We start from the raw sequence: 140,813 nt of genomic DNA, 5'->3' as shown, positions 1-140,813 counted from the left end.
ATATATATATATATATATATATATATATATATATATATATATATATATTCCATTAGGAAGAAATGTCTTTATTTCTTCCTTAACATTCCGAATACAGAATGAACTTAGAGAGCCATTTGAAATCCAAATCTACAATTACACTTCTTTTCTCTCTTTCACTTCAATGTTGCTTGTTAATTGATTCTCTAACTTTACAATTACAACAGAAAATCTCTCATTCATATTACAGTTAGTACGAATCAACTAGCCAGACTGGCCCGGTGTAAAAGTGGTCACTGCTGCACTAGGAGTCAACAAATTGATCCATCCTTCTCTGCATTAATTCAAGCTTTCCCAAAAGAACCAAATCAGAAATTTTCAACTCTTGATGCGCCTCAATGCAAGGTAAGCCAATAATCTGTAGAACACAAACATGAAAAGCAGCACCCCAATGCAGCCCAGAGTGCCAATTTGGTCCACCACATCCTCTTCAACAAACCTGCAGCCACCCTTATCACCGTGATCGCAGCCTAATAGATAAGATATCTTCTTGCCATCCTCATATTGGATTCTAGTCAGCAGCCTATAACAGTAGAAGGTTGTGGATATATATTTGATCCAAGCCATGCAGGATGGCACCTGATGGACATAGTATCCACCGGTCAACACAAATGCAAGCATTGTCACTGCTGCCACTGTGGAAGCCTGTTTGGCATCCATTATTGCTGCACCTAAAGCAAGTCCAAGACCCTGTGACACCATCACGTATCCAAGCACAACCAACAAAGTCAACACAAAAGCCCAAAAATCTGGCTTTAATCCACCCATCCAATATGTAATAACAAGGAAAATCGTGGGAAGGATAAGCTCCATGGGCAGGTCTCCAACAATTCGAGCCATGAAATAGGAGGACAACTTGTACATGCCAGAAGCTCGCTCTTTCATAAAGATGGCACGTTCTTGAGGGAATGCAAATACTGAGTTAAAAGACGGGAAGACTCCCCAGAAGATGGAAATGAAGAAGAGTAGGCCAAGCCTATCTTGAATGTTCCTGTAATCTGAATGCCACCACATTAGACCAGCTAATAGTGCTGCAGCAATAACTTGAGAGACTCTCAGAGTGTTGAAGGATTCGTGTTTTCTTTCTTTGAGGCTCCTCTGGAATAGGACACTGAATTGGTAAAACCAATCAAAGAAGCTAACCCTGTTGCTACGTCTACATTCTTTCGAACAGCTGCTTCTCAAAGGATTTGTGCTTTTTGTAGGAACACTAGCAGTGTCCATGCAGGCAGCTTTTACCTTGGGACCCAGTATTGTGTTGTATGAATGGATTAGGTTTTGTTTTATGTTTGGTCTATCTTTTTCACTTTGACCATCGACGTGGCTAACACCTGCAGGATTCAAGGCTAAACTTTATTAGTATCGTAGAATTCCCCACTCGTAAAACTATACAAAGTTCATTCTATTATTGTGCATTCCAATTATGGAGATAAGATCTATTATGTGAATAAACCAACTGGACATGCAAAAAATAACCAAAAAATAAAAGCACAGTAATTGCCCAGTGATAATATATATAAAAATAACCAAACACTCTATCAACACTTATTATTTCTGTCTTTTTATCGGATATATACATTTGTCTAAATTTTAAAAACATTTGATGTCCAACAACCTTTTTTTCCTTTGATTTAAAAATTTAAATTGTACACGATCAATCAAAATTAAGAATTAAATTTTAAATTTAACTTAAATTCACAAAATATGAAAATTAGATTTTAAGTTTAATTGAAATACATCAGAGATTAGTAGTTTGACAGTATATTAAACCATAAATCCAACAAATTATAAATTTTGTTAAAAGATGAGTCTAATCTCAAATTGACATGTACTTCCAACAAATAAGTTTGGGTTCTGGCTAAAATTATATATTATTCAACTTCCAAATTCAGTAAGAAAAAGGGCATATAGTATACCAATGGATAATCCACAATAAAAGGAGAGATTGAAGACCTCAACCAAAAGTCCTTATTCAAAGGAACATAAGTTATATTAATGTATATAAGATTTTATGATTTGTTTTTTTGACTTTTTCTATAACATGAATCATCTTATCTCATTCTTCTCTCATACAATATCTCCACCGACAGTGGAATAAACTAGGGTAAAAGTGAAGATGCACAGCACCAAGGCGATGGCTTATGGGAAAATATTGTAAACAGCTAGCGTTGCATATTGCATAAAAAAATAGTGAAGCAGAAGAAGCTACAAACAAAGTATAGGGATAAAGTAAATGAAAATATGTTTGAATTAATTAAACAAGTAGTTGAGTATTGAAAAAAGTGGTGATTAGAGGGATGAACGTGCTTAAATAGGGCAGTGGGACTCGTAAAAGCTGACTTATGTTAGTGTTATGGTGAGTCTCCACTAAGATTGGTGCTGGCACTGCTGACTGGGCCACCAGCTCCCACTTTGATTTGCATAATATCAATGTAGCTATTTACTTTCATTTCATTACACCTTTCTGCCATCACAGTTCACTTTTCGGGAGAAATGTTTTTATGGATGTAAAGCTACCCAACACGTGTACCTCTCTAACACATCCTAAGACAAGAGATTCTAAAAAAGTGGGAGGAAAAGAGAAAAAGAAACAAAGTGAACGGAAAAGAGAATCAGTGCAAAATTGGCCAGATCATTGTCAAACAAGTGAAGGTCCAAGATTGATTTATAAACAAATTAAGCATTATATATGCTTAGTTTTTTTAATATTGAGCACTGATTAAAACATTAGATTAAAGTAAATAACATCAAGGTGCAACAATTACATGTAAAGCAACACAAACTATCAACATAACATACTGAAAATCCTAAACCCCCCTAAAGTTTAACCTCTTCCGTATATACAAGATACCTATGAGAGAGGTAAATTAATACTTGAGAATTTTATCACAATTGTTTAAGGTTAGACAGGGATTTAGTGTGCCACCTTTCCCAGGTGCTCTTTGTACTATTTTTCCTTTTAACAGCGGTTGATGGTTTCTCACGCTATCAATGGCGTCATCAACCTTAATATCGACATTATCATCATGGTCCCAAGAATCAACGAAAAAGGTTAAGAGAGGCACATATCTTAACAATATTTTAGTGACAAAGGTGTTGAACTCCATATTAGATAAAAATACCTAGTCAAAGAGCACTTACCACAGAGCTACTAATTTATGAAATAATAAATAATATAGATTGTGGTTAGTGATATCACCAACCAAAATCTGGCCATACGTACTAAAAGAAGCAAACAGAAGCACCAATAAAAAGGCCAATTATCTACAACTCAAAGACTCCGGTCCACTACCTAAGTATTTCCAACTTTATGCCATATGCACGTTCTCTTTTGACAGCCCACAAATAACTTTAGTCCACATGGCATGCTGTTTTCAAAGATTATTACACTCATCCAATTACACCAGACGCTAAAAGTTGAAAATTATTGAGGGGCTTATACTTACTTCATATCTCGTGAAACCAATTGCATAACATTCTTTGCTGCGTTTGAACTTGACAAAAGAAACTAAAAACAAAGACGTTTAGTTGAAAAAGGAAGGAAGAAAAGAGAAAAATGCAAAATTATCCTGTTTAATTTCGAGACTGTCTGCACCAAAATCTTACTTTCTACTCTAATAATTTTTTTGTCCTCCTACATACCCAAATGCCTATTTTGGACATCACAACAAAAGTATTGTCTATTCTGATGTTATTCTTTCTAAAGGATATATATCAGATCAACTTGTTCCTATATTGAAAGGATATGGTGGATGGTTATGGTAACAAAGGGCCACACTGCATAAGTCCATGAGCGCATGATATGCATCTTGCTATTTTCTTCTAAATTTAGAATATATCCGGACCCACATGAAAATTGACACCATACTGCATTTGATCGAAAATTTGAAACTCTAAACTACTTTCTTTGTTTCATAAAAGACACTCTTCTGAGGTGATCTATCTTATCACTTGATTTCCCATCATGCATCTCCTGTTTCCTCTTCTCCTTCCTGTTTCCACTCCATTATCAACACGCCCTTAATTCCCTCCACATCCTATGAAATTCATTATTTAAAATCTTAAATGCCTGGTGAACCTAGACATTGAAAAATTTACTTATCAAACTGCTAGTTACTTTAGAGGGAAAATCGCATGCCTTGTTGGGTTTGGCCAAGAAGAAACAGTATTGGTCATATAGGGATGAAAAAAATTGGACGAGAAAAGAGAGGAAAAACTAGAAGTATAAGGAGTCAAATCAGGTTGTCCCTGAAAAGAGAAAACTAAAGCAAGAAAAAGTAGACCAAAGACATACAGCTCCAAAAAAAGAGGACACGTGGTAAGCATCAGCAAATTGTTTATGTAAAGCATCCCAATATTGATACAAAATCAAAACCCATTACGTATCTAATCGATTCGTTCCACTCAAAGAGAAATCTTTATCTTTCTCTCCTAGCTTATACCTAAAATATACCTTTATTAAATGAAAAATTATTACACAGGCGAAAAACAGGAAGAAAAGTGAAAATATATAATAAGAGATGTTATGTTATAATAAATTTAAAAATCATCTTTATCATAAAATATTCTTTACACTCAATAAACGACATCACCATTACCAAAGTTCGAATGTCCAACTCATTTAAAATAAAAAAGGTGATTTACAAGTTTTTTTTTTTTTTCAACTACATCCTATTTCGTTCCAGGAGTGATCCGAATATTAGAGTGATCGCTATTAAATTTCCACTAAAGAGACCCAACAAAGGAAAAGGGTTTGGCAAGAAATGAAAAAGTAGTTTGATAAGTCTTATTCGCGAGAATCCCTGAGTATTAATTTCAGAAATAGAACCCTAATATATTTTGCTCAAAACTTAAAATAAGAAACATTAAGGAATGTTAATAATTTATTTGTATTTAAATAGAAAAAGGATTTAAATGAGGAAGAAGGGCGAAAATGGGTGAGAAAAGGAGTTGATAATATCACGCAATCATAGCAAGAAGGAACAGAGAGTTACATAAGAACATGATGTCCGCCACTGTTGTTCAACTTATTGCCCTTTAGCCCCGAATGACGTTCATTAATTCGTTTTACGATAACACACGCTCACCCATCATGCCCATAGACCAAACATTCTACCCCACACCATCACACTACACACATTACCATAAGCCTTACAATAACCATTACCTCCACTAGAAACATAGATACATATCATATCAACTTATCAACCTCAATCACAAACACTTCCTTGGAAGCCAACATCACTCACCACTAATACTTCACACCAATCAAAAACACACAACAGCAAAAACAATTGAAACCGACACACCACAACCAGTTTTAATTAACAAGTTAAACTGTAATTCGTTAAGAAATATAAACGGTTGAAACTGTGACGTACCGTTGGCGAGATCGAGCAGAAAATCGGCCGGATTCATCGGAAATGACGGCGCGAAACCAACCGACTGAAAGTACCGCATGGCGTCGCTTCCTTTGCCGAAGTACAAACACTGTCCTTCAGATAGCAACACAACTTTATCAAACATCTGGTACACGCGGCTGGAAGGTTGGTGCACTGATGTGATTACACTTTTGCCCTTCTTCGCCAGTGACCCAAGCGTCACCACGAGGCGGTGTGCCGCCGTCGAGTCCAGACCGGAGGTGGGCTCGTCCAGTATCAGCAGCGAGGGGTCCACCAGCATCTCGTGCGCGATGCTCACGCGCTTCCTCTCCCCGCCGGAGACGCCGCGGATGAAGCTGTTTCCTATTATCGTGTGCTCGCACTTCCTCAGCCCCAGCTCCGCGATGGCCGACTCCGCCGCCGCGACCTTGGCCGCGCGCGACAGCGTGCGAGGGAGGCGCAGCATAGCACAGAACACTAGCGTCTCCCGAACAGTGAGATGCGGGTAGAGGATGTCGTCCTGTGTAACGAACCCAGTTCTCCGAAGAACCGATTTGTTGAGTTTGGTGGAGTTGGCGAGGATTGTTCCGGTGAGAGCGTTCCCATGGAGCCTCCCTGCGAGCGCGTTTAAGAGCGTGGATTTTCCGCTTCCCGATGGGCCTAGTACCGCTAAGATCTCCCCGGGGTGTGCTATTCCCGTGATACCTTTCAAAATAAGTCGCTCCTGCGGCAGGGCTGGGCTTGATCCTTGATGAGATGGCGATGATTCACAGGGAGTGAAGAAGGTCTTGATGGTCCCTGGGGTCTTTTTTTTGTCCTCTATCTTCAAGCGGTATTCGACGTCCATGAACTGCGTTGCATGAAAACATTAACTCATGACAATAAATTGGTATTAATTGTTTTCCACAAAAGAAGGAAAAAGGAACAGTGAAAGTGATGAGTATAGTTATTATTATGTGTAATGATAAATACCTTAAGGGTGATGGGATAAGAAGAAGAGAAAAAAGGAGGGATATCACGGGATTGTTGAGGGGTGTGTTTGGGAGGGAGATTGAACTCTCCTCCATTTGGGGTTGGTGTTGGCATTATGGTTTTTGTTAGTTTGATAGATTGAAAAAAAAAGATGAAGAGAAGTGTGTTATTAGGAAGGAGTGAATGAATGAAGTGAGAGGAAGAAGGGATAGGAATACAAAGGGTATTTATGGAGGGATCAGAACCCCATGGCACTGCCACGTTAAAGTAGAACTACCAATTTCGAATTGATACGTGGCGATCATATACATCATTTGGCATGGTGCAATGTTTCGTGGAATGCTCCACTTTCTCTTCCTCATACTTTTCTTCTTCCTTTTTTCTTTTTTAAATGCAAAAATAAATATTAGGTGTTTCAGAATCTTAAATAGTGCTCAGAAGTTTAAAAACGTACTGGTATGGTAGGATCAGACACTGCAGCTGCTGTTGTTGCCCATTACCTTGGCAACAGCAGGATTTTTTTCGATCTTAATCGGGAAATAATAAGGTGGTTGGAACATCTATCTATATGCTCTTCTTCACATTCTTACTACAATACTCAGACTAACATCCCCTTATCTTCTTCTGCCATTTTCTTTTTCTGGTTTTCGTCACAAACTCTCATCATGCTTTCAAACTATACCAAACCCATCTTACCAATTTTAAAATATAATTTTTTGCTTTTTTTCTTCTTAATTATGTACAATGTGTTTTACCATCAATAATTCTCAAAGCAAATTTATTACATTTAACTTTCTCTTTCAATGGCTCAACATTTATTACTTCAAATATTTGTGGAAATGTGAAATGAATCTCAAACATGCATTCATTTCTGCTGTACATATATGTGGAAACAATCGTATTTTCCTTTTAGATTCTTGCACTCTTTCAAAACAGGTAATACATGTGATGTTTTAATGAGAAATTACTTTTTTTTTTTAAATGTCTTTTTTAACGAAATTTATTCTTTTTTATTTGTTATATTAAAAAAATTTAAGTTAATATAATTTTTATCATTTTTAATTATACGGATAAAATAATTATGAAAACGGAAAAAATACAATAATACCTAAATATATATTACATTAAAAGTAAAAAAATAATAATAAATAACTCACTTAAAATTATATAAAAGTAAAGCATTAACTTTTTTAATTTAGTAAACAAATCTACTATGAAACGTATTAATTTTAGATCAATCACAGGTTTAAAAGTGTTATCTATATTAATGCACGTTAATTAATTTGATCTGTTATATTTAAACTCACTTCTATAATACAAGATCCTGTAATGGATCAGTAATATTTCTGAGTCGCTCTAAATTGAGTGATCGAGAAATCTGATCTATATATAGAAATGATTATGAAAAATAAAATATTTAAAAAAAATGGATTTCCCATTGCGTGCTTATTATATTTTGTTCAATGTCACTTTTCTTCCGGTCAACTTTCACGTTTTCAAACATTTTGAATGAAAATTAGTTCCACTCATTTCACGTTTTCTTGATTAGTTTTGGTAACACGATTATATTTTTGATAATTTTTTTTAATAACTTTTTACATAAGAACATATATTATTATTTTATTAGTTTATTTAAATTTATGTTTAAAATAATATTTGAAACAAATCAATCACAAACCATCACTTATACATTATTAAAAAATTATCACAAAATTGTTATTAAAAGAATTTTTTCTTTTTCGTAACACAATATTCTTGTGCAATTATTTATTTTACATACAATAAGAATGAAAATTGTAAAGCTTCTGATGGTGCAGGCTCCATTTTTATTTAGTTAGATAATTCACACATTAAAGACAATTATTCCTTATCTTCATTTACTATTTTCTTTTATCTTATATAACTTTCTCTCAAAACCCATACATACACTTTTTAAGAGATTAGACACTTAATTATATATTTTAATACAACTAACGGATCAGTATCAATCTTATTAATTTTTAATATTTATTTTACGTCTATTAAATCAATACTAATTAACACAAAAACTTTTTTAGTAAAAACATTAAATATAATTTTATTTTTTTTAATATTAAAAAAAGTTAATCTTTTATGTCATATTAAAGTCGGTTACATTACAACTTAATATTTAAAAATTAAATTTATATTTTTCTTAATAAACATTGTTATCTTGCCCTCCTTCCCACGTAGATTTATCACGAACAAAGCTACTAAATAGAGTATATTACTAAACTAGATTTTAGCCTTGAGTAAATTTTTCCTCCTTTACTCACTTTCGTTTTTTTCTTTTTTCTTTAAAAGCTTTTATGCATAGATTGCTGGGGGAAATTATTTTTCAACATTTATTATTAGGGTTGAACTACAAAAGGATTTTTCTTTAGTGTTCTAATTTCTCCTCCTTGTACTTCTTTCAACCTCACGAAATTAATGTAAAGAAAGCTAGCCTAATTCTAAATTTTTCATTAAGTATATTTAATTTAAAATTTAGATTGTGGATTTTGGTTAGATTTTTGCATGGGTAAAATTTTTGAGTAAAATATTTGAATATGTAGATAATTAGTGTAACTTTATATATTGATATATACGTGTCATGTAAGAAATATTGTAGGTAATGATAGATTTGGAAAATAATAGATGGACAACTCAACCTTTCAATTTTTTTTTTAATAATGAATTCTAAGTAGGGGTATGTTAAGCTTTTAAAACCTTATTATGTGCTAAGTTTCAAGGTATGAGTTCTTAGTAGGGATATGTTAAACGTTGTGTCAAAGTTTAAAAGATTGATTTAGAGATTGAGTTATTCTTAATTGCTAAATTATTTGAAATATTTTTGGTGGGTTTTAAATTAAATTGAAACAAAATTGTAAAATATAAAGTTACACTAATTATGTATGGGTTAAGAGCAAGACTTCGAAATTTGAAATTTCTTTGCTTGAGTAATAAAATGATAGCATTTTTTTTTGTTTTAATTTAGTTTTTATTATAACCTAATTCATTATAAGTATCTTATTTTATTTTAAATGTAATAGCCTAATTGATTCCTTATTTGAATGTGTTAAGAAGTTAATTTTAAGTTTAATTCAATGAAATCACTTTGTAAACTGAAGTTTGTACCTACTTATATATTATAAAGTCGTTTTATCTTTAGGTGATGTAAGACTTTGATATTGTGTTAAAAAGTGGATTTCAAGCCCAACTCAATTCTACAAAAATCAGCTTGTAAGGTGAGGCTTGCACCCACATAAATACATAAAATCGTCTTATTTCTAGCCAAGGATTTCCAACATACTCCACGACAAGGTATATACATTTTGTGCGTGAGACTAGACATTAATAGGTGATCCGATAGCGGAGAGAACAATAGCCCAACAAATATCAAATTTCGCTATTATAGGTTCTAATCCATGACTCTAATATTATGTTAAAAAATGGATTTTAAATCTAACCTAACCCATAAAACTGATTTATAAAATAAGAATTACATTTACTAAAATATTATAAACTTGTCTTATCTCTTCATAACTTGTCTTATCTTTTCTCAAGGTAACTTTGCACTAGCTATTGATTTATAGTTAGTATAGCATTCTCGAATCTGAAATTAGAATAAGGTGTTAGTGATGATCGATAATGTTAATCTCTCTTTTTCTTTTATATAATTATGATAATTAATTATGTATCCATACATGAACAAATGATACAAATGATGTATAAAACAATCTTATAGGTAAAAAGTAATAGAATTTTGTTATTTTAAGCTTCTCTCGTCTTGTAGAAAGAATATGTTTGCATTTTTATATTGCTACTCACGTAAATTTTATACCCTAATTAATTTTATTTTTAAAAATGAATTCCATTTACTTTTTAACTATAGGAAAATAATATTAATGAACAAAATATAAGAATAACATTTATTTAGGCAGCAACTTGAATTTTGAATCATGTTTAATGAAGAAAGAAGTGAGTTATATGATAATGAGAGTTATGTGGCACGTAACATTGAAAGGGCAGAAAATATAAGGCTTTATGTTGATTTGTTTATTTGGGAGTGATAGTGACTTAAACGTTGGAATGCATGAATATGACTTGAGAGGCAACCTTCAAACCAAACCTTTCAAATGATAAAGTTTATTCTAAAAAATGTTATTTTTTTTACGTGTAATTTGAGGGATTCTTATAATCAGATGGATTCAATCCAAGTGTTGAATCCTGCTTTAGAAAAAGAAAAAAGAATAAGATTGAGGTGGCTACGTACGTTAAACCTTCGCCATAAATAGTGTGCAGCTAAAGCTTTCAACTTCATATTCTACTCTTTTTGTTTGTGCATGTTGAAGTCAGTGTTGGTGGAAACACAGAAAAATGGATCCATTTTATGTGTCAAAAGCTTTTCTTCATGACATGAATATGAAATGCTGTTTCAACTAATACCTTCCACTCTACCACCTTATTATCTTTTTAGGGTTAATTAAGTTTGCTGATTGCGTCATTGGAGTATTATTTACTACACCTAATTTAATTAGATAACCAATTTCAAATTTACTAAATTTGATCCAATTCATAAATATATGATGAAAAAATATTGATGACTTGATAAGTTTATATTTTATTATAAAGGTAAATATATTTTTGTCTTTTAAATTTTAGTAAAAATTAAAATTATTTATTTTTATAAATTTTGATTCAATTTGTTTTCTTTTTTTTATAATTTTGTAAATTTAGTTATTTTAATCAAATTTTATTTTTCAAATAATATTGAAAAAAAAAATGTATAAAAAAACAATTCAAATAGTATTATGAAATTTGTTAGAAATGGTAAATAAATTAAATAAAATTTAGTTAAAAAAATTAATTTACAAATTTTTAAAATGGAATGACTAAATTAAACTAAAATTTCTAAAGGATTAATTCTAATTTTTATTTAAAATTTCGAAAATATAATTTAAAATTAATTAAATATAAATTCATGTATATTATTAAGGTTTTCCCATTATTATTAAAGTAATTAATATAACTTTAGGCTAAATTCAACTAATATGGGTGTCACTATGTACTTCAACTTATTAGTCTTATTTTTAATTAATTTTTAACACATCTCTGTTTTGCCAGGATATTCAGCTTAAAGATAGATTAAAGTTTAATAATAAATTGTACAAGAAAACCAAATCAACTGATAAGTTTTTTATAACTATTATATTATATTGTTTTTTTATATATAATAAACATTTTGAATGAAACACACTTTGTTCCACTAATATATATTTTTTTATTGTTATAAAAATATTAAAATAATAAAATTTAAATTTAATTTAACTTTATATAATCAGATTAATAAAGTAAAATTTATATACTTTATATTACTCCTATATTATAATCGATATAAAATATCTCATTGTTTCCACCTTTCTATTTTGGTTTGTTTGGTTTGGAGTGGCTTTTTAATAATAATAATCATGACGATGATTCTATTCCATTGGAATCAATCAAATATCTCAACTTTTACAAATCTGGAAGAGAAATTGATATTTATAGGTGAATTTGTTAAACTTAGAAAGAAGCGTCTCAGGTAATAACATGATTTGTTTACAAATGATATTTATAAAAGTGTCTTAAAATTAATGTTCAGTTACAAACGTGCTTTTTTTTTTTAATTAAAAGTGACTCTGTGACATTAGAAAAATATTTTTATTATTCTTAAATTACATAAAAGACCTTACAAGAAATGATAAAATATCATGTTTGTTTATAATATCTTTTAGGGTTGAGATTCTCAGGCAAAAAATATAAATGTACCTTCACTAAGTTTAGAATATCATCTAATAATAAGAAACACTTGTCAAAGTTGTAAAGGGATGATGGTTTTGGTGTGAGACCCGATCCAACATAACAACAATTAATACAATGAAGAGATTTTTGAAATATAAGAATTTACTTCCTACAAATGAAAATAACTAAATTAAGACAGTTATAGAATAACAACATAAATCCAAAATTAATAGTTGCATGGTGAAATAACAACAATAACATACATTACTTTTTCTACATTCTTCATATACTACCATAGTTGCTTTCTCATTATTTCAACGTGTCGTTGTCAGCCGACTAAATAATAATAGTGAAAATCGTTTTTTAGACCTTGTTCACTTAGGTGGATTTGGGAGAGAGTAATTGAGAGGATTTGAGATAATTTGAAGATAAATTTGTTTGTTGTTTATTTTGAGTAGATTTGGAGATAAATGAAAGTAAATTTTTTTAATCTGTCACATAAATTAAATCCTACGCTAATTCTCACAAACTTTACTTCCAAATATACTTTCATTTACGTCCAAATCCACTCAAATAAACAATAACAAAAATTAGCTTCAAATCCTCTCAAATTCACTCAATTACTCTTCTTCAAATCCACTCAAATAAACAAGACCTTAATTTTTTTTTTTCTCCATAGTTCTTCAAAGCTTGTTTTCAAGAAAAAAAAATAGTTTTCTTGTGATCCTCCTAATACAGTCTCTCTTTCTGTTTGTGTGAAAGTATAATGTTTTAATTGATAAAAAGATAATGATATTATGAAATAATAACACATGATTGATGTTCAATCATTTAAAAACTAAACTTATGGTTCTTCCTATTTTTTTTTTTACATAAATATTTATTAAAAAAATCATCTAAGAATGCATATTATTATTATTAACCACTAAACAAATATTTACTCTACTTATTAAATGGAATCATCCTTACTTTCTTTCTCCGTAATAAGTTATGTTCAGAGAAAACATAGTCTTAAACATTTAAAAAACAGTTTTTTCTAAAAATTAAAATTTAACACATGCATGTTAGAAAAAAATAATACAAACTATTTTCTTTTTTTGCAAATTAATGTATGTATAGCTCAATTTAAATTTACAGACAAATATTTTTTAGTTTTCTCTCATTTAAATAACTATGAAGAAATTAAAAATAAAAAAAAGGAAGAATTTTAAAATGATCTAACGTATTTTGTATTATAAACTAATTTACAAAAGTAAGGTGAAATTTGAACGAAAGATTGAATATATATATATATATATATATATATATATATATATATATATATATATATATATATATATATAGTTTTATTTTCTCCTAACTAAACATATTAATAGGCAATTTCTCAAAATATGATGGAGTTATTTGAATAAATTTCTTCATAAATACTTGAAAAAAGTAAGAAAGAAAAAAGAAAAAAAATATTTATTTCATAAATTAAAACTAATTTTTTTATCAATTTAAAATATAGTTTTTGATAAGTTAAATGGGAGATTTTATATAAATTGATTGGTTGATTATTTTTTTATGAAACAATTCATCAAAATGTGAAAATTAAGTTTGCATTGTAATTAAAAAAATGTTAGAAGAAAAAAGTTAATTTATTGAAATTCTTTCGTGTATTTTTAAAATTTTGTTACAATTAATTATATATAACTTAATTTTAATTCTTGGAAAAGGTTATTTTATTCTCTTAAAAAGAGTTTGTTAAAAAACCATAATGATAAAAATAGAGGCAATATTACAACAAACGTGGAAAATGAATCAAACAAGTAAAGTGGGTTATCGCAGTCAATACAATAGATGACTAAAATTACGCATCTGAAATATTTTTAAACACGCTGACGTAACTGAAAAGTTTAAAGCAAAAATGGTTTAGTGATTATAATTTTAATATTATACTAAAGGATATATATTTACTTTAAATTTAAATGCTTAAATAATATATATCATTATTCTTCTAGATTTAAACTTTATCTATTGAATATGAAAAGATTTTGTTTAGTCACTGCTAACATTTTATGCTCAATGTTGTTTGAATAAATGCTTCCTAAAAGATTATGTATGTAATGAAATTTTTGATAATTAACATATATTATAATATGACTAATTTATTAACCAAACTCCTATATTAAAATGTCAAATAACTAAAATGATAGTGAGGAAATTTGATAAGAAAGAAGAAAGAATATAAATTCTTCCAATTATTATTGTTATTAAAATAAAGTAATTTGTGTAATTATTATTATTTAATTTGAATCTTTAATATTTTTTAAACGTGTAAATTATTATAAAGTTATTTTTAAGTTTAAAAAGGTCTAAGAGTAAAATTATTGAATGATTTAATAAGAAATGAAATAGAAATATCAAAAATTGATTTATAAGGTAGAGTTTGTCACAGTTATATATTATAAATTAATATTATATTGAGTGAGACTTGTAATGTAAATAGTTTGACTTTCAAAGATAATGATGTGCGGTGGAGAAAGTTGTGGTTACTAGACTTACCAAACATGGATTAGGTTTCTCACATCCAACATTAATAAAGGAAAAAGTCTCTTTAACAATTTTTTTCTACAACACATATATGTCAGTTTGTGATTGGTCCTTTTCAAATATTTTTTTAGAATAAATTTAAACAGACCAATAGAATTGTGACACATGTTCTGTTGTAAAAAAATTGTTAAAAAAGAATTGTTAAAATATCATTGTCCATCAAGAAAAGATGACATTTATTTGTCTAGTGAAGTGATTTATCGTTAAATAAGCAAATAAAAAATTGATTTTAGAATGATTCCAAAATAACTTATTTTAAGGAATTTGGTGTTTTAAAGCATTTCTTTTTTTCCCAAAGTGTACTCACTTTTTCCTTTCCGTTTTTTTCTGGCTGCAGCAGCTCAAAGGAAGTTCAATGAACAAGAAGATGAGGCACGTGTGATGTGGCACGTGCTGTCCACTATTAGAGTGATAGGTTAGGTTAACGCAGAAAATGTGTTGAGTGGACTTGGTTATGTTTTGTGTGTGATAGTTGTGAGGTTGTGATTGGACCACATAACCCACTCAAAATCCACCAATCATTATCGTTTTTCATATTGTTAGGTACATCGACACCACCACCTTCTTTTTTCCTTTTTCATATTTACATCTATAAAACTTTTCTTTTCTTTTCAATATGGATAAATAAAATTACATCTTCGTGTAAAGTTACAAATTATTGTTATAGTAATTAATAAAGCTATGTTTCACATATTAAAGTCTTCCAATTGCTTTAGAACAAGTACAGTATTTTTACATCACTTTTTTCTTGCTTTTTCTTATAGTATATAACATTTATTCTAAGAGTAAATATTCATCTTTTCAAACAAACTTTAAAAGCTACTTTTATTCATCAACAAATGAGTAACTGTGTATAATTAAGTTTTTGTAATTTAGTTTAGCAATTAAACATAGATGTTAATAGAAGTGTTGTGATATACAATATTAATAAAATATCAATCTAACTATATAAAAGATTTTCATTTTAAGATAATAAATTAATAAATTTTCATCTTTATATAATATTTTATTTTCTTATTTTTATCTAATATAAAATTTAAACTCTTTGAAATTTTAATAAGAAAATAATAAGTTAACACATTTAAAATTAGAGTTTATAAGTATTTTGGTGTTTCCTACTTAATTGGAATATATATATTTTTATATTTTGAAGGAACAAATTGGATCAATACTCTTTTAATATCTTTTCCTTTAATAGAAAAATATGTCCAGTTTATTAAACAATTAAAAGAATATTTATGTCTGAACAGAGGAGAGAGAGAAAGAGTTATCTTAAGTTATTTAGTGGGCCAATATGAGATGAAGAAAAAGTACACCAGAATAATGAGAAAGAATACTGTTACAAGAAAGTCACAGCGCAATCCCTTGTACAATTTTTAACACAAATTATATTAGTATAAAGTTGGTCAAATTATCTACAGACTCAAAATTCTATAACTAATGTTAAATATATAAAATTAGAAAAACAGTTCAAATAGTGACAGTTCATCCTATTATATAATAATGTGTGCTCCTTAAGCAAGATTATCGAAAGTTCAATTTTAAGTAATGATAAAAAAAAACTATATTAAACAAAAATAAATAAAGTGAGAAAAGGAAATTTTTTCAAAGTTGTATAAGTAATATGTTATTGTCACTATTGTGTTGCCAAGGTAGGTATAGTGTAAAGGTATAAGCGGTGCTTTTCTTGTTGACTAAACGATAAAAGATATGGAAAAAATAAAACAAAACTTGTACTGATTTTACTTTTATGCATAATTATATTTATAGTAACAGTATTGTGTGGGCATCATCTTTTTACTAACTATTGTTATCAGTGTTAGTTGTAGTTAGAATGTAACGTGTTGAAAAGAGAAGTAAAATGGTAGGACAAAAAAAAAAGCTTTTTTAACAGCATTTTTTAATAATTTTTTCATAATACATGAGTGATAGTTTGTAATTGATTCGTTTTAAATAATTTTTTTAAATATAAATAATATATTGTGAAAATAATAATACTCTTATATTGTGATATATTTTTAAATATATCAATAAAATAATAATACTCTTATAAAAAAATTATCAAAAAGTATTGTGAAAATATAATCATCCAGAACATAATTTCTCCTTACAAATAGAATATAGTGTGTATCGTCATGTTTTCTCTATTTCATTTGCTGCATAAATTTTGTCAGTATTCTTACTTGGCGTCCATCCACAGCATGGCTTTATAAAAGACTTCCATTAAATTTGAAGTTGTATGAAAATTGTGTCCAACAATGTTATTTTATATTTCAAGGACCATCACACACTCTCATATGTGATTTAATTTAAAACAAAAAGAAATAATAATGAAGCAGAGAAAGAAGTGTCACTTGATATATGTCTCAGTTATGAAGGATTTTAAGATCCATGCTTTTTTTTTTACACTGATAAGGCTGAGTTTTTTTTACTATCTTTATAAAACCTTTTGGTAACTTTTTCTCTTTATTCTTTCTTCTTATTTTTATTTTTCCATTTTCTCTAATAATCTTTTTCAAGAGCAGATCATACCGAGTAACAGTGAGATAAATTTTGAAACAAAATAAGTTCCTTTTATTCTATAATCCTTGGATTTTTATTTTTTTTAGTTTTGTGGCAGTTGAGAACTTTAAATCTAATTTAATTCTATATTAATACATAATATTTATAAAAATCACATATTTATATATAAAATATATATAACAAGTGAAATATTGATTAGTGCTATTTAAAAGACTCATATTAAATATGTTTTATTAAAGATTATCATCTAATTTAATATATAAGACTTAGATTTAGAAGTAAAATTAAGATAATAGATTAAGATAAATTCATTACAACACAAGTTTCACATATTTACATGTTATGATGTATAAGAATCTCCTTTCAACTTCTCACCACTTAGTATTTTAGTCTTTGTGACTTAGATAATCAATGAATTAAAGAAATCTTTATTAATATACGTGTCAATATTTATAAATCAAATATTAATTCACATATCACTTCAAATATGTGACCACAAATCCATACAAGTCTTATTAATTTCTATAATCATTTTCACGCAGCATAATTCACTTAAACAAAAACAATTAAATATACAAACTAATATTCATTTTAAATTTATGATATCATTCAAATACAATCCACCAATGAGACAAGAGAAAAAATAACATTTAAAAAAAAAGCTGGAGCGATATATTTCCCTACAAGTAATAATTAGCTCACTTAAGTGAAAATATAATCAAAATAGGGATTCAATTGCAACGTTAATTCTACTTGAGTGAAAAATTATTTGTTTTTATTCAAGTGAAAATAAGATTAAAAGTAGATTTATTTAGAACTTTATTTTCGCTTGAGTGAAAATAGGGTTAATGTAAGGACTAAATCTTTATTTGATTTAAGCAAAAATATCAAAAACCAAATTCATGTATTAAAGCAAGTCATTTTTCAAATGTTTTATTTAAATTCCCTTTATCAAACGTCATTTTCAAACATTTAAAAAATTATTAATACAATATATAATTTGTTCAAACATCATCATCATCATTCACTCATTTTAATTTAACTTTGTGATCTTAGCCATTCATCCTCAATCATTCCGCCTCAATCATTTAGTTCGGTCATTTGGTCTGTCCTAATCAATCAACAAGACCGACCAATTATAGAATAAAGGTCAGATTAACCGTTAATCAAAGATAACCACGAATTAACTAACTAATATTGATTAAGGTATGATTGAACAATAATTAGGTCAACAAAAAGATAAAATCTCATAACACCAACAGTAAATAAAAGATTAAGATATAGTTGTTGACACACATATATTATAACATTTAATACTTTTCCAATCAGTCATTTACTAACATTTACTAACTTTAGTACTATAATATTTTTTGCATGTATCATCCAAATAGTTTTGGACCAATATAAAACTTTGAAAACTAAACCAACAAAAAAAATGAAAACGAGGTTAGACAAACTATTTGATAGTATTCTACCGATATTATAGAAGTAATTATCATCAGATAATTGAATGTACTTATAATAGATTAAGATATATAATAGATTAAGATATCTTTGGTAGTATTTTTATTCTCGCATTATTTAATCCATGCTATATGAAAGGTCAATATTTTGTTTTTCTTTCACAAATGACATGCTAAACTTTGGAAGAAACTAACTAGAAACCAAATACCGATGCTAGATAAGTTATGATTTTTTTATAAAAAGAAAAAGGTGTTTTTAATTAAAAATATATTGAAAACAAATTCCCGTAATTATGCTGCTTAAAATAAAAAACTTTACTATTTTTGTTTTGTTGAAGTTTCAACAACAAATCGTGTTTTTTCTTTACAGAACAACTGAATCATAGACCATTGGTTTTACATTATTATGATATAACGAGATCCCTTTGCTTTATAAGCTTTTGTGTACCCTTTTTAAAGAAAATCCAGGAAAAAACCCTTGTGTGGACCTAATTAAGGTGTGTTGTGCTTTTTCAGTATTACACCTCCTGTCAATCGTTTTAGGTGACATCCCGAATTCCTTTCATCTATCTTTTTTTATACCAGGTGCTTCTGTGTATACGTGTGTGTGTGTGGAATATTAATGATAACAACTTTTTTAAAGTGGATTTTATAATTGATGAGAGCTTTATCGACAGAAAGAAGACATTGTGCAGATGAAGACATGAAGACAGACCAAGTGCCTAATGGGATAAGCTGTTCTTGCAGGGAAAGAATGGTAGGTAACCTTGCATTTCGGACATTCCATTCACGTTTCGTTCATTGAACGTTTATGTGCCAATAGCAAAAACACCTGAAGCGCACCAAGACCTTCTTGGATTAGTATGTATCAAAATTTTGACAATCATTACTCCTTTATCCCAACTTCCTTCTTCGCACGAGATTACTTCAAAATTTTAAAACCCTAATTGTGTGTGTGTGTGTTTTTTTTTTTATGAATTATATTCGTTTTGAAAAAAATTCTTGTTATCTTTTGTTTTAGTTTCTTAACCAAATTTATATTTAGACTTTATTTGCTTGAATGGATTTGGAGGAGAGTGATTAAGTAAATTTGAGAGGATTTGAAAATAAATATTTTATTATTTATTTGAGTGAATTTGGAAGAAAGTGAGAGTGAATTTGAAAGTAAATTATTTTAACCTATCAGATCAATCAAATCCTATACTGATTCTCACAAACTTTATTTTCAAATTCACTTTCACTTACCCTTAAATCCACTCAAATAAACAACAACAAAATTTATCTTTAAATTTTCTTAAATTTGTGAACAAAACATTAATGAAATGAATAATACATACAAGAATAATGTGAATGACATTTCATCAGGGGTAACAAAAACAACCATCGAGATCATATTAATGTCCTTTCATCTTCCCATAATGTTTTCTTTTATTCCGTAAATCTCATTTGAGCGCTAAACAGATACTTAAAGTTTCTATATGACCACTCAACTAATATTTCTCCAATTAGATCAGTCCATATGACGTAAAGGTAGAAGTGCTTATAAAGAAGACACTTTTAACCCGTTTTTTAATAAAGCAATAGTACTGCATTGTTAAAAATAACTATCAGCTAAAATTTAGTTAGAATTCTAAATTATAAATTAGTAAAATTTGGTAATTTTTAATAGATCAGTCAATATAGATTTATTTAATTTAGCACATCTCAATAATTTTAATCAGCAGTAAAAATATCCATTGCTACTCTTTCAAATTAAATAATTGCACAGATTCTGAGCATCCTAACGGAGGAAAATAATTATACATCGGAACTTTAATCATTAATTTTGTTTTGATTAATTCCACTTCAGTATGTCCCTTCTCTCCCAATCTCTAACATCAAAATAATATAATGCTGCCATAAAGAGAATATGAATATCAAAACCACCGATATAAATAATAGATATGATAAAAACTTCGTGAAGCATCAAATGATGATCCAAGAGTTACAATCATGATTTCATTAGAAAAAACAATTCCAAAATGCACATCAATTATAAATTTACACGAAAAATTATGTAGTGCAGCTTATATACTTACTGGTAAGGAAATTTTTGAATTGAAAATCTTAACCACTATAAATGAAGATTTCACGAGAACCATTACTTTAAATTTGATTGATCAAATAAACGGCCTACATTCTTTTGGTTTGTTTAACGCAAGGCTTTGCCGAGATGATTGATAAGCTACTACACTCATTTATCTTCACGTCCAAATAACTCATTCAACTCAAATAACAAAACTTACTGCACTCACGGTTGGCATACGGGAATGCCGACATATGTTCCAAAACTCATTATATGTGGTAATTGCCATCCACCTTTACAGAGAGGTAACAGTGCAAAGAATACAAATTTTCTTTAACTACTAAACCAAAAATATACTACAATAAATACATAATAGGCAAACAAAGAAAAATGATGCTACTCTACCCATCAATGTCTATGCCGAGGGAAATTAGAGGATCCGGTTTTGTTGGTGCCTCTGTAGGTTTTGCTAGGAGAATCCGTTGAGTTCCTGAAGGGAGAGTAGGCAGATTTGGCTGGTTCTGGCATAGTGTCCAAAGGAATAGATTCTGCAAAGCACGCTGTGTTAATGCGTGTTCTCTCAAGCTCTAATTGAAGGAACTCGGAACTGTACTGCTGCGCGAGAGCCTGAAATACAAAAATACAGCTTTAGATAGTAAATATAGCAACAAAATTCAGCACACAACGGTATTAGAACTGCTTCACAAACATAGACAACCTACGACAAAATAAACCTCATTTTCATATAACTAAACGAGTCTATTATACTACCAAGGTTAAATCCAGTTCAAGCTATGAAACCCAAATGATCACTAATTTATTCAGCCACCCTCAGCTTAGTATTTAGACATGCCACAAGTAAACAGGGGAACAGATTAATTGCTTACAATGAGCTCATCTGGAGATATACTTGTTCCTTGTTGCTTATCATCTGCAAGTGCATCTTCACTGCCGCGAGTTGGCCGACGATTATGTCCTGCATTCTCGCCAGCATCGGTCACACTCTCCGTGGCTTTTTCCAAAAGTAATCCTTGTAAAGCCTTCAAGGAATCTCTAGCATCCGATGTAAAATATGGGTTTAATATAGTCTCGAAGTACTCAAGCTGCAGATATACAAGTCGATTAATCAAACAATATAATCATGTCAGGCCTAAATTTATACTGTGCAGGTAAAGAACATGACGCATGAAGCTTTTTGTGTTTTTTTGTGTTTTATCATATTATATAAAAATATATTATAAACCCCAGCGTACAAAGGTGATACACACACACACACACTATACATCTTTATTTTTCTTTTCCAAATACACCAAAATCTTGGGTAAGTATGCCCCATTCCTAAATCAAGGCACGCTACAAGCTTCTGCGAGAGCTTAATATGCCATGTCCACTATCATTGATGGTTTAATACGCCGAAGTATTACCATAACTTACCTCAAGCATGAGCTGACAAAATCCATTTGTATCAAGTGCACTGAGATCAGTAGCTTCATTTTCACGAAAAATGCTAATGAATGTGTCAATCAAGCCTTCCACAAGAATGCCAAGTGTTTTATCTAAGAGAGGCTTAGCACCAGCAAAAACCTACGACAAAAAGCATTGCATCTCAGCAGACTACCTTCAAGAAAATATAATGAAGCAATTGTTTAAACTGTAAATATAAAAGCAAAGTTTAAGAACTAGGTTTCTAATGCAAGGATTGCGTTGACTAGAATCATCTATGCACCATCTTCACGTTAATTATTCACTCCAGTGCAGTATAGACAAATGGCCTCTAAACTGAATTAACACCAAAAGTTTAGCAAAATACAACATTCACAAAGGTCAACGAAAAGAATATACAAGTAAAGTGACCATAATCTTAACTTCTGAACACAAATATTCCTTCAAAATCCATTTGTTATAGAAAAGACCCTTCTTAACAAGTGTTATCTATACAAGACCTGTAGTACTGTCGTAGACTGTCCAGCAATAAATGAAAAGGGTTTTGTAGCAGAGTTATCTGATTCTATATTTTCAGTACTTCGGTATCTATTGAAAATATTAGTGACAAAGAAGATGATACTGTTTTGATACCATGTTGAGAAGAGACAACAAGATAATTAATATAACAAATCCCCTGTGTTGAGTGCTCATGAGTATTATTTATAATGAAGAAGACATACAATAATAAGGAATGGAAACCAAAATGTTAATAGCCTTTGTTGTGTTAAGCATACGGTATTGACCTATTTAGCAAAGATAGGGAGAGAGAGCCTTTTTTTTGGATTTTGTTGTGATCCTATGGAAGATATCTTATACTCTCAATGCTTTTTTTTTTTTTTCCTTTTATTTCTTTCAAGTAAAATTAATCTTCACCTTTTATTAAAAAGCAAGATAGGATACATAATCCCAAATTACTTGCAATCATTACATTACCTCTGCATGGACAGCAACCAATGTATGCAGCAACTCTACTGCTGCATCACGGACACCCTGGAACAGACCAACATAAAATTGAACATCACGTCAAACATCATTTTCCAAAAGAAAAACTAAAATTCATTTCAGAGAAAAAACAAACAAATAATGAGAACAGTTTTATTTACAACACAAACTATTGTCATTAGCTCCTCACTTTAATTGCAGGCGCTGCTCCCCAATGAATGCCAGAATTCAGCAGATAATTCATGGCAGCAGATCTGATCAAGTTTGCCTAATGAGAACACAACAAATCGTCATGGTAGTGAATAGTGAAAGCAGGCATATCCAGCGCAAAATTTTCCAACATGAGTAAGCATAGTGTTACAACTTACTACCCTTGTTCTTCCTGCTTCAGAATACCCAGACTATTTTAATGTGGACAACTATTAATCTAATGTAAATGTTATACAGTATTTTTAACATTCAATGTTCCAGCACATCGAACACAACACAACATATACATCAAGATTTTATTGTTGGAAACTATCATTGACCATCTATTATTAGCTGATCTGATATTTAGAACTTTGCATAACCTAGGCAGGAGCAGATAGTAATTTCTTTATTGTTTTATTTCATAATTCAAAGTCAATGACTGAAACTTAGACTGCACAGATACAGGTTGGTAGAGTTGGAGCAAAGAGAGGCAGCTGATTAATACAGGTCAAAGCACAAAACCTTATAATTTATAGTGCGTATAATATGATTATACTATATTAGTCTATTCTTCTAACTGATTATTTCTCCATAAACCAATCATGAAAACTGTCAATTATTTCAGATGATTCAGATAATCCCTATAGAAAAATCAACTATAATTCACAAACCTAATAAGTAATTACTAATTAAATGCCCTTATAACTCTCATTACAGCCTCTATACTCATCTATTTCCAAACTAGTTATTTTCTTGAAGATCATGAAGGATATATTTCTCATTTTACCTTTGCAAAAGTATATTGTTCAAGGACCTTCCCTTCAAGCGCTGAGAAACTATTCACAAGATCGTTTACATCACTGTTTCCTTCATCCTTCCCGCTGAATTAAAATCAAATCAGGAATCAGAATGCTCTCGGATACAGGATAAAATATCTTTAGAAATTTATATACAACAGAGTGACTTGTCAGTCACAGCAAAGATTAGATATACAAGATGGTTACAAGATAATAATTTAATTAGTTAAAATTTATTGCTAGGCAAATTGAATCACAATCTTAAAGAAAGAGATATATACATAATATCACATTGAATGAAAGATGACAAGCAAATTACTGAGGGAAGACATCAAAAGGAAAGACTAACTAATTAAAAAAACATAAGAAATTTCTGATTTGAAGTCAGAACAAACCAAATGATAATTTTCTAGCATGGTTAGCGTGCAAGTTGCAGCCTAACAAAGTCAGCAAACCTCATTTAGCTTTAATAGCATGCCTTCCTGATGAATTCCACAATATTTTACCAGAATTTTTTATATAATAAAGGAAGAACAAGGACAAAGTACCTGGAATGCAGCCAGATGTGTTTATATTTGTTATACAACTCATATGAAAGTTCATCTTTGCAATATCCGATATTGCTTAGAACGATCAATAACTTTTGATGGGGATCAGTAACACCTCCATGATGATCAGATGGTGTATTTTTTGATTCATGAATATATCCATTTGGTAACTGGGAGCCCTCTTCGTCCATTCTATGGTCGCCAAATTCGAAACTTATACGCTCCAAACTACCTGACAATTAAACAGAAGTTGACTCATAACAGAAACTGTGTGCTACAGCACCATCTCACTTTTGTTTTGTTTAATTTCATTTATACGGATATCGTCTAAACTACCTGACAATTAAACAGAAGCTGACACAAAACTGAACCTCTATGTGCTACAACACCATTATGTTCTTTAACTATCTTCTGTTTTCTTTAATTTTATTTACCTGGAAAGGTACGCAATTGGGCATAAGATTAACTAAATCCAACATACCAGCAAAATCCAGGAAGCAGTTTAAAAACGCAAGTCTGACAGATTCTTGAATTTCTTGAAGTTGCATAAACATGTCCTCTGACTTTGTTGCCTCATTCTTTATGGACTGAAGCATCCTGAAGTGATCATCATAGAGAAATATTAGCCATAATTTTCAGAAAAAAGAAAATAATAACTGTAAAGTCGGGGTCAGGGTCTTTTATCCAAATTAAGATCTTGACATTTTTTTTTCTTGTTGATGCATATGATATACAGAAACTTTAAACTTGACTTCAAAGACAGGGAACTAGAAAAATAAAGTTGAGAGATAAACTATAGAGAAATTTTCAACTATGTCCCTACAACAATCAAGAAAACGAGCTCGTACAAATTAAACACAAGTTCGGATGTTAACAACATATAATTTAAATAGTTCTTGGCTTATTCAACTTCTATTAACAACTTGGGTTTAAAACTATTTCTTTCTTGGATCATTTTGCAAAAATTTTCACATAGTTATGTTCCCATTATATACAACCCATAGTTCCAACCCCACGTAATGGGCTATGGAATGCCAAAAGATGTGGACCGGCCAGCCATCTAACCAAGTAGAACAAGTGGCTACATCTTTTAGGACAACACTTGAGGAACTGCTAACAGTCCGACAGAGCATAAGAATAGCTTATGCCTTTTAGGATAAAAACTAGAGGGCTATGCACCGGATTGTTACTTGAGGGGTTGTGGGCAATCTATTTGAGTCAACCAGGACATGGGTTGAACACAGCTGAGCTGACTATGTAGAATCTTTAGCAAAGCAAACACTGAAGCCAACATATCCTGGCTTATAGCTACAAGCAACTTTTTCCATAACATAATCTTCATGGGTCAGAAAGGCATAAGGCCTACACTTATGGGTTTCAAGAGATTTCTAACATGACGGAACAAGCACCACCATCCCTTCACATGTGAAAATGGTATTATACACATCACCCCCTGGAAAATGGTGAGGCCCATTACAAGTCAGCTACAGTAGTGCAGAGTCCATATATAAGTTTAATCCTTCCCCTTAATCACATCAGGTCCCACTTAGTAAAGCTTACTGAGATTTCTTGAGTTCTCAACTAGTTTTAAGACTCCTCTGTAACTGCACTCTCCGGTGTAAACAAGTGGTACGGTTACAATTTTGGAATTTTGGAGGGATGTTGAATCTCTGGCTCTCTCTCTCACACACACATACATGCATATCATATAAAATGAGGGATCAAGTTACTCCTCCTCACCCTTCATCTTCTTTTAATCTAATGGTTCTGTCATAGTTATAGAAATAAGAAACAGATAGTATATAAGTAAGAATATTTACGTTATAACCTATTATTAGGAACATCTTCATTAATTATTAGAGCATATCAAATCTCCTCTATTTATTGTATTTATTATTTTTTTCTTAACATGAATAAAGAATTCGTGTTGCATTAAAAACACACGGTTTCAGATTAATGTCTTTCTCTTTCCTATAGCTGAACGAATTCCAAAAAGTAACTCATTTAATTGTTAGATTTAAAGGAGATGGGGTGGAAAGTTACAGGCAAAAAATATGATATTCAGCTTCCCTAGTAATATAAATAAAGCAAACTAATTGCATGAAATAAGTCTTTATAAAAATTAAATAAACAAATGAATATCTCATGCACCATAACTAAGATTAGGAATCAATCAACCTGGAAGAAAATTTAATAAGAAAACATTGACTACTATGATTACCAAACAAAAATCAACCGAGTCAATTTCATCGTATGATAAGACCAATAAAAGCTCCAGTAAGGAAAGATGATAAAATTAAAAAATTGTTCTTTTTAAAAATTTTAGAGAGCAACCTAATAAAACATTATAGAAAAGACCAAGCTCTAAGTGGTTTTATAAAAAAATTGTCTGCTATGGTTCAGGGAGCACTGGCTCGTGTAACTAAATCCGTCAATTGAGATAAATGCCAATTGGACAGCCACCTTAGAACATACTCAGAAGGAGATGATATTATTCTACGAATTGGAATCCCATATGCAAAAGAAGGAAAAATAAAACTAATCACCTGCCTCATTATTAGAATAGTATTATACTCTAACACCAAATAGTTGGGTTTATATTGCATTCTACTCGCTCACTTCACTTTAAGGCATCAGATTCTATATGAATATACTAAAACTTACGAATTGATTTGATCCATTGCAGAGGCTACAACTGAACGGAACATTAAAGGCAAGAATGAGATTGCGTATGGGGATTTATTCCTTTCAAGAATTGAAACAATAACCCATGTCACATCCTTTGAAACCTCATCAACTGATGCCCGCATCCAAGAGCAGAGCCTCAGTACGTAGATCCTTATAATCTCTGATTGCAATGTTCGGATGGCACAAACTGCAACAAAGGGAGTGTGACACATGCACTCAAGATCAAAACCTTAATAAATGACAACAACTTCTAGATTTGAAGAACTGATACCAGCAATAGGAGGTGCGGCTTCCTTCAATTCCAAAGCTGCACATGCTTTAGATATATCTTCTATTGCTTCACTCATGTAGGACCGGAGGACATTTGATTCCTCCAGATCGTGAAAAATGTTGGTAACCTACACCAATAGCAGGCTGGGTATCAGCATACACGCAAAACAAATAGGAAAGGGAGAAATTCTGTTTGTCAAATCAACCATGTTGCAGTATACATACTTCTCTAAATTACTAGAGTAAGTTTTATCATGTAGTGCTTTTAAGTTTATATAATAAAAAAATAGGCTTTCAAATATCAAGAATAGGACTACAGAGAAAAAGAAGAGGGAGAAAGTACAAGCCAGATATTCATGAAGGAAAAAGTAAATGTATATATGACTGAATAGACAAGTCATCTAAGTTAAATTCAATATAGACAATATGACAAGAGCTCACTCATCACTATTAAGACCGATAGCACTAACTGAAAACTTTGTTAGAGTGTAATAGCACAAGAAAAGGGTAAAATAACATTATCCAGACCACAAGACAAAAGCACTTCTTACCTCTAGTAAGAGGTTTTAATGTAAAATAAAAATGCACTCTTTGTGGACAACATCTATAGCCAGACAAAAGAACAGAAAAATCTGATAGGCACCACAATTTGAATATGAACAAAAGAGTATTTGTATTGAAACATAGCTAAAAACAGAGAAAATCCACTATTGTACATTAGATTGAGGAGAATTTTAAGTACAACTATGAATTCACTTCCTTCTTCCTTCAATATTCATGTTTATCCCTTCTTTACTCTCCTAGAAGGTGGGCATAAGTTATGCCCAACTTCTCTTCCTTTTTACTACAGGCAGTGCAACCTGCACCACCTCTCGTCTCTCATACACAAGCAGGCCTTGTTCGAGGCTCATTTTCCCTTTCTCTTTTATTCCCCAGCCCACCCCACCCTGCTTCTATATGCCTTCATTATGGACCTATGAAATCTAACCCAGAAAATTCCACAAACATTTCTAGCCCAAATCTCCAAATTGACATGATGCTAAATCAGAGATCAAACTAAATAAATAGACAAATAAAAAGAACATGCTATTAAAACAATTTACAACACTGCATAGAGAAAAATAGAAGATATATTCCCCGTGTATACTATAAAGAAGCAGCAAAGTCAGAAAATAAAAATTTTCATAGAAGAAAGGGTCCGTCATGGGAACACAATAATTACCTTGACTCCATACAGTGATATTGTGCTGCATATCATTGCAGAAATTTCATCCAGAGAATGACTTGAGTATTTCACATCTCCAGCCTTTTCTTCAATTTTATTTGCAGAACTGTTGGAATTTGAATCAGTGGAAACTTGGGAAGACTGGAAAAAGAAAAAAGGGCCCCCTAAATATATGGCAGATGTAATTATGGGTGATAAGTTTAAGAAAATAAACAAAACTATAATAAAATATATAGAATGGTAAAATACAAAAAAAAAAATATCATAACTGCATTTCCAGAAGTAATGGAGCCAAGACGCAATATTATCAATGAAGAGAAATTAAAAACTCGAAAGAATGAAAATAAAATTTTATAAATACTGTAATTCAGAATAAATAAAAGATTTCAGATATCATGTAACTCAATGAAAATAAAATTTTACAAATAATTCAAGCATGCGTCTTCCCAAATAACAATACCTTAGCAAATTTTCCACTGAAAACAGAGAGAGCAACTTTCCAGAATGCTGGTATATGATGGACAATAACTGCAGTTAATCTACGAATATACCTTCCTCTTAAACCATCAACCTCTTCACCAATAGGGGAGTAGTTGATATCTGACTGACAATAGTTAACAAAAACGATATTAAAAAAAATGTCACCCCAAAAATTTATCCTAGCTTAATGACAATAAACTTACAGAATCATTCACATCTTGAATCTGCATCCATTTGGCATCAGAAAGAGCCCTGTCACGCAAATCATTATGCAAATTTTCCATTCTAGTCTCGTGATCTAAAGTGCACTTCTCGAGCAGACCACGAATTCTTTGATTCTGTGAAGGAAAAAGCCCAAAAGACTAAAAAATTTGGCCATCACATTGAAAGTGAGAGTGATAAGTTCAGAGATAACTAGAGCCCAAAGGGTGACAAAAATAAATGTGTGAAATACTTAGGTGGGGCAGTTAGTACTGTTGAACTCTAGGAAAGAGAAAAATATTAAGCTTAAATCATGTGTTTCAAAGAGAGCACGAGTACTTTGTTTATATTGAAAAGAGAGGAACCAATGCAATAAATAGAGATTATAAATAAAAATGTTCTTAATAATAATATATACATATATACACACACACACAAACACACACACACACATATATAATCTAGATATTCTTAATTATCTAGGATCAATTCCTTAATTCTAAAATTACAACACTTCCTCTTAAGTTGGGGTATGTAAGTTGTATGTGTCCAACTTGTTGCAAATATAACCAATTATTGATCCTCTTAGAGACTTGGTGAACCTGTGAGCCAACTATTCACTAGAGTTGACAAATAATGTGGGTGATGTCCCTAGACTCTAGTTTTTCTCTTACGAAATGACAATCTACTTCAATATATTTAATCTTCTCAAGAAAGACAAGGATTAGAGGAAATATGTAATGCTGCATGGTCGTCACATATAAGGTGTGTTTGGGAACCTTCATCAAATTTGAGTTCTGAGTATTATTTCAGTTCAGCCATATGAGCTCCCAAGTAGATAATGTCATTGGCCTATTATGCATTTTATCTAGCCACAACATGTTATCTCCTTTCCAAGATATTAAATTGCCTCTAACAAGAACACAATGCCCTGCTGAAGTGGAGCCTCTGTTGCTGGGTGACCGCACCCAGTCAACATCAAAACACCCAATAATTTGAGAATTTCCCTTATCCTAATAAAGGAAAAACAATTTTTTTTTTCTTTTCCAGATAACCTAAGGATAGGGAAAAGATTGAACCACCACATGAGGATGGGTGGCTTGCATTACCGATTGGATAGATGAACGCAGCACAATCCCAACCTTGTGTTTGCTGGAGAAAAATGGGTCACCAGAAACATTATCAAAAGACTTGCCAAAGGCGATGCTAGAACATAGAATCCGAACCTAGGAGAAAGGATGACAAAAAGAAAAAGAAAATCCTCCAGAGGCAATAGGTCTATTGGGTCAACTCAATTTTGAAAAAGAAATCAATACAATAGAATAGATTTGATATCCTCACATAACAAAGATATGTACGACAATAAATAAAAGCATTCATAATTTTGTGATCATATACGATCAGTTACTTCTTTATAAAATTATAACAGGTACAAATTATCATGTTATGAAAACCAGGCCAACAACAGCAACATTCTATCAATTGACATTCAATCCTTACTACTCAATGAGAAGTAAATAAGGAAATTAAATGGCATATATTTCATTTTAGCATGGATATGAATTTTTAACCTGTATATTCAAATAATGCCATACTGGATCTGACTCCGGCTCCAAATCCAACAGTAACCGCACAGTATTCTCAAGCTACACGAAAAATCCAAGTCTTATAATCATCATAGCAAACAGAGAATAAAGATAATTCCAATCCATCTCTAACTTAATCACCATATCACCAGTCCAAGATGCTCTAGGTAAAGGTAGGTTTTACTACTCTCCATGCAAACAATAAAATTATAAGTATTATGTAATATCTTAAATATTCTTCAACAAGTACATCACAGAATCGTACACGATCATGATCATGACAAAGATCAAATTCTGTTTTAGAAAACTGCCTATCTTTTAAATGACGCTACCCTAAAGTCCTTTTCATTATCACTATTTGTGACCTATGGGATTTATTTTGATGAGTTTTCTGTAGTTCTACAGTAAATTCAATGAGTTATTTTTTTCCTTTTGTAGATATGAAAACATAAATGAAGTAAATAATGATGCAAAGTACAATGGGGCAGAAGATAAGGTATTCTAAAAAGCATAAAATTCTAAAGACTAGTAGTAAGAAAACAGAATGCAGCAAGGCTATCAAAAATCTCTTTACATATTGGACATGACAACCACTTTGATATTATGAAATATTAGGTCCAACTGAGACGTTGCAAGAGACCAATGTCCAAAAACTCAAAATGAAATATATGAAAGAAGACAAGAGATCTAAAGTAACATCCAACATTTGCATATTCCTGTACAACCTTATCCAAAAATCAATATCAATGTCCTTTTATTGCATATTAACCTATAATCTATAATGGTGAGCCTCACAAATAAACATTAATAGACAAATATAATAATGTGAGTACTTAAGGTTTCCTTGGATGAGTGGAATGGTGAGAAAAAAAAAACAATAGAAAGAAATTTAAAGGATGTAAATACAAGGAAAATAGACTAGAAAAAATGTATTGCTTAGACAGAGCGAAATAGAATGAAAGTGTGAAATTTTCCTATTACTAAGTTCGATGATCCAGAAAAGGAAGTGGAAAGAAATAGGAATATAGTAAACTTTTTACACTAATTAAAAACAATAGTTTAACTTCAAAAATGAAAATTTTTATACTATTTTTTCTTAATGATTTTTAAAAAAAATATATCAATAAAGTAAATTTATTTTTAGACATTTTCACAGAAGGACAAAAGCCAAGGCCCATTACACATTTCCTCCCACGTATTACTCAATTTCACGCCACTAGAGAAGTGAATTTTTCTTCAGGTGCTCCCTTTCCATTTCCCTCCTAATCTCTTGTATCATTGTTTGCCTAATGGTTAAAATGAAAAAATCATTCTTTTTAACTCCCAGCCCCCACCAAAATGTGTGCATCCAAACAAAGGGTTAGTCTCTTTACAAAAAGATCCCAAAACAAGAAGACATTATGTTTCAAGAAAGGCATATTCAACTTCTCAAGCCAATTTGCTAAGTTTTACAATTTTTCTATGATAAGGAAGTGAGAGACACTATTCTTTTATTCTGTTATATTTAAATTAACTTTTCAAGAAGTTAAAACCGTGCTTTTTTTCTTCAATAACAGAGTTACATAGAGGTGTTGGCTCATGTATGTTAACCTACAACTTTTAATTGGATGCCTAATTAGAAGTGCCTAATACATTTTAGAGAGGTGTTAACGTCAGAAACCTGCCCAACACTGACACTTCAAACACAACAGGTGTCAGTGTCAGAATTGTGCCCAACACTGTCTCACTTCAAACAAGAGAGGTGTCCAAGCTTCATGGTTTGAAAGGAAGGGCAGTATCAACAAACAGAAACTCAAAGAATAAGTAGCCTCGGTATTCTATCACATAAGCAAGGTAGTCAAAATCGAGATCTTACTCAAGATCAGAAACGAAAATACCATCATAAATCGAAAGATAGAAACATGGATAGTAAGATCCTACAAATTTTATGAAATTTATATTCACACAAAAAATCATTATATGCCACTCAAAAGTTATAACTGAACTTCATAATATAGAAAATAAAATAGTACATCATCATTAAATAGCTGAAAAGAAGTGAAAATTTATCTATTTTGGGGATGAAAGAGCTGCAGTCTAAACACGTTTAAATGGAGAGCAGGGGTTTCACTTGTGGGAAGAGAGGCAGTCAGTTGTGGCAGTTTTTCTCAGTTATAGAAGGGAGGGAGTCACACTTTTATTTTATCAGTGCGTGGCAGTTTTAACAGTCACTTTTTTTTCTGGTGTAACAAGGGCTGTTTCTAGAGAGGCACTTTTTTTATGTTATTCTTTGGGTGCAGTAACAGTTTTAAGAAATTGGGCTTAAATGGGCTAAACATTTTAGGTTAGAAAACAATATCAACCCATTAAGAAAAACCCTAGGGCTGTTTCCCACCACCCCTCACGAAGAGTTGATGCAGGTAAGTTGACGCCAAGAGAGTCGCCATTGATAAAGGCACAACCACGAGCTCTGTCTGCTTCTCCTACACAAGTTGCGATTTACAATGGTGATCCACTACCATCTATGAAGATTGTGGGCTTTAAGTTAAGCAAGATCGGAGAGGGAGTGAAGATTGTAGACTTGTACAATCTCTGTATCACGATTTTAACTACAATGACATAAGCAATTTGATTTGATTTAATTATGGTACACACACCGAAGTATTTTCTTGAAAATTCACACCCATGTCATGTCTAAATGAAATGCAATTTCTTAAAAACACCAGCACAACTGTTTGAAGCTAGTATGAGCATCTCCCACAAACTACCCAAAGACCTTGCTACAAGCCCACTACCAGTGGCATGTCCAAGAAGTTGTGCTTCAATAAACATTAAAATATCATGACAAAACAAATCAAAGGAGATAAATTGGTGAATACATGCATTGTGCAAGTAAACATCAGCTCTTATTTATGCTTTTCTTTTTAACCAAAAAAATAACAACTTCATTCTAAATTGGCAAGCACAACTAAGTCATGCAGTGTTATGAATCAGTTTCCGCTAAGCAAGATGCACCAGAAATAATGTCACAGNTCAGCAAAATCAAAGGTAAAGCATACTGAAATGCAACCTCATTTATAATCCAGTGCTTCTTTGCAAATAAATTCATTTATTACCAGGTAAATTGAAGAAATAAAAACTTACACTTGTTAGATCTATTTGTGGATCTTCCATAGATTGGAAAAGCATGGTCTTGAAATCATTCATCACTTTCTCGACTTCTTCAAGAACACGTTTTAGTATACCTACCTGAATCTGATTTGAGGCCAAAAGATTTGTAAAGCCCAGTAAGTAAAAGATGGTTGGAAGAACCAGAAAAAATTCACAAACATGATATACTCGTAAACTAATAAATGCTAAAATGGATGCAATTCTTATATTGCTACAATAGATGGATGAAACTTGAAATAAAAAATGTATGAGCGTGTATACCAGAATTTCAAGAAACCTTAAAATTAAACTTCGTTTACAAATCAAATAGGGGCACAATAGAAAAATCCACATAAAAATAAAAGTTTTGTACATGAGAGGGTAGAGCAATTGATTTGGCCTTCTTGTACTCCCTAACTGCCAAATCGTATTCACCCTTACTAATGCTGCCACAGATAGTACTTGGCAGGTTGAAAAGAGTTCGAAACCTCTGTAGCATACCTTGGACAGTCCTAATTTTTTCTGCTTGAGCCTACAAAGTTCATTGAAGTCATGAATAAATTATTTCAAAATCCAGAATAGCAGCCACACAAAAAAAAAAAAAAACTAGAACAAAGCCTTCAGCCACCTGTCTCTCAAATAAAGGCTTCAAAGCCCGGTTAGCCTGCAAACTGACTCCCTGAATAATATTATACAAATGGGAAGTCCCGGACCCTTCAGGATCATCCTCAATACGTCTTAACTTTGACTCAATATCTAGAAAAAAAAAATGTTTCACATCAAAAATAAAATAATCTTGAGAAATAATGAGTAAGAGTTTGAGCGTTACAGGAGTGTCAGTCAGTCAAGAGTAAAATATCAATTTTGTAAGGTTAACTAGGTGTAATTGAATACTGTGCAAAAATAAATTCATACCATCAATTGTTGTTTTGCAAGAGACAAAGCAATCAAAGTTATCCTTAACCAACTGCTTTCTCTGCTCAGTACGACTTTTAAAATCAGTTTTCAAAGCAAGTGCACCAGCCTCCAGATCAGCAGCACTGGTATTACTGTGTATCCGTGCTAAAAACAACTTTGCATCAAAGTTCTCCGAAAAATACATCAATTTGTCTGTAAAATGGCAACAAAAATGCTATCAACTTCATGAACACTTAAAGAAGAAACACATAAACCCAAGTAGTCTAAAATATCAAACCCACTCATACATTGTATCTTATGTATTCAAAGTTATTATAAATATCAAATCCTAAGAGAGGCTAACACACTCTTAAATTCATTTTATTCCTCTGTATCTTTCTCAAGTACACTGTTCAGGATTTCCACCATGTCAGCTCTGAACCACCACTCTGCAACACCCAACACGGTTGCTATGAGCCAACATGTGAAACATTATTCACCTCTGGCATGTTGTGGTGGCTGGCAGAAGGTTCGCCACTGAATTCCCCCATGGCCATTTTTAAATAACACTGGTCTATAGAGGACCTTTCCTTTATTTATCCCAGTTGTTGTGCTCTTGTGTCCATTTATTGATGGCAGATTAATTTCCTTGGGTCCCGAGTTGCAAATTACTTAACTCCAAAATTTGATCAGTCCTATACTCCTATTTAAATCATATAATCAGTTTCTAAAGAAACAGGAAACGTTAGAGCATCATGCTAAAGTTTATGATTCCACTCCAAGCCATGATGCCTAAGCACCCTGGGTGAAATGTGAAGACTAAGATTTCTTCCATTTATCTTCCTCTTTTCAATGGCAGATTAATTTCCTTGGGTTCCGAGTTGCAAATTACTTAACTCTAAAATTTGACCAGTCCTATACTCCTATTTAAATCATATAATCAGTTTCTAAAGAAACAGGAAACGTTAGAGCATCATGCTAAAGTTTATGATTCCACTCCAAGTCATGATGCCTAAGCACCCTAGGTGAAATGTGAAGACTAAGATTTCTTCCATTTCTCCTCATCTTTTCAACTCTGATTTCTAACAATTAAAAGTCCTATTCAGATCATTACATTATCTCAAATTCAAAGGCCAAACCATTAACCAACAAATTCTTTCATATTCTAATTCAGTACCAAAATTACTGTCTGATGTTACTGGTTACCTTCCTAAAACAAAACCTTTACTCGATTGAAAAATGACAAATAATGAATTGGCATCAATGATAACTACAAAACAAGACCACATCTGTCCCGGTTGATAGGAAGAGTGCTTCCAGGGCATTTCTTTTCTCATTATCAAATATTGTAACAAGACATGATTTGTGTGAAAAAAAAAAAGTATATTACGTATGAAAAAATAAGAACACTATAAAGGCAGATATTCTAAAGTAAATATGCTACATAACATCTAACATATAAAACTAGTTACCACGTAGGTTGCCTTCCAGAATATCCTTGTCTATATTGGGAGAAGTATGTGAAGACTCAGTGATCAGCCTTAGTGTTCTGTTGTCTATGATACTGCCAAATGTCAACACAAATAAGTCTCCAGGATTAATCCCCCATGGAACTGAAGAAGCATGGAAATAACACAACCATAGGGAGGGAAAAAGAGCAAAAGCAATGTAAGAAAAGCATCAAAGTGAACTTTACCCCAACCCCAGTGGATCAACACATTCCATGCCACGAGGGAATGACTGTAAGTAGGTAAGACCCTTTCTACCCACTACAGAAGCTTTATTTTCAAAATTTGGAGGCACAAACTTTTGAGCCACTGGTGCTGTTCTTGTTTCCCTCATTTCACGAACCCTACGAGCAAGCTGTCAAAGAAGCCCAACTACATTAAATTAAACAGAATTCCATAAGTACTTTCATATAAAACGGAATTTTTTTAATTTCATAGACCATGAACAAAGCATCTAAATTTCAAACTTCCAAGTTTGTGATGAATAGCATATTCAGAAAAATTCCATATATGATTGTGAATAATAACTATTTATAAATAACAAAAAAAGAAGGAAACAAAACAACAGAAATGACAGACCAAATATAATCCCTTTCAACAGGCACATACCCTCCAAGAACTCATTTCATTTAAGGCAAGCATAATCTCATCCTAGCTTACAACATGGACATCAAAGGATCTATGATGTCATTAGTATATTATTGACTACCTGTAGATTTTCCACTACAGATTATAAGCAGTAGCAATTGTCAATTAGATGTCATTTCTATGGCGGACAAACCAAAATGCCATGAAACATGATAGACATTAAACAAGCTGTTAAAAGAAGGAATTGATATAGACATTATTTACTATTTCACGTACACAGTATACATCAGGTTGGAACACGCAAGTTGCAAAAACACAATTTGCAAATACTTCACGAACTGTTTCAAAATTATCACATTGTAGTTACTTGAACTTGTTCTGAATTTGAATGCACAAGTCCACTGCAAGATCGTCTACCCCACAAACAATATCGAATAACAGAATTAACTGTGAACAAAAGATGAAGAAAGAGAGGCGAAGAAGATAGAAGATCACACACTAAAGATACCGTGGTTCAATCGAAGCATTAATGAACTTCAACCTACGGCAGAATTACTATGAAAACAGATTTTACAACTTGAATTTTCCCCCTCAGTCAACTTTAACTAACTGAAGGCTAAGCATAAAGTTACTCGTACAATGACAATACAAGGTCCCCTTAATTATTGGCAAAGCCAACCAAACTAACTCTGCACAAGTCCACACAGGATATGGGAACAATGTCGCCCACACCTAGTCACAAGCACCTGCATAAGATGCTTCAATCTCGGTAAACATTGAAGAAGACTAGGCATGTTATTAAGAATATACTATGTTAGACAATCTAAGAACCTTTGAACAGGTTTTACTGAACCAACTTTTACGTAATTGAAAGGGCCCAAGAGTAAAGATACAATAGCATTTATATCACCAACAAGTATGGTTATCTGCTACAGCTGTTGCTTATACTAGTTTTCTCCGATTAGTTAATAAGGTTTCAAACATTTAGTTAGTTAGTTAGTGCATACATAGTTCAGTAACTTCTTGTTATCTAAATGTATGACGATGAGCTATGTGTATCTGCATATTATTAATCAATCTAATCCAGAGTTTCCTACAGCTCCTCTTCCTTCCTTTTAATTCTATAATAAGTTTCCATATCAACCTTATCTACTGCCATCTCAGACACCTAAGATTTTCCTCTTGCATTACGAAGAAGTATGCGAATATTTATTGATTATAGCAATAAATCCTATCGAAATAATGGGGGGATTATGTTCGAGTGTAATAAGACTACTAATTAATTAATTAGGTAATTAATAGAATAAAATAAGATTGATTCGGTGAGTCGAAAATGTAAAGCACTGAAAAGCGATGATCGCATTACCTCGGCCTCGTCAACATGCTTCCAGCGACTGGGCTCCTCGCCGTCCCAAGCGCGATCGTCATCGCGCGCCGGTCTCCCGGCGGCGGCGGCGCCTCGGGTCCTTGAGGCGGCAACCGGATCTTTGACGTTATCCTCATCACCGCTGGAGATGCTGAGCATCTCGACTTCGGAATCGTCGTCATCGTCGGCGACTCCGCCTTTGGAGTTGGACTGTTTGGACGGAGGCGCGGGTTTCTTCGGCTGTTGAACGTAGTTAGCGACGGGCTTGCGTGAATTGGAGGTTTTGCCATAGTTGAGATCTCGCTGCGCTTGCTCCTTCAGTGCCATCTGGAGGAGCTCATCCTCGTCGCTATCACTTGACATAGTCGCAGTTCCCTTCGAAGGAAGAGAGAGAAAGAGAGGGTGTGGTTTCTGGATTTTAGATCTGAGGGAGAATAAGCAAACGAACAGAGAAGAAAGGAGAGTTCGAAGGAGAGAATCTTCCAATCTCAATGTATTTTCCCGGAATTTCTCTTTTTCTTTTTTATTCAATTTTAATTGGGTGAGACCATCTCTTTATCGACCATATGTATCGAAATTGAATGGACTTCAAGGTTTTATTTTTGAAATGAATATTTATTTTTGGAAATATTTGTGTATTATTTGTATACAAAAACTAGTTTTAAATCAAATTTTAAACTGTTTTTAATTAACTCTTTAACTCATTTTAATTATGTATTATTTTAGATTATTTTTAAAACTAAACTTGATTTTTAAATTGATCATTTTAAATGTTTTCACTAATCATAGTCATCCTATGATTCAACAGTCATATGTCAAAAATGAAAAAAAATATAACATATCCTATCAAAATTAAATACACGTTTAATTTCAATAGACCTATGTCTAGTTAGATTTTTTTTTTTATATATTTATATGGGTGAGTGGATTTAATAAAATCACTAATTTGACATTGTTACTTTTATTCTTTCATCCTACTCTCAAAAAAGATATTTATATACTTTGATGTTCAAACTAGCGTTTGAATAAAAATGTCTCATTATTAAAGGGGTCATTTTGTTCATAAAGATAACGAATATTTTATTTTAGGTGTTTATCTATTTACATGATTTTTATTTTATCTCGGTTATACATATGATTAAGAAAGAATTATTAAGTATCTCCTAGTCATGGTTTTGCTTTTGTTTTATGCTTAATGTTGCTAATTGTGTATTTAGATTATAATCATGCATCAATTGTATTGTTTATGATCGATCTAAAAGTATATTGATTGATTGTGAGGAAAATATATATTAACAAGGCATAAATGATATCGGATAGTATGATATTGCAAAAATTATCAATAGCAGACTATGTTCGACAACATCGGACACTAAAATTTTGTATAGTTTGGGTATCTTAAGTTATATTCTTCCTCTAACTACAAACTAAGTTAATTTTTAATATTTTAACAGTATTAAAGATATTAAAAAAATCTCAGGAATTCAATTACTTAAATCAAACCATTAAATACTTAGTTTTGTTACTTTTCTTTGCCATCTATTGATGTATCTAAAATTTGTTTTAGAATGTATTCTTTGTTTACTTCGTATTTTGTTTATTATAGTGTTTTTAGTTTACATTCAACCGTTTATTTAATTATTATTCTTAAAAAATTACTTATAACCTTTTTTAACATATTCTCTTAAGTATCTTAAACACATAAGGAAGTATTTAAGTTATAAGTAATATAACAGCATCGTTATTGTCTAATGTTTTTTAATAAATATTTATTTTACACAATATTAATATTAATATTGACTTTTAAAATGATTAGTGTGAAAGGTTATATCGAAACATGATAACAAATGCACTTATAAGGAGATTTTATTTTCAAGTGGTAAGAGTTATTTCCTTTTTTGTTAATAAAATAAGCTCTTTCATAACTTTTGTTATCTTTAATTCTTAAATTTATCTTTTTTTTTATTGTATTATGTTTTAGTTATTTTGTAATTGTTTTACTTTTAATCTTTATTTAAGTGTATGAAATAAAAAAATAAAAAACAATTATGATGAAAGAAAACAATATGAAACTTAAGAAAACATAATTGAATAACTAAAATATTATTTTAAAAATAATATCCGCTTTGGACACCACAAGAATAATGCTTAACATTGTAAACACAAAGACAAAATAAAGTTGTAAGGCAACCTAGCATTAAGCAATACAACAAAGGTGTTGGGCGCCACACATTCAAAGAGGTGGTGTCAAGTCGTGTAGGGATGGTGTCGAGCGATAGCTTTGGTAGAGATTATCCTTTTCACAATTAAATTGATTGAGCCTGGTAATTCTAAGGTGTCGAGCAATGTCAATGCTAGGATGTCAAAATCGAGTATTTATTCATGTTTTCTGCGAGGGTTTGGAGGTATTCGTCATTTGTATGATGATGAAATGCATTAAGGTGCTTGGGAGAAGCTCTTAGAGGCTACTAAGGACACTGGAAAGCTCTTTCTTTTCTTCCTTGGATCTATGATGATTTCTTACTTTGTAAGTTGAAAAGGAAAAGGAACTATGAATTAAAGTTGGAGATGTGAATGAGAGACGTGATTGGAGCTTGGAGCAACTACTAGGTGCCGTGGGAAAAAAGTCTCATTCTCTTTGGTATTAATTTCTTCGATATCTCTTAAATTTGTAGATCTAAGTTCTCCACCAAGAAGAGTTAAATTTATTCGTTGATATTATATGTAATAAATTGAATTTTTATGCGTTTTTGTGTAGTTAATACATATGTTTTTCTAATTCAAGTTAATATCTTGTTCTATGCTTAATGTTTGGCTTGATCACTCGTGGCTTGATTATTGTTTCTTGACATGTTAGAAAATATATTTTGTAACCTAGAATGGAGACAAAGTATAAAATGGTGTTTGTATCTAGAGATAGAACATGATTCATTAGTAATTTTAAGACTGTTAACCTTAAAGCATTATTGTTTGTTGAGAATTCAAAAGATTGAAACTTGATAAGTAATCATAGGCTTAAAGTTGGTAGGAACAAAATTTAAGTAAATTTGTGAATTTGATTTTAAAATGCCTCAATCAATCTTTCTTCCCATAAATACTCAAAACATGCATTTTATTTTGTTTGTCATATACAGTTATTTCTCTAATATAGTTGTTTCTGGTATTCATATTTTCAATAGCTCTCTCTTAGTCATAAGTGAGGACACTTGGTTCAATATGGAATAACATTACACATTCTGGTATTCATATTTTCAATATGGAATAACATTAGTCATAAGTGAGGACATTCTGGTATTCATATTTTCAATAGCTCTCTCTAATATAGTTAAATAATCACATGTGATCATATGGAGTAACATTACACATTGTTCTTAAGTTAAAATATATTGTTTCTTAAAATTTAATTCCTTTTGATGGGTACTCTAATTCTTTTATAAGTGAGTACTTTTTTTTTTGTCCATTTTTTTAGTTGTTACCTTTCCAACTTCAATTAGCATGAGACTCAATATCTAACCTTTGTCATGTTTTACTTTTATCTATATATGACTTTTCAAACATGTTATTCTTTTAATGAATGCATAAATAAATATCTCTTGATTGACTTGTGTGATTTTCATAACCACCTTCAAAGCTTCTCTAACATACTATGTTACATCAAACAACCAAATGAAGCTGCTTATTTATATTCAAACTTAATGTTATATCTCAGAATTAATTAACAACTAACAGAGTGGATGTTGTTTTATATGTTTTTTTTCCTAAAAATACGCTTATACTTATTAAAATAATATGTAAATTTATATGGTAATTTTTAATTATAAAACTATATAATCTGTTTACGAGAAGAAGTTGAAATTACAGATATAATAACAATCATAAAAATATAATTTATCGCACATCTTTCTATTTGACAATTTTTTTTGTTGTAAAAAATTGTTTCACAATTTTATTACGACAAAAAAACCATAAAAATCCCTATACATATACATGTGTATTATTATTGACCTGACTTGTTCCAAATGGTCTGGTATATCATTTGCGAGCTTATTGATTATCCAGCTAAGCACGGGTTAAGATCTCTCCTAAAGAGAAAAACACAACTTCATTGCTCTCTATTTTATTGTAGGGGATCTCAATCTCCTTTGCTAGACATTGGATGCGTGTCACAGTATCAATGATAAACTATAATGCAAAGTTTATTGCTTTTGGAAGTAAAATATGAATGGGTAGAAAAAAAAAATCTATATTTATGAGCAATATATATCAATGTTATTCATTAAAAAAAGCTTAATATTCCTGATGATCTCTATTTTCGTCAAGTTTGTTCACTTTGGTCTCCATGTTTTTTTTCTGTTCAATGTTGTCCTAAAGAGTGTAAATTTTGTTCAATTTGGTCCTTTTTGCTAACGCCGTTTAAATCGTTAACGGCCAACTGTCTAGTTGTCCAATCAATGACACATCATGACACGTCATCATCATCTCCTACCTCCAGAAACCCTAATTTCCCCTTACACAAAAACCCTAGCCACCACCTAACCCTAACCACCGCCGCCACGGTCACGACCAACCACCATCTTCTCACCTCCATCATTTTCTCTGTCCAACAACCACCCAAAAACACCACCCAGCACCTTCATTGGCGCCACCCGTGCATCCAACAACAATCACCACGAAACCCATTATCGCGAATCAAATAAACCCAAAACAAAAAACCCCAAGTTCGGAAACCCTAACATTCCCAATTTGAACCTTCATCCCTCACTTCGCAAAACCCATACCTGCAGGAAAGAACAAAATCCCTAACCACTCGCAAAACAGAGAAGAACCAAGAATTCCCCAAATCAATTTTGAAACGAAAATCATACATTCCAATTTACAAAAACCAGATAACATAACAAAAAACCCCAAATCGAAACCCTTAATCGCTATGGTGGCAGCGCAAACTGGGAAGAAGATGATGGTGAAGGCACGCGATGAAGATGGTGGTGCGTGGAGGTGGTCATGGTAATGGTCTTCTGGGTTTCGTTTGCAGGTATGTGGTGATTGCGGTGGTGGCCTGAGGGTTTAGGTGTGGCGGCGCTAGGGTTAGATTTTTAAAAAGAAAGTAGGGTTTCTATTTTTGGTTGGGCTGAAGGTTGAAGAAGATGGTGATGTGGCTTTATGTTTTGTAATGAATGAAGGTTGTTCAATCTAGTCCTCATTTCTGTTAATTATTTCCGAATGTAGTCCCTATGATGATGACTAATCTAGTCCATGTCAGAACATAAATGACAGTTTATTCTCTAATTGCACATGTAGAGATCTGGCCGTTAATGATTTAAACGGCGTCAGCAAAAAGGACCAAATTGAACAAAATTTACATTCTTTAGGACAAAATTGAACAGAAAAAAAAACATGGAGACCAAAGTGAACAAACTTGACGAAAATAGGGACCATCAGGGATATTAAGCTTTAAAAAAAAAACTAATAACCGAATGAAAGAATGTCATCCCATAAAAGGGAGACTAACTTGGTGGGAAGGATTCGTAAAAGGTTAGAAATTTGATTCCAACAATCTCATTAAGATTTAAATTGAGGACCACAGAATCTAGCTATGAAGATTTAGTATCACTTAATTTTGAACATAAATGAAAATAGATGTGTGGCAAATTATAGATTCATCTTACCTCTCGTACAATACATGAATATCTTTTCTAAATTTCTACATATATCACGCATGGAGCTTTAGCTTTTATCATCCACATGGAAGAGACTCTCATGCATGAATGTGATTGTTATTTAAGTCCTTGATTTGTTTGTAGTTTCGTGAGGCTTCATGTTTTAGGGGAGAGGCATATGAACTGCACCTTCATGGCTCGGAGAAGATTCAAAGTTAAAGGGAAAGGAGGAATGTTTGTCGGATCTCATCTAACATCGTATATGTGTAAGTACTAAGTACAATGTATCGTTTTTGTGGATGGAAAGATAAGGGATAGACACGTATAGGAGAAGGTGGTGGTTGTTTTGAAGAGTGATTAAATTCATGAATCTGAGAGGTTATGAATCTTATCCCAACATTGTGATCCAAATGGTCGACTTTTTGTTAAGAGAAGCAGTGACAAATAATAGTCGTGTAATAGTTTAATGTTTGAGTGAGTAGTAACATGGTTTCCTTTGAAGCAGCAGGTAGTGAATATAATGAAGGGAAGAGTTTGTATATGTGGAATGCCACGTTGATTGAGCTGGAAGGAGGCGATTGAAATGGTGAGTGCATTGAATTTGGAAAGTGGGAGAGGAATAATCCAGGGTGGTCTTACTAGGTGGAGGTGTGTGTGTGATGAAAGGTGGTGGTTTAGAGAGAGGTTGGGTGTTGTGAAGAAGAATCATGTGGATGCATGTGCATTGGGTTGGAGAACATGCCCAAAGCAACAAGCAACACACACTTAGGTACACCTGTCTCTCTCCCATTCCCTTGGAACCCTCCTTCCAAATTGTACTGTGGCCCCCACCTTCTAATCCTTAATTCAAATCAACCCCATCATATATATAAATTATGCTGTCTTGGTTATGCTATTCTATTATACCACACACCACATACCATCTCTTGTGTTTTCATCATGGGAATTTCTTCACACCCTTCTCTTGTCTCCCTCTCTTTGAAGGATCTGCTTGAAGCAAACAGGAATTCATCATACGGGTGTTTGAGAACCAAAAAGAAGGGTGTTAGGAGGCCAACTAGGAGGGTTTTGATGAAGAGAAGGGGTGGTTGTAGAAGAGGATCAAATGGGATTCGGAGACGCGTGAGAACATTGAAGACCCTTGTCCCTAACTCTCATTCTTTGGGGTTGGATGGACTCTTCAGAGAAACTGCTAATTACATATTGTCCTTACAAACGAGAGTGAGGGTCATGCAGGTTATGGTTAATGTATTGACACCTTCTCACGACTGATTCATTTGTTTGTAAAGACTAATTATAATTAAGATTTTTGTTTTCCTTGTGGTTTGTAGCTACACAAACAGTGGTTTCAGATTCCATGTTCTTTGTCTCCTGCATCTAGATTTAGATCATTTCATGGTGTAAGAATCATATGACTGCCTTATTACAGTCTTTCTTAATTACATATATTTACCTGTATTAATCAATCTCTCAATTGGGATATACTACTTTTTTTTTTTTAGTTATTATGCTTGAAATCATTGCCACTTGATAACATGTGATGCACCAGTGAACTTAAATGATCGACCATAATTAACATGCACTCTTGAAATCTGAAAATGGAAATTTTGATCATCTAAGTTGCTGTTAATCTGACCAGAAGATTTACAAAAGTGAGTTAGATGCCAGGTCGGAACCCAAAAGTCTTAGATTGGTGGATCAATATTCCACTGACGTGATCGTCACTTTTTCATTTCTATCGAACTAAAAATTTTCTTCGTAAACTGAATTTCTGAAAATTGCTTTTATTTTATTTATTGAGAACTTTAATATTTTATAAGAAAAGACCTATAAATTTATAATTTTAAATGTAAATTTCTTTCTCATAATTTTTATAACTTTTTATGAAAACTTAATTAAATCCTTTTTTAGGTTAAACTCCATTATCTTGTTGTTGAATCTCCTGATAAATCTCAGACTTGTGACTTTTTATAAGATTAGTACTCGCAAAAATTAACGTAAAATATAGTTAAAAGTAGGAGTAAATGATGCAGGTTTTTTTAATGCAGGGATGACCATGATCTGATCTGTTTCTGCAGCTAATTTGGTAGGATTTATTTAATATCCATTAAGATTTATTTAATATATGTTAAGTTTTAATATTTTGTCAGGTTTTAAAATCTTGTTTGTTATTATTCTGAGTATATTACTGATAGATTAAATAGAGTTATAACTAATTCCGTTATATTCCGTTATAATCTTGATATATAAATATTTATATCTGCATTATGCAGAATTCAGATAATACATAGATTATTTTTGTTGTCTTTCTTCTTTATATTGCAATCTCAATGCTTGGTTTCAATGACGATTCTCATTATTTAAGATGGTATCGGAGCTTTTCAATTGAAGAGTTCTGACGTGCCTCTGATCTTCATTCGTTTCTTACCCGTTCTTGATTCCTGTACGTTTTTTGACCAGATCAACTCATGGTTGTCATTGATCGTTACCACATGCCTGAAAATTCTTACAAAAAGAATGACTATCCATCAAGATCTTCAGGATTCTCCTACAACAAAGGGATAAGAGGAGGTCAAGGCTATTCATCAAACAGAGGAGGCTTTGACAGAAGATCAAATTCAGGTTCATACGGGTTTGCATTTTTTGTAATATCACTGGACACATTATTGATGAATGCTTTAAGAAACATGGTTACCCTCCTGCCCAAGTATCTTACTCGAATGAGTTAAAAATCACTCCTCAGCAATATCAACATTTGATAGCCCTGCTGCAACAACAAACACAATTGGGATCCTCTACAACTACTTCTCACATCAATCAAACTGGTACAACTTTCTCTCCAAATACTTCTTTTATAGGTAATGTGCTACCAATTTCTCATGCTATAGACCATGTATCTTCTTCCTTACATCTATATTCATCCTATAAGGCTATTAATCTCATTAGAGTTAAACTACCAAATGAACAACAAACCATAGCCTTATATTCTGGAAATGTCCTATATCTTCCACAATTTAATTTCAATCTTATATCTATTTCCAAGCTTACCAAAACCCATAATTGTCAAATAATATTTCTTGACAATCAATCTTTTATACAAGACAGACACAATTTATGCCCAGGAAGGTAACCATGCTTCTTAAAGCATTCATCAACCATGTGTCCAGTGATATTGCAAAAAGTGCAAACCTTTTGAGTTGTATGAACCTGAATTTGATCTTCTGCCAAAGCCTCCTCTATTTGATGAATAGCCTCTTATCCCTTCCTCATGGATAGTCATTCTTTTTGTAACAATTTTCAACCGTGTGGTAATGATCAATAATAGCCATGAGTTGGTTTGGTAAAAAAAACGCAAAGAAATCAAGAAGGGGAAAGTATCAAATGAAGATAAGAGGCACAACAGAACTCCTCAATTGAAGAGCTCTGATACCATCTTAAATAATGTGAATCATCATTCAAACCAAGTATTGAGATTGCAATAGAGAGAAAAACACGAAGACAAAAAATAGTTTGTGTATTATCTCAATTCTGTATAATACAAATGCAAATATTTATACATCAAAATTATAACCGAATTAGTTATAACTCTATCTAAATCTATAAGCAGTATACACATATCTATTCTAAGATTTTCTCATCTTCCTATGCTTTTAAGAAAGAAAAAACATACATGTAATTTTTTACGAGAAAAAGAAAAACTATTTATGTCGCTAAAAAAGATGACATTGTATATTATTTTCCTAAGACTGCACACCTGTCTCAAATTTTACAAATTGAGTAATAAAAACTGTAAGTTAATACAACAATTTAAAACAGGAACTTTGCAGAAAATAATAAGACTTTGGATAAATTTACTTCTTCTATCAATTTAGTTTATAAAAATGTGTAACATAAAGTGTATATTTATATATGTTAGGGGTTTCTTTTTGTATAACGAAATACTTATAATAAATAGAATAGTTAGTTTTGAATTATAATATGGCAAAATGGAGTACATTCTTTTGCAGTGTGTTGTAAAATTATTATTATTATTATTAATTGTTGTTATGTTTTAATTTAGTCGTTGGGTCCGTAGGGAAGATGAACTCATTCCGTACGATAACCATTGACTAACGTGCTGCTCATTTAGTAAAGTTAGTTTTTCTCATCAACCTTTATTATGAGAAGACATGTATAATGCACCTTTATCCAAAATAATCGTACTTACACTGATTTGAGGACTAGTGCAAATATGAGTGTCCCATGCCAAGGTTAACTATATATATTATTTTTAATTCAGTATAACAAGTATTTAATATATTTTATTTTTAGAATAATAAAACAATAGTCTTAGTATAAAAATTTTAATTTTATTAATTACGTTGGACTCTGTTAAAATAATTGAGCATGTTATTTACTATCTTGTCACGTATTCATCAAGAGGAAATTAATGTTAATATGTGTAAAAAAATTATAACTATACAATTAAATTTAAAGAATTTTAAATTTTAAGAGCAAAATACAAAAGGGTAATCACTTGAGGTTAATTCATATTACGAGACAAGTTCTATGTATAAGATGCATGCTCAATTATTTTCACCATTAATAAAATAAAAATAAAATCAATAAAATTAAAGTTTTTAAAATAAGATTTTTTTTATTGTAATAAGAATGAAAAATATGAATGTTTATTATAATTTTATATTCTATATGTTTTAATCATTTTAAATATAAGTTAAATTAAAAGATGATAATTGACAATTTAAATACAAAATTGATTATAATAACTTCCATGAATATTATCGTGATAATTTCTATAATTACTCCATATTACTTATTTTATTTTTTATAACAAAAATATCTATTTAAGTTTTAAGTACTTTATAATTAATTAAGGTATTTTCAATTGAATATTTTGATAAAAGAATTTGATATACTAATTACTCATAATATTTTTTTTATCCGAATTATCGTTATCTTTATTTGGTTTTGGGTTAAATATGTTTTTAGTCCCTGTACTTTGGAACGATTTTGGTTTTAGTCCCTCTTTCAAACTAAGGTACAATTTAGTCCTTCAACTTTAGAAAACTCTGGTTTTAGTCCTTTTTACCAAAGTTTTTTAACTTTATTTGTTGTTTCAAAAATTTGGTAAAAGGGACTAAAACCAGAGTTTTCTAAAGTTGAAAGACTAAATTGTACTTTAGTTTGAAAGAGGGATTAAAACCAAAATCGCCCCAAAGTATAGGGACTAAAAACATATTTAACCCTTTGGTTTTCAAGTGATCGATTAACTTGTTGTTTCTCCGTATACTTTCCTCAAACTTATTAGTCAAATTAGTGAAAATATTGAAAAAAACACCAATCGATATGAGTTATGAGTTAGATAGAAAAACAATAATAATAGATAGTTGACGACAGAATAAACGACATAATAATTTACCCGAAAATAAAAATATTTTAAATTGAAGAATTTTTTCATAAAAAAATTAAAATTACCTAAACTTTCAAAATTAGTAAAGTTTTAAAACATTTATTTATTTTTCTCATAATTACCTTCAATAGTATATGACTAAATGACAAAAAGTACAAGAGATTAACACTTGTAATTTAAAATTTTAAAATTATAAGTTTATAGGTATTGATTCTGATATAATATTTCACATTTTGATTTAAGATAGAATGAACACCAGAGAAAATAGAGGTAAGAGGATAGCAATGAAGAAAAGATTTAGCAACAAAATAATTAATTTATAATTTTAAAATACCATAATTCTCCTATACTTCATTCTTATTACCCATAATATTGTAGGTGTGAAATGAGTTGTGACAACGGCTGACCATTATTTTCAGATCAGGGATCAGTGTTGTAATTTAAGGCAGCGCCACACAAGTACGTGATGGATGGCTTATATTGAAAAATTCTATTTTCACAACCAACAGATGAGACATTAACTTAAGCACAACCTAAATAACATCATCATAATCTTATTCTTAACTATGTTCCTTTCGGAATCATGAATATGATTTCATATCCTCCATCTAAACAAAAATAATTATAGCCTTGACAATTGTTACATGCATAGCACTGAGAAAAAGATAAATAAAGGGTCGCAAAGGCAATTCAACTCTGATCAATAATAACATATCACATTCATTCAAACCTCCCCCACAGAAACATTTAGGAGTTCAGAGGGAGAGAAAAAGAGAGAACAAACAAAATGCAGAAGCATGGTTTTTCAGCGAAACGTAGCGTGTTACCGTATCAAACACCGAGACTAAGGGACCACTACGTTCTGGGGAAGAAGCTGGGACAAGGGCAATTTGGGACCACTTACCTTTGCACGCACAAGATGACGGGGAAGCTCTACGCATGCAAATCGATCCCGAAGAGGAAGCTTCTGTGTCAGGAGGATTATGATGATGTGTGGAGGGAGATCCAGATCATGCACCATTTGTCAGAGCATCCCAACGTTGTTCAGATACAGGGGACGTACGAGGATTCTGTGTTCGTGCACCTTGTGATGGAGCTGTGTGCCGGGGGTGAGCTTTTTGACAGGATCATTCAGAAGGGGCATTACAGCGAGAGAGAGGCTGCAAAGTTAATAAAGACCATTGTTGGGGTGGTGGAGGCGTGCCACTCTCTTGGTGTTATGCATAGGGATCTCAAGCCTGAGAATTTCTTGTTTGATACCCCTGGTGAAGATGCCCAGATGAAGGCCACGGATTTTGGCCTCTCTGTCTTCTACAAGCCAGGTTCCTTTCATCTCTTCTCTATTCAATTTTTCAAACAAACGGTCCACAACCCTTGTATTTTGAAGGTCTATGCTCTTGATCAACTTGATCAGGCACTCTATTCTCTAATCAGAATTCAAATTTCACGTCTGTAATCTATTTTACCCTTTACAGTAAATTTTTGGAAGCCAAGATTATCAAGAAGGAACTTCAAATATGAATGTACAACAAACACAAACAGCACCCGCGTATAAGTGTCTATTACACAATATTATTGACATGAATATTCACTTGTGAATGCAGAATACCTCAAAAGCACCTGCATATAAGTTTAGTCTATTTGTATTGCATATACATGTCTGCTGATTTTGCCAATGTTCATGATGTGTGGTATGGTCTACAATTTTTTTATTAATTTTTAACAAACGTTGTAAATTTTGGTCATGATTTCATCGAGATTTTTGATGTGGTAGGAAATTGCAGGAAAATGTCGCTTCAGTAGCCAAAACTGCAGTTACATGTTCCAAATACCAATCAAAAAGCGCGGAGACAGACCCCCCTTGCCCCCTTTTTTTATATAAAACCTAGTTATTAACAAGTTGATACATTTACCACTAAATAAAGTGAAAAAAGGACAGGCAAAGCACCGGTTATTCCATGACTCGCTTTGGGATAGAGGAACTCATTACAGAGATTCTTCGATTACATGATTCCCTTTTGGATAGAAACATGTATAGTTGGACCGAGTGATTGAATTGAATACCTATATTCTGCATCCGACGCAATTTTATTCTATTTTTCATGATGTTGAACAAAAATTTTCCCTTTATGTGTTTAGCCAGTACCGAAAAGAAAACAATATGTATTTACTGCGCATGCATGACTTACAATTCCTTTTGTTGTTTGTCCTCAGGACAAGCCTTTCATGATGTAGTGGGAAGTCCGTACTATGTTGCCCCTGAGGTGTTGTGCAAGCACTATGGACCAGAAGTGGACGTATGGAGCGCTGGTGTTATCCTATACATCTTACTGAGTGGGGTGCCACCTTTCTGGGCTGGTAACGATTCTAATGTTTACTGTATATTTTTTGGACTGGCTCTATTTACGGTTTAGTCTTCTAGTTGTTATCCTCGTCGTGCCTGAGCTGCTTTCACTTTTTATATTACCTTCAGAGAGTGAAGCAGGAATTTTCAGACAGATTATAAACGGAGAGCTTGATTTTGTTTCTGAGCCCTGGCCAAATATCTCAGAAAGTGCTAAAGAATTGGTAAAGCAGATGTTAGACAGGGACCCTAAGAAAAGAGTTTCTGCTCATGAAGTTTTATGTGAGTTCCTTGAGTACTAGTCGTCACTGGATTTTCATGTGCTGTTGGTGTATGCCAGATCATTATATTATCAAAGCTTTGTAGCAGATTTAACTACTATGGAGTCTTGTATAATCAGGTAACCCTTGGATTGTTGATGATATTGCACCTGACAGACCTCTGGACTCTGCTGTTTTGACACGCCTAAAGCATTTCTCAGCAATGAATAAACTTAAGAAGATGGCATTAAGGGTATGTTTGGCTATCATTATACGCCTCACCCTTCTGTTTGATTTCAACAATGATAATGAATTTTTTCCTGAGATTTTTGTTTACTTGTTGAATGGGATAAGTTCATAACTTGTATGTGGCTTAAGAGTAGCATTTGCTTTTTAATAACCAAGTATGGACTTCTTAATCCCTTCCACATAATAATTTGTTCCGAACTTCTATGAGCCTATCTTTGTATATAGGATTGTAGATCTTAGAATGCTTTTATATGTCATAAATATATGGGTAGTGATTATGATGATGATGAATGTATATCACATAAGAAAATAAGGGTATCTAAAATTCATTTCTCTCATATTAGAGCTTTCTGATGGATATTTTTATCATTTGTTAGATTTCTGTTTGTTCCAGTTAATGATTACTAAATCATTTATATATTTTCTTTGTTTCAAAATAGCAATTCATTATAAATTATATATGCTCGGTCCCTTTTTTATACAGTCTGATTGTGCTGACACATCTAAATATTCTTTTCAGGTCATTGCTGAAAGACTTTCAGAGGAAGAAATAGGTGGATTGAAAGAGTTATTTAAAATGATTGACACAGACAACAGCGGGACAATAACTTTTGAGGAACTGAAAGAGGGTTTGAGAAGTGTGGGCTCTAATCTCATGGAATCTGAAATCAAATCCCTTATGGAGGCGGTAGGTAGATTAATTATTATTATTATCGGAGAATGTAATACTGCTGTTTTTAGTGTTATTTCAAATAAGTTAATAAAAATTCTGCTTCTAATGTGTATTTTGAGTTGGGTGATCATTCATTGCCTTTGGCAGGCTGATATAGACAACAGCGGAAGTATAGACTATGGTGAATTTCTTGCTGCTACACTGCACTTGAATAAGATGGAAAGAGAGGAGAATTTGGTTGCTGCTTTTTCCTATTTTGATAAAGATGGTAGTGGTTACATCACCATTGACGAGCTTCAGCAGGCTACCAAGGATTTTGGCCTTGGCGATGTACATCTAGATGAGATGATCAAAGAGATTGATCAAGACAATGTAAGTTCCTGTAATGGTGTTTTCATTTTCGCTAGTACTTGCTGATGTGATTGTTTGTTGTCAGTAGTTTAGTTTCACTAACTCTTGTTGATTTCATTTTTAGTTTTGCCAATAAAATTGATGATATTACATGAACTCATTATCTCTAAAATAAATGAAATAACGTTCTGATGGCAGGTCTTTTGTGGACAATTTTAAATACTTAATAAGGCTTTTCTTTCTGTGATAGTGTTGTTTGAAATTTTCTTTCAGAGCTTTCTCTTTGGTACTTGAGGCATTTCTTTTTTCCTTAACTTATGAGGCTTTAGGTCCTAATTGTGTATCGTTGTTTTTCAGGATGGCAGAATTGATTATTCAGAGTTTGCAGCAATGATGAAAAGGGGTGATCCGAATGTTGGTAGAAGCAGAACCATGAAAGGCAATTTGAACTTCAATATTGCAGATGCTTTTGGAATGAAAGACCCTTCCTCTTGATATGCTACCTGATTTTTTTTTGTACAGTTAGGACCAATGATGGTAGAACAAAAATGATAGTAAAATTTTCCAACAGCGTGGCTATAATATGTTTTGTATTGGAACTTTGTTTACCTTCTGGAACAATGGCTTAATCTCTTTATTTCTTTAGAACATTCGGTGAAGTTGAATATGTTGACCATATATTTATATATAATGTAAATTAATTTGAATGGTTTGTGTACCGTATAATCATTCGATTAGTTATAAACCGAGTCACTCAAGATTAACATGCTAAGATGACTAGTTGGTCATATTTCTAGATAATTTGTATTTAATGTCGAAATGCTTTTAACATAGATCCGTCTACACGGTTTCAGAACAAAGAGAAAAATTATGAAAAAATGTTTTGATTGTGATATCCGAACTAACAGCCGAAAAAGTTTGCTTTTCACCCAAGAGAAAGGGAACATGATGCTATTATTTGCGGAGCCAAGGGAAAGCAAGGGATAGAGAAAAGAGTGAAGAAAAATTGTTAAACGACTATGGTTTAAGAACAGTGATGCGACAGAAAAATATCTAATAAAAGTGTGTTGTTTGTTGTAACGATGGTAATTTGTGACAGCAGGGATAACAATGGATTAGGATTGAGCAACACAAACAAACTCATGGCGATAGAATTGAGGCTTGAGCAACACAAACAAACTCATTGCAAAAGGAAACATTAAGCAATAAACCGGATGCTAAGTCTCCTTCCTAAAGTATGAGACTTGGTCCACAAAAGCACACCCACATAGGGAGGAAATCTCTACAACTGAACACTATCCTAGACAGTTTATAAAAACGGAGTTACTTCCTTATTTTTCAAGAGATTCTTTTGAAGAGGTTTTGAGAGAGCATCTTAGTCACTTACCTCTGTATTGAGTAAACAGTATTAGAGGTTATAAGAGAGGATAATTCTACATCTATCATGATGTGTTAAAATCTCTTCAAAGATGTAACCCTTTGGATATTGATACTCTTTTTATTTATTTATCAAAATATATTTTTATTACATGTTTGTGAATTAATTTATATATATTGTCGGATGAACTAATGATTGAGTGAGATCTGATTTTAAGGTTTGATCCAAATTGTACTTTTATATGTTAGAAATAAATATAATACTCTAGTTTGTTAGAGAATATGTTATATTCATTCAAATAAACACTCACTGATACATTTAATTTTTTTTAGGACATAAATAATTTTATCTTTATAAATAAATATTGATTTATTAAAAAAAAAAGTGTAAAATCTAGCTTTAACAAATCTTTTATTATCTTGAAAGATAATCATATACTCAAAATTGTTTTAATATATTATTGACATTTTAAATCAACTCTATTTCTTTTCATCAAACTCATTTTCTCATTTCTAGTGCACATCTTCCATTGTTTGACTTAAATCAAACTAGTTTAAAATTTTGTGTATTATGCAAAATTCCATTAAATACAACATTGCTGTACTATAAACCATCCATCCTGGAAAAAATAATTACTTTTGAGCATTTGCTCCGACCCTTTTACAAAAATATATCCATATATAAGGCTTTTCTCTAATTAATCCGGAATTCCCTCTAGATCCGCATTTTGAAACGAACCTACGGATTTCCAAAGTTTGAAACATACTAATAATTGTGTTTGCCATATGGTGTCTGCCTCTGCCATGATAGATAGATATATATAATTAGAATGTATTAATGATGAATGTAGGTGAGAAATTTTTTTTGCTGCCCATAAAGTGAGCTAAAGATAAAATTGATTTTGGTTTTGGACCTGATTCAAACGACAGTAATTATGGCCTTGACAGTTGTTACAAGACACTAAAAATGTGGCATGGTGATCGTGGGAATTCAGTTGGTATTATGAGTGTTGGAGATTGTTAGGAGGGAGGAGGAAACTGGGAAAATGTCGAAAGATTGGAGCGCATCAAAGTGCAAAAATGTGTTGCCGCACGAGACCCCGGACGTAAATGAGGATTACATTGTGGGGCAGAAGGTGTTGGGAAAAGGGCGCTTGGCCACCACCTACGTGTGCACCCACAAGGAGACAAGGAAGACTTACGCGTGCAAAACCATCCCAAAGACGAAGCTTTTGTGCCAAGAGGAGTACGATGATGTGTGGAGGGAGGTTCAGATCCTGCACCATTTGTCGGAGCACCCCAACGTGGCAAGGATACAGGGAAGCTACGAGGACAAGTTTGCGGTGCACCTTGTGATGGAGCTGTGTCGTGGGGGTGAGCTTTTCTATAGGATCACTCAGAAGGGGTATTTCAGCGAACGAGAGGCTGCCAAGTTGATGAAGACCATTGTTGGGGTGGTGGAAGTGTGCCACGCTCATGGGGTCATTCATAGGGATCTCAAGCCTGAGAATTTCTTGTTTGATACCCTCGCCACGGATGCCACCCTCAAGGTTATCGATTTTGGTTTCTCTGTCTTCTTTAAACCAGGTTCCATTCATCGCTTATATTCAATTCGATTTTATAATGCATGCCTTTCCGTATGAATTTGTCAATCAAAGTCATCAAATTACCTTCCATCAATGTATGTGTAGTGTAACAGGTCCCTACATATTAGTGTGAATCATTCACGGTGTGCCCGTGGGTTTAGCTGCGTTCTTACCCTCGACATGGGTATCAAAAAATAGAGAAATATTAAATGTTCAAGATTTCCTGTTTAATAAACCTCTCAGAGTAGGATTTAGAAATGTTCCCCTATATCTTTCTATGTCTGATTTACAAAATCATGATGCATGGTTATGGTTAACTTAATAACAGCAGGACTAATGTAAAATTTAGAATCACAAACAATGGAATGCAGAAGAACTCATCTCTATCTATCAGCTAGAGTTTTGCGCAATGCCTTGCATTAAAATCTATCTAATAAGACAATAATTTTATAGTTATACAAAATTATGGTGAGCACTAAGTGAAAGTCCAAGATATCATAAACTCACTGTCATCAAATGCTAGTCTAATTAAAACCGTCAATCATTTAATTAGCACAATATAATGATTTTTGTAAATTTTGGTGTACTAAAGTTTTCCACGAGATATATCGTGTCATAGTTGTATACATTTCGTCTGATGACCAAAAAAAATTATATCTTTCGGTGAACCAACCATCTTGTTCATACATTCTTTTGAGTTAGTTTTCTGTTATAATTCAGACTAACTTGTAACTGTTTTGTGCTCCTATATGAGGGAATGTTGAGCAACAAATAAAAGTAAGCAACTTAATGATTATTTTGCTTTCTTGATTAATTCTGATTAACTTACAAATAGTCCTTTCATTTCTATCTGTGTGTTTGTTCTTTATTTTTTCTTAAATGGGTGTAATTTTCTTTACCTATTTGCTAGTTCTTTCATTGTTATTGGACACAATTTGGCACTTGGTGCAAAACCATTATTTTGCATAACTAATATTATTTAACTATCTAATTCTAATCCACAAATTTCTGGCACACATTATATGCCACTTTATTTTTATTTTTTCTTGATGTCATATAAATTTTCCTTGGTCATTTAACCATCTTCCTGGATTTAGTATGCGTGTACGATTTTGGTCAAAAAAACAACTACCGAACACACTCTTACCTTTGCCCTTTTTCTTGTTTCTTCTCAGGACAAACCTTTAGTGATATAGTAGGAACTTGCTACTATATGGCCCCGGAGGTGTTGGGCAGACAGTCTGGACCAGAAGTGGACGTTTGGAGTGCTGGTGTTATTCTATACACCTTACTGAGAGGGCTTCCACCTTTCTGGGCAAGTAATGATCCTTATGTTTACTGTAATTCTCTTCGACTAACAACTGAATTTCTTTCTCTGTATATTATTTGATCATATGCTTGTTATCTTTGTGCCTGAGTTGCATTCAATTTTTTTTTTTTCAGAATCCGAATCAGGAGTTTTCAAACAGATTTTGCATGCAGAAGTTGATTTTGCATCTCATCCGTGGCCAAGTATATCAGGAAGTGCTAAAGATTTGATAAAACAGATGTTGGATAAGGACCCCAAGAAAAGAATTTCCGCTCATGAAGTCTTGTGTGAGTTTCTTGAATACTAGTTTTAACTGAATTTTCTTGTGCTATTGGTGTATCGCAGCTCATTAGAATGTCATGGCTTGGTAAAAGATCTAACGAATCTTGTATTCTCAGGTCACCCTTGGATTGTTGATGACAGTGTTGCCCCGGACAAACCTCTGGATCCTGCTGTTTTGACGCGCCTAAAGCATTTCTCAACAATGAATAAACTTAAGAAGATGGCAATACGTGTATGTTTAATTGTTATGCCTTACCTTTTTTTTGTTTGATTTCAACCATGATATTAATTTTTTCTTGAGGCTTATATTAAAAATTTGTCGAATGAGATAACCTCTCGTAACTTATTGTTGCAAAATCAATCCAAAATTCCAGACATTAATACAGGTAGTGGAAAGTCAGGTGGTATATTCCAAGAGGTAGGGGTAGGAATGCATCTTGACTCTTGAAGAATCCCATTCTCATAATGAGGCATGGATGAAGAGGTGAAATAATTAAAGTCTATTGAGTCTTATTTGTGGTGGCAGTCATGAAGCTTTGTTTTATAAAGGGATCATATGAAGAAAAAGGATACACTCAATCTAGAGAGGGTCACCGCCCTAAGATGCGACAGAATTTTCTCAAGTTTTTTCTGGAAAACTAATGCATTGTTATATAATGAAATACTTTTGAGACAATTTGGTGGAAATAGACACGAGGTGTCTAATCATGTAAATTCATACTTTTAGGTTGTTTTGTGTATGGTCTCGTACTTTGACCCTCATTAGGTGTGAGAGGAGTTTTTTCCCATCACTTCTATATGACATAAAAGTTTTATGTCCCATTTTTTGGAGGGTTATCTAATTCTGGATGACATTTCATTTAGTTCTTAGTTTGAATATATATATATATGTATATATATTCACACACACACACAAAAGGGTTCTATGAATCCATTTCTCTCTTAGATAAGAGTTTTCTGCTTTTGCTGGATATTTCTATCCTCGGTAAGGTTTCTGTTTGTTCTAGCGTGATGATTAAATTCAGTTATGGTCTCTTTGTTTAAGCATTTCCATTCATTTTGATTTTGGGTCTTTTATAAGGATTTCTAGAAAAGAAAAATATGAAGAAAAAAATGAAATTATTCTCTTTATAGGTTAAAATTAGCTTGTGCACAAGTGAAAAATAAAAATGTAGAGAAGTTATTTGAGAGAGCTTCTACAAATTAGCTTATGCATGCAGAAGTCAATTTCAGTTTTTTCTTCTTATTTTCTTTCAGCTTGTCCAAACATAAATGATCTGTATGCTTTATCATTTTTCTGTACAGTATTGTGTTCATATAAGTCGTGCACTAATATTTTACGTTGAAAAATTCTTCAGGTCATAGTAGAAAGACTTTCGGAGGAGGAAATAGGTGGCTTAAAAGAGATATTTAAAATGATTGACGAAGACAATAGCGGGACAATCACTTTTCAAGAACTCAAAGATGGTTTGAAAAGTGTGGGATGTGATCTCATGGAATCTGAAATTAGATCCCTTATGGATGCGGTAGGTAGATTATTGTTAATATAGAAAAGAATGCAATACAAACTGAGGTGTTATGTGAAAAAGCTTCATATATTTTTTGCTTCTTTTGTATACGTTGAACTGGGTGATCTTTAACTGGTCTCTCTTGTGCACTTTGGCAGGCTGATATAGACAACAATGGAACAATAGACTATGGTGAATTTCTCGCAGCTACAATGCACTTGAATAAGATGGAAAGAGAAGAGAATTTAGTTGCTGCTTTTTCCTATTTTGATAAAGATGGCAGTGGTTACATCACCATTGATGAGCTTCAACAGGCTTGTAAAGACTTCGGCCTTGGTGAGTTGCATCTGGATGAGATGATCAAAGAGATTGACCAAGACGATGTAAGTTCCTCTGATCAATAGTACTTGTTGATGTGACTGTTGTCACTCTCTGCTTAGTTTAACTGAACTTCGTTGTTGAATTCATTTAGTTTGGCAATAAAATTGTTGACATCACTTGAACACGTTATCACTAAAATTAGTGAAAGTGAAAATATGTTTCTACTTTCTTGTTTCTCTTGCAAGTCAACCATTAGGATCAAATACTGCATAAGGATTCCATGTTTACAACTTTTGCTATGTTTTTGAATTGTCATTTCTGCCTTTTACGTGTTTATTCTAAAGTTTTTTTCAATATTGAAAATGTTTTTAGCAATATTTACTAAATTCTCAGGTTTCTAAAATAAACCCTTTAAATATCATCTCCAACCTTATTTTTATTTGAGCTATTAATCTATATCACTGATATTGAGCCAAATTTTAAATGCCAATAACGTTCTGTTAATGCTTCCTTCTTAACCTTGGTCTCTCAGGTCTTCTATTTTAGCTGTCCCAAAATAAGGCTTTTCTTTCTCTGATATTTGAATGAATTTACCTATGATACCTTTCTTTCTGAAGCAGATAATGTTTTTCTTTTCTAATTTGTGTCCTTTTTCAGGATGGGAGAATTAATTATGGGGAGTTTCAAACAATGATGAGAAGGGGCGAACCAGGTGGTTGTAGAAGCAAAGTCATGAACAGCAATCATAAAACTTCATTATTTCCTGGTTTAGGAGTGAATGACTCATCCTAATATGCTTATTGAGATCCTTAGTGCCGTTAGGAAACATATGATAGAAGAAAAGTCATAGTTAATTTTTCATACACATGATTATTATATATTTTACATTGGAACTCTGTATTCGGTGAAGTCAAATAGACTCAACATACATACAAGGTAAATTGGCTTTATGTGTTTGTGTTGAGTAAAGAGAAAGGAAATATGTTGCTATTATTTTTCAAGCTACATAGACATGTTGCCTTTAAAATTTGAGTCCGATTCTTATCTAAGTGGACTAACCTAACTTGGTTGATAGAGAGGGTTAAATATGTTTTTGTACATATAGATCTCCACACTGGTAAGATATTATCCATTTTGAGTCATGTCCTTATAAATTTGCTTTTAATATCACTTTAAAATACTTCTTACCAATGGAAGTATCTTTTATGTATATAAACTCATGTTCATTTCTTGTCTTATTTTGTACCTATCACATGCATCATTATTATATTACTTGTCGACAAAGTGATTGGAGGTATTGTTGGTATCATCTTCTCGCTTAGTACAAACGACAAGTGATAATGTATGAGAGGAAATTTAACATTGTTAGAAAGAAGATATTAAATCCATTAATTTATAAAGTAAGAGAAGAAAACAAAATTAAAGTTTCAAACATTGAACAATTGCAATTTTAATGTAACATATTTAAACATTTTAGTTATAATAAAATGAGTTATCTTTTTATGTTTTATTAGTGTACAAATTTCATATGTTAAATACTTAAATCAACTAAATATATTTTTACAATTAGTTCTTACCAATTTGATAAAAATATAGCTTAATTTTAAGCTGAACATATTTTATATGATCACAATTTCTTGGTAAGAATTTTATTTAAAACATTTTTCTATTTTTAAAAATTCTCATTTTCTAATTTTTTTACGATAATAATTTATCCCAAAACATATTTTATTTTATATCTTTCTATGTTAAAAATAACTATTTTGAATTAGGTATTATAACTGGTTTAACTCAATCCATGATAAGTCATAAAAATCAATATTGTAAAGATTAGTTCTAAGTAAACTAAATGGATCAGATTGAACAACCCATTAATTTGACTCATTCTGACATCTATATAAAATAAATCGAGGATAACAACATCAAATTGAGCTGTATAAATTCTCTATAATACTTTTACTTATACTTGAGTTCATCCTTATTTATTTTGGTTGTTCTAATTTTAGTTAAAATAATATACAGGAATAATTAGTTTTGTGATATAACGTAGGAATATTACCTCAACAGGTTGAAATCTAAAATGTCTAATGATACTTACACAACATTTTTTTATAATATTTAAATATCATTTATATGTTATAATTAGTGCATGATGATATTTATGATTATTATTATTGATTATGAAATAATTTTAGATCAAAAATAAAAATATTGTCAAAAAATATTATCTAATTATTATTATCCATCTAAAAAATATCAAATCGCGCAATTTTTTTTTTTATTTGTTTGTCCGCAAAGTTTCAACGTGTAGCGTACCGTATTTTCATTTGTTCAATTTCTAGTTAAAGAAAAAAAAATAGTAAAACCAATTTAAAAATAATTTTTGGGTGAAAAATAAAAGTGAGAAGAGAAAAGGGATAGGAAAGAAGAGAGGATAGATAGGCCTGAGAAGAAGAGAGAGAGAGGTCTCTCAAAAATGGCCACTGCCACTGTTTCAACTCTGTGCGCTACATTCGGAACCCATTGCACCATTTCTCACAACCCTAAACCTCTATTTTCTCAACCTTTCAATCTCAATCGTTTTCCTTCTCACTCTTACAATTTCACATTCTCTCCTCGTTCACCTCTCGCACCCGTTCCCAAGTCCTCAGAATCTGCGGTGGCCCAAACCGAAACAGAAACCGGTTCAACCGAGCCAGAACCGACTCAGATTGTCTCGGCTAAGGCACCCTCATGGGAGCCCGGTCTCTTCGCAGTCGTAATGGTGAGTTCTGATTAATGAATTGGGAATGACTTTCTTTCTCTGAAGTTGGGTATGGGATTCGATGACCCAGTGTGGAAAAGTTGCAAGCTGCGGTTTAAAATTGTTGACCCAGATGAGGTTTCTGGCCAATTGCAATTGTACTACAAGATTTGAGGCTGCCAAATGCTTTTAATTATTGCTTATATATGCTTTTGGCGCTATTGTAAAGTGGCGGCCATCGATTAAAACAGTTAATTCTGGTTTTTTGAAGTGTTGTTTTATTGTTCCACTTAAGTTTGTTGGATGGGGTAAATAGGATTTTCTATGGGGTTTCTGCTAATATTATTTTCTGTCTTGTGTGATTCTGAACTTGTTTTTGTTGTATTATCTAGATTGGTTCACGCCAATATATTGTTCACCCCGGGCGAAAGCTTGTTGTTCAGAGGTTGTCAGGTGCAAATGTTAATGATAAGGTGCATAACTATGATAGCTTGTTTACTCCTTAACTTCTCTGTTTTGGAACAATATAAAACCTTTTCTTACTAGGTGGAGTTTGCTACATGGATCAAATGATGTTGTAATATTCTATTCTGAAATTATCTCTGTAGACAAACCCCTGACTTCTCAATCCGTCATGCTGATGTATGTAATTTTTCTCGGTCGGTCTCCCTCTAGCTCAAGTAATAGATACGCTTTAACTCATCAGCCAGAGATTTGCATCATTCTTAAAACTCTTTCAATGTTTTTTTCTTCTTTTTTTCTGTCTTTGGTTATATGCATCACCAGCTTACTACCATCACTTTCTCCCCAAACATTACTGCTTTTAAAATTACTGTGATTTGAGCGTGATGGCAGCGGGGTAATAATCACTTGAATAGTGTTTATGTATGCGAAAGTGCATGAATTACAGCATGTCATTTTTTAAAGGCAAAATACCATAGTATGTTATTATTATTGATGTAATTAGTAGTCACAAGAAAATGTATCTGCAACTGACAGACAATTTATCTGTTCATTTATTATATCAAAGGTTTGGCTCTCCAAAGTACAAGATATATATTTGGAGAATTAAGTTTATTGACTAGTGTACTCATATACATATAAAATTAAGAAAGCTCCATTTCTTTTCCTTGTACGATTAATTATCGTGAAAATTTAACTGATTGTAGATTTAGGACCTATTAATGATCTGAACCATGGTTTAGGACATGTAGATTTAAAGGTTATGACAGAAAAGTCTGTTTAAGAAACTTGGCCTAAGCTGGGGAAATGAAGTTATTTTTACGAGTGGTTCGGGTTGATGTTGATGCCAGCTCAAGAGATAACTATATGAAAAACTGCTCTAATTTCCAAAAGATTATTTTATTACCAGTTTAATTTAGTTGTTGGTAACTACAGATTGCCTTGCACAAAGTTTTACTGGTTGGCACTGATACATCTTGCTACATTGGGAAACCAATAGTTACAAATGCTGTGGTATATGCAACTGTTGAAGAGCAGGTACACCTTTTTCTTTTCGTTTATCTTCTCTGGATAATATTTTTAAAAGAAATCTTCTACCTACCACTTTAATTTTAATGCAGGGTTTAGACCCCAAAGTAATTGTCTTCAAATATAAAAAGAAGAAGCACTATCGCAGAAACATTGGACACAGACAGGTACAACCGTTATGCTTTAACTTGTGCAATCAAATTATTTATCAAATATTTTGCAATTGAAATGTTGATGTGCATGGCTTGGGAGGGAGTGGTTGGGAATTATTTCTTCGTATGGGTGAATTCTCGTACCTTATTTTCTCTTGAGGGAGCATGAAAATATGTGAGTTCATCTTCTTTGTGTGTGTGACTGACTTCGGGTAAATTATGTTCTTGGCTAGTTATAAGCCATTGTAAGTTACAACAAGCAGTAATACATGCATGCAAATTGTTAAAACGCATTTTCATCTTTGGTTTTCAGTTGTTCTTTCTTTTATCTAGTTACTTTTTGCGAAGAAGTTAAATTCAACCAGGGGACAGAATAACAAACCCCTGCAATTTCTTGGTGTTAATGCTCCTTTTTCCATGAAGCTTCTGTCTCAATGAAATGCTATTTTTTCATATTTTGTTAACCCTGATTTTGCTCCATTTTATTGTTGGTGTACAATAGCAATAATGAGGTTTAAACCTAGCATCTCATGCAAACTATCACCCCACCCTTCTTAGACAGTTTGGTGGAGTGATCTGTCCGAGCTTTTGATTAATGTAGAAGTAAAATGACAAAGTTTGGTTATCATGAAAATAACATTTCATGCCTTTGGTACCATAAATTTGGGAACTAGACATCTCCTTCCATGGCAGTCATCACTTCACCATATTTTTGAAGTGGCTATAACTAATTCCACTTATTATACTGAGTGGTGCAAGATTACCATGGCATTAATGTTATGCTACTTAAATCATACAGTGACTTAACCGAAACTGAATAAAAATTAAAAAATCTTGTGACATCTCACCTAATAAAGCTTAGTTGAAAATATGATTTCGTCCCTGTTATGGAAATGCTTGACATTGTGTTGATTTTCAACATGTGACAGCCACATACACGCATACGGATAAATAGCATTATGGGCTATGAGAACTACCCAAAAGTTACTATGGACGATATCAAATCGAAGGATTCCGAATCATGAACATCTTGTGAACTGTCCCTATACTGTAGCTTCTTCATCTCCAATTTTATGCAATCATGCCGCCTTTATTAGTGTTGCTTTAATTAGAAATGTAATTGCATATTGTAATTTTGTATTATTGTAATCTCCCGCTTCCAAAGTTGCTTTAATTAGAAATACATTGCTATTTCTTTAGCTCCAAGTTACACGTTCCAATTTAAGCTCATAATGTGCTTTTGTTTGCTTGGAATTGTAGTCAGTTTTCTTCTTGCCTTCCATAGAAGAATGGCTGGAAGAAATTTAATTTAAAGATTATAACTAATTGGCTTATCCTCTTTTAATTAGTTCCATTCCTATATGCAGGAGGTAAAAACCTTAAACACACGCCAAACATCAAATGGTTAATAAGAAAGAAAAATGTATTCCTTTTTTTTTCTGAGAACAGAGAACGGGAAGGAAATATTTATTGTTTCATTTGGTTGGTTAAAAAGAAAGAAATAAAGAAAACTAACTATACAAAACTTCGAAACTTTTCCTATTGTTCTTTTGAAAATCTAGAACGTCCTCACTTTTCTCGTATGCTCTCTGGAAACAAGTAATGGGTTCAAATTTGTCAATATCCTGTGGATTTTTCCTTATGTATTATGAATTTTGTTTGTGTATGACTGACCCAAAGTGTGCTCGAACCATGCAAAAAGAGAAGGGTTAGTAGCACACTTAACCTGATTAATATTGCTAGATGTCTTGTTATTTTGGTAATTCTAAAAAGAATTTTACCAAATTAAGAAACTTGCCAGATTTAGTGAGTTTATGCGAAATTTTCTTAACACATTAATACTTCTCGTGCCAAATTTTAGTAAGCAAGTCCAATTTTGATATTTGCAAGCATCTATATTTTCCTATACTCTGAAAAACCAGTAGGCAACATTTTAACTACATCCAAACACTGACCTTTAAATTGTAATGGTTCAGTGCAACATAGGCGTATAACTTCCATACAAACATAGATTTCCTACCTCAAATATCAATCGTATAAAAATAGGCTCAAATCTAAAACGATCCGTTGTTATATATAATTTGTGGTGAGGAAGATCCCAATGCCTGCTACTACTATATTTTAATATAACATATAATGACATTGTAAGGAGCAAATTTTTTGATGCTCAAGCTGTTCGTACTCATTTTATGGTATTCTTAATAAGAATACAATATAAATGTCAGTTTTTATGGAAACATTCATTTGAAAATCGAAACGACTTAGTGTAAAATGCAACTGGTTCACAAGTAATTCTATAAATGTTCTGACTTAACTATGCCTAAGCTTCGTCAGCTAATGCAATATTAACTACAAACGTGATTGGCTTTTAGCGATATTGACATAGAATAAATTTTATAATTGAAGTTATGAATGACGAGCAATGGAATGGAACTAAACACCAATTCTTTAAGTGCAGATTGCAGTATGTGGCTGATATTATACAAACATCAGTCCGTTTCGTCCTAAGTTTATACGCAACATTGAGATGACTTCCTGTTGGAGATAGAGCATCAAATTGGATAAGAATACCAGGTGACTCTAACGACAGGAAGAGTAACGGTTAAAATTCTCTACAAATTGAAAAAGCAACACTAACGGATAAAAGTCAGATCCTATATGGTGCGAAGCAAGTATGCATACTGCATCGCTAAACAAACACCACAACCTTCTTGATGCCGTTAATGTCAGTATGTGTAATTTAACGCTCCAACAAAGCCTCGTAACCGTAGCTCAATCGATTGTACACCACTCACTCAGCTATGTTTACCCTTGCTCTCTCCTCCACACAACCAAAAAATAAAAAGGGAAACATAAAAAACTTAGGCTCCACCACAGAAAATAATATGGAGCACATGCTACTGTTTAAGTTAATAACAATACACCCTTTCTCATTGATATCTTTCTTCAATACTATCTTCTCTGATAACGTAACTTATCTTTTGACAAAATGTATAACGCAAGCTAGGCTCGCACAACTTCATTCGTATACTCTCTTTCTCTTCAGAAGTGTTGGAACTATGGAAACAAAACCAATGAGGAAAAGTACCGATAATGTCTTAAAATCATATAGATCCTTAATTGACTTTAGATCCCCAAGAGCAAGGCCAGCCTGATTAAAAAACAATAGAGGTTAGTAGATGATATTTAGATGATATTTAGCCTTTTCATACATAAATTAGGAACTACATGCAACCACCATCCACATTGATTGAAATCAAAATGTGACACGGTAAAAATGAGAAGAACATACTAACGTATGACCACACAGTCCACATTAGCCTAGTTCAAATGAAAAGATGCAACATGTACAAAAACAATCAACAAGGAACAACAGAAAATACACTCTAAGCAGTTAGGAAAAAGGATTTAGATGCATTTCTCAATATAGCAGTTCTAAGTGGAACTAATAATGTGCCATTTCAACCGAAACATTGCTAGCATAATCTTTCAAATCCTCAATAGCCTTCAAGATAAATGGTGCAATAAATCTCTTAGCTTAATAATGATTTACTCTAGTTATTCTAATAAGTAAAATATAAATGAATCATATATTCGCATATATGCATATTGGAACAAGAATTACTTCGATATATTATTGAACTGTTTCCTTAAGAATAAAAACATCCCACTCCAATTTAAGCAGATCTAATTCACAAAGTTCCTTCGTATTAAAAACAAAACCAGTAGATTGACAATTGTAAAGCTTATACGCCCAGAAGGTATCTTAAATCCAGAGCCACCTGGATCTTAAGTTGCTGATCATCCTTCAAATAACATTTTTAAGAAGCATTCAAGAAGACACTCCATCCCTGATTTCTATCTAAGAAGAGTTTTCAAATGCAAAAGTTCCAAAATACAAAAGCCCGAAGTTGTCAAAAATCAAGATCTTATTCCAGTGTAGAATATGAAGGGGGAGAGGGGGGAAAACACTTTTATCAGAACCTGCATAGCTAAATCATTACAGAAAACAAAAATGCATTCAAATGAATATTTACATATTATAAATGAACATAAATAAAATAACCTTAAAATCACATTAATATTCAATAAAATATCTCCGCTATTAGTCATATGGTTCAGCTCCATCTAGCAAAATGTAGTGAACTTGCTGACCCAAGAAAAAAATTACCACAGAAATTGAGACGGAGATAAAAAGAGTTCAAATGAAACCAAAATAGACAGGGATAGATTTCAATGACATCAAGCGACAAGGAAAGAGATTTCAGGGCAAAATCTATGTTGTCTCTCAATTAGCTGGCTCAATCCAACTCACAAAAATAAACGAATCACGTGTTAGGTTTTGGGGCTCAAATTCACAGGGGTTTGCGATCTTCCCTAATGATCCTAGACTAGTTCTACAGGTTGCAATCCTGCATATGTTCAAACATGGAGAAACGTGAGAAATAGTAGAGCCGTGCAATCTTAGGTGCAAAATCACGATATCAACAACCTTGCAAACGCCTAGAGGCATGTATACGACACGCACTAACTAAAAGGAGCTCAAACAAAAAAATAGACAGACACACGTACAAAACAAAAATTTGGAATAGGAAAAATATCTAATTCAGAGAAACCAGCAAAGCGAGCACACTGCAGAAAAACATCAACACCAGCACAGAAGCTTACTCTGACAGTAATATATGCTGCCGGAACAAGACCAACCAAAGTAGCCAAAAAGAATACATGAAACGGAACATCAACGATGGGAGAGGCCAAATTGATGAACAGATTTGGCAATGTCGGGGTTATCCTCAGAAAAAGCATGTAATTCAGCAGCTTATCCCTACGCTTTGCAATCTGATTCAACCACCCAGAAAACAAAATTCCACATTAACAATACCCACCAAATTAAAAATGTTGGCATAAACATAAAAAATAAAGGATACAAAAACAAACCTCAGCTTGGAAGAACCTTAGCTTCTCAGGCCACAACCAAGTAACCAAAGGCCTGCCAATTAACTTAGACAAAAAGAAACAGGAAGATGCACCGGCAGTGGCATTGAAAACAACCAATAATATTCCTCGTACAACTCCAAAAAGCGCCCCAGCTAAAAGGGACATGAAGATTGTCCCAGGAATCATGAAAGTCTGCATGAAGATGTAGGTGGAGCAATAGCCAAGAATAAACTGCGCCGGATAGTTGCTCGCATAAGTCGAAAGATCTTCCCTTTAACACAATAAATAGACAAATAAACAAATTAATAAAATAATGATTAATATATAAAAAGAAGAAACATCATAGTTGTTGTGGTTAGGGTACTTGAGGAGACGAAGATCGGAGAGCGTGCGGGGGATTTTAAGGCTGGTGTAAGCGGCGGGGGGCATGGTGAGGTAAATGCAGAAGAGGCCCGTGGAGAACACGAAGAAGACGGCAACGGCAGCGGCAAATTCCCACGTGTTGAGCGGGAACCTCTCCAATTTGGGCTTCTTGGCGGAGGGTGAATCGTCATCCTCGCCCTTCTCTTCATCCCTCGTCGCCGTCACATTCCTCGGCGCCGCCATACTACGATCCAATTAACCAAATCTCATGGGAATCGAGTTGACCGGAGTTCTGGGAATTGGGGATTTTGAAGGGTCGATGCAATGGTCTTCTCTGTTTGGGTGAAAGCCCTTAGATTTGGGGCGAGTAAGAGAGAGACAGAGAGAGAACGGGAGAGGATCCTTCTGCGAAATTTAACTGCAATGCAATCCGATGGAAAGAGAGAGAGCTTTTTCAATTTCAACTTTGAAGAACATAAGAATTAAGAAGACTGTGATTTTATTTTCCCATTGTTGTTGTTATTTCTTGCAATTTTCCCGGTATGGCTTCTTTGTTGCACCATTTTTCTTATATTTTCAATAATGTTTTTATTTCATCTCAACAAATTTTAAAATGTTTATTTGTATTGTTGATGATAATATGGTTGGCTCGTGGAAAAAAAGAGAGGAGAAAATGTAAATTAAGATTAAAAAGAATAAAGAGAAAACATTTTGAATTTTTCAGAAATCAACTATTTTTAATTAAATTTTTTAATTAAAAACGGCAAAAGTACTGATAGAAAAAAAGAAAAAAAGACAAAGCTTGTGTTTTCTGTTGTCGTTTTATTTTCAGTCAGACTATTTACGTAACTTAGCATATATCTTATCTTACTTTCAGTCCATTCATAAATATTTATGCTGTACTTAAAAAATATGGCACACATTTATTTGTCTTTATACTTTTATTTATCTATTTAAAAAATGGATATTGAAAAAAATATAATTTATAAGGAGAACAAAACTGAAATTTAAATTATTTTATTTTACAATGATAAAAAATGAATTTAATGATTTCAAATATCAAATGTTTAAAAAAAAAAGCAAAAAGTCAACAAAAACCAGAATTAAAACATTTAAGAAGATGAAGATGTCATCATTATATTCATTATTATTTTATTTCACACAAAATATATCCATATACTTCGTTATGCTAACGGAAGTGATGAAAAAAGGTGTAGATTTTAATCAAATCAATGGATTAAATCAATATATCTTAATTCTATAATTATGGTATTCGTTGTTGTTGTTGTTAGGGTTTTATATTTATTTAATTATCGTAATAAATAATAATTTATCTTACCTTAAACACTAATACACATTGTGTGATCATAAATAAATAACAATCATTCTATTGTTTATACAATAACCTTACCTACATATTTCTTTAGATATTAATCACGTGTTTCTTGTGACACATTCTACTGTTAATTATTTTTTTAATGTAATGTTTTTAATTGAAATTTACAGTAGATTAAAATCAATAAATTTTACTTGATATAAATTAGCTTGATTAAATAGTGATAAAACAAATTAAGTTGATAAATCGTGTGAGAGGAGTGTGACTTAGTAAAAATACAATAGATTCCAACAAAAATATGCAGAACAACTTGAGTAGCATATGCAATGAAGAGACCCACTTAATAGACTTATTACAACAATCATTTCAATTCTTAAAAATCTATAAAAATCTTTTATACAAAAGCTTTATAAAATTTCAAGTAGTATTTTAATTTTAATAAATCTCGTGGTGCTAGACCATTTTTAAGATTCTGTTATAAATATTGATCAAAATATTAAAATTTTGAACATTTGTTGAAAATAAAAATATTATTTTAATATGAAAAAGAAAATGTTTTGTAGAAGAGAATATTCGGAGCACAAAAATGATCCATCATAAAGACTGGACAAAACAAACCCATCAAACTTTGATATTTATGGTTTCCCAGGTTTTCTATAAGTAATACCCCAACACTTTTATTTCTTATTTTTTCTACGAAACATACTTTTCAATGAAATACGTTTTTGTCGTTCATAGAAGAAAATGGAAATACAAAACAAAAACACACACTTCTTTCAATCATCTAATTATTTTTTAACATAAATTATTTTGTAAAAGTAATTACATAAACAATATAATAATTAAATCTATTTTTAATTTTTAAGTTTGATGAAAAATTAGAATTTGTTTTTATATGTAAAATTTTAATATTTAAACTTTATAAATAAATAAATAAATTTATTTTAATCCAATTTTGTAAATTTTTTTTATGTATAAATAGCGTTTTTCAATTAACACTTAAATTAGAATATGTCAAATGGGATAAATAACTAACTAAATATAACAAAATATATTTAACATGTAAAAAGTTAATGTAATTAACTTAAAATACTACATTAATTTATTTTTAAAATTTTAAAAATAAAATTTATTAAAATTTCAGAAAGGAAAATTTTATGTGAAATTTTCAAAAACTAAAAACATATTTAATTCATATATAAAAATCAATAAAAACAAACTTCCCATTTGTCCATTTCACAACATAAATAATATATTTGTTTTATTTGTAATTTTTTTTTGGTAGAATTCTTAGAGTGAATTATTTCGGAAAGAAGCATCAAATTATATAGATTAGTACATAAAGCGAGGGTCAGAGATATAATCACAAACAGAAATGTATTTAAAATTTGTCTACATGGTCAAATTATTTCATGCCACATTTTTTCATTATTAAGGCCAATTTAATTGCACTATATTTCAAAGGGTTAAATATGTTTTTAGTCCCTATACTTTGGGGCGATTTTGGTTTTAGTCCCTCTTTCAAACTATAGTACAATTTAGTCCTTCAACTTTAGAAAACTTTGGTTTTAGTTCTTTTTACCAAATTTTTTAAATTTTATTTGCTGTTTCAAGCACCTTATATTATAGCATTTGGATTGTTTACACTATTTGACACATTTTTGCTTCAATGTTAACTGAGAAACGCGTTTGAAACAATAAATAAAGTTTAAAAAATTTGGTAAAAAAGACTAAAACCAAAGTTTTATAAAGTTGAAGGACTAAATTGTACTATAGTTTAAAAGAGGGACTAAAACCAAAATCGCCCCAAAATATAGGGACTAAAAACATATTTAACCCTATTTCAAATATAGTGCAATTAAATAAGAAAATTTTAATAAATAGAGGGATATAAAAATTATAAGTCATAAATAAATAATATTATTATAGTATTCAATAATATATCTAACTCAACAGCTACTTTACTTTAATGAGGAAACAACTTAAAATAAAACACATTTCTACTTGTGACATCTTATTATTGCTTTTCTGTTGTAGAATTGGTCTTGAAAGTAGTAAACATTTAAGTAAGTTGATTCCCCAATCATGTTACACATGCATTATCATGAAACTTAAGTAATTTTTTGTGATACAACTATCAACAAATTAAATATAATAAACAAACTTTAGGTAGCATAGGATTATGATAACATCATCCACGCAATAAATACAAACTCTCAATTTCTAAAACAATATAAATACCTAATTAAGTTGATGAAGATATTTTCAAAGGTCAAAAGGAATATTGGAAATGTGAAGTGAGAAAAAAGAAAAACATATAAGTAGGAATTACAAAAATATCTATATCTCATAAATATTTATAGATAAAATATGCAATAGTTAGTATTTGCAAATAATATATTTATTAGGTACTAGATATTTTAATATTCATCTATAAATAAATTAATACATGTATCATACTATTTATATTATTGATAAAAAAATTAAAATTAAATTTATATTTTATTAGATTAAAAATAAAATTAATTGATATTTATTAGATTAAATTTAATTAAAACTAAATTTTAAATTATATTATATTTTATAATTTTTTAAATTTTATTTAAAAATTTATAATTTTTTTTAATATTTATAAATATTCATTAATATTTGTAAATTTTAAAATACTTATAATTATAATAAACACATTACAGATAATTTTTTTAATGTAAATCAAATAATAAATAAAGACTATTCGTCACCCCTTATCATCTTTTATATTAATGGATATATCCGTGTGACAGTTGATTAAAATAATCTATATCTTCATTTCTGTTTCTTTAATTATTTTTTTCACGTTTTTTATATTAAATATTGAAACCATCACTTTAATGAATAATAAATTACTCATACTTGTTAACAACAAATATTTATGTTAGGTATTCGTTTTTCTACTAGCAATAAATTTTATCAATAAATGTTACTGTATTTTATTTTTGGTTGTTCAGTCCTCCGTCTCAACACCATAGAGAATTAAAGTTTATAGCTAGTTAGGTATCTCATTTCAACCAAACTCAAGCCTGCGTTTTACAAAAATAAAAATATTATTCATATCATAGTTTTGTTATTTCTACAAAAAATATTACTATATATTATATATAATTTGGATTGAGTATGTTCTTCTTTAAATTATTATAAAAAAAGTGTTTTTTTGTGTATAAACTAAATTATAAAATGTTTAGTCCTTACATGAGGTTAAGTATATTTGTCAGTAAACGACAAATAAAGTGTCTTTTATATATTTGAAAAAAATATTTAAAATGACTTTCGTAAAATATATGAATGAAATACTTTATAATTTAATTTAAGAATAAAACATAAGTTTCAATAATAAGTTTTTGATAAAAAAAATAGGTTAAATATGTCTTTTGATCCTCATATTTGTATCCAATTCTCAACTGGGTCCTTACATTTTCTTTTGTCCCAATTGAATCCAAATGTTTGTTAATTTGAGAAAATAAAGCCCTTTCCGTTAACTTTTCACTGACGTCGTGGATCAGACATTAGTAGCTCATTTATATTGATTCAATTATGTGGAAATTTTATTTAAATTAAAGGATGACATGACAAAATTAAAAAGTGAATTAGGGATTTGGAAATTAGAAAGCGTTCTTCATCCATTTCTTCACCCCAATGGCTCTGTGTATCAGAAACTATTTATTCTCTCCAATGGCTCTGTTATCAGAAACTAGTAACTTTCTAGTACCCAGAAGCTGGTATTTTGCTAAGAAGAAAAACGATCTCTCCCATTTTTCAAAATGAAGGACAACCACCAATGGGAGCTCTGCAACGACAACGACTTCATCTTCAAGCGCAATCGCCACCACATCGACGCTCCACCACTGCCAAAGGCCGACGAATCGGTGACGGAAAACCTTCGGAGAGAGCATAAGAAACAAACCCTACTTAACCTCAAATCGAAGTACGAGAAAGACATTTTTCAATGGGAAGCACTATCTAAAACCTTGCTCGCACTACAACAACGCATCGCTCTTCACTCTCCTCAGCAACAACAGTAGCAACAACGACTAAACCAAGCCCAATCCCTCCCTTCCCCTACCTCCTTAACCAATTCTGCCGATAGTTCCCTCCTCTGCGACCTCCTATTGCAGGTAAAACCCTAATTTGCTAAATATAGGTTCTACATGAAAGAAGAACAGTTCAAACAAACCTTGTTTGATCTTCCAATTTGGGTATCACTAAATGACCTCATGGAAGTGCTATGTGGTGACGATGATAATAACATCAAGAAACAGGGAAAAAAACAATTAATCAATTAAAACGTAATCCTAAACTAAACAAGCATTATCCACAGACTCATGAAGCAATGGAAAGATTTGCCACGATCAATAATTGAAAAGTTAAGGAGCTTGGGAGAAGGAAACTTGAAGAGAGAAACCTGATGAAAGGTCAGTCAAAAACTAATTTTAGTAAAAAAATCCTTAAATGCAAATATCCATGTTTAAATGCAAAATTACACGTAATTGAATCATTATAAATAAGTTACTAATATCGGCATCCACGTCATCACAGTTACACGGCATCAGTGGAAAACTCAAATTAACAAATATTTAAATTCAATTGGGACAAAAAAAATATGAAGATCAGTTGAAAATTGGACACAAATATGAGAACCAAAAAACATATTTAACCTAAAAATATATTTATCTCGTAATGTTTTATGTGTTATTTTTTTTTTATATGAATAGACTTAATTAAGTACTAAGTTATTCATAAATTTAGATACACTATTTTATTTTTATAAAGTACTTTTATATATGTTAATTTTTGATTTTACAGTTTTTTTTTTCTGTTAATTAAGTGAAGACACGGTTATCTTATTCCATTATTTTATTTATTTGTCTCTATCTACTATGAAATTTTATAGTTAATATAAAATAATGTTGTTTTTAATTTAAAATGATAAATGATTTTTATTATTTTAATAAAAAACATGTATAACAAGAAAATATCGTCATTACCTACGTGAAAGTAGTGACAAGGATAATCTCTTCGTCACTGTAGGTGATGACATATGAAATCATCGACAAACATAAATAATCTTATTATCTTATATGTTTTAATTACATTAAGTATAATAACATTTTACATTAACCAAAAGTTTTTACATTTATTAATATTTGAAAACAAGTAAGCAAGATGACTAAGTAAAATAATATCATGTTATTCAATTAGCAAAAGAATTAAACGATAAAAATTCAATTAAAAAATATAAAATTTTTAAATATTTAAAACAATTTTTTAATATTGAAAGTATTTAAATTTATGAGATTCTACAACTTAACTAAAACTATAAAATACCTTTTGAAACTACAGGAATAAATTTGTTATTCAACTTGTGTTAAAAAAAATATTTTCTCTAATAAAACAAAGAGAGGACAATGTTAATAAGATATCTTGAATACTAACTTGCCATAAATTTTTTATTTTCAATCTCTCTTTCAAATTTTGTATTATTACCAACACAAGAAAATTTTCTTTTTCTTCTTAATTCTTTTTTTTTCATCATTTTCTTCATCACTTATTTTTCTCACCTATCCTCTCTTAGTATACAAAAAATCTCATGAAAATTAGTGAAAAAATTGTTTTTCATTTCATTGACAAAAATATTTATCAGTAATAAAAATTACAAATTATTAACGAAATTGACCGTCAGATACATTATCGACAAAAATATTCATCGATAATACAAATTAAAAATTATTTATAAATTTTATAAATAAGTTTTATTTTTGGATTCTTCATTAACAAAAATATTTGTCAATAATTTAAATTTTAAAATTTATCGGTAAAATCTATCAATAAATCCAAATTTACTGATAGATTTATTTTTGTTGATAACTAAAAAATTCTTGTAGTGTAACACAAAATGATAATAAATAAATAGGAATAAATATTTTCAACAAACAATCATATTCGAAATTAATGTTCTTTATTAAGTAAAGAGTAATAAAAAAATGTAATATTTTCAGAAGTCGGTAGTTATGTTTTAAATTCCATATCACTAATTATTATCTCAGGTTAGTTAATCAGTTGATAGAGTTAAAATAAACAAGTATCTAACCAGTAGAAACTCATAAGATAGAATAAGGTCACATACTAGCTCTTTTTTTTTTTGTCTTATGTATAACATTAATTAGTCTTAAAAATTTCACAAAATCACGACTATAGTTGAAGTAATAATGAAGTGGTGAGATCATTTGTCATTTTATGCCTTGTAATTAAACGAGGAAAAGAGTAAAGAATGAAGATAGTGATAAACTGGAAACTCCCTCCTCTAACTAATTTGTATATATATTTATAGTCATATATTGATGAATTACACACAATGGTCTCGAAAATCACTGATGAGGGCAATAGTTAAAGCAAAGAAAAAGCACACTATGCATGCAATTGAGAATGTACATTTATAGTGACATAACCAAGTAAGGACAATAAAAAGTTAAACTCAACAAAAGAAAAGGTTGTGATCTTCTGAACTCTAAACAAAGTAGAGATTCATTCTTCAAGCGAATCTCCTTTATCACGAAAAAATATATATAATATCATCATCACCTAAAAAGCTTTTAGGTTCAATCTCCAGCAGCAACTTCTAAATTAGCTTATGGTAAGATAACGGACAACTACGATATAATGAATATTTATCCATCATCTTACTTAGACTTTATTCATTAATTCACTATGGTGACACACAAGTTAACTATGAATCAGGGAAGCATCCTAGGATATGACTAGCTTGATCATGGTTATTATAGGGCAAGTTTGGATGTGAAAAATAAGCTGTGTCAGTCAATTGTGCCCCGAACAAGTTGTCCAAACTCTTCCAATCGATACCTTGCGCACTGCTATTGCTCCTTTCATCACTACAATATTCCTCATTTGTGAGGCCATTCTGGTGTTGTTGGTTACAGTCCTTCATTGCAAAACTTGCAGTTGGACTATCTAGCTGAGGAAGCTCAATCAGCTGTTTCTCCATGACAGTTTGGTTTGGCAGAATAAAGTGTTGCTGATCTGAGTTGAAAGGAAGACTAAAGCTTGGAGCTTCTGCAGGGTGATGAGGCACATTTGTTTCATTCAAAATATCAGCAATTGATAAGGGTCTTGCAAAGCTTTGATCTTTGTAAAAGTGTTGTTGATGGCTACTACTACTGCACCATGCCTCATAACCTTGCCTGTGACTTGGACTAGGCTTTCGAAATGCTCGGCACACAACCCATCCTTCTTCCTGCAATACCAAATTATAAATTCTCAGATACTACATTTTTTTCTTCTCTATTACTTACTATATATATCATCATCATCATCATTATTATTAACATAATCTAATGGACAAGCGTGTCGTAATTTGCGTTTGACTCGACAAAGTACCTTTCGAGAAAGTGGATATCTTTTCAGTACATGTTTGAAATTGGTTTTATGTAACGATCTATCGATTTCTAAAGTGTTGCATGTATAATAAATATATATAAAAGTACATACATGTTTTGTATTGGAGAACTGTTATTAGGCTTACAGTTTGTCAAATTAAAGAACTGCTCTATTTATAATCCAAGCTAATTGAGATATATATAAAAGTACATACATGTTTTGTATTGGAGAAATAATACTTTGAAACCTCTTAATAAAAATTGCCTGACAACTCTTTTAATATTATAATAGTATATATTTAGAATTTTAAGATAAAATCTAAAATACTTATAATTAAATATTATCATTTTGAATTGTTAAAGTGAATTTTTTTTATTTGATAAATGTCAAAATATCATTATTCTTTGTATTGAAAGTAAAATCTCATAAGATGATACTAATTCTAATAACTTTTTATGCATAAATTATTAAGTCATGCCATATGCATTTTTTTAAACGTTAAATATCTTTTAGTAAGATCAACATGGTATAAAAAAAAAACTAACATGTCGTTGTTTGATTAAAATGTAATTACAATAGTATAAAAACTGTGTTGGGTACAGTCTTAAAAGTGTTATTAAGAATGTTTTATCACTACAATTTAAGGCAAATGTTTAACTCAGTGCACAATGATTAAGTAAAATAAAAAAAAGTATATACTAAAAGTAGAAGCATTCATTATATTTAAAATAAAAGCATTTTACAAAATAAAAATATTAATTCATTTCAAAATACAAAATACATTTAATATATACTCTCTTAAAGTAATTACATACAAAGCATTTAATGTAATATATTAAATATATTATTTAACTAGGATCTCACTAACAAGTTTATTTACTGAAAACCCCTAAAAATTCATAAACTGATGCATTTATATAATTTTAATAAAAAAACAAAGTAACTTTATCCACAATTAAAAGTTATCACATGAAAAGAATAAACGATTTCATATAAAAAAAGAACAAGAAAAAGAGGAGTTTGCAGTTTTCCTTCTTGAAAAAAATAAAAATAAAAACAGTAACTTGTCTAATACTGTGTTTATATGATTGAATTATATTTACTCATCTTAATTAATAAGGAGTGAAAACCATAGCATTATTTAATGAGAAGAATTTCAAACAATTCTAACAAAAAAAACAAATGTTTTAGAAAGTGGCATAATGATTGTGCAATTTGAAAAAGAGTGTGTATGTTTGAAAATGAAAAGTATGAAACAGTAAAAGTACTGTTTGGAGTGGTGAAGATAGTCTTGACAACCCTATTTGCTCAAAATTACATGTTTGCCTTCTGCTTAACTTAATTCCAATAACATATTATTGGAACCAACCATTAAATTATATAATTTGCATTGTATAGTTGCATATAGATTAATTACTTCCTTTGATCACAGTGGTTTGATATGATTGAAGTGAGAAAACTTGCCTGTGGAGGACCATGTTCAGAGGTTTGATGCCTATATTCATGCATAATCCAATCCGTTTTCCTTCCATTAGGGGCACGTCCCTTGTAGAAGACCAAGGTCTTTCTCATCCCTATGATTCTATTTTTGGTCATAACAGCCTTGTCCCTTCCAGTTGCTTTCCAGAATCCAGCAGCAGTGGCCCTGTTAGTTCTTGTTCCTGTAGGATACTTCTTATCTTTATGGCTGAAAAAGTACCACTCATTCTGTTGCTCATATCCTAGCTTGCACCTATCTGCATAATTTCAAACAAGCACATCAACAACTTTGTAACTAAATAATGTCATAACTGGCTCCATATACAACGTTATGATATATAGTTAACAGATGAAGTTGATCAAATTTTCTGAAGTTGAATTATAATTTCTTAAAGATTATTCATGTCCCTTTAATTTAAGAAAGCATTCATGTCAAGATTAATTGCATTGTGCATATATATGATATATATATATATATATATATATATATATATATATATATTATATGTATATAACTGGGTAATTACTATACCTTGTATGTCCCAGGGTTCCATTTTGTAGAGATCAATCTCAACAATAACATCTAGATCGATTTTTAGGGAGTTTATCTTCCTCTTGAGATAGTACCCCACAAGCTCCTCTTCTGTTGGATGAAATCTGAATCCTGGAGGTACACATGATTCCATGTCAACTGATGATCTCTCCTGAAACAAGCAAAGGAAAAAGAGTCATTTGTGAAAGATCAATTTCACCATTTATGATGATTATGTATAGAAGTTTGTCTTGTTCTCTTTTGACGTGCATCAAGAGAAAAACAAATGATTATGAAACGAAAAATAAGACACTCAAATTGATTTTGCAAATTCTTGATGGTAAGGGCAGCATTGGAAGATAAGGAAAAAAAATCAGTGGCCATTGGCTTCGTGTTGCACTTCATCAAAGTCATAATAGTTTACAACCTTATAGCTCTAAAAACCTCTAGGGATGAGATATTTTGAAGTAATGATGATGATGATGATGTATAACTTTGGTATTGGACCCAACAATTGAGCAGCATGTGCAATGACAAAATTGGCAGACCATGTGTGGAACCCACCATAATAAAGAAATTAACTAACAAAATAGGCCTATGATTAATCCTAAGAAGCTCTTTTTATGTGCCTTTATTTGCATGACATGAAGTTGGCAAAAGTATATTGAACACAAAAGTTGGCCGAAAAGCTTGACTTTGCTGTCACAAGCATGTCACATTTCTTTGAGTGCAGTGCACTCCCAACGCCTGCTGGTGGTGGAGAAAGACCTGCCCTATTGAAAATGTCGTGATCACAATTCACGACCACCAGGCACACATGTAGCCACCATATATGCTACAGATAAAGTTCCACTCATCAGCTTAAGCTATTTTTCAGAATTTTCCAAGGACACAATCACTACCCATGTACATGGTTTTCTTAAACCTTGACAAACCAGCTAGCCCTAACGAATTATAATACTACTGGATTTAATATTATTCATCTCTTACTATTAATGGGGAGACTGTTTCATTGATAGTTTGAAAATTTTCAAATTAATCATATCACTCTCTTTTTCTAAGATCATCATATTCACACGTTCTCAGTTGACAAAAACCAAAAGATATCATTCTGGGACTAGTGTCATTCGTGTTTTCTTTCTTTCAGAAAACTAACAAATGTGAAGGAAAAGCAAGCTATAGATCCATTTAACATCTTCAGGGTTGTAGATGGACATGGATATAATATAACAAACATCAGAAAGCTGGTTCCCCTTGCAAAATAAATTTGAAAAATCTGGCTCCCTTGAGAAAAACTCTCCAGAAGAACATTATACCAAATTCAAGGAGGTTTCAGACTTCTCTTGACATGCTGTTGAGAAAAGAAAAAAGAAACAATCGTCACATTTATAGACACAACAAATATATAGAATACTCACAGGAATTTGGGTTAATGTCATCTTCCTCTTGAGTTTGCTAGCTGCAGGCACTGAGATAAGATTAAGGGAAAGGATCGAGAGAGAGAGAAAGAGAGAGATGTGTGTGTTGAAGTAAGGTGAAGGTGAATGTTTGTCTAAAGAGAGGTAGGAGAGTTATATATATGTATTTGCAAGAGCATGTATCGAAAGGGATGAGAGAATGTTGTACAGAAAAGAAGCAGAAGAATAATATATATAAATATATACACATATAGAAACATATTGTAGATGAGGTTATTGATTGCGCGTGGGGTGGCAGATAGATGGAAAGGTCTTTGTTTGGACGGCGTGACACCGAGTTTTCACGCCACCCCCCTTCCACCGCTATATTGTACCCTAAGCCTTTTCAATTCCACCACTTTAAACAACAATGCTAGCTACTGTACAGTGCTTGCTTAATTTTAACCAAATATATATTACTGTTGTTATTATTATTATATGTAATGGATCATTCATAGTTTTCATAAACTTGTATTATACTTGGCTAATGCACTAGATCAGAGGCTCTCGCACTAATTAAAACCAGACACGAATAGTGAGTACATGCATGTCACATTCTCCTCCTATATCCTTCACAATTGTCTGTTTGGTGCGCCGTCCCTCTACATTTGGCACCATTGCTTTTTTGACATCTGGAAGCTATGTCAGACTCCTAAGCTGTCCATATCAATATGTTAATCATTTGTGTCTTCTGGCTTTAGTGTTTTCATATGCAAACCATAAGCCCTCCACCAAAGTTTATCCGATTGTTGTTTAGCACGGTTGTCGTTTTGATTTTGCATTCTCTGCATTCCATAATTCATCTTCTGTTCTGCAATTAAGTATATCAGACCATTGGTCGATAAAAGAGCATGTCCATTCCATAAAAAACATGTATATTTGTTCATTATTGCCATGTTTAACAACTACTAAATCATATTAATAACATGAAAGTTTACACTAGCAACCTGTTAAACTCATATATATAATACAATTATGTCATCACACTAAAACAGTCTTATATCAGTAACAATCGAATTTGAAAGTAATTTATTTATATTTTCATCTCTTAACTCTTCAAACCATTCTTCAAAGTGAAATTAAAAGGCTGATCAGACATATTTGCATCACCCTTTTTGTCTCTTATTTTGTTATGGTACACAAAACAAGTTTCATACAGCTGAGTGTGAACTTAGGATAGGAACAAACATGATATAAGTTTATAAACATAAAAGTTTTTGAATTTCTTCAATGGATTTGCCTTTTGTACACCCGACAATAAGAACAAACTTGGTTTTTCTCTTCAACATTGAAGTTCCAGCTAAATGACTTGATTATTGAGAAAGAATAGACTTTTATATATTATCCCTTACAAAAGTAAGAGTAACTGATAACATGTTTCTTTGAGAACAATGCACTCTTTTGTATATATATTATAAAAAGGTAATGGATGTATATATTATACGCGGATTGAAAAGGCAATTTTGGGATTTGTATTATATGTCTGTATATATAAATACTCAAAGGATTAAATTTATTTGTTTTATACAAGCACACATAAAGCCTAGATAAGTTGGGATTACCAACCTACCATTGTACTTTGTAAGGGTTTATATTGTCTTATTCAGAAGCATTAATTTAATAAATAAATAAATATGCTGCAAATCTAGTACAGAAATAGCATTTATTATATGAAAGAGTAGTGACCAAAAGCCGAAAGCTTGTATAGAAAGCTTGCTATAACCATATTATTATACCTGAGGGTACCCTTTACACCTACTGAATACAACCTTCTAGGGACTCTGTTGGCAGAACAGCAATATTTAACCAGCAACTTGTCACCTGCAAATTAAATAATTAATGGTTTAATGTTGATGTTGACGTCATTTTGTTCCAACACTTGCTTACATATGCTTCTTAATTTTTTTAAAATATGTGCTCACTGTTCACTTTTTATTATATTAGTAAACATTCATTTGTTTATTTACATCCTCGGTTTAAATTGACACTGAGATAAGTGGACCATGGTTTGCTGTTTGTGTCCAGCAATTCTATGTGCCCTTGGATATATGTTACAATGGAGTACTAGTGTTTATCATTTTCTTTGAATTTAAACCTTGTAATTGCTTTGTTTAAAGATGTTTCTTTCTGTAGTGGTGTTTGCTGAATGACAATTTCTCAGTTGAACCTAACTAAAACTATACCAAATCTATTCACTATACTATATACATTTATGTAAATATGCTTTTAATGTATTTTATATGGTTATGTGGTTAGGTGACCCACTATTTTATTAAACGCATGAAAGGTTATTATAAATTGTAGTAATAGGTTAATTATGAATAATTAACCTCAATGAAATAACAATCATTAGTGATTAACAAAAGCAGAACTTGACTTTTCTTGTTTTTAGTAATGAAGGCTGAAAATTAAGCTCTCTTAGCAGTGTAGCATAACTGTGTTCTTAATCAACTTGCCGGAAAATCAAAGCTGCTCAGAAACCTTAATTGCAAAATAAGATTTTAATTTATGACTGAAAAGAACAAATAAGATTTTTGCACTGTGCATGTGTTTTTGCTAACAGCAACACGATTTTAAATTAAAGAAGCCACCGAAATATGATCATTTTAATAGCGTTTCAATTATAGTTCTATGATATAATTATATTATTTTATTTTGACCTAGAGTTAGGAAGAATGTTTAGACCAAATTATTGTGTCTAAACTCTAATGTAATTAATTTGTCACCCTTGCTTTATATTAGGGCTATAATAGACCCGTGGCTTGATCATATACATTATTCTACTGCATCAAACATTCATAAAAATAAAGCAAAGCATATTAAAAACAGCCTACCGTTTGCTAGTTTAATTTTAAGCTCAGGAAGAAAAAGAACTAAGAAACATAATCTCGGAAACTACCAAAGAGACAAACTTATAATAAGTTTCATTCACATCTATAAACCTTATTTTAGGTTTACATATAATGAAACAAGATTAGGTTATAGTTTTTGTTTGAATGTAGTTTTCTGAAGTGTATATTATATGCAGCACTTGAACAGAAAGGCAGCAGCTCTCTTTCACAGATTAGGGAAGAAGAAGTTATAAACAAATATGGAAAGTATTCTTTGCTTCTAAATATATCTGTTGTATATTTTATCTAGTGGTGTGGAACAGATTGCTTGTGTATGAGCCCTGAAATTTTGTGTATTCCTTTATTAGCTTACAAACAACTGCACTAAAAGCTTTAAAGCCTGGAATCTGCAAATTGGTTCATTCTAGAATCAAATTGGCTTATTTTGTTTAATCTTTCAGGTAATTTACTTTGAAAAGAAGAAGCAGAAGGAAATGAATAAAAGGAATTCAGAATTCATATGATTGTTTTGGCCCACACGTGAACTTTTAGAGGACCCACTTAGGGGTTCAAATTCTTATTTCGGACCCACCTTCAAAACCAATGATCTATGATAAAGAAGAAGAAACAAGAATAGAAGAAAGTTCAATAAGATAGCCTTTTGATAGATGAAAGTTTTTATCCCATTGCAAAATCATACAATTCTTTTATATTATCTGTAGAATTTGATAGTGATGCTTTGGTATAAAAAGTTTATGCTCATATAAAATTTAATGGATCAGGGGTTAAAAATATTTTTATATACTTTTGATAATTTTATTCTAATATTTCGTAATTATATTAATTTGATCCGTACAATAACCATTGAATTAACCAGATATTCATTTATAAAAAAACAACATATTTCTATCAATGTCAAAATTAATATATTTATGTTGATAATAAGAAATATTATTTCTTAAAGTTCTTTAAAGATGTTAATTTTAATATAAATGATTTTGAAGACATAAAGAAACTTATTTAATTAATAAATTAATTATACTATGAAAATACATAAAAAAACACATATTATTAAATAAGAAAAACACATATTATTGAAAATAGTGACTGAAATAACAATCATTAATATGTTCGTTACTAATATATAGTGTCTAAATTTGTGACCGAAATAAGTGATCGAATTTATGTTTAGTCTGTGACTAAAATCAAAAACCAAATTTACTACTAAAATCAGTGAATGAAATTGTGACGAAAATTAATGACTAAGTCTGTACCTGAATTAGTGACCGAGATTGATTTTAAAATTATATTTCAGTGGCTAAATTCATTTTATATATTTTGTTTTTCAATTTTCTTTTTTAAATGATATTTTCTTTTCAATTTTCTTTTTCAAATAGTCTAAACGTGATATATTTAATATATAAAATTATTGTACACAATTAATGTATATTGCTTTTTCTCTTATTTATAATTAATTATATTTTAGGTTAATTTAGTTAAAATTGTGCGCACTAGAATAAAACTATTAAATAACAATGATTTTAGAGATAAAAAATATTAATAATTTAGATATCAATTTATAAATTAAAATTTATTAATTTCTAAAATGTTTTCTATATTTATAAATACAAAATTAAAATGTTGTGAATTACATTAGTTTCTAAGGTTTTAATTATTAAAAAATAGTATCTAAGTTAGTTTCAATAGTAACTTAAAAATAGAGATTAATTTAGACATTAATTTCTTAGTAATTAATATGAGAAACGAATTTAAGTTCTAATTTACAAATCAATGATAATTTTATATTTACAATAGAAATCATTTTAAGTATAATAATCTTTAATCTATATTTAAATTAGTCATGTGACTAATAAATTTTTTCTAGAAGTGATTGCTATTTAATAAATTTTTTTCGGTGATGGTCTTCTTATTCAATTTTTCTTTATAAATTTGGTCATATATTTAACTTTTTGATATATGATTCATAATAACTGTTATCCAAATAGAGTTTATGATAAATTTAATATATGAGCTCATTTTAACCGTTTAGGTGAAATTTTTATGGCTTGCAAGGTTAAATGAAAATATTATATTTATTTTAAATTGTTTGGTTAGTTTTTGATTATATGGACAAAAATTTAAAACAATTTGAGAAGATGAAAATTTGAGGATTTTCCGTAGAAGAAAACTTATGGCAAACCAAATTTATTATATATATATATATATATATATATATATATATATATATATATATATATATATATAAGAAGGTTATTCCTTTCTCTTTAATTAATAATTATGCTAAATTTTTATCTAGAGTTGTTACTTACACATGTTTAAGAAATTAGGTGGGTTCAAAATTTTGAGGGGGTAAAAAATCTGGGTCACACCTTCTTTTCATATATGAGAAAATGTCAACCCTAAATTTGCATAGATATAGGTGATAATAAGAACCTAGAGATAGCACTAACTTGAATACACACACAGTAGTAACATTAACCACACTGCTTGTGGCAGTGATACAGTGAAGAAGCTATGACACGGTGACATAGTCATGCAGAGGTCGGAAAATGCTCCAACGACGTAGGAAAACCATTAGAAGATGCCTTGTCACACACCTTTAGACTAAGTCTATTTCATGATCTATACAGAACAGAGCTGTCACCAGACAAGCCATTCATTCGCTAAACATGACGTAAACATCATCTTAATCTGCAATACAAATAAAGTTAAAGATATATGTGAATTGTACATGGACTAAATTATCAAACTTATGGCCCCAAAAACTTTTACCACTTCCATAATTGTCAAATCAGTATCTTCAAATTTGATCGTCTTTCTCTTTTAAGATTAACCTATCCACATCTTCTTAGATAGTCGGTGCTCCATTTTCAACCAAAGAAACAAAAGGTGAATCTAACCTTCAGGTACACTAGTTTTTAACTGTAATAACATCAAACCAAACACTGCTTTAACTACCAAAACCACCCTCTTTACTTGGTCTTTAATTTTAGTTTCACCCCCCAGAACAAAGAAGAAGGAAAAACCGTGGGTCCCGTTTCAATTCTCATAGATCAGAGAAAATCATGAACCCAATCTGAATAAATCATCACAAACAGATATGATCTACCGACTTTACGTTTTCAATGATATTTTAATGCTGTAATTATTGGCCAAGATATATTTTCCGATTCTTATTGGCTCAACCATTAATCTTTTTTTAAGTATGCCAATCTTTGATTAAGAAGTAATGCTGAATGGCTTTGAAATTCTATTTTTGTCTTTAATTATTTCAGATAGGTAAGAATTGAATCAATTAGTACTAAGGTAGCAGCAAGTGAACAAAAAGAGTAATTATGTTGGACAATTAATAATCAAAAGGAGCAAAACAAATGTCATTATTATTATGGGCGCGTGTGGTGGAGCTTAACATCTGCAGATCTTATGCTAGATACTGTTCTTCTTTTTGATTAACTTAAACTGTCTGAAAGTGACCCTAGCCCTTCATACTCACCATCAGAAAGTACTTCGGTTACCTATACCAATTGCTTCCAGTACCATTGAGGTGGGGCAAACATTGGTCTATATGTAAACATTGAAGCTTGTTAGACAAACCTTTCTCAAATACTATGATGCAGACACTGCATGTGCAGTACTATTATGTTTTTTTTATATTACTATATAAATATATCTGTTTATAAATTTCAAGTCCCAGGTAAAGATCGAGTTGTGCCTGTGGAACTAAAATTCTGAATTTCATATGAAGCGTTTTAGGCCAGGCTTTGTCAGAAAAAAGTAATATTACTCCATGCCATATGATCATATATTCATATGTATGTTGTAGAAATTATAGTTTATGTTGTCTCTTGTGGATTATGATGACTGTTGTCATCTCATTCTCACAAGGGTATTTTGCAAAAGCAATTATCAACAAAATGGCCAAGATATGTGTCCACCAGGTCCACCACTAGATATATTTTGGTTCAATGAGTATAGCCATAATTTCGAGTTGGGGAGAAGGGAAAAGGAAAAAAATCCGGAATCTAGTTTTCAGTGCAAGCACCATGAGACTTGCGTGTGAACAAGATACACAGTTCATTGGTTGAGAGAGAAAAGGCCCATTATTATTTTAGCATGCAACATAAGGAAGAAGGGATAATCATTGTGATATGTATGTATCCTGTTCCCTGATTTTATTCATTATATATGTAGTGTAACAACAGAAAATATCTTACGTTTTCCCTTTTGTTATTTCTCTCTTCCACTTTTTCATAGACATAAGGATTCCTGTAATAAATTCAGTCATATATTGTGGCCAAAAGCATGTAACGTACTGTTCACACTAAATTGAAGAAGAGCTTCAATTTGTGTAGTAGTAAGCCAGCAGGGTGTAATTAAAGCCGCACCAGATAAAAAGAGAATTTTTATCTCAGTAATCACAAAATTCTAACCTCAGGTCAAAAGGGTGGAATAATCATTAAAACCCCATCTACGTTCATATTTAGTCAACTTCAAGCAGTAAACAAAAAATGAGGATTAAGTCAAAATCTGTAGTTAGTGAAATTGATCATCAATTTGTCATTATCATGGCCGGTAACTAAGTTGTGTCTATGGTGAGCAGACGGCACCAGTGACCAGTGATATGTCACCAGAGTGGTCTAAATAGGAACTAGCAATAACCTTCCTTCAACTCAATTTGACTTTACATATTCATTGCTTATTTTTGGTAAAATTATCATGTTAGCAATGATGGTAATTTGTGGTATGATTGTAATCTGTAAAACATGGGGCTGTGATTAATTAGAAGTGTCACATATAGTACTTAAGTTTAGTCGTGATAAATTTGAAATTTAAGAGGATGTGAAAGTAAAAGAGAATGATTGAGTTTGAGAGTAGAAATAGGGAAGCAAACCTTTGAGGAGAACTATTTGAGGTCTCTTTCAATGAAGCTGAGAATAGATTGTTAGGAAAGCAGCCGCAGAAAAGAAAGTATTTTGGAAGGTGATTGTGATGATTTTGATAAGGGGTGTGTGGTGGGGTTGCTTCATCAAACAAAGAAATAGTGCAAATGAAGCAAGTTGAGAGAAGCATTTGGGGCGGTTTGTGGGACTGCAGAGGAGGTTGGGCTGCTCAGTCCCACATACACATTAAATGTATTCATAAAGCATACATTTTCAACTCTTCTCATTATATATGGATTATCTTATCACTCAGTATACTTTCATATATCCTTTCCTTTTATTTTCTTGTTTCTTCCTTACACTACGTGTTTCTCTTTAACAGCAAACCTTCTAGAGACCAAATTTCAAGCTTAAACCAAGTTTGATAATGACATGCCTTGTGTCGCAACCCAACTTGTCTCCCTTTTTAAATTTCTCCTAAGATTGTCTCAATACATCAATTCATCATTACCTCTGCTCATTATTCCTTTTGTCTTTTAGTGTATTTTTTTATTAATATATTCATATAGATTAATCATTGCTCAAAATTAGGTTTAGTCTTGTTAATTAAAATGCTCAATAAACCAACCATGTGATGTATAATTTATTTCTTATCTAAAATTGAATAAGTGAAAAAGGTAGATTAAGATTAGGTAATTTTTTTTTTTTTCAATAAAGATGACAGAGAAAATGTTGAAGTAATAAAAATGAAAGAGAAAGAATTGAGAGAAATGAAAAAGGTGAATAAAGATTTGAGATTTTTTATTTTTTTTATTTGAGGAATGAAAATTATTAAACCCTTAATCTTAAAACTTAGAATGTATTATATAGGAATATTTTTCTCTAATATATATATTACTTTGAATTGCTGACAAACAAATGACAAAACAGTTGTCCTTTACGTTAGTCAAAGATAGGTCGTTTTGGAAGAAAACTTCTCCTCACAGGAAAACTTTTAAAAATTATTTTTTATAAAATAAATTTAATTTATATAAAAATTAAAAATTAGGTTTTAGAAAGATAATAGGAAATATTTCTATAAATTAACTTATGAATAAGTTAAATTTAACTTATCATTGAAAAACTTATTGTAATGTTTTTTTGTTATCTCTCTATTAAAAGTGTTTTTAAGAATATTTTTCCAAATAAACATAAATGTTTCTTTCAGATTGCACTTTTATAAGGGAAAAAAAAAAAAACTCAAGAACAAAGACTAGGAATAAACATTTACATATTTTTTTTTTCATGTTAAAACTTTGTTGCAAGAACTCTCACATTTAATTCTTAGACAGAACTAAAATACAATATTATAGGTTTAGTAATAATCAACATTAATTAATTATTACATTTATCCTAGTAATTGTTTTCCGACCTTAAATGGCACCATTACATTGATAGCAAAAATTAACATTTCAATAACTAGTTTTATACTTTTTGTACAGAATTATAGTACTGACAATTACATACTGTATCTAACATTTATTTTAATTTGATTTCAGTCCTGAACCAATTTTGCTTAGCTTCCACATAATCAAGACTTTTGAATTATATGTAACGAAAAATAAACTAAAAGAATCTTAAAAATTTAGATTTATCAATGGCTTTTCTAAAACGAATTTAAGAATTATCTTGTTATTTTTTTATTCACCTAGGTTTTATAGGAGAAGACTATCAGATGAATAACCAGTAAGCAAATAGACAACTTAATTCCAAAATTAAATAATACTTTCACTCAGTTTATATAGGAATGAAAAAAATTTAGTGTTATTCAAATCAAAGATGATAATATGAATTCAACCCATGAAGTTGACCATAATGATCAGCTAGCTCAGTATGGATGGTGAATATTTTAAATCGATTTTAGAAAAAGAAAATATTGTGTTTTAAATGGCTTGAATGGTTAAGAAATATTGTGTTTTAAAAGAAGGTTTGGTGAGAGAAGAAGAAAAGTGGATTATAGAAGGAAAATCTGAATGGGTAGCATCATCCCAGGTTAGGTAATCTTAATCATCATCGCATCAATTTTTAGACTTACTTCCAACTTTTTCTTTTCTATACCTTTCACCATTTTTCGGACTTTTTTGTTTTTTATGAAACCCTCTCTTCTTATACAACACAAAATTCTCTCATTTCAATTTCAGTATATGAATTCAATTAATTGAAATCTTTAAAATGATGCTGAGATCTCACGTCCATTAAAAAAAGTTAAATCTATTAAATATAAATAATATAAACCTCTCGTTACAATGTAGTTTTATAAAATTGAATTAAACATAAAATTCAATTTCTTCAGATAAATGAAATCTAAGCTTTTAAGTTCTACAAGTTTCATATTAAGAGCTTATAAATAGTTGGTTTATGAATGTGTTATATATTTTTCTTGGTTTTTGTGCAATGCATTTTGTAGTGCAAATGCCTGGACTGAAAAGATAAGGAGGTAGCTATTCAAAATTCTAACATCATCACAACCAAGTGGTAAACACTGTTGTTAATTTTAAAATGAGCTGAGATGGTATAATGGAGGTAAATATGAAGGCCAATCTGGCATCCTAGCTACAACTTTTCAATGAATTGTTCCTTTGCTTGTAATATGAAAGTGACCTCATTCTAAAAAAAAAAAAAAAATACATTGAACATTGTAATAATTTAAATAGAATAATAACAATATATTGAAATGAAGACAATTGAATGGTATAGACAAATGACTCTTTTTTTAGAATGGATGCGTGCATGCGTTGATGATTTATATCCCAGTAGCTTGCAATGTTTTTCCAATTATCCTCCATTTTACCAGGGCAGTCGGACTAGGATAAAAATGAGAATCAGGAGGGAGAAGAGTGTATAAGTAGAGGGGATTGTTAGTATTCAAAATCCCACATAAGTAATAATAATTGAAGGTCAACATGTCTGAATCGAGTTATCCGACGAAGTTCGATCTAGTTAATCTTACCAAATTTTGGTTAAATTAAGTTGATTTGATCTTATTTGAATTTGGTGTTGATTGAAATTTGGTCAAGTTAGTCTTCGTCATAATTTGATAAGATTCGATGGGGTCGATTTCAACCAATATTTAGTTGAATTGATCTTGATCAAAATTTGGTCAAAGTCTATTGAATCTATCTAAACAAAAATTTGACAAAATTCAACACTTTACTAAAGGATTGAGACAAATGAACCTAGATCAAAAGTCAAAACTGGTCGGTCCAAACTAAACGTCAAGACAATTAATCTTGATCGAAATTTAAGACCAGTGCAATTCAAATCGAAGGTTAAGACTGGTTAGTCGACTTAAATGATTCAGACTCAGATTCGAAACGAGTCAACCTGGACTAAATATTGAAATGAACTAGTCTAAACTAAAGTTAATCTTGGTTAATTTGACTAAATAGTCAAGACATATATCTATTTAGACTAAAAATTGAAACCAACATAAACTAAAATTTTAATAATATATTTAAAAAATTAATATTTTTTATTTTTTTTTAATTTGGTGAACTTTTTCAATGAAAAATTTAATTCTGAATTTTTTTTACTCAACCATTGTGAGTTAGGACTTTGTTAAAAATAGTAGGTTTAATACCGCTTTTGGTTCCTAGTTTGGGAAGGTTTGTTCAATATGGTCCTACCTTTTTTTTTCATAACAATTGATCCCACCTTTTGAAAAAATTGTTCAATTGAGTCCTTTTTGTTCATAGTGGTCCCATATTCAAGTTTAAATTGTTCATTATAGTCCTTATTGTATACGATGATGACATGATTTTTAACATAACGTTATGTCAGGACTGTTAAAATAACATTTGGATAGGTGAATGCATGAAAGAACTTATTGACGTCGTAACCAGTTAGAAAATTGACGTCGTAATAAAAAAGGAGTCAATTGAACAGTTTTTTCAAAAAGTGGGATCAATTGTTATTAAAAAATAAAGGTAGGACCATATTGAACAAAACCTCCCAAACTAGGGACCAACAACATTATTAAGCCAAAATAGTAAATGACACCTGAATGTGATTAAGCTGGTAATTGAGGAGATTCAAAATCCAAAATAATGCGCATAACACATCCAGTTTCACCCCTAATGCATTTTTGGTTTCTTACAATGAGATGACATCAAATTGGCTGGTCGTTAATACTTTGCTCACTATTAATTCCTCAATTCACTTTTATAACTACTCACTAGTTTTGACCTTATTTAAAGTTTTCAAATTCATATTTCCTATTTAAAAATCTCGCAAATTAAATTAACTAGCCTATTTCAACCTTTTTTTATGCACAAAGTTTACCGACTGGTGCATAAATTTTACATAGAATAGAAAATTTTTGCTTCCGAAAAAGTTAACCTCGATCCATAGAAAAATTGAATTTCATCAAAATGAGTTTCTATATCATTCCAATATTCATATTCAAAATATCCATCAAGCCCCTGATTGAGTAAAATACGAAAATTGTAAAGCTTCAAGTAGATGACTAAAAAAAAGAACCAAAAAGATTATTAGTTCACACATAACCAAGATAGAACCCTCTTTTCAAAAGATGACACTGCTAATGTAACTTAGATATATAAACAATTCTTAAACTTTTACCGCAGATGCCGTACTACTATCTCCACTATTTCTCAAGCTATAGCTACACGTGCCACAAACAGCGATGCTTCTGACAAGCATGCTTGATAGATAATTAAATATACAGGGTTAGAAAAATACGCATAGGGCCATTTATTATACAAACTCCTTCAGATAATATTCGCCAGTGGTGCAATTGCATAATTAGAATTCTCCCTAGCAGAGCACATGACTGTATTCAGCACCAAGCGGCTACTGCATGCATTTGTAGAAAAAGAATCAGTTAGCCTGTGATAGAGTTGATCAAGAAAAGAAAATCAAAATAATATTTGTGTAAAATGACAGGAAAACTAACCATCAGGAAAAAGAAAAATACAAATTCTCAAAGAAGCTCATTGAACAGTTGTTGTCCAGGTAAAAGAGGTCAGCAAACAGAACGCGAACTCGGTCAAATCAAAGGAAGTTCCTCTGAAAGTTTCCAGAAGAAAACCTTGAAGATAAATCCTTAGTCATGCTTTCTGAATCAAAATTTACACTTTTCCTTCCAGCTGTCAGATCCTTTTCACGGTCCCATGGCTTCCATGGATGTTGACCCATCCACTCTTGCTTCCCTGGCTGTTGTTTCACTTGCTTGGACTTTTTCTTGGATTTGTTAGCCACCTCTTCTTGATGTTTCTGCACCAATGTTTTTGACCGTTTTGCTTTATTGTATTTGTCCACCAAGTCTGCATCCTCACTGGCCCTTTTTTTATCCTCATCATTTGAAGCTAGTGCAGTAGCTTCATTGTATGCCTCCAAATAACTGCCATACAAATATATCTTTTTCGTTATAAGGCTCTCGAAATTAACCAACCAAAGCATTGGAATAGAATGGAAGATACATACTTCATCTTTGCTTTCTGGGCCCTATCCAAAGGGGTGTCTGTCCAAACACTAGTATCACCTCTACCTTCCTTTGGGCCCCTGCTAAACTTGGTTGATTGCATAGTCACACCACCAGGCTGAAACACAGATATTTAAATAAGTACGTTTAGCAAAATAACCGAGTTCTTGATTAAATAAATTGCTCTAAAGCTCAAGCATATTTTAGAAAATTAGAATCAAATTTAACGAAAAGAGTACCAAAACAGGTTTCAATGATAAAAGAATTATACCATTCTCATAAAACCAATAAAGAAAGTAAGTTATAGCGTGGGTTGAAACAGAAGGACATTTCATCCAGGTTGATAATGCCCCACATCAGAGTTCTAGTAATTCTATTAATATCAACCAGATTTTGTTGATTCAAAAGCTACAAGTTGGCATTTAATCTTGTTTTCTAATGTTGCAATTTTGATGTTTGTTGGTCTGATTGCCTATGATCATGCAAAAATTAGGTAGAGGAATCATATATTAAAAGTAATGCAAAGATCACCCAAAAAACAACTTTTTAATTGATTAAAATTGTGTCTTAATCCATTAATTTCGCTAAAAGCCACTTGAGCTTTTATACGCTCTCCGATTAATAGATTAAAACTCGTTTTAATTGATTAAAATAACTTAAAACACTTTCTTTACTGATTTTAATGGATTAAACTCGAATTAATCCTTTAAAATGTTCTTTTCGGGTGCGAGGAACATTGTAATGGATCAATTCTATCAGCTATATGAGTTATCTCAAGCTATTTTCATTGAATCAAATTGAAGAAGTTCCAGAATATTTTAAAACACCTAAGGAAAACTCTATAGTGGTGAAAAAGAAAAATAGACCAAAAGTTTAAAGATCATTGACTAAAGAATATCTTGAAGATCATCTTTTGAATCTTCTTTCTTTTCCATTTCACTTCCAAGAGTTTGTCTAAGTGATTTTGTTCCTTTTCACTAAATTTGTGTGTGTGTATGTGTTTATGATCGGGTTTCATAAGATAGGTTGTAAAAGATCTTGCCGAGTTTAAGATCTTGATGTGTGTGTGGTTGTTTTCATTCTTGTTTTCTTGAGAGGTTGTTGTAAAACATTGAACGATAGTGGATTGGTCTATTCAAGAAGATTAGAAGCCAAATGTAGCTCTTTTGTGAGAGAAAACCAGTATAACTTATTGGCTCTTCTTTTCTTCTCCCTATACTTGCCTATTGAAATTTGAATTAAAATCAGTTCTTATTAAAATGGAAAGTTAAAGAACATTATCTTGGCATTTCTTTTGAGGTTAACAACTTTCTTGAAAATGTCTATCTATAATTTAAAGAAAACAGTTCATCCATTTTGAAAAATCTTTTAAAGTTCAGCTCACCCCCTCCGGAACTCAGCCTTTGTTTCTAATAAGATAATCATGGATATATCCATTACTAATGACTTTTTCCGCAGAGAAAAGATAAATAAGTTAAATGAAAAACAAATTTGTGGAATTATGTAAGAAATAAAGTGAAAGCTAAATATGTCTAGTTGAAGAGAAATAAAGAAGAGATGGAAACGAGATAGGCAGATAAATAGAAACAAACAAGTGAAAAATAATACAATTCGTCCCACCGTTAAAAAACATTATCCTCTCTTTCTCTCAACCGAAAAACCTTCATTACTTTTATCCTTTTTATTCACCATTTCTCCCCAACCAAACTGACCATAAGAAAACAGGAAGGCTCCTAATGTAGATATGTGGTGCTTTGAAGGGATTTATAATGTTAAGCTTGACGTGTTAAATATGGCAGAGATGTAAAATTATCATGGGGTAAGAGAGTAAAGCACGTAGAAATTGAACAAGGAACCAGGGACTGTGTTAAGGTCTCAACTCGAGACCTACATAGGATACCAGAAGTCAGAGTTCATTGATTTCATTGTCGAGCAAGGGAAAGTTAATCAGAAATAGAAACAGCATTCGTGAACTGTGATCTCATAGTTTCAATATTTTTTAACAACAGATTGGATTAGTGATTTCTAGAGTTACTTCAAAGGTAGGCCCAAAAATATGGGCCCAGACTGAGGTTTTACTCAAACAAAATCCTAAACTCAAGATCTAATTCTTTAGGCATTACATAACCCAGAGAAAACGGCATTACAGATTCATTAAATTCTTAGAGATTCATTTCAAGGCTGTAGACGTGTGCTACTACCAATAACCTCAATCAATTAAGAAAACCAAATATAAACACTATACCCAAATATAACACAACCCAAGCAAGTTTACAATTTCTAACTGGTATCTACAAATTACAAACCCAACGAAAATATATCATAGATCATTCATATAGAGAGCTAAAGTGACTCAATATTATATCATTGTATCACGATCATAATTAAACGACATTTCAATGTTACTCTACTTTATATCATATAAATGGATTACATTTTCTCAAGCAGAAGTGTCCAAAATATCAAATGATTAACAGGACTTACTTTCCTTTCCGGTGGCAGTGTGGTCATCCACTCATCCCTTTTAGGCTCCACTTTAACCTCTGTCTGTGCCAGCAGTTCTTCATCACCCTCCATGGAAATACCTGCCAAAGAAATCCTAAAAATAAGATAACAGTTCACAGGTAATAATAGTACCATCTACTTGCCCTTTCCTTCCACGAAACACAAGTTAAGCTTAAATATATTTGTTGGTGGGTTGGGGCTGTTGACTGTGCTCAAAATGAAACCAAGAGGGTTAGAGACCAATTGTCCAACCTAAACAGTTACAAAATTACTCAGTACCAGCAAGCGGCAAAAGTGCATCCCACACACAACAAATTAATCATAATATCACTAAATTAAGCGGCAATAACACTTTATGTTGGTGTATTGGCATGCATCAGTACATTACCTTCTCCCAATAATATGCTAGTCATAGCAATTAAGAAGAAAATAAGATAAAAAGAGGCTTCTGAAATGATTTTAATTATTATGTACAATAAAACTAGAACGTGAGGTATTACTTAAAAGTTGAAACAACCTGCAAATTTTCTCCTCTGCTCCACTTTAAATACAAAAATATTAACAATTTTTCTTCGGCTAACATAAAAAAGATAATATGCTTTATGAATGAATGTTAGAAAATGCAATTCCCACCATTAACCACTAATGAAGTGAACATTTTCATTTTGCTCTGTGTTCTTCCACGTTCCTTCCCATCACCTTTTCTTGTTTTACAAGAGCAATTGGTGCTACAATTATCCCTAACAGAACATAACCCTTTCAGTTTCCCAATCCTCTTTCCAATTTTTACCTCAGAAAAGTTAAATTCATGACTCATTGTTATAGCAATTCATGCAGAAAAGTAACTTGAACAAACTAGACAACAATCCTGTCTGCATTGTGGAACTCACCTTGAGATCTTCTCCACAATGCAGCTTCACGCATGGTTTTAAGTTCAGCCTGCAGTCACATGATGATATTAGTGCTTCAATCACTGATATTATAGCAAGACAAATAAGTTCAAATTACCTTCAATTCCTCTTGTTCTTGCTTGAGTTTGATTTTCTCATCCATTGCTTTCCGCTACAAAAAGCACAAAACACCATCTTGTTAATAAAAAGAATTCAAATATATTGAAAAAATATCTAATCTATCATATGTTGAACATGAGAACAAAACATCTCTCTAGAGAAAAAAATGCATGCCAAAACCAAACAGCTTTCTTAATAAACAAAATTCTATCGGGAAAAACCAAAGGAAAAGTTAAAAATACAAGAAATAAATCAAAAGTCCTGTGCTGAAAATTATATAATTACCAAGTTTCATGTGAGACCACTAATTCATCTCACTTGGGGTCAAGTTTGTTTGTTCTATCTTCTTTTGGGGGACATATAATTACTCGTTTCAATGTATTCTCTCAAGAAGCAGCAAAAAACCATACTATTTACCTTAGAATAAGATAATCCAATCATACCTAATCAGCCCCCAATGATTGTTTATTCACTACCAACACAACACATGAATGTCAGCAATATCGTAGGTCAAATGCAAGAAATTGCTAACAACTTTGGCTTTTTCAAATGACTTCAGCCATGTCACATTAAATTATTCACTATTCAAGTTCCTAGATTGACAACTCTGCTTCACACACAAATTTTTCAAACACCTTGATTTTGACAAATCGGGGGTCCTTAAAGTGCAAAAAAAGCTTATCAATACTTTTCTTGGTTGAAAATAAACAAGTGCTTTCCCTGTTGCTGTATCCAAACAGAGGAAATAAATTGCCTCAAATCACAGGTAAGGCTCTGAACTCAAATCAAAATCATTTGTAAATAAAGTAAACCCAAATTGCCAAGAACTCTGCCACTCATAATGTTCCCATTACCCAACTCAAGAAGGTTTGTCTTTAGTTAATGGTAGATAGATAACTATTCCCCGATTCACATACTATCTTTTCTGTGAAAAAGGTCTTTGTAATCTATTTTATGTACAAGTTTAAAAAAGTAATATTTTTTACTTTCAAGTGAAACAATCAACCCATAAAACAAAAAGGCAAAAGAAAACCCATATATAGGTAAAACAATTAATCAAGTGTGTCTAAAAAAAAGAACTTCAAGCATATAGCAAAAAAAGAACCCTTAACTTTGATCATAAACCATCCTTCTATCAGGCTTACCTTTTCTGGATCTTGTAACTCTTTGAAAGCTTTATTTAACTTAATGAAAGCCTGGTGGGCTTGCGGATGAGAGCATTTATCTGGATGAACCAATAGTGATATCTTCCAGTACCTAAACGGCATTAATCAAGATGACATTAGACAACCAAATAATCTCGATCATATGCAGTCATTTGATGAGAAAAAGATTGGATATTTTTTTATTATTGCATAGAATATAGAACTTGATATATTTTAGAGGCATTGCCCTTTTAGTTCCCATTATAGATATAGAATGCCTTGAGTTCAAGCTTAGGTTTTGAGTTCAAGCTTATGTTTTGAGTTCAAGCTTATGTTTTGAGTTCAGAATAGACTGTTATAGTCCATTTTGTTTATAACATGATAATCCAATGATTTGGATCATAATGATTTACAAAAGAACTTAATGACTTCTTTGGAGCAGTAAGGCAGCCAAGTAGTACTGAAAAATCATTCCAACAATGCCCATTTTCTAACTAATTCCGTTTAGGGAGGGGGAGCAACACAGATGAATTGGTTTTTAAAATAATTAATTCAAACACAAAATTAAGCAGAAATTGTTATTGCTTTGCTCAATTAAAAAACCGCATAAGAGAACATGCCTTTTCTTTACATTTGCATCGGACATATTATGATTGACTCCTAGAACATCATATGGGCTATCAGCCTCAACTTCCATTATTCTGGTCACCTGAGAAATAAACAGACAAGAACTAGTACCTCAACATTCAATTACAAATAAACATTCAAAATCTAATTCAGAAATAAAGTAACAAGTAATCTGAGAATTAAAGAGTTTCTCCCCTGATAGAAACACTTTAAAAAAAGATAGAAATTTACAAACCAGTATTAAATGGAAAAACATAAAGATTCCTACGTTCAAAGAGCCAAAGTACCACCATTACCACCCCCAAAAAAATTTGATGGAGCTTCCCTAGAGACTCCATTGATCAGAGGAAACCAAGCTATCTTTATCCCATAGCAAAGAAGACAGTTAAAGATTAATCCAGAAGTTCAAATACAGCAAACGTTAATGAATAGTGAGATTCAGACGACAGATTGTTCAGTTTAGCTGAAGGAATCTACAATACATAATAACCAGAGGAGACTGTAGAATGCATATGCCGCCAAATTGAAGAAGTTATTTCTCATGTTCCCTAAATAAAATCCAATCTTATAGGTAAAATACCAATATATTATACATCAATCATCAAATCCAAGTATTTTATTTTAATATTTGAAGAAAGAAAACAATCTTGATTAATGACTACTGGGATTAAGTACCTCTTCAAAACGTTCTGCTTCATTAGCTGATTCTGCTTCAGTAACCATAGCTGGTGGTGGAGGTCCAATAAATAGTTCACTATCATCATCCAATTCGGCCTCTCTAAAGTCATTGGCATGAAAAAGCATCCATCATCATATGTGAATCGACTCAATTGAGCCAGGAAACAGAATCAAAAGCAACTTAAATGGGTTGGCACCTGAGCTCAGTCTGCGCCTCGGTTAATTTGGCAGCGGCAGCCAGTAATTCAGCTGATGGCATTGCAGGGCCAATCATCCTGCACAGTAAAGTAAGCAATGACTTCAAATAAATAAATAAAGTCAGCAAAATGACAAAAAGAATTGTCACCTTTTCCTAGGACCAACAGAATGATCATCTGGTGACGCGATCACATGGTCATCCACCATCTTTTCATTTCCAGCATCCACTGGAACTGAACTGGATTCAGGCACCACTGGCGCAGAAGCTTCAGCTTGCTCATTTATGGAATTTGTGTAGGAGTGAATGAGTGGGCCAAGAACATCCAAAGTTGGGCTACCTTTAGAAGATAGCAAGAAAACCCTATCTCCATTCTCCTTGAGGTTTAACGAAAGAAACAGCTTCTTCAAATGCTTCGCCAAAGATCGTTCTGATATACCCTTTATGTCAACAGCTTGTCCGTTATCAATCATTTGCAAAAGCTAAACACAACCAAAACAGCAACAAGACCAAGAAGAATCAATCATGTATTGTGAAATATGCAATAAGAATCAAACACTAATTTAGTGTTTGGAAAAAGAAAAAAAAACACTATCAATGAAATTGGCAAAGTATGGGAAGAGAAATTAAAGTGAAACCTGCTTCAAATCGTTGCCGACGTTGGGGAACTCTCTCATCATTTCAGTCATCACAGTTTCGGGCAGAACCCTAGGTTGCTCGTCTTCATCCTCCGAAGAGTTGGAGGAGTCATCGGAATCATGGAGCCTCTTCCTCTTTTTCCTCTCTCTGTCTCTCCTCTTTCTCCTTCGCTCCTCCTTCTCCCCGCTCTTTCTGCGCCGCTCCTTCTCGCGCCGCCGTCGCCGCCGCCGCGAAGAGTGGTCGGAATCCGACGACGACGAAGAGGATGAGGAGGTTGACGAGTTCTGCAGACGACGCGACTTCTTTCTCCTGTCACCCATTTTCGGAATTCCTTCTCCTGCAAAGGACGCTGCCCCTAACACACAAACAAGTATTTTTTTTTAATTTCTCTTAATAAGTTTGCGTATTTTTATGTGTAAATGAAATGCATCTTCCCCTGTATCAAGAATTCCTGATGCATCGGTCATAAATATCTATGTGATCTATGTATAAAATGAATTTCTTATTTTAGGGTATATATTTATTTTTAATTTTATTTTCAATAATTATTTTATAAATTTTATTTTTTAGGTGATTATTTCTTTGAATTAAAGTATTTTTATTTAATTATGTTTTAAATTTTACAATTTATTATTTATAAAACTATTTAAAAAATAAATAAAAATTATTTATAATAATAATTAATTTTATTACTTTTATTATCATAAAAATATGAACGCACATATTCTTTTTGCATGTATTTTTACTAATGTATAATTTTCACTAATTTATAATAGGTATGTGATTAAATTGTTTTTCTTATATTGTTTGTGATTAAAATTTAACTTTAATTTTATAGTAATTTATGAGGGGTATAAAATATTTTAAAAATGCATATTTAAATTATTATTTTAATTCATTATCTCTATAAAATCTTTTTTAGGCTTTAATCTTTATATGATTTAAAATAATTAAAAAGATAATTTTATATTCTATACAAAGTCATTAGTGTATGAAATACTTTTTTAATATAACCGTCGACCATAAATGTAATAATATAATTACATCAATAATAGAAAGTTGTAGTTGTTGTTCTATTAAATTAAAAAAAAATATAACATGTTTATTATTAAAAACACAAATACTCACTTATTATAAAAAAAAAAAAAACTTAATAGCACTAATGGTCCCTATGTGTTTGTTTTGGTTCCTATATTTTTTTTTTTCAATGTTGTCCTAAAGATCCTAATTTGTGTTCAATTTAGTCCTTTTTACTAACGTCGTCTAAATCGATAACAGTCAGATCTCTACATGTGCAATTAGAAAGTGAACTGTCATTTATGTTATGACATGGACTAGATCAGTCATCATCATAGGGACCACATTCGGAAATAATTAACAGAAATGAGGACTAGATTGAACAACCTTCATTCATTACAAAACACAGAGCCACATCACCATCGTCTTCAACCTTCAGCCCAACCAGAAATGAAACCCTACTTTCTTTCTAAAAATCTAACCCTAGTGTCGTCACACCTGTACCCTGAGCCATCACCGCAATCACCACAAACCTGCAAACGAAAATTCTAAAAATCATAGAGTGACCAAAAAATCATAAACAAACTCAACCAAGATAGTGAGAATTATAGCTCTAGAGACTCCAAAAACTTTCATATAGAGTGACCAAAATCACATTCACACACACTTTTTATCAAAACCTTGTCAATGGTTTCAATCACAGCATCAACAACTCTAACTTTACAATTGAATAGAACCAACAAGGAAAAAGAGGAAACTTAGACATTGTTCACAGACTTGGGTTAGTAAAAACTTTAACTTGTCTGGAGAAATAAAGGAGAACCCATTTATTGCAACAACAAGAAAAAGAATGGGAAGGAGACATGGCTCATCAACCACCAAGATTGAGAACAAGATTGGCTAACCATGAACCTCACTTTCGCTTTCACTGAAGTAAAGTAAAAAACCCTAACCCTAATTTCACTCTCCACCCTCGTCAAAAATTGGGTTCCATTAAATAAATCACATTTCTTTCAAAATCCACCTCAATGTGGCTGAAGGACTCCATGTGTGTAGTTAAATGCCACATCAACACTGTTCTGCGCAGCTGGACTGTCTATCGTTAACGATTTAAATGGCGTTTGCAAAAAGGACCAAATTGAACGAAATTTACATTCTTTAGAACAACATTGAACAAAAAAATATGAGGACCAAAACAAACGCACGTGACGAAAATAGAGACTATTAGTGCTATTAAGCCTAAAAAAAAATATATCAAGTTATAATTTTGTAAACAAGGTTATGTGAATCATTATTATGAATTTTAAAATATATTTACACTCCAAAATCTATCACCTATTTATCATCATGTGAAAAAATTGTTAAAAAATAAAATAAATTTAAACATATTGAAATATATAGAATAAATTTAAAAGTGTTTATAAGCTTCTAAATCTGCAATGAGATATATTCAAGAAGAATAAAACTTTTTTGTATTTAATGCAACACATAAAATATGAATGAAAAGTCATTCCAAAATTATTTCAAAAATATTAACAACAAGACATGAAAAACAACTTTCTTTCAATAGTGCTGATTTTCCTCTCTCTTATCAAAATTTGGAGTATTATGTCAAATAATTCAACTTAAAAATTGGTTTTAACCATAACGACCACAAAAATCCTTCATGCATAAAAATACTAATAAATCGATATGCACAAGGTACGAGAAGAAACTCAAAAATGTGAGTGATATTTTCTAAGAGAGTGTTGGTGTCATGGCTAAGAATAAATCAACAATATGAATTTCCATGAGAGGATTTGTAAAGAAACGTATGAGAAAAACTTTGGCTAAGAAAGACAAATTTCTTAAGTTTGTTCATTATGAAGTCACACGCTAATAGAGCTTGACAAGACAACACTTTGACGAGGAACACAAAAAGAAATATTGTTCACTTGATATTAACTTCATACAAGAAATATGAGAATAAACTCAAATACGAGAAGAAGTGAAATAATAGTTGCATGGTGGTACAAAATGCAAGTAAAACACGAGCATTTCAAAAAGGAGATATTGTACGGAGTAACTCAACATTTCAATACCTGAGTGCAAGAGCATCCCAGCATGACAATAGGCGTTATAATACATGGATTCAAGAAAGAACATTTTTTAAGGTAGATCTAGTCTGCTAAAAGTCCGTCAATTCTCAAGACTTATAATGAGGAAGAAAGATTGCAATCAACTGAGACTAATTATATCACATTACAGACTCCCTCCAAAATAAAGCCTACGAGCTAGAAGAACTTAATGGAAAGTTAATCACTAAGCTAGCAGTGTCACAACTACGACCACACGCTGCAAAACTTTACAAAAAATAAACCATAAAGAAAGAAAGCCAAAGCAAAAAAAGTTGAAGGACGAAAAAACTTGCAACAACGAAGAAAACAACAAATGCAAGGGGGGTTTCATTCCCTAGGATTCTCTTGCAAACGCACAATGACAAAAATTCATTATTATAAAACCTACCTAAGTGAGTAGCACAAGTTAAAACATGTCTCAATAGCATATATAAAGCCTACCAAAGTCGGTAGTAAAAGTTAAAGTTTGCCTCAACAACATATGAACTTACCTAAGTCGGTAACGTCAGTTAAAGTCTACCTTGGCATTTTATGAGCCTACCTAATATTGTAGCACGAGCCAAAACCTACTCCGACAACACATACAAATCCTTCCTAAGATGACAACACATACAAAGCTTACTAGAGACGACATGTAGCACATGCAAAGCAGTTCAAAACTAGCCTAATGGCAGTTCACAACATATAAGACGACACCTATGTCAATAAGTCAACTATATCATGATCAAAACCTACATTTGCTACAAATCAATCCACCTGTAAGTATAAGTCGGCTACAACTCGACTAAAGGGTCAGTTACAATAGTAATGAGTTCATTCCACCTACACATAAAAGTTGACTTCAACTAGGAGAATGGACTAATTGTTCTCATAACAAAGTTCTTTTTATCTACATGAGTCACAACTCAGTTAAAGAACCTGTTGTCGTCCTACCAAACTCAATCTTTGCATATCAAACTTCCAAACTTGGGAGCTTGTATACTTGACCGACCATAAAAAAACTTAAATGTGTCATTAAACTTGACAATGTTATCCATAATAGTACTTTTTAGTTATATAATTGTTGTTCTCACATTAATTATGTGTTTATTTGTCATTACTTCATAACGACATACCTAATACAATAGTCATATAGACTCATAAACCTATAAAAAGATGTATTTCATAAAGTATCTACTCACTTAAATTATTTTTCATTCTCTTATTCACTCATATAAATTCCTATTTTTTTTTATTAACTTTAAGTTTCAAAGAGTTTTTTTTACAAAGTGAATGTTCCTTTGTCAAAGTCAACTGATCTATAAATTCGTTTTTAGGATTTTGTCACGTATTTTATATCATATATGTACAAAATTCAAAGTATTATATTAAATAAAATATATTATGATTATTATTTTTTAATTATTTCTACACAGTATATGACAAGTATGTTCAAGTTTTTAGACAAGTGGCGATTCTTCATTAAAAAAACTTAATAACTTCAATATAAGTATTATTACTACATATGCAATATACAGTATAAATACTTTTTTTTTCTACTTTTTAAATGTTTATGAATCCAAACATGCATGTAGTGTTGTTTATTTGTATTTTCCACATCTTCACATTTTAAACATATATAGCACGCTACTGAAAATAATATTCTAAACACCTAAAAATATATTAATATTTACTTCAAATTAAATATCCGAAAATATGACCCTCAATCTCTTTAATATACTTAAAAACTAATCAAAAGCTTACTCTTCAGAATGTTAGATTCAAAATTTTCTCAACATTTATTTTTACTACACCCAACAGTGGTTTTCAAACGAAAAAAATTGTAACTATCAGTTAAATATCCATATATGAGTAAGATTATCGCGTTAAGATAGAATAAGAAATGTTAATATTATCATGTTAAGACAGTTAAGAATTAATTAATCCAACATATTCAAGTAAGGTTCATTATAATATTATAAATATGGATATATTTTATAATTAAGTGTGTATAGCTTATTAATTCCTACCTTTATTAGATACGTTTTACATGTTGCTGACTTAATTGTTTTAGATATATTTTTATTTATGACTCATATTGAAAAGAATAATGATATTTAGACAACATTTTTTTGACAACATTTGAACATTGATTACGTGTTAATCTCTGATTGGTCAAAAATTACTCCACAATAATGTTTATGATTATTATTATTGATTCTGGAGTAATTTTTTGATTACTCAATGTTCAAATGTTGTCAAAAAAATGTTGTCTAAATATCATTATCCGATTGAAAATCGTGAACTTAAAAGTTGGATAATGATATTTAGACAACATTTTTTTGACAACATTTAAACATTGATTACGTGTCAATCTGTGATTGGTCAAAAATTACTCCACAATAATGTTTATGATTATTATTATTGATTGTGAAGTAATTTTTGACCAATCACAGATTGACACGTAATTAATGTTTAAATGTTGTTAAAAAAATGTTGTCTAAATATCATTATCCCTTAAAAGTTTTCGATCAATAAGGCAACATCTTAAAACAAAAGACTTATAAAATCATAAGTACAATTAAAAGCATTTGAACAGCTTTATATAGCACTTATAAAATTATTGGTCTAAGTATTTAGACGTTGATAACATAATATGTAAACCTTTCAAGTTATTTGAATTTGATGTTCAGGGATATATGTAGTAAATGTTTAAGGGCACTTGAGTTTTATATATTGATTCAACCTTTGCTTGTTGGAATGTCTCATGTGTTGAAAATTATTATTAATAAAGAAAATGAGGATGTTATTAGCTGTAATTTTTGTTTGCCTTTGTCCAAGGTCACATAACCCTTTTGGCTAACCTATTTAGCTTTAGTGGAATTTATTTCAATAACTATTTATTACAGCACCGGCCTTGCATTTACTTCAAACAAGTAAGAATAATTATTATCATTGTATTTTAGAGATATTTATTTGTTAATTATAAAACTAATCTCACAAAATAGATGTAAAATGTCTATCCATCAAAAAGATGTATTAAAATCTTATATATATTAACTAGACAACCCTAATTTACAATCTTCACATTAACAAACTAATATTATGGGAATAAATTAGGTTTGTAGTCAAAAGATAATTTATATGTGAAAAAAATTATGAAACTAAAACCTGACACTCATTGTCTAGGTCATTCAGTGATTGTAACTTCTTATGAAATTTCTCTAGTAAGAATTCTTAAAGATTTTACTCTCTTACGTTATTTTTAAGATTACTTTGTAAGGATTTTATAAAATGTTTTAATTAGTGGTAAGCAGAAATATATGTTTCCAAATCAGAGTTTTTTTTTTTTTTTTTTAGTTTTATTTAAGATCCAAATTCATTTTGAAGACTTATGTTGGATGAAGAAAAATGTAAAAAAAAAAAAAAAATTATGAAGAGACACTCGCAAATTTTATAATGACAAAATTAATGACAATCAAACTGGTATTTTTATATAGAGTTTTATAAAGAGTTTAATATGTTTTTAAGTATATAAACTTGGATATAAATTGAAATTTTTTCATATTTTAAATTTTGGTATATTTTAATTTTCGAACTTGAAAATTAAATATATATTACTTTTTCAATTATTATTTGTTTTTATGTGTTAAGTGCCTATGGATTATTTATATTGTTTAATATATTTTGTTCAAATGTTAGAAATGTCATTTAACAAATCTAAAAATGTTAATGTTATTAGATTAAAAATATTTATTTATTTATAAAGTTTATGGACCAAAACGTTTCTTAAATTTGCATTTAAAGACTAAAAATATATTTAATTTTTTTTAAAACATAACCATTATTTGCTTGTTGAATTAATCTTTACAATAAGAATATAAAAATATTGTTAATACAATAACATTAGTTTTCTCTAAATACCAGGCTTAATATTATTATCTTGCCACCACTTTATGCAATCTCTTTCCCTTCGGTTCATTCTTTCTCAAAAAGTAATTTATCAATCTTTTTCTAGTAACAATTATCAATGGAGCTACGAGGTTAATTTATACTAAAAATTCAAATGAAAGAAGTGAGAGATTGTGTGAGTTTAACTCTCTCACTAATATTTAAAAAATCTAAGATAAAAATTTAGAAGAGAAAATTAACTACTAACATTTGTCGATTAAAAAAAATTGTGAATTAGAGACTAACAAATATATATCTAACATTTGTGAACTTGGTATCAATTATTACATATAGCTCGCCAACAATATTGAACATCTTCCAACACAAGAACATCATTTACAAACCACCTTATCAGTCTGGACACTACTACAGCAATCAACAATTCACATTAGTGTCTAAATCATAATTTCTGAGCAAACCACTTCAACTTGGGAATGAATTAGTTATTGCCATCCTAGAAAAGTGAGAAGATTTATTCATATACAATCCATTTATATTGGAGAGGGTGGATGAATGAACCAAAAAGTTATGCACCAGTCAACAAAAAGATACATCTCTCTCAATCGGCTAGAAACGAGCCCAGCATCTAGTGCATTGTGCTATACAGTCTCCCTTGCAATCAACATTATAACCCAAAACTTTTGGATTTCTAAGGAGAAGTTTCCTAAGAGAATTTCCGTTAATACTCCACTGCTCCTCCAGGATCTTTACATTGCCTTTCAACTCCTCCTCTAAATTACATCCAAGAATTTCTGGAAACTTTTTAAGCAACTTAGACAGATCATCATCAGAAAGATTTAAACTCCTTAGATAGTCTAGTATTCCATTTACTGTCTCAAATTTGGGAACTTCCATCGTACGTTCTTCTCCCCAGTAAGGGGAATGAACAAAACCAAATGCTTTCCCAAGTATCTTGTCCTTTTCTTCATCACTGAAGTTAAATGCAGAAAGAGCTTGTTTACATGCCTCCCACATGCTTTGATCTTCATTACTTGTGATTATACTTTCTATCTGCGCAGTTGAGTGCAATATCCAATGTTTGGTAGAAGGATTTGAGGTCCATGTTGCTGTTGCTACACTTGGTGAGTATCTACAAGAAAATCTGATATTTGGCAATGGAATACTTGATGACGCAGCAGAAAGATCAACCTGCAAGATTATATGCAATTTTCAGACTTGGCGAGCATTATTAGCCTCGTGTATGATATATTCCTGTTAAATGTTGCATTTCAACTCTGTCCAGTGCAGATCCAAAAACCTTTTTAGGAATGATGGTGCGCATAAGGCATAAAAAATGAAGCTATGTGTGATGTTGACCGTGAAGATAGAATCAATAGCCCCGTGATTAAATTCAAACCTCTACACCGTTGGAACTCAAGGAAAAATGTCAGAGCCCGGGTTTAGTGTACTTTAACAAAAGGTTCAAATATACAGTGTGTGTGTGGGAACTCGACGCTTCGTCCTTCAACCCTCTGATATATAATTCTTCAAGAAGCAGGATAAGGATAGGACATCACAGAACAAGGAGCAGTGAACTTTACTTTTCTGGAGCTCTACTACAATACTTTTAACTGGTTTAGTTGTAAAAAAATTAGTATTCTCTATCAGCATATCAAAGTCTTCAATTTTCAGTTCTGGATCATCATACATTACTGATTGCAAAAAATTATAAAATAAAGTTCCTTGCTGAATAGGAAGTAAAAATGTAACATATGCTAGATAATCCAAGCATTTAGTATCAAGTCAACCATAACGAAATCCCCACCTGTTACAATAATCAAATTGTAAAACTGTTCTTTTTATATTTTCTACTCAATTGTATTCCATGTTTCTTTACTAAAGTAATTTTAGTACTCAAAGTCAACCTACAAACAAAAAAAAAAATGGTTTTGCAGTTCTCGCAGTTGAAGACAGTTAATACATACGGTAAAATTATACCTTCTTTAACTCAGTCCAATTCCACCAACAAAAGTACAAACCCATGAAAGCATTCTAATACACTTTTATCCTAGAAGGCTTATGAGAAACTAATAAAGTTAGCATGGTAATACTTTTCAATACCACAATCCCCGTGATGATTAAATGAATGCATACAGACAAATTTGTCACTTTTAGGACAAAAGAGCATTAACTCTTCAGTTTATAGCATAAACTAGTACCCATGCTTTGAAGAAATTACTGTCTAAAAACATTGTAAAACCCATCACTCGGCCACTTTCTTGGATTATGAACAGTGAAAAGCTTAACACGGTCCTGTCCAAAAGATGGCAAACTTTACAATCTTGATTAGCTGACTGCAAGCCTTTTTCCATCAACAGACTTCTCTTCAATTTCCAGAGCAAGCAAACACGATAACGAATCCGACAAAACTTACATGTAGTTTTTAGTGTGGTTCCCAAATCAGAATTGAAGTCTCTTCTCGGTATTTTATATTGACCTTTGTTGTAAAAATTAATTAATCACGCAGCTTATCAACATGAAGCTCCAATTTTTGTCGAAAACAACACCAAAAGTGCTTACGGAACTCCATCTAACTTTTGTCCAAATCGCAATTTAAACACGATGTCTTCTACACTTTCCTATATCTTCACTATTTGCATTTTCATAGCTAAGTGCTGAAAACAAGAGAATCCCTCAAAACTTTCTAGCTGTGGCTCACTTTTTTACTGACTAGCACCGATTCTTAACTTTTTATAAAACAGATTGCAACCCTTCTTTAAAAAGGCCGATGAAGTAAATATAAACATGAATTCTGTTTTACAACTCATTCCGGACAAACCTATTTCTGGAAAACATGTTCATAAAACTAGAAAAGTGTTAAAAAAACATTTACCTTGCAATACCAAAACTGTGCTGCAGAATCAATGGTAAGTAAAGGGGAATTCAACCGGTTCCCTGACATCCCTGCAATCGCAATATAACACATAAACATCTTATTACAGTAAACAGTAGTAAATTGTAATATGGGACAGAGAAAAAGGTGAAAAAAAAGGGTACCCAAGAAAACCAAAAACAACTTTCCCACCTACACCATTAAGTTAAAGCAAAGTTCACGCTCCAAAAGAGTCACAAAAATCAAGGACACCCAAAAAGCAAATTCCTCATATTTCTCGTGTCGAGTTGAGATATTGAATGTGATGATAAAACCAGAATTGCCCATCTTAAACGAAAGGGACGGGAAATGAATGAATAGCAGAAAAGAGGAAGAGAAGGATTGAACAATTAAATGTACCAGAGCGTCGATAAGGAGACAGGGCCAAAGATGCAAACTTGAGACTCTCCATCAACGCCCTTATGCTTCAACGCTAATTGTCTAACCCAACAACACCTTCACTGAAAAACACTGTTTTTGTGGAGACATAGGTTCTACGTTTTGGTGGTTGAGAAAATTGCAAGTAATCAAATTTTGAAATTAATTTTAAGATTGAATATCTACAAAATTTATGATAATATAATTCTTCACTAGAAAATAATATTTTATTTTGACATATTTTCATCCCAGTCAAAACATATAATAGTTAGTTATTGAGAATTTTTGGTTGAAAAATAGTAGTAACATAACCTCTTATACTGGATCCAATGTTTTTTCTATGAACTAATCATTATTGGCTTAAAAAACAGGTTTTTAAATTTATTGCTTTAAAAGAAATAAGTAATTCAAAAATAAAAAATTGCAAAAACGTGTAATGGCCAAATATTGATGGATAGACCAATATAAAATTACTTTAATATGATATGAAGTTTTAATTTCAAATTCTAAATTACCATTTTTTTTAAAGGGAGAGTATTATTATTATTATTATTGTTATTATTATTTTATTTATAGAGATGTACTTTCTTACCTATTAAATTTATATTGACTTGTGTCATAATTTGAGACTATGTTGAATTATTTAATGCTACTAAGAATTTTCATCATATATAAATCTACTACACTTTATATATGTCGGTTTTTTCGTAGAAAAAAAAGTATATTTTTATCCTATTTAATCCAACACACCGTAAGAATGTAATTTTTTTTTATCTATTCAGTTCTAAACAAAATATTTTTAATAAAAATTTATTTTCGTACTCGTGTACACAATAAAGAGAGAGAGAAATTATATTCAGTGTTTCATGTAAAAATATTTGAAAAGGGAAGATAAATTAAAAAAAGAAAGACAATTTTTAATCAAATTAAAAAATAAAACGTAAAAAAATGTCCTTCAACTTTTTAAAAAATGTTACTAAATATTCTCACTGGTTAAAAAAATAAAAGTGTCACTTATAATTTCAAACTCTTCCATGGAAACTTTTTATATTTAGTAAGTCCTTAACTAGTCTTTAGCATTATAAAGCTTTCAATTAAAATAATTAACTAGACTTGAATGTTTTATCTTTATTATCAGGAGTAGAAGTCTGAAGAAAAAAGTTTAAGTATCTTTTTAATAAATGAGTTAATATTTTGGAGAATGTTAATTGGTGATTAAGATATAATTAATGATTATTGATTATTATATTTATATTATCAGGAATAATTAATTATAATAATTAAAATAATATAAATTTATAATTAATTTCACTAATTATATATCAATAATTAATAATTTCAGATATTAAAATTATATTTATTTTTTATTATATTCGAAATTTTGGAAAATTAACATAAATGTTGTAAGAGATCCTTGAAAAAAAAATCAAAAAAACTAAACTTATACTTTAATTGTTTTTTCGTAAAATTTTTATATATTTAACATTTTATTACTTGATAATGACTTATTTACTTTTGTTTGTTGTTTTTTCTTTTAGTTTAACATTTTTTTACGTTTAATTATATTTCAATTTTTAATAACATTAAATCAAAAAACAAACGGTTTAAAAAATACAATAAACGTTAAAATTATTATATTATTTAATTAATTTTTAGTTTTTTATGTATCAAATAAATTGTGAATTAAAACTATATATCACTTATAAATATTTTTTTCATTTAAATAGAATAAAACTATATTAATAATGAATAATTACGGGGATAAAAATAAATTTAATATCATATTTAACTATAAAATTTTGTAAAATTCGGTTTTTAATAGTTATTCTTAACCGTTTTCTTAAAAACACGACTCTATTTAATACTAAAAATTATACATTTTAATAAAGTTTGAATGAACTTCCTCTGAAAAAATAAAATAAAACAACTGGTTAGTAATAAATTTTGTACTTTAAACTTGACCAATAGAATATTTTATGAATGACAATAAATGACATGGCGCGTTAGTGCATTAGGTTACGCGTATGTTTCCTTTAACTTTCTTCATTTATTTTATTTTCATCACTTCTATTCAAACAAAATTTAAAGTTCGCATATCAAAATTATAATTCTTTTTACAATATTATCCATATAATAAATGATAATTAATGTAATATTAAAAACAAGTATTGTGAAATTCAAAATCATAGATAATAGAGTAATATTTTACCTTGTTAAGTGAATGGTACTTCTTTTTTGAAACATGTGGGATCTTCTAAAACTGGATCTAACCATGCTATACTGTGTCAGATCTTCCAAAACTAGATCAAAACACAATACCAGTATGTTTAATGGAACCCAACAAACAATTAATCATTAACAGAGTAGAGTAATCCAATCACTCTCATTTCATATTTCTCTGTGTCATATTGAAAAGGGAAAAGAAGAAAACAGAAAGTTTAGCCAATCTTGAATCCCAATCATTAAAAGATTATATGCTTTATTGGCCTCTAATTTCAGGGGAAAAAAGTAAACCCATTTCCGCCCAAGACTCCGGCGGCACACCGTCGCCGGTAACGTTTCTCTCTCTTATTTACTCAACCTCTGCTTCCTGTCATACATATCCATTTTTTAGATTAATAAAAAGTTGAAAGCTGGGGTGCCTATTTTTTGTTTTTCCAAAGCACCAAGAAAATCAAGCTTCTTCTTCCATCGCTTACTTCACACTCCTCTTAACCTTGTACCCACCTGAAATCTACAGCATCTCATCGCACCAAAGTGTGAAAGTTTGAATCTTAGAGGAAAAGGAGCACGTGGGTAAGTGGTGCTGGGTAGAGAGCGAAACAGAAACGGTGTGTGTGCATCATTGTTATGGTATGGCTCAGCAGAGGCAATCGGGAATGGAGAGGCTTGGGGTGAGAGTGGGGGCCCACGATCTGCACCACACCAACGGTTCCGGCGATCACGTCGCTGTCGGGATTCGGGGTGGCGCCGCTCACAAGCAGCCGCGGTCCCGGCGATCGGCGCGATCCGACAGGGGCACGCAACTGTCGGTGGCGGCAATCCTTGTTTTCCTCTTCCTCGTACTTGTCGTCACTGTGCTCGTCTTCTCTTACATTTCTAGAGACGGTGAAGTTCTGTTTTTTATGAATCTTTTCTTTCTTTCTTTCTTTGATCATAATGCCTTTGTTGATTTTGGTGTTCTTGAGCACCCATGTCAGTGAACATTGTGGGTTTTGCATGAAGTTGAGTGCGATTTCTTGTTTGGTTTTTGAATAGGAGAGGGTTTTTGAATCTGTGGTTTTTCTTGGTTGATGTTTGCTTTGGGCTGTTCAGTTGGTTGATTGGGACTAGGTTATTTAGAGAAGTAATAGATTGAGTTTTTGGTTTCATCTATTATAATCAAATGTTTGCTGTTGCTTCAGCATTTAAAGATTGTCAATCGGTGTTGCAGAAATAAGTAACAATGGCGATGACGGTGATGACGGTGTTGATTTAAAGAGTGATCCTGATTTTCTTACAAATGTACCTCGGATACAGAAGAAGAAAGTCCTTGACTTTGGGCATGGCTCTGGAGGACATGGTCGAGATTCAAGATATTGGGATAAGGATGATAGGAGAAGGGATGGTGATTACGATGAGGATATGATGGAGCAGACAAGTAAGGATCCAGGAGATGAAATTGCTGAAGATGATGATGCTGTAAAGAAGGACCACGATACCAAGTTTTCTCACGATGGCTTAAAGCGGAGGGGCGATGGCTTGTATAATGAAGCAGGACGTCAGGAGTTGAAAAGATATGAAGCAGAATATGAGGCTTCTTTGAAGAATCTGAGACACTCCACAGAAGTTGATGTGAAACTGGTGCATGACACTAACCTTGAAAAGAAAAGTGCGTCGGATGACATTGATGATGAATATGATGATTTTTTTGATTTTAATGATGCTCAATTGGAGAACTCTAGCGATAGCAGAAATATGAGAGGGGAACATTCTAATGCCAATGTGTTAAGCTTGGACAATGAAGTTCAGAAACAGAAAGAATCTAATGATTCTTTTGCTGAGGAAAAGAATGATGATGTTACTTCTGAGGATGTTGAAGGAGCCTCTTTCTTGAATAAAAAATATCCTCATGAGGGAAAAACAAATTCTAAACACGAAAGTATTTTTAATGGACAATCAACTAGAAAATCACATCCTGAAACAAAGAAGAAAGTCAGGCGTCGTAAATTTTCAGGTGAAGTTCATTCTTTCTGATTGTTTCTTTAGTAGATCTCCCAAAGTATGTCTGTTGTATGGAACTCTTTCTGAAAGTTTTGCATCTGTATTCAGAATCACCATTTATTTGGTAACCATACTACTGTTGCTCGTGAAGATAGATTTGCTGGCAAATGTCGTAGTTTTGTTCTGTTGCAGGTTTTTTGGTAGTTTCTGAATAAAGGATAAAATTCTTACCTTTACAGGAAGTTAATCTTAAAATGGAGAATTGTCTAAACTTGCGGGCTTCTTATGGGTTTAGGGGGTATTGTTCGGATGTGTTGGGAAAATATTTTGATATATCCTTTACATGTTGAATATGTTGTTCCCTATGAAGCTCAGACATAATGGTGTGCCCCTGACAACACTCGTATGACATGTATTGGTGAAGTATCCAATTTTAAAAATGCTTTTTTGGGTTTGTAACATAGTTCTGACGCGGCTCCAACACTACATTAATAAGGACAAACATGGTGATTTTTTTAAAACTTAGAAACTTATTCTGCAAGGTTCTATTATGATTATGGAAATAAGAAGCACATCCTGTATAATCAAGAACATTTAGATATAAGTATTATTAGGAACGTTTTTATTTCTTCTCCTATCATATCTTCCTATAATGTGGAATTTTTCGAAGTACTTAATTTGTTTTTAGATGAATCTCGGTTAAAGTGTCATTTTCAATGATGATAATCAAGGAGGAGATGAAGTGTCTTAGATGAATTGGATCCTCTTTTTATTGTTTTTTGGATTTTAGAGAGATTGATTATAGTCAAATTTGTACATGGTGACAATATGTTTAGATTATTATATTTGGCTAACTATGTTTATGGATGATTTTGAATATATAAATCTTGATTGCCAATTTAAATAATTTATAATGATGTTCAATACACACAAACATATCCGAGTCATTGTGTGTTACATTTTGGAGACTATGCATGCCGCAATGTTCATGTTGGGTGCCCGTACGAGGATCCATGTTATGTAGGTTGTTTCTTATTTTTGTTTCTTGTATTGTTTTAACTTTTAAGCTGCTCATTAGGTCACGCAGTGCCTTTTCACCAACGTAATTTCTCAAATTAAATTATAACGACTTTCTGAAGCATTTGTTTTATCATCATATTGATCACTAGCTAGTTACAGTCGCCTGGGTGGGGGTTCTGCTTTGTTTTCAGAAGGGAAGCTGGTAAAACCAAAGCACAATTTAACTTACGCTGGTCTTGACTGAACCAATGGTCTTTTTCGATTGGAAGTGATTTACCTCCAAACTAGTGGATGCTTGGAAATTCTTTAGTTGATGTCCATCTCATTAATTAGATTTCTGCAACCATAGAATTAGAGTGTGGCAGTATCATAAACTACCTTTTGAGTTTTATAACATTAGACACTGAAACTGAAATAATTGTTCAAATGCCTGATTAAAAATGGAACAATCTACATTCAAGATCACAGCTTGTGTTGCTTGGTTCCTCCTGGTTTTCATTTTATTTCCCCATTAATGAAAAGAACCAGGGGCATGGTGGATTTATGTAGACTCTAGTTAGTTGGCGGTCACAAATTTTGTAAACGAACGTGTACTAGGCTTCCCCAAATGTTCTATTTCATTTATATCTTCACTTGGCTAAGGAATCAATTGAGAGATGACCCCTGTTTTTGATGATTTCCTGCTTTATGCCATTTGGTGAGTTACTTACAATATTGGTCCGTTGATTATTTGTCCAATCTCCTGATTACTGTGTATTAAATTAATGTAATACTCCCGTTTTAAGTATGCAGTGGTTCTGATAAATTTTTTGATGACTCCATTTGAACACTAGAGCCAAATGTTATAGGCTGATTGGGTGCTTGTTTAAGCTTAAAAGTAAAGTGCTTTTGAAAAAAAAAAGTGCTTATTAATTAGGTATAAAACACAGACATGCGACATAGACACAGATGCTATGGCATGACATGAACACTGTGACACGTGTGTGTATTGAAATCATTATGAATCATTTAAATTGGCAATGAAGATTTATATTGTCAAAATTATCGATAAAAAGTTGGTCAATATAACAATTTCCACATATTGTTACCTAATACAAAAATGAATTTAATCCATTTATCTAAAGTCCAAAAGTAAAAAAAAGGATCGAATTCATTTAAGAAATTTCGCGCTCTTCATTGAAAAAGACACTCATGGAAAGGTTTATCTAAAGACAAATTAACAATTTCAAAAAGTTCCACAATATATGATACGAGAATAAATAAAAACATTCCTAATTATATTGAATCCCCTCTTTATTTTTGTAACTACAGCAGAAACTTAAGCAATAAGTTTCTGACTTTCTAACTTATAAAAGAAATAGTCTGTCTTTGTTGATGTTGTGTTGGAGCTGTGCCTTAGTTATGTTGGAGCTGTGTCCGAGGTCTGAAAACGTTTTTTAAATCCAACCCTTTAGCAGAGTGTATGATATGTGTTGTACAAGTGTCATAAACGTTGGTGTCTGATACATGATGGACATGCCATTGAAGATGCATGTTTGGTCATATTAGAAAAAAGGTGTATTGTCCATCATGTTTCTGAAAACAGCTTTGGGGACAAGCTTATTGCAATAAGCTAGTAGTAACTTGTCAAAATACGCTGTTTTCTGCTTATTTTTGGCTTCTGCATTTCTAAAAGAAGTTAAAACGAACATCTTCCAGAAAACATGGTAAGTGTTTTTTCTGTAAAAAAGTTTTTTTTTTTCTCAAAAAAGATCAAACAAACTCACAGCTGTAGAAAAGCAGCAGTTTTTTTTTTTTTTTTTTTTTTTTTTTCATGTCTAACCGTTTAAGGACTAAATATATGAATACTTATTAATGTTTTTTTAAGATGTGCACTGGATGGCTTTGATTTATGGTCCATCAACCAGGAGATGATCTTGTAGATACAGAAGTCAAGATGAAATCATGTTTAGAATATAAGTTTGAATTATATCTTATATCTCCTGCAAGATATTGAAGGCAGGAGGGCATGTATATTTATTCAAAAACAGATAAATTGGTCTATTCAAGTTGGTTTCTAATCAAGTTGGTCTACTTGATAATATTTCAAAAGTGTGATGTTTTTCTTTGTTTAATATGGTTGAAATTGATTCCATAGAAATATCAAATCTGTATAAACATGGTTTATGTGTAATTAGTTTTTTTTTTTTTTCTCTTCGCTTCCTGCTGTCACCGTTTTTTCTCTTGTATCCAAGTCTGAGAAAGATTTACCAAATGACGTTCTTAAAATTGATTCAAGACCTGTTTGCAGACTAATTAATATAATTTATAAATATTTCTGACTTTATATAAATATATCTAATTGGTTTTGTTTTTTATTGTTTTAAGCCCTCTTCGGACTTTCAAACATTTCTCGAAGTGGTTTTATTCATGATATTTTCTCTATCACCAATTTATCACAACTATAAAAAGATAAGAAAGAAGATCTTGTTGACATGTTACCTGTTAAACAGGATCCTGTGAGATGAAATTGTTAAACTCAACTTCACAGCTTGTAGAACCCCTAGAAAGTCGAAAATTTTCAAGATTTAACTTGCAGTACACAGAGATGGAAGAGAAACCCCTGGGAGAAGAACAATGGGTTCCCAGATTTGCTGGCCATCAGAGCTTAGAAGAGAGAGAAAGTTCATTTTTGGCCCGTGATCAGAAAATAAACTGTGGTTTTGTTAAAGGTCCTGAAGGGTCTGAAAGTACTGGATTTGACTTAACAGAAGACGATGCAAGTTACATCAGCAGGTGCCACATTGCTGTGATCTCATGCATATTTGGAAATTCTGATCATTTGAGGACCCCAGCCACCAAAACGGTAATTGGTCTACTTTGTGTTTTAGTTCAGTTTGTGGGTTGGAGATGCATTCGGAGGTTAAGAATCACTTACGAATTTTCTAGTAAAATGTTACTCTCTTCAAAGTTTCATTCAAGTAAATTAGTGCTCTATTTTCTGTGTGGCATCTATAATCTATTACTATTTTTATATGAATCTGTTGTGCATTTTGATCATAAGATTTCCCAAAAGTCTATATAAATTGGATATCATTTTTTTTGTGTTTTTAGTTTTGGCATGCTTGTAAGCATATGCCTCCTTGTTTTGTTGTTTGGACTATTCCTCCCCAAGGAGTTCTCTGGTCATGATATTTCACACAATTGATTGTAATTAGTTAGTTGTGCCCTTAATTCCCGAACTCATACATTTTTTTTAGTATGGACTTGTTAATATTGTTCTTATTTTATGTGTTAGGAAATTAAATGTCTATATAAGAAGGAAGAAAACAAATAGTTAGATGGTTAGTTGGTTGGTTAGGAAGGTAGGGAGACTATAGTTGTTCTAATAGTGATAGTTGTAGATAGGTTGAACAAATATTGCCACTTTATACCGATTAAACACCCTTATTTAGTGAGTTTTTCAAGGCCTTGAGCTTTCGAACTACAACGGCTAGCTTTTATGGTGTGATTCTTATCACAGGCCAGCAAAGACATGTTGACTTTTTCAACAGGATAAAGAGAAGATTTCTTGGAAATTGATTGTAATGCGAGTATTGCCTGCAAAGAGACTGAAAGGCATTCACCATTTATTTAGCAACACTTAACGTACAGTACGATTGGGAGAAAATAGGTTTCCCTGTAAGACTTGGGTATGTGATGTTTGGCTTCACTGACTGGGAAGAATAGACACTAGTGCTCCTCCAATTTTATGAGTTGCTTAGTAAAAGAGGAAAATATATTTTAAGGATACCCCAGGATAATATTTAAGCATTACCAGTTGATATAATCATTTCTTATACTTTATTTTCTCAAAATTGCATTTTTTAAAATGCATTGAATGTTTTGGTTTTGACAGAGTTGTTGAAACTATTGGAAATTTAGGGGCTGCCATCAACTTTTGATATAATTTCCACCTAGTATTCTTTATTGTATTGATCCAAATCGTCGTGGTTTCAGGTCACTCGATTGTCAAGGAAGAATGTCTGCTTTGTTATGTTTACCGATGAAATTACAGTTCGGACGCTCTCTTCAGAAGGGCATGTGCCTGATAGAATGGGTTTCATTGGCTTTTGGAAGTTGGTGGTGGTGAAGAATCTACCATATGATGATATGCGAAGAGTGGGCAAAATACCCAAGTTATTGCCTCATCGACTTTTTCCTTTTGCAAGGTGAGACTGATATGAGAAGGAATAGGTGTTGTTCTTTTGAAATTTACAGTAATGATTTGGATGATGTTTAAAATATGGTGACTGCTACGGGGCATTTAAACACCAAGAAAGATGTGTTGATGATGTATCACTTTAAGATAAAATGGTAAAATTTTAGTTAGCTGATTCTAACATTTGATTCTTTTATTATGTACACCATATCCTTGCGTTGGAAAGAGTATCATAAAGGAGAAACTAAAGAGTGTGACCATAGGGTGTAGATGTCAGTGTCCCATTTTACTACCAATAAAGAGCTTTATAACTGCACAAAGGTTACTGAATGATGAATCTCTGATGGGATTGAATGTTGAAATAAGATTTATGTGGATTATTATATCAGATTTTAATGATGATTTATTGGCTTGAACATACTTTCATTATACTTGTGGACACTATTGTGTGTTCCAATGTTTTATAAGTTGGAAATGTTTCTGCAAAAATTCTAGTCTGCCTTAGTATGTTATATAACTAATGGCTTAAATTTTAGTGATTCTTCAATTCCCCAACCTTTCTAGCCTAAACCAACTTAGAAAATGAATCTTTGTTCATTTCCTAATTTTAGAATTTTGGTTATTGGAACAGTTAAGTCCTTATTGCTATGTGGATTCATATAAATACAAATTTATTTTGTATGTGGTGTTCTGTACATATATATCTGAAATCTTTGGAAAGGTTTCTTATTGATTTTCTTTGTTATTAGTTAATTTTTTAGTTACTGTTTGTTTGACGTACAATTTTCTTTTCTTAGATGTTCTGTAACTTGATGGTTCTTCTTTTCTTTCATTTTTCATTTCAGGTATTCAATTTGGCTGGATAGCAAATTACGGCTGCAGCTTGATCCTTTACTTATCTTGGAGTACTTTTTGTGGCGCAAGGGTTATGAATTTGCAATATCCAATCATTATGATCGGCATTGTGTGTGGGAAGAAGTAGCACAAAACAAGAAATTGAACAAGTATAATCACACAGTTATAGATCAGCAGTTTTCGTTTTACCGGGCTGATGGACTTGAAAGATTTGATGCATCGGATCCAAATAAGCTTCTTCCAAGCAGTATGTGCTGTGAAGCATTTATTTTTTGTCAATTTCTGAAGTTATTGATTAAATGAACTGAAGTGATTTACATAATCTTGACAGATGTACCTGAAGGTTCTTTTATTATTAGAGCGCACACCCCAATGGCAAATTTGTTTTCTTGTCTTTGGTTCAATGAAATCGATCGGTTCACTCCTCGTGATCAGCTGAGTTTTGCATATACATATCAGAAGCTGAGAAGGATGAATCCAGACAAACCATTTCATCTGAACATGTTCAAGGTGAGGCAATATAAGCCCAGCTACATTTAGATAGTTTATTTGTGCTGTAACAGTACATTGTGGTCGTGATGAAAGTAGCATTAATGGTTTCTTCTTGTTCTATGTCCAGGACTGTGAAAGGAGACACATAGCCAAGTTGTTCCGTCATAGATTGGATGAGAAGAGGATACATCATTGAAAATGAATACCAGAATAATGCCAGATTATATCAACATTTTTATGATATGACATGATGTACTTAGCCAGTCTTGTCTGTATCTGTTGAAGTTGTGATTACCTGCTGATCATCATCTGCTGCAGAATGTGTTACATGAAGATTCAGTGACTTGTGCTCCAGCACTGGTGTTTTCCATGAAAATGAAGTGGTGTTTCTCAAAATATGATCTACTACAGTGCTGCTGCTGTGTCACAACATAATTTTGTGGTTGTTTTATATATTTCTTGTATCTGTCCATTTGTGACATAATTCATTTATGCCCTGGGAGACAACAAGCAAAGCATCAAATGACTCGCTCCCTCTCCACTTCCACTACCTCATTTTTCTTTTCTAAATTGGGATTGTTTGTATGTAGAAATTTTTGCTAGGCCATTAACACTTACCTTAGAAATCTCACTCGTCATTCTTATTGTTTTATTATTATTTAAACATTTCATTATACTAAGCACGGATAAGTTGTTAAATTAAATGTGTAGCACTTTCTCTACTGCTCCATAGTTCATTAACACGGTTCTTTTACGAAAATGACTATTTGTTAATTTTGTACATTCCAGAGATATACACTTTTGGACCTTAGTTTTGTTTCCTCTGACACTATTCCTTATACATATAAAAAAATGAACTTTGATTTCTCTATTGTCTTTTCTTAATCTTGGTAACGGCTGATTGTTTTATGGATGACTGGAAACTGTTTCATCAAATCAACTCAAGTTTTCACAAATTTGGGCTGATAAACAATATAACATTTATCCATCTATACAACAGTTGTGAGTGTTCCCTATAATACAAAAAAATTGATCATGTGACCCAATATTTTTCATTGTTTCTGTAACCAGTCAATAGTATCGGTTGTATGTCAATCGATTTTTCGGTTAATTTTCAATTAACCAAAAGACAATTAATTAAGAATGTTTTTAACCAACCAAAAGACTATTCCAAGACCACACTTGTGATATACATGGTGGTGTCGAGGGTGGAAACAAGCTTTGATACATTCGACTCTGATGCTTCTTCTGGTGCTATAAATTCTACCACAATCACCTTTCCACTCTGTGGCAGTGCATTGTGACAGTTCCTCAAAATGCTTAAGCAGTCTTCATCTGACCAATTGTGCTACACAGTCTACATGTCAAAAGAAATAAAAATTGAGTTGAATCATCGTTGGACAGATCAACCGTTCCCAAACATGAAATTTTAGTGTCATAAAAAGTGTTTTCGAACCTTTAGAATCATGGCATCACCCTTTGGTACATAATCGTACATATCTCCTCCAACATGCTGGATCCCTTAATTCAAGCAATTTTAGACAGTTTCCATGAACCTTCTTGCATAGGTCGTACTCGGAATCAATTATCACATCCTTAAAATTTGGCCTAAAGTCACATCACAGTTCTTTCTTAAAGGCAATGCAGAAACAAAAAACTATCAGCACACTTTTTAACATGGTGAGATTTTCACCAAGACATTACCCTTTAGATTATTATTGTATGTAGCAAACAAAACTACTTACCAAAGTTTTAACAGTGTAGGATGGTGGGAAAGTGTTTTTAAGGGACCCAAACAACTCCTTGTTTCCAACAGATGAGAGTCCATAAGTTGTCTCAGTGCTACCATCTTCATTGGTGTGAGTGGAACAAGATATGAATACACATTTAGCTTCTGTATATCCAGCGACAAAATATTTTATAGTTAAGATAATGAAAATTGAGTGCTAAAAAAAGAAAACCCTCTAAAATGTCTTCGGAATATTTTGTCAGGACTTAAAAAAATAAAATAAATAAACCCTCTAAAACACAACAGTGTAACGATACACATAATATGCATAAAATACATCATTATAACCAAGTCATATCAAGATTGTTTAGATAGCCTAAAGTGTTATCAAAGTTTAATTAATTTTTATTACTTACACTTCTTTAGTCAAGCTAAGTGGTTAACTTCATCAATCTCACATAAAGACTAAACATTACAAACTATGATCAACATATTAATAAAGTACTACACTTTTAAACTAACAAATGTATTTTTATCTAAAAATCCTCACATGCAAATCCAACTCTTAGACACACAGGTTGTTCAAAGATGAACTAAAAAAATGACAAAAATTATTTGAGAATAAAAAAATGACAGAAATTATTGCTATAATTAAGCCAAATTGATACTTTAATCCATGAACATGATTCCACTATTAAATAGGATGTTACATATAATGGTATCAGAGTAGTTTCTCCTTGTGGATTTTTCATGTCTTACATATATAAGAGTTTAAGTTTAGATTGTAGAGATTGTTTATGAAATTGAAAGTGTTAAGAACAGAAAGTGTCTTTGTAGAGTAATCACAGTGCAGATTCATGACTATATCAAAGATAGTTCCTTTCTTAAAAGTTTCTAAAAAAGAATAATAGAAAATAAGTGGTGATAGAAAGTATATCATGCGGTCAGTCAAGAATGTATGTATAGAAAAGTTGGATTTGTTAGAGGGAGAGATAGAGCTATAATTAAGTTGTCTTTTGTACTAATTCTTGTCATGGTTTCACCTCTCTTGTGACAATGACAAAAGACCTCAATTGTCTGACAATGACAAGTGAAGAGCATATGCAAGGAACCTCAATTGTGGAAGAGTTTCTAGACATTTCGGAAAAAGGTATTAGAATTTCCACCTAAAAGAAAGGTGGAGTTCAGTATTGACTCGATGCTTTGAGTGAGATGAATGTCAATAACTCCTTATAAGATAAACTTAAATAGAGTTGATGGATTTGTATAAATGGAAGATATGTTAAGTAATAACTGATTCTAACTCAATATGTCAGCGCTAAAAACTACAATATACTTGAAGTAAATATAATTATATATCAAGTTATTAAAGTATAAGTTTTTGACTAATAATTGAAATAAAAGAAGAAATGTTTTTTTATAAAAAGAATTGAATTATTTAGTTATTGTACATTAAAATTTCGTAAAAAAATTATACTATCACTAAATTATAAATTTTCCAATACAAACTTTTTAAAAGTTATACTTTTTATGAAATATTATGTTAATAGAAAAATAATAATAAAAACATATTATTAAAGTTATTAACTAATTATTTTTTATTATTTTAATACACATATAAATATAACTAAGATTAAATATGTTTTTAGACTAGCTGAAACATTTTTATTTTTAATTTTTTTTTCAAATTTTAGTACATTTTGATTCTGTCTTTTAACGAAATTCTAATTTTTGATCCTCAATAACTTATGGTGTGCATTAATTTTTTTTACGTAAAATTCAAATTTTGATTTTGATTTTAATTCAATTTAAAAAAAACATTAAATTACAGAATGAAAACTGAATTTTTTTTTTTCTTCGTTCAATTCAAGGGTTATGTAGGTACTTTTTTTCTTCTCCATCTTTAATCAGCCATGATCGACACTTGTTAATATTTTTCCCCTCTCCTTCTCAAGAATCCTCTCATCATTTTCTTCTTCGTCTTCAATGATAAGTAACCAGCTCAGGATTACTCGAATTGGTTGCAAAAAAAGTTTCGCCTTTTCTCGAATTGGTTGTAAGAATCTTCTTATAATTACAATATAAAGAAAAAGAAAAAAAAACTTGCTGCAGGACAGCTGCTATGAATCAGAAGAGCAGTTGGATTGAAATTTCGTGGAAATTTCTTGCTTTTTGAACACACTTTTTTAACAAACTCTTTATTATCTATTAGTTTAAATTTTATGAAAATTACAAAACAATTTGTGGATCTGACAAGCCTTTCTCTCATGATTTTATAGTTTCAAACAAAATGCAATTAATGGTGGAATGAATGCATTAAAGGATGTGTTGGTACAATATTAAAAATTGAGTTTGCTCAATTTTTTCATTTTTATATTGTTTGTTACTGTTTATTAAAAATTTAAGACAAATGAGAATCAATCATTAAAAAAGGAGTAAAGGTGAATTTCTTTTAAAAGTTAAAAAATTAAGTCTCATTCCATTAAAAGCATAATGTGTATGTTTAAAAATAAAAGAGATGTGAATGCCAGATTAATATCATATCACCTCTTTCTATATTCTTGGAAGGCACATAATAAAAATATTTAAAATATTCTTTTGTTTATATGCAAACTAATTTTAAGCATTTATTGTTAATGATACAATGGATGCTTTTCTCGATAATATATATCTAATTTTGGAGGTTTAACCTTAAAAACTTGGTTTCAGTGTTCATTCCAATAATACTGAATTGTCGAAAGTAATATCATATAGCTGGGTCCAAAAGAATTCTAGAATAAAACACAAAGCATATAATTGATTGATCAATCAAAAGCTACTATGATGAAACTCAAGAATAAATCAGAGAAAGATTATCTGTGATTTATATTTACTTTTATACACATTACATAGTCATACTCAGAAGCTATTAGTCTGATTGCCAAAATAACTTTATTTGAGAATTGTTGATGGAAAAGAACTTCTTGAAGAATTTGACCATCACCACCATACCATACCTATTCTTGGTTTGAACAAGAGCAGTGCTTGTCTTGGCACATCTGAATTCAACCGATTCCCTTGAAGAAGAATAAGAAGTAGCAAAGTCTGTTGCAGAAGACAACTCTTCATTGAAAACCTCCCAAAGCAAGTCCATCGGAACATCTTCATCATCATCATGTACTCTTTTCATGTTCTTTCCATTTTCCAGTTTTTCTTCAAAGCATTCTTTTTCATCTGCTTTGCTTCCTTCTCTAAGGACTTGATCAGAAGAGGCCTTTGGTGAAATGTCACACATTTTGGAGAAGGTGAATTAGGGTTGTGTATCCATGGTCTGGCTAGTTAAAGTGAGGATTTTTGAGATGTTAGAGAGATGGGAATGATGTGAGTCTGGGTTTGATTAGGTTTGTAGGGTGGGTTTGGAGCAGATTATTGTTTTTTTGGGAGGGTTTTAGTTCAACTGCTGCACAAAGCTACGTTTATTGTTCACTATATATTAAGTATGGGATTATTCATTTGCTATGAAAGCCTAAACCAATGTACCCATTTCTTCATCCACTATCAAATCAATAATTGCCAATTCACACACTAGAACAGAAAGTAAGGTAGAGTGAAAAATATTCCTAAAATATTGGACTCAATTTTTCCATTCATAATTTAAAACAAAAAATTGAAATTCTTTAGAAATTTAACATTATTCTAATGAAAAATTTGAAATTCTTTACAAATTTTTTAATTTTGTTATTATTAAAATATTTTTACGCTTAAAAATTGTGATTCGCCCGTTCTTAATTTTTACGAAATCATGAAGCAGTGTTTTTAAAACGGGGTCGGTCTCCTTGATAGTGACACTGGTTTAAAATGTGTTTAAGTAATTATGTGATATGTGATCCTATGTGTGTGATGTATTCTGATGTCATATATTTAAATGACATGGTATTTCGTGTCACGTCCTCATTTAATAGTAAAAAGTTAATGAAATAAATTAAAATAGAAATTTTTTTATTATCAGAGCTAAAATAATAAAAATATCTAAGAACCAAGACGATAAAATAAGTATATTTAAACTTTTAAATATTCGTCTTTACTGTTTACACTACCCTGTTCATATGCAACAAACATTGCTTGATATTTGGGCCGATAAATTTTAGTAAAAATAAGTAATAATGTTTTTCATTAGTCCAAAATCAGGAACTTGTGAATGGGATAAACTTGTTTGTGGAATAAAAACTGATATGTAAACAAACTTTTACTCTCGATCACTTTTCAAGATTTGGAATCCAAAATAAGTTGTATGCTTACATAAAATTATGTGCATTATTAGATAATAATGAACATCCCAAATAAACAAAAAAAGAAAAAGAAAAAGAAGCAGCACTAAAGAAAAATTGTAAATGACATTTTCGACTAAAAATATGTTGTAAGAAACCACAGCTCAACTTTTCTATTCAAAACTCTTGGCAAAATCCCGAGTGAATAGTAATTGACTCCTCAATTTCTGCTTGTCAACAAAGAATAACTCTCACAAACCTGATGAGAGGAATCACACCCAGAAAAGGAATGATCTTTCACTTTGTTAAGAATGAGACTAAAAAGTAAGATCTTTGGGGTCCTCAATAATCAATGAGAGTGTTTGCAAGAACGAAGCCAAATCAGCGCCATAGATGACTCGGTGATCAGCTGTGACATTGACCTGCAAATTTACACTTGTTCAATTATAGGAAACAAGTCTGGAACTGGATTTATGTTTTTCTAACAACAGCTAAGTCATAGTCCTATGTATGCAAATGTCAGGACTCTCGTACCTGCATTTGGTTCTTCATGCCAATGCGACCATCCTTGGTAGCCACAACAGTTGGCTGTGATGCTCCAACTGCCATTATAGCTCCCTACACAATAAATCCAAAGAATTATAATTTTCGTGTTGCCCATCACTAATCGAATTGGAACATTTAGTCAATCTCTTGCAATTGCAATATTTGACCACAAGTAAAGCACTCACAGTTCCAGGTGGCAGAATAGCATCAAATCGATCAACACCAAACATTCCCAGATTGGAAAGAGTGAAAGTACCTGTAAGAAATAATAAAAACAATTAGTGAGGATGGACAAATATCCAAATCAGAGTTCTTAATTTGATCCAATTGGATGTCAATGTTCAACCATTACAAAGGGCACTAATTCTTCAGGTAAATATCATAGATCTGTATCCTGTTTCCTCAAGAGATCCCCATAACAAGAACTAGAAAAAGCAAATATATCAGGCAGAAGTGAAGTAGTCAGCACTGATAGTCCATACTAATAAGGCCACTAAGACATCAATAACACCTTGAAGTTCAGTGGCTCCATTAAATTGGCAAGAATGTCAGAATGATATGACCTTTAAAAATTTTGTAGCAACAAAAGTAGCAGTCAGAAATCCAATTTTAAATGATTGGCTATAAACCTTATTATTAAACTGGCTGGGTCATATATTCATTGATTTCACAGTTGCAATCCAGTCAAATAACAAGACTATGTAGATGATAATCCATCAATGCATCCCAATCCAATTTTCATACTGATATTAACTTTAGACACGTCTGCCCAGTGCACACACTAATGATGAACTTGAACTCCAATATTGTCATTCATATTTTGAAACTATGAGCTTTTCTTTTCTTTTCATTCAAAGATATCTCCTATGTATGTAGTGATAGACTTCTCAATTCTAATGAAATTAATAAGAAGTCAACAATCAAAATTTCTAGACCCTACCTACAATTTTCAAGGATTCAATAATAAATTTGAAAATTTGCTAAGATGCAGAACAAAACCAATAAAATACATATAAGTACCAGTGTTGTATTCATGAGGTTGCAGCTGCTTGGACCTGGCCTTATCAACCAACTCCTTCCACTTTCTTGACAATGAATAGACATCAACCTACAACATACATTAAATATACCTTTTCACAATTAAGAACCATCTTATATTAGAGGAGAGAGGATTAGAAGCTGATCACATTAGAGTATAAAAAAACCTTATCAGCATTCTGAAGTACTGGTGTAATCAATCCTCCATCTGTAGCCACAGCAACTGCAACATTGATGCTGCTATTATATGTAAAGCTATTACCATCTCTACAACTAGAGTTGATAACAGGGTGTTTGACCAGTGCAAGCGCAGTAGCCTTGGCAAGCAATGCTGTCATAGTAACTCCCTTTGACTTGATCTGAATTTTTTTAAAATAGAATCAATCAATTTGGGTATGAATCCAGAACTCCAGGTTACTAGGTATAAATAATTTAAAAAGATGAAGATATCAAACTATCAAATGCCAGTAGCATGTTCAAATAACAAGGAACGACTTCACAAAGAACGTAACATCATACATGGCTAGTATTTTTACACTTGACCACTTTTGGTAACAATTTTCTTTCCAGCTTTTTCTACTCCTTTTTGTGTTATGTGAAGATGCAATTGACTCTGTCAATTACTAAACCCCCATTCATTACAAGAAGATTATGCCATTAAAGATACTATTGACTACTCAAATTGGATAAAGTGCCCGTTACATATTAAACACAAAGGTCACGGGAACCCATGTGATATTTATCTAGCATCAATCATAATCACAATCACAACCATATCTAATGATTTAGTGGTAGAACATTCATATTTAGTACCACATACAAACTACAAAGTATGTGAATTCCCCTTTTTTCACCCTTTTATGGTTGAGTGTTAATCTCTAAAAGCACCAAGCTTTCAACAAAATGCAGAACCAACAGAGTTTGAAAACAATTGGAACACTCCAAACAGTAAAAAAACCAAGCACAAAAGATTTGTAATAATAGTATAATCTCTTCCTTACACAGTATTGCAACATCAAACTCACAAAAGTACCACAATAAACATTGAAAAGAAAACCAACATGATATATCAATGTGATTTAAACAACTAGAATAGAATTCAATGCAACCACACTTAACGCATTGCACATCCGAATTGATTGCACATTCAAAGCTCACCTTCTTGTACAAGGCATCAAGTGCATCCGTGGTGATAGTGTAACCAACCCTGAAAGTGGGAACTGCCAAACTCTCCACCATGTTTCTACTCACAGCACTCTGCATTGTAGTGAAAGGCACCACGGACCCCAACTCCACCCCGGCAGGTGTTGCACTCTTCCCTGGTGCTGGTGATTCTACTGCTGCAACATTCCCAGAAGCTGCAAATGCCTCAACATCTTTAGCAACAATCCTCCCCATCGGTCCAGTTCCCACTATCCTCCCTAACTCCACCTGTTGGAAAACATGTCAAGAGCCCAAACGATCAGAAAAAATGGAAAGAACAAGAAAATGCTGAAGATGTAAATGTGATAGATGAGTAAAGCTCTTACAATTAGGTAACATGTACTGGACAAAATGCAACCAAGACCTTAGTAGATTAAACTTCTTATTAAATACTTATAAGAGAAAAAATAAAAAGGTAAAATAAATTAAAATTCTCTCAGTTAAAATCAATTAAACATCTCTTATAACTTCTTTCTCGAGTTAAAATTCAACTCATAAGAAAACAAAATCATAAAATAAACAAACATCTCTTGTATCTTAAAACCTACACATGCATTTCAATTTTTATAGAAACTCTTCTACCTTCTCTAAATGTCTCCAACTGGCAAATGTTGAGCAGCACAAGTTAATTTTAACTTACAGAACAAGTTTGACTCTTTTTTGTGTATTATTTTCTTCTTATCTAGAAATTTAGGTAACGATCTAACTATTACACAACCGCCTAACCAACTATAAAATCACCTTCAAATCCTTGGCGAGCTTCTTCGCATAAGGTGACGCAACAATCCTCTTCCCTCCCTCCGAAGCAGGATGACTGGACACTACGACCGGAGCCGGAACCGCAGCTGCGACGGGCGCCGCAACCTTCTCCGGTTGAGACTCCACTGGCGGTGAAGGTGCAGGTGCAGATGCAGGTGCGGGCGCGGAAGAGGAAGAGGATGCTTTGGACTTGGCTTGTTCAATCTCGTCCTCGGTTTCAGCAAGGAATGCGATGGGGGATCCGACGGCAGCGACGCCACCTTCCTCGACGACGATGGCGGCGAGGTAGCCGTCGTAGAAGGTCTCGACGTCCATGTCGGCCTTGTCAGACTCAACGACAACGACGCTGTCGCCCTTGGAGAGCTTGTCGCCCTCGGATTTGGTCCAGGAGACAATTTTACCCTCCGTCATAGTCGAGCTGAGTGCCGGCATGAAAATCTCCCGGATCTTGGCCCGAACGACGAGGGGAGACGTCGTTTTGCGGTGAGTAACGGTGGGGCGGCGAAGCGAGGAGGAGGAGGGGACGAAGGAAGTGTGGAGAAGGTGAGCCATGGCTGAATGAATGAAAGAATGAAAATGGCTCTGGATTTGATTGATGATAAACAAAATGAGGACAATGTGTTAGTTATTCAGTGTTAAGTAGAAAGGGTTTTCCTCGAATTCATCGAAAGGAGACGGAGCTTCCAAGTTCCAACTCTAACCAAACCAAACCAAACCACACAGTCCGATGTTATATGTTAGTGTTAGTAACGTTGTTTTAAGTGTAGGTTCATCTATGTTTGCAGTTTAGTACAAAAGTCCTGATAAAACAACATATATAACATAAAAATTGCAATTTAGTAAAACAATAGGTCAGGTAATCAAAACTCAGAAAAACAAAAAGTAATTTATTTCTATGAAAAAACCTTTCTCTATTTCCAATATTAAACTAAGCAATGCATTTAATAAACTACAATTTAAAACATTATAGTTTATACTAGAAATATATAATTATCAACCAGCCACAACTTCAAATTCTTAAAAAAATAATAATCTTAAACTTAAAATTCTAAAAAATCATGAATTGCATTACTTATTTAATAAATCACTATTGTATTACACGATATAATTAATTCAACATATAAAAGATACTAAATTAACTATTTAAGAATAATAAATAGAAGGGAGTAATCACTTATTTATAAGTATAGATAAATTATTAGGATAAAGTGTCACAATATGAATAACTGTACCACATTTAATAAAAAATTATTTAATTAATATAATAATCAACGGTAGATTTTAACATGATAAATTCTAGCATACCATGAGAATGTTTAGAGTGGAGGAAGAGATTAAGTTGGATGTTCAACAATAAACATCAAAGATTTTCTAACTAAAATAAATTGTAATAAATAAACAAGTAGGGTTGTTATTGGATGTACATTTTACATATAATCAAACATTTCTAGCCAAAAAAATGAGAATAATAATTAAAATTACACATTAATATTATAATATTTTAATAAACAGACATTTTTTAATCTTTTATGGTATATACTATATATTATGAAGATATGAAATGTTTTTTATTATTATAATATTGGTCTCTGTAGTTTTATATGCGAATAATTTTAATATATATGTAAATAATAAATTTGTTCCATTATTAAAATTAGATAATAAATTACTAAAAAAACTATTTTTAAATATATAAACAAAAATCAAACCATTAAAACTAGAGAATAAAAAATATTACTAAAAGATAAAATCCAATCACTAAAACCATAAAAACCAAGATTAAGAATAAAGAAACAAACATATATAATGTAATAGAACAATATGTATGAAGTTTAGTATAGAAAAATCGGGAAAGGAAAAGGATAAATGAAGAAGGTAATGTAACAATGATGTTCCCGTCCAAGGTGGCATAGGTTGCTGGAGCAGGATAACCCCAACCGGAACAACTAAAAAAGCATAAACAGAAGATGGGTGGTTCCATTTTCACTCACTTCCTCCTTCTCCCTTCCACTTCTTCTCCCTCTCTTTCCACTCTGTTCCCATCCAAGTTCAACGACTCTGTTCCCTTCACCCTTTTCTGCAACCAATTCCCTTCCAAAGTCTCTACTTCCTCCCCTTCCCAATTCTCACATCCTCGTCGTTACTCATGTTCTGTAAAGTAATCCCCTTTCCTTTCTCTCTTTAATTTGTACAATTTTTTATCTCTTACTTGCAAAAGATTAGAGCTTGAGCATCGTGGGTTAATGGGGTGCCTCATTTGCCTCTTTCTTCAATGCTTCATGTAAATGTTGTTAGTGTTAGTGGTTAATTTTGTTCAAGAGAGTACTGAATTGGGTGACTATGTAATTGGTCAGCACCAACCAAGTTAGTTTTATGTTGGCTACTGCCTCTAAAGAGTACAATTTTGCGGTTTCTAACAAATTTCTGCTAACAGTGGAGACTGTGTTGCTAGCATTTATCTTTTTGTAATAGAGTGATTTATGTTTAAGTGCTAGAGGTGATGAATTTCTAGATTTGTAGCGTGATACATATTCGTATGCAATACTTTCAGTTTTGTTACCCTCTTAAAGGCTCTTGTTTTTTTAGTGGTTCACAGTGGTGTGATGCATGGATGAATATTAACTTAGAGCACTATTTACAGAAAGGTAAATGCCTTCGGAATTCAGCAAAAAGCTTCCATACGACATGGAGACAATCTTGATGCAGTGAAGAGCGGGATTTTGCTGCAGGTTGTTTAACTTTCACGTGTTTTACAACAAAATTAAGCATTTCATTACATCCATTATTGAATCTTGTATTCCAATACACCTTTCACCTTCATAATCCGATTCTCCTACTCCTTCTTACAGTCCTAGTTGATTCATTGATTTCTCTTTTATTTTGGTGACAGAAATCAACTCTAGGTCTTGTATAAATATGATTCATTCTAAATACCATTATCAGTTTAACTTTAAAGCATTCTCATTATTCGTGCCCTTTGTTTACTCCTTAAGTTCTGGATACTAATCTTTTCTTTCATCTGGACGAAGACAGAAGTTTCAAAGGAAAATGCCAACGGAATTCCTTAGTACCCTTTTCAACAAACAATTTACAAGTAATTCCCTATTCTCTGTTACTAATTTTATCATTCGTAACATGTTATTCCGTATAACGAGTGAATTGGTCTAAGGTGTAATGGAAAAATATTTAGTCTTAACGTGCTGTTGTTTCTCTAGAATTAAAAACTGACCATATGATGATCTGAGGCTATCGTGCTAAAATTTTGATAGACCTCTGAAGCATTCTATCTATGTAGTGATCAGCAAATACTCCGTTATTATACCAAGATAAGAAATTGACAAAAGAAATGATAATTAGGTTTGTTGAGATGAACAGCATGACAAATTATATCATGCAGCTATGCATGTAGATTTACATGTTCGTTGGTCAATTACATTGAATATAATGTTACTGATATGGATGTACTTTTTTCTAGTTGAGAAAAGTCCCCCATCTGTGTTTGACTTTCTGCTACTAATGGACTTGGTTTAAGCTGTGTTATTTCACTAATTTGAAGTGTGTTACACATATTTGTTTTTCAGTAATATGATTTGCCCCTATCCCTTGCTTGTATTTGTTGGTAATGGGCGTTTGAATCTTTTGTTCTTGTAATTGATCTTCAAGCTGCTCAATGTGTTAACCATCCATGACACATCATGGAATTGGGGTTGGTAACCCTCTTAATTTGTAGGGAACCAAATCACTATCCCATTTCTTATTCTCTTTTTGTCCCACCAATAAAAAAATTACATTTCTCCAAGCAGAAAAACTAACAGTCAAGATATAATTTCTTCTAACCCTAAGATGACCATAAATTTATGATTCTTCAATACAATTAAGTATAACTTATAAACAATAATTTGGATTTAAATTAAGAAAAATACTTTGGAAAGTATTTTAATTATTTTTGTTGCATAAGAAAGCCAACCCACCTTGAATGGCTAGGGGATTAAGGGAAGGGTCGAACCTGTCCTTAAGAAGTGTACAAATACAATGGGCTAAACAATTGGAATGGATTCAATCATTCAACTCTATTTGACAGCTGTAGGTAGCAAAAATAATTATGATATTGTCATTAAATTTGATTATGTTGATTGTTTTTAGCATCAAATTGCTGAAACTGATTGGGTAAAATCTATGGAAAATTTGTGTACCTTGTTAATTCTAAGCATTCCGTTAAAATTGGTTCAAACATTTGGGCAAACGTCATCAAATTTTGTTTTAAAGTTGAAATGGTCACTTGAGACATTGCCCTTTTTTAATTTTCTCTTGCAGGATTTTCAGAGAATGACTTTACAACCAAACATCTTGAAGATGGTGCAAGATCATCCAAATGGGTTTCAGCATTCTTGTTTGGACAAACTTTATCAGTGATTTCTCCTGATGTTTCATATGCAAGCAGCTCAATGAAGATAAATGAGTTATATGAGGTTGGAGAATTGTTTGATTTAAGCATCCAACTAATATACTTGGTATTGCTACTGAGTTTGCTGGGGACCGGGACATTTTTTGTGATTCGCCAAGTTCTTGTCCGCAGAGAACTTGACCTATCTGCCAAAGAGTTGCAGGTAAGAACCTATGCATCTTCCCTTTGGTCCTTTAGATTATTTCTTGGGCAAGATACATGTTGTTAACCTCAAAATGTTTTAGACCCTGAAGCTCTTTAAGTTTGTTTTCTCTGGTTTGGTACCTTAATAAAGATTATTTACACAAGTGCAAGCCATTTCGAACTAGATGTTTTATGGTCCTTTGTCCTTACTCCTGTTCTTTCATTGTCTCAGGAGCAAGTCAGAAGCGGTGATGCTGGTGCAACTGAGCTTTTTGAACTTGGTGCAGTGATGCTGCGAAGGAAATTTTACCCTGCTGCAACCAAGTACTTGCTTCAAGCAATTGAGAAATGGGATGGGGATAATCCTGATCTTGCTCAGGTTAGAGGATTTGTTTGATTGCAACCATTGTAGTTTCACTCTTTATATCCATTCATTCATGATTTTATAGTTTGTAATAATTTTCTTATCAACAATAAAGAGTATGTTGGTGGTGCTCCTTTCTTCTTCTGATATGACTTGTTAACAACTTTAGTGATTACTACATAAACCAAATCATCAATAGGTTTACAACGCTCTTGGTGTAAGCTATGTCCGCGATGGAAAAGTTGACAAGGGAATTGCTCAGTTTGAGACAGCTGTGAAGCTTCAACCAGGCTATGTCACTGCTTGGAACAATCTTGGAGATGCCTATGACAGTAAAAAAGATTACAAATCAGCTTTGAAGGCATTTGAAGAAGTCCTACTATTTGATCCTAACAACAAGGTTGCAAGGCCTAGGAGAGATTCTTTGAAGGGACTTGTTGAAGCAGCCAAAGGAGTTACCGTCACAAAATCAACTGAGAAGAAATAAGTGCTATTATATCAACTACACAATGACCATGCCATGGTTGAATACATAGTTTTCAATAACTTGGCTCTGTTGGAAGGAATTTTGGTTCTATTGCTGTAGTTACTATAAACTAGCAAAGCAAATGTAGTTTAAAGTGCTCAATTATCTAATGGTGCTGATTGTGTTTTCACGTATGAAAAATCCTCCTTTTATTTTTAGTTATTTATCTTACAAAATGCTCATTTTCGAACCTTGTTATAGTGGTTCCTTTCATCATTATGTCATTGCCTATATCATATATTTTGAATTATTGTAGGCGTGCTGTGTATTGGGCCTCCACTTTGTCCTTCTACCATTGGAAGTCTAGAATATGACTTTACTAACTAAAATAACAAAGTTTAATTTTTCGTAAAAAAAGATAAGAAAATTATATGATGACTTTTTGAGATTATTAAAGTTAATAATTTTAGTATGTGTGATGATTTATTATTGAAGAACAGTGCAAAAATTTAATAGTATCTAGATTACTCTCTAAAAGCAAAAATAGTATTTCCGATATTTGTTGTTTGATATTTTAAAAAGGTGAGATTCCACAACAATTTAAAAAAGCTTAGTAAAAAGATGAACAGTAGTTTCATAGGTATAAAACTTTTGTTTTTTAAGTTTCGAAAGTACATTCTATTATTTTAATAACTTATAAAATGTAAACCGATTTGAATTGAATGATTCTGTTAACAAACAATTACAACCTGAATTGATAAATCTATATAATCTATGTAAAGTTATAAATAGATAACTCAACATTATTGGCATTCCTCCCCCATAAAACAACCCCACCTTAAATTAGAAAGCCACTACGTATGTTTAGTGGTGTATATATTGTAATAATAAAAGAAATCTATATAAACTTACCACAAAGACCCACTAGTAATTTCCCCATTACTTCAAAATTACTAGCAACTTCTAATGCATAAAATATTACATAACATCATAAATATCATAACAGCAAATAAAAAAAATTGAGATAAATAAATAAAAAATTTAATATTGATGGGGAGGATTAATGGATATACACAAAAATGACGAGACATAAAACGAAACATAAAACAAAACAATAAATTTTTCAATATAAAAATTAAAATTCACACTTAAATTCTCAATTAAACACGAATAATACCAATGAAACATGAATCAAATTTGCACATAAAATACTAATACCACTTTTAATTTAAAATAATAATTTTATAAATTTTCCTTGTTATTCAATTTTTTCATCTCATACCTATATTTCCACCATATAAAAAGATGAACAAACTTTAATATGCTTGAAGAAGACAAACTAAATCTCTCGAAAGAGTGACTAATTTTCATTAGATAAAATAACAGATTCAAAGAATAATATCCAGTGTACGAATTTTTTTCTGAGGAAATACAAATATAAAAAAGTAATTCTTATATAATCATGTTCAAAATAAGATGAAAATTTTGTAAAGACAAGATGGCTCTTCTCTTCGTTATGCTCATCATCTCTCATTACTTTCAAAGAATTTTTCTTACCATATCATGTCCACCCACGTTTTACTTTTCTACTAAATTATATTTTATAATTACAAAAATTATCTTTTACGACATAATTACTAGAAATCTGTATTTTATAACGTATCAGAAATTTATGTTATAATAATATATATAATTAAATATTTTATATGAGTTAAAATACTAATAAAGTTATAAACAAAAGATAATTTAATTAATATGGTTTTATTTTATTAAAAAAATGTATGATTAAGAAAAATAAATACTAAAGTCAGATATGTATTGTTAATATTGGATACATGGATTAAATGATTTGAGATGCTATTCACCTATTTTTGTTCCAGAGTGTGTGATCAAGCTTGGTGTTGTGGTGGAATTTGAAGTTTGATAAGTTAGTATATAACTTGGAGTTTTAAGTGTGAAGTGCAGAGAGAATTGAGTTATAAACTCTGTAGTCAACATTTTTTTTCCAAAATAAATAAATATAATTTTTTAAAGGTAAGCATTTTGTTTCTTAAATGATTAAATGCTTTAAATGAAAAAAACAAAATCATCTCAACTTAAAAAAAATATATAAATTCATAACTCGTCATGACCTTATTTGATAAGACTTATTATAAATCGAGTTAATACAGTAAATTTGAATATTATATATATATGGATTTTAGATATTAGAGAAATAATAATGAATATATATAGATCTAAACAATGCATGTGAAACTTTAGATAAAACTACCACCTAAGTAGGTATGCATGAGAAAATAGTGAAGGCACTTCATGAATCTCGTATGAAAAAAAATTAAATGCAAACAAAGAATTATCTTGATTGCAAATGAAAGCATCACTCTTTTCATTTTAAAATCCACTAAAAGAAAAAAAAATTATATTAATTATACATTATGGACTATTGGGTAAAAATATGGACCAGACGAGAGCTAAATGTTATATTCCTTAAAAATATTGAATAACCATAATCAGGATTAAAAGAATTTGAGCGTAATATTAGGTTGATTCTATCCATTAGAAAATCTATAAATAAAAATTTAAATGTAGTATTCATTGATTACTTCTAAATAGATAGTTGTCCAAAAATTTTTATTTCAAATTTTTCTATTGGACAACATCAATCTTAGGTACATGTCAAATGTCTTCTTATATTAAAATTAATTTAGTTCGAATACTAGGATAGATCATTAATGTGAAATCTATCACCTTAACTCTATCCTTAGTTATAGTTTTCATAATGAGTTTTTATTAAAAACGATCTAATTACTTTTTCAAATTCCTGATCC

At 31.5% G+C, this 140,813-nt stretch overlaps 13 protein-coding genes across 17 annotated transcripts; 6 read left to right on the top strand and 7 right to left on the bottom strand.

The window, feature by feature from the left end:
- Window positions 1–71: 71 nt before the first annotated feature.
- On the bottom strand, window positions 72–6,600 carry LOC106772647 (ABC transporter G family member 25). The gene is made up of 3 exons (XM_014659183.2): window positions 6,393–6,600; window positions 5,421–6,270; window positions 72–1,370 (listed from the first exon to the last, which is right to left on the bottom strand). Exons 1-3 carry the CDS (start codon window positions 6,504–6,506, stop codon window positions 358–360), a joined length of 1,977 nt encoding a protein of 658 aa, XP_014514669.1. The 5' UTR covers window positions 6,507–6,600; the 3' UTR covers window positions 72–357.
- Window positions 6,601–20,967: 14,367 nt separating this feature from the next.
- LOC106771949 (exocyst complex component SEC5A) lies at window positions 20,968–39,268 on the bottom strand. Of its 2 annotated transcripts, none has more exons than XM_014658025.2 (21): window positions 38,722–39,268; window positions 36,956–37,122; window positions 36,732–36,823; window positions 35,278–35,472; window positions 34,991–35,118; window positions 34,736–34,894; window positions 34,357–34,467; window positions 31,219–31,293; window positions 29,650–29,784; window positions 29,427–29,570; window positions 28,964–29,107; window positions 27,743–27,869; window positions 27,448–27,658; window positions 25,265–25,380; window positions 24,784–25,015; window positions 24,226–24,319; window positions 23,437–23,514; window positions 23,238–23,294; window positions 22,254–22,403; window positions 21,707–21,922; window positions 20,968–21,446 (listed from the first exon to the last, which is right to left on the bottom strand). In XM_014658025.2, exons 1-21 carry the CDS (start codon window positions 39,082–39,084, stop codon window positions 21,228–21,230), a joined length of 3,213 nt encoding a protein of 1,070 aa, XP_014513511.1. In that variant the 5' UTR covers window positions 39,085–39,268; the 3' UTR covers window positions 20,968–21,227. The 2 variants fall into 2 exon arrangements, with proteins under 2 accessions (XP_014513511.1, XP_014513512.1); XM_014658026.2 differs by having other exon boundaries at window positions 36,956–37,139; window positions 38,722–38,832.
- Window positions 39,269–45,261: 5,993 nt separating this feature from the next.
- Window positions 45,262–45,858, top strand: LOC111242319 (transcription factor UPBEAT1). The gene has a single exon (XM_022784980.1). It carries the CDS (start codon window positions 45,318–45,320, stop codon window positions 45,648–45,650), a length of 333 nt encoding a protein of 110 aa, XP_022640701.1. The 5' UTR covers window positions 45,262–45,317; the 3' UTR covers window positions 45,651–45,858.
- A 4,530-nt stretch (window positions 45,859–50,388) lies between these two features.
- Window positions 50,389–54,372, top strand: LOC106772715 (calcium-dependent protein kinase 4). 2 transcript variants are annotated; one of them, XM_014659274.2, is made up of 7 exons: window positions 50,393–51,110; window positions 52,003–52,146; window positions 52,262–52,414; window positions 52,533–52,645; window positions 53,162–53,329; window positions 53,462–53,686; window positions 54,023–54,372. In XM_014659274.2, exons 1-7 carry the CDS (start codon window positions 50,576–50,578, stop codon window positions 54,158–54,160), a joined length of 1,476 nt encoding a protein of 491 aa, XP_014514760.1. In that variant the 5' UTR covers window positions 50,393–50,575; the 3' UTR covers window positions 54,161–54,372. The 2 variants fall into 2 exon arrangements, with proteins under 2 accessions (XP_022641196.1, XP_014514760.1); XM_022785475.1 differs by having other exon boundaries at window positions 50,389–51,110; window positions 53,162–53,686.
- A 1,427-nt stretch (window positions 54,373–55,799) lies between these two features.
- Window positions 55,800–61,191, top strand: LOC106770988 (calcium-dependent protein kinase 4). Its single transcript, XM_014656853.2, has 7 exons — window positions 55,800–56,629; window positions 57,804–57,947; window positions 58,072–58,224; window positions 58,336–58,451; window positions 59,578–59,745; window positions 59,886–60,110; window positions 60,706–61,191. The coding sequence occupies exons 1-7, from the start codon at window positions 56,089–56,091 to the stop codon at window positions 60,838–60,840; spliced, it is 1,482 nt and encodes a 493-aa protein (XP_014512339.1). The 5' UTR covers window positions 55,800–56,088; the 3' UTR covers window positions 60,841–61,191.
- Window positions 61,192–62,448: 1,257 nt separating this feature from the next.
- Window positions 62,449–65,640, top strand: LOC106769814 (50S ribosomal protein L21, chloroplastic). Its single transcript, XM_014655586.2, has 5 exons — window positions 62,449–62,812; window positions 63,184–63,264; window positions 64,190–64,291; window positions 64,375–64,449; window positions 65,364–65,640. The coding sequence occupies exons 1-5, from the start codon at window positions 62,525–62,527 to the stop codon at window positions 65,457–65,459; spliced, it is 642 nt and encodes a 213-aa protein (XP_014511072.1). The 5' UTR covers window positions 62,449–62,524; the 3' UTR covers window positions 65,460–65,640.
- A 1,222-nt stretch (window positions 65,641–66,862) lies between these two features.
- Window positions 66,863–70,287, bottom strand: LOC106769658 (uncharacterized membrane protein At4g09580). The gene is made up of 4 exons (XM_014655367.2): window positions 69,737–70,287; window positions 69,373–69,643; window positions 69,103–69,273; window positions 66,863–67,585 (listed from the first exon to the last, which is right to left on the bottom strand). The coding sequence occupies exons 1-4, from the start codon at window positions 69,976–69,978 to the stop codon at window positions 67,454–67,456; spliced, it is 816 nt and encodes a 271-aa protein (XP_014510853.1). The 5' UTR covers window positions 69,979–70,287; the 3' UTR covers window positions 66,863–67,453.
- Window positions 70,288–77,606: 7,319 nt separating this feature from the next.
- Window positions 77,607–82,149, bottom strand: LOC106771220 (NAC domain-containing protein 30). The gene is made up of 4 exons (XM_014657158.2): window positions 81,929–82,149; window positions 80,511–80,682; window positions 79,964–80,235; window positions 77,607–78,356 (listed from the first exon to the last, which is right to left on the bottom strand). Exons 1-4 carry the CDS (start codon window positions 81,947–81,949, stop codon window positions 77,832–77,834), a joined length of 990 nt encoding a protein of 329 aa, XP_014512644.1. The 5' UTR covers window positions 81,950–82,149; the 3' UTR covers window positions 77,607–77,831.
- Window positions 82,150–94,184: 12,035 nt separating this feature from the next.
- Window positions 94,185–102,425, bottom strand: LOC106772579. The gene is made up of 12 exons (XM_014659078.2): window positions 101,981–102,425; window positions 101,493–101,824; window positions 101,344–101,421; window positions 101,144–101,246; window positions 100,462–100,550; window positions 99,842–99,953; window positions 98,695–98,748; window positions 98,577–98,625; window positions 97,666–97,766; window positions 95,184–95,299; window positions 94,654–95,100; window positions 94,185–94,553 (listed from the first exon to the last, which is right to left on the bottom strand). The coding sequence occupies exons 1-11, from the start codon at window positions 102,299–102,301 to the stop codon at window positions 94,752–94,754; spliced, it is 1,704 nt and encodes a 567-aa protein (XP_014514564.1). The 5' UTR covers window positions 102,302–102,425; the 3' UTR covers window positions 94,185–94,553; window positions 94,654–94,751.
- Window positions 102,426–109,484: 7,059 nt separating this feature from the next.
- LOC106769908 lies at window positions 109,485–112,450 on the bottom strand. The gene is made up of 3 exons (XM_014655709.2): window positions 112,278–112,450; window positions 111,879–111,949; window positions 109,485–110,194 (listed from the first exon to the last, which is right to left on the bottom strand). The coding sequence occupies exons 1-3, from the start codon at window positions 112,327–112,329 to the stop codon at window positions 109,613–109,615; spliced, it is 705 nt and encodes a 234-aa protein (XP_014511195.1). The 5' UTR covers window positions 112,330–112,450; the 3' UTR covers window positions 109,485–109,612.
- Window positions 112,451–114,575: 2,125 nt separating this feature from the next.
- On the top strand, window positions 114,576–123,749 carry LOC106772411. Its single transcript, XM_014658803.2, has 7 exons — window positions 114,576–115,403; window positions 115,729–116,511; window positions 120,011–120,363; window positions 121,497–121,708; window positions 122,544–122,800; window positions 122,885–123,063; window positions 123,173–123,749. Exons 1-7 carry the CDS (start codon window positions 115,151–115,153, stop codon window positions 123,239–123,241), a joined length of 2,106 nt encoding a protein of 701 aa, XP_014514289.1. The 5' UTR covers window positions 114,576–115,150; the 3' UTR covers window positions 123,242–123,749.
- Window positions 123,750–128,999: 5,250 nt separating this feature from the next.
- Window positions 129,000–133,389, bottom strand: LOC106769639 (dihydrolipoyllysine-residue acetyltransferase component 5 of pyruvate dehydrogenase complex, chloroplastic). Its single transcript, XM_014655343.2, has 7 exons — window positions 132,550–133,389; window positions 131,764–132,036; window positions 130,773–130,964; window positions 130,588–130,675; window positions 129,753–129,823; window positions 129,556–129,639; window positions 129,000–129,443 (listed from the first exon to the last, which is right to left on the bottom strand). Exons 1-7 carry the CDS (start codon window positions 133,117–133,119, stop codon window positions 129,339–129,341), a joined length of 1,383 nt encoding a protein of 460 aa, XP_014510829.1. The 5' UTR covers window positions 133,120–133,389; the 3' UTR covers window positions 129,000–129,338.
- A 1,032-nt stretch (window positions 133,390–134,421) lies between these two features.
- LOC106769769 (tetratricopeptide repeat domain-containing protein PYG7, chloroplastic) lies at window positions 134,422–138,227 on the top strand. Of its 3 annotated transcripts, none has more exons than XM_014655515.2 (6): window positions 134,422–134,725; window positions 135,209–135,296; window positions 135,601–135,661; window positions 136,882–137,174; window positions 137,388–137,534; window positions 137,719–138,227. In XM_014655515.2, exons 1-6 carry the CDS (start codon window positions 134,535–134,537, stop codon window positions 138,004–138,006), a joined length of 1,068 nt encoding a protein of 355 aa, XP_014511001.1. In that variant the 5' UTR covers window positions 134,422–134,534; the 3' UTR covers window positions 138,007–138,227. The 3 variants fall into 3 exon arrangements, with proteins under 3 accessions (XP_014511001.1, XP_014511002.1, XP_022641195.1); XM_014655516.2 differs by having other exon boundaries at window positions 134,593–134,725; window positions 135,154–135,296; XM_022785474.1 differs by having other exon boundaries at window positions 134,593–134,725; window positions 135,154–135,296; window positions 135,597–135,661.
- The last annotated feature ends 2,586 nt before the right edge of the window (window positions 138,228–140,813 follow it).

Source organism: Vigna radiata, chromosome 8 (assembly GCF_000741045.1).
Source record: "Vigna radiata var. radiata cultivar VC1973A chromosome 8, Vradiata_ver6, whole genome shotgun sequence".
Classification (NCBI taxonomy): Eukaryota; Viridiplantae; Streptophyta; class Magnoliopsida; order Fabales; family Fabaceae; genus Vigna; species Vigna radiata.
This window is presented reverse-complemented; position numbering and strand designations above follow the sequence as displayed.

Excerpts from the sequence above, each read along its gene's own strand:
- LOC111242319 (XM_022784980.1), top strand. The coding sequence starts at position 45,318 with ATGGGAATTTCTTCACACCCTTCTCTTGTCTCCCTCTCTTTGAAGGAT.
- LOC106772411 (XM_014658803.2), top strand. The coding sequence starts at position 115,151 with ATGGCTCAGCAGAGGCAATCGGGAATGGAGAGGCTTGGGGTGAGAGTG. Across the intron at positions 116,512-120,010 it reads CAGGCGTCGTAAATTTTCAG|GATCCTGTGAGATGAAATTG; the intron begins GTGAAGTTCATT and ends CCTGTTAAACAG. Across the intron at positions 122,801-122,884 it reads AAATAAGCTTCTTCCAAGCA|ATGTACCTGAAGGTTCTTTT; the intron begins GTATGTGCTGTG and ends TAATCTTGACAG.
- LOC106771220 (XM_014657158.2), bottom strand. The coding sequence starts at position 81,949 with ATGACATTAACCCAAATTCCT. Across the intron at positions 80,236-80,510 it reads GGAACCCTGGGACATACAAG|ATAGGTGCAAGCTAGGATAT; the intron begins GTATAGTAATTA and ends GAAATTATGCAG. Across the intron at positions 78,357-79,963 it reads CTGAACATGGTCCTCCACAG|GAAGAAGGATGGGTTGTGTG; the intron begins GCAAGTTTTCTC and ends TTGGTATTGCAG.
- LOC106772579 (XM_014659078.2), bottom strand. The coding sequence starts at position 102,301 with ATGGGTGACAGGAGAAAGAAGTCGCGTCGTCTGCAGAACTCGTCAACC. Across the intron at positions 101,825-101,980 it reads TCGGCAACGATTTGAAGCAG|CTTTTGCAAATGATTGATAA; the intron begins GTTTCACTTTAA and ends GGTTGTGTTTAG. Across the intron at positions 95,300-97,665 it reads CACTGCCACCGGAAAGGAAA|CCTGGTGGTGTGACTATGCA; the intron begins GTAAGTCCTGTT and ends TCTGTGTTTCAG.
- LOC106772715 (XM_022785475.1), top strand. The coding sequence starts at position 50,576 with ATGCAGAAGCATGGTTTTTCAGCGAAACGTAGCGTGTTACCGTATCAA. Across the intron at positions 52,147-52,261 it reads GGTGCCACCTTTCTGGGCTG|AGAGTGAAGCAGGAATTTTC; the intron begins GTAACGATTCTA and ends TATTACCTTCAG. Across the intron at positions 53,687-54,022 it reads AAGAGATTGATCAAGACAAT|GATGGCAGAATTGATTATTC; the intron begins GTAAGTTCCTGT and ends GTTGTTTTTCAG.
- LOC106769814 (XM_014655586.2), top strand. The coding sequence starts at position 62,525 with ATGGCCACTGCCACTGTTTCAACTCTGTGCGCTACATTCGGAACCCAT. Across the intron at positions 62,813-63,183 it reads GTCTCTTCGCAGTCGTAATG|ATTGGTTCACGCCAATATAT; the intron begins GTGAGTTCTGAT and ends TGTATTATCTAG. Across the intron at positions 64,292-64,374 it reads ATGCAACTGTTGAAGAGCAG|GGTTTAGACCCCAAAGTAAT; the intron begins GTACACCTTTTT and ends ATTTTAATGCAG.
- LOC106771949 (XM_014658025.2), bottom strand. The coding sequence starts at position 39,084 with ATGTCAAGTGATAGCGACGAGGATGAGCTCCTCCAGATGGCACTGAAG. Across the intron at positions 29,571-29,649 it reads TTCAAGATGTGAATGATTCT|TCAGATATCAACTACTCCCC; the intron begins GTAAGTTTATTG and ends AACTATTGTCAG. Across the intron at positions 25,016-25,264 it reads CTGCTTCCTGGATTTTGCTG|GTAGTTTGGAGCGTATAAGT; the intron begins GTATGTTGGATT and ends TTTAATTGTCAG.
- LOC106769769 (XM_014655515.2), top strand. The coding sequence starts at position 134,535 with ATGGGTGGTTCCATTTTCACTCACTTCCTCCTTCTCCCTTCCACTTCT. Across the intron at positions 134,726-135,208 it reads CGTTACTCATGTTCTGTAAA|AAAGGTAAATGCCTTCGGAA; the intron begins GTAATCCCCTTT and ends CACTATTTACAG. Across the intron at positions 137,175-137,387 it reads TATCTGCCAAAGAGTTGCAG|GAGCAAGTCAGAAGCGGTGA; the intron begins GTAAGAACCTAT and ends TCATTGTCTCAG.
- LOC106770988 (XM_014656853.2), top strand. The coding sequence starts at position 56,089 with ATGTCGAAAGATTGGAGCGCATCAAAGTGCAAAAATGTGTTGCCGCAC. Across the intron at positions 57,948-58,071 it reads GCTTCCACCTTTCTGGGCAA|AATCCGAATCAGGAGTTTTC; the intron begins GTAATGATCCTT and ends TTTTTTTTTCAG. Across the intron at positions 58,225-58,335 it reads TTCCGCTCATGAAGTCTTGT|GTCACCCTTGGATTGTTGAT; the intron begins GTGAGTTTCTTG and ends TTGTATTCTCAG.
- LOC106772647 (XM_014659183.2), bottom strand. The coding sequence starts at position 6,506 with ATGCCAACACCAACCCCAAATGGAGGAGAGTTCAATCTCCCTCCCAAA. Across the intron at positions 6,271-6,392 it reads CTTATCCCATCACCCTTAAG|TTCATGGACGTCGAATACCG; the intron begins GTATTTATCATT and ends CATGCAACGCAG. Across the intron at positions 1,371-5,420 it reads TCTGCTCGATCTCGCCAACG|GTGTTAGCCACGTCGATGGT; the intron begins GTACGTCACAGT and ends TGAATCCTGCAG.
- LOC106769908 (XM_014655709.2), bottom strand. The coding sequence starts at position 112,329 with ATGGAGAGTCTCAAGTTTGCATCTTTGGCCCTGTCTCCTTATCGACGC. Across the intron at positions 111,950-112,277 it reads GTCTCCTTATCGACGCTCTG|GGATGTCAGGGAACCGGTTG; the intron begins GTACATTTAATT and ends TTGCGATTGCAG. Across the intron at positions 110,195-111,878 it reads CACAGTTTTGGTATTGCAAG|GTTGATCTTTCTGCTGCGTC; the intron begins GTAAATGTTTTT and ends ATAATCTTGCAG.
- LOC106769639 (XM_014655343.2), bottom strand. The coding sequence starts at position 133,119 with ATGGCTCACCTTCTCCACACTTCCTTCGTCCCCTCCTCCTCCTCGCTT. Across the intron at positions 132,037-132,549 it reads AGCTCGCCAAGGATTTGAAG|GTGGAGTTAGGGAGGATAGT; the intron begins GTGATTTTATAG and ends GTTTTCCAACAG. Across the intron at positions 130,965-131,763 it reads TTGATGCCTTGTACAAGAAG|ATCAAGTCAAAGGGAGTTAC; the intron begins GTGAGCTTTGAA and ends AAAAAAATTCAG.
- LOC106769658 (XM_014655367.2), bottom strand. The coding sequence starts at position 69,978 with ATGGCGGCGCCGAGGAATGTGACGGCGACGAGGGATGAAGAGAAGGGC. Across the intron at positions 69,274-69,372 it reads TAAGGTTCTTCCAAGCTGAG|ATTGCAAAGCGTAGGGATAA; the intron begins GTTTGTTTTTGT and ends TGGTTGAATCAG. Across the intron at positions 67,586-69,102 it reads CAGCATATATTACTGTCAGA|GCTGGCCTTGCTCTTGGGGA; the intron begins GTAAGCTTCTGT and ends TTTTTTAATCAG.